This window comes from Prunus mume, linkage group LG6 (assembly GCF_029339155.1).
Source record: "Prunus mume cultivar Tortuosa linkage group LG6, ASM2933915v1, whole genome shotgun sequence".
Lineage (NCBI taxonomy): Eukaryota > Viridiplantae > Streptophyta > Magnoliopsida > Rosales > Rosaceae > Prunus > Prunus mume.
The window spans coordinates 17,456,678-17,566,811 of record NC_142703.1 but is presented as its reverse complement, the minus strand read 5'-3'; the positions used below and the strand labels follow the sequence as shown (position 1 = coordinate 17,566,811).

At 36.7% G+C, this 110,134-nt stretch overlaps 8 protein-coding genes and 2 pseudogenes across 11 annotated transcripts; 6 read left to right on the top strand and 4 right to left on the bottom strand.

Moving 5' to 3' along the window:
* Window positions 1-3,928: 3,928 nt before the first annotated feature.
* On the top strand, window positions 3,929-10,349 carry LOC103335737 (BURP domain protein USPL1 pseudogene; annotated as a pseudogene).
* Window positions 10,350-29,293: 18,944 nt separating this feature from the next.
* On the top strand, window positions 29,294-30,995 carry LOC103335630 (BURP domain protein USPL1 pseudogene; annotated as a pseudogene).
* A 2,576-nt stretch (window positions 30,996-33,571) lies between these two features.
* LOC103335629 (phosphatidylinositol 4-kinase alpha 1) lies at window positions 33,572-50,412 on the bottom strand. Its single transcript, XM_008238646.2, is given in 28 exon segments — window positions 33,572-34,072; window positions 34,179-34,340; window positions 34,563-34,771; window positions 35,407-35,547; window positions 35,857-36,052; window positions 36,224-36,396; window positions 37,221-37,268; window positions 37,360-37,437; window positions 38,550-38,816; window positions 39,608-39,761; window positions 39,885-40,021; window positions 40,180-40,366; window positions 41,038-41,252; window positions 41,632-41,991; window positions 42,137-42,670; window positions 43,834-44,016; window positions 44,123-44,281; window positions 45,245-45,462; window positions 45,640-45,808; window positions 46,929-47,235; window positions 47,410-47,537; window positions 47,636-47,794; window positions 47,954-48,045; window positions 48,048-48,123; window positions 48,528-48,689; window positions 48,792-49,133; window positions 49,293-50,074; window positions 50,077-50,412. Coding segments are annotated over 28 exon segments (6,090 nt in total). The 5' UTR covers window positions 50,270-50,412; the 3' UTR covers window positions 33,572-33,813.
* A 2,329-nt stretch (window positions 50,413-52,741) lies between these two features.
* LOC103335736 (hydroxyproline-rich glycoprotein family protein) lies at window positions 52,742-53,991 on the bottom strand. The gene has a single exon (XM_008238769.3). It carries the CDS (start codon window positions 53,837-53,839, stop codon window positions 53,012-53,014), a length of 828 nt encoding a protein of 275 aa, XP_008236991.2. The 5' UTR covers window positions 53,840-53,991; the 3' UTR covers window positions 52,742-53,011.
* Window positions 53,992-59,690: 5,699 nt separating this feature from the next.
* On the top strand, window positions 59,691-61,031 carry LOC103335628 (adenylate kinase isoenzyme 6 homolog). Of its 3 annotated transcripts, none has more exons than XM_008238643.2 (3): window positions 59,691-59,847; window positions 60,205-60,564; window positions 60,653-61,031. In XM_008238643.2, the coding sequence occupies exons 2-3, from the start codon at window positions 60,233-60,235 to the stop codon at window positions 60,837-60,839; spliced, it is 519 nt and encodes a 172-aa protein (XP_008236865.2). In that variant the 5' UTR covers window positions 59,691-59,847; window positions 60,205-60,232; the 3' UTR covers window positions 60,840-61,031. The 3 variants fall into 3 exon arrangements, with proteins under 3 accessions (XP_008236865.2, XP_008236867.2, XP_088910157.1); XM_008238645.2 differs by having other exon boundaries at window positions 59,694-59,847; window positions 60,191-60,564; XM_089054031.1 differs by having other exon boundaries at window positions 59,803-59,949.
* A 158-nt stretch (window positions 61,032-61,189) lies between these two features.
* On the top strand, window positions 61,190-64,264 carry LOC103335627 (uncharacterized). Its single transcript, XM_008238642.3, has 4 exons — window positions 61,190-62,167; window positions 62,880-62,963; window positions 63,044-63,133; window positions 63,627-64,264. The coding sequence occupies exons 1-4, from the start codon at window positions 61,757-61,759 to the stop codon at window positions 63,885-63,887; spliced, it is 846 nt and encodes a 281-aa protein (XP_008236864.2). The 5' UTR covers window positions 61,190-61,756; the 3' UTR covers window positions 63,888-64,264.
* A 1,030-nt stretch (window positions 64,265-65,294) lies between these two features.
* MED32 (mediator of RNA polymerase II transcription subunit-like protein) lies at window positions 65,295-67,687 on the top strand. The gene is made up of 3 exons (XM_008238641.2): window positions 65,295-65,730; window positions 66,261-66,712; window positions 67,548-67,687. Exon 2 carries the CDS (start codon window positions 66,278-66,280, stop codon window positions 66,710-66,712), a length of 435 nt encoding a protein of 144 aa, XP_008236863.1. The 5' UTR covers window positions 65,295-65,730; window positions 66,261-66,277; the 3' UTR covers window positions 67,548-67,687.
* Window positions 67,688-68,530: 843 nt separating this feature from the next.
* LEW1 (Undecaprenyl pyrophosphate synthetase family protein) lies at window positions 68,531-72,844 on the top strand. Of its 2 annotated transcripts, XM_008238639.2 has the most exons (8): window positions 68,531-68,973; window positions 69,093-69,138; window positions 70,699-70,969; window positions 71,083-71,144; window positions 71,562-71,751; window positions 71,847-71,943; window positions 72,309-72,391; window positions 72,668-72,844. In XM_008238639.2, the coding sequence occupies exons 2-8, from the start codon at window positions 69,097-69,099 to the stop codon at window positions 72,673-72,675; spliced, it is 753 nt and encodes a 250-aa protein (XP_008236861.1). In that variant the 5' UTR covers window positions 68,531-68,973; window positions 69,093-69,096; the 3' UTR covers window positions 72,676-72,844. The 2 variants fall into 2 exon arrangements, with proteins under 2 accessions (XP_008236861.1, XP_088910566.1); XM_089054440.1 differs by lacking the exon at window positions 72,668-72,844 and having other exon boundaries at window positions 72,309-72,399.
* Window positions 72,845-78,228: 5,384 nt separating this feature from the next.
* On the bottom strand, window positions 78,229-80,588 carry LOC103335623 (putative polyol transporter 1). Its single transcript, XM_008238638.3, has 3 exons — window positions 80,326-80,588; window positions 79,860-80,206; window positions 78,229-79,443 (listed from the first exon to the last, which is right to left on the bottom strand). The coding sequence occupies exons 1-3, from the start codon at window positions 80,477-80,479 to the stop codon at window positions 78,367-78,369; spliced, it is 1,578 nt and encodes a 525-aa protein (XP_008236860.1). The 5' UTR covers window positions 80,480-80,588; the 3' UTR covers window positions 78,229-78,366.
* Window positions 80,589-99,468: 18,880 nt separating this feature from the next.
* On the bottom strand, window positions 99,469-99,921 carry LOC148916287 (uncharacterized). Its single transcript, XM_089055097.1, has one exon. The coding sequence runs from the start codon at window positions 99,919-99,921 to the stop codon at window positions 99,469-99,471; it is 453 nt and encodes a 150-aa protein (XP_088911223.1).
* Between the last annotated feature and the right edge of the window lie 10,213 nt (window positions 99,922-110,134).

Sequence of the window (110,134 nt, the reverse complement as noted above, 5' to 3'; positions counted from 1 at the left end):
GACAATTTAGCTTAGGTTGGAGGGGACTTAATTACCAAAAAAAAATTTGACTTGTGAAACAAAATCCAGGTGGGTTTCATGGAATATTCCTCTAGAGTTGAATTTGAAAATTACAAATTGATCAAATTTTGAGAGCAACTGGAATTGATAGCACTTATTCCATCTTATCTCATTACAAAATGTTGATCAAAGTTCAATTAAAGGTCAGAGCACAACTTCCCCCCTTTAGATTACTGCAAAGATTATTTTAATTTTTGGGTTGTTAATTGGGTGACATAACAGGTTCTAGATTTTGTATGACAGGGTGTACTTGGTAGCAAAAAGTCCTATGCTGTCAAAAGTTGTATAAAAATATAGAATAAAAAAAAGAATGAAAATACTTGCGTATTCCTTCTATGGAAGTAGGAACTCCTATTTTCCTGTCAATCACAGTTTGACATGTGTGCATATATTTTTCTTTTTATGCTTTTGATTGAATTATTTTTCATATATATCAAACTATAATTTGCAGAAAGTAGAAATGGTTCCTTTCTAGGAAGGAGGGAAGCAGTTTCTAAAAAAGAGAAAGTGGACTTTGCAGTACAATTTTGTTTATCACTAGTGGCTTATAAACTATGTGCGTGATCAATGCTGACCTGCTTTTGCTATGAATATACACAACAAACTTTTGTAAACAAACAATACTTCTTCTGCTATACAAACACAAAGCACAACTCTTGAAATCTTGTAATTTTACATAAAAAGGAAAATTAGAAAAGTAAATGCAAAGTTGAGAATGATAAGGTTTGAGTTTAGCCAATTCATCATCTGCAACAATATTGGCTTGGCTTCACAATAGGTAGGATGAAATTGTACGTCCCAAGAAGTGGATGATTACTATTAAAGGTATATATCATAAGTCGAGTTTCATATAAATTAAATTTCTATACGAGAGATATGATGAGTGGTGTTGTCAGTAAGTACGATGCACACTGCTTATTTAAAATTTATTTTGCTCGCTTAGTATACTCGTTGTCTTTTCTTCGTTTTACCTAACAAGAGAGACTAAACCTTGATTATAAATAAAAAAAAAAAAAGAGAGAGAGACTAAACAAGTTCTAGAAGAAAAGTAGAAGAGGGACAAAAGAGAGGAGGGTTGCCATTCAGATATTCTAGATGCACATGCACATATGATAAACAAAGATATACAAGCAGCACAATTCTGACATGCAAAATACTAATTTGTATATGTTTCGTGCAAATATGTTAACAATCAAAACTCCCCAAGGAAAATACTGATCCACGAAAACTATTAGGGCTAACAAAATATCCAAAGTTGACCTAAATACAGCTCCTTATATAAGAAAACTCATGTGGTATAATGTCCGAAGGGGTCAAGATTGTGAATAACTTAGTTTGGTGGGATATTTTGCAAATTCTTCCATAAAAATACTAGGAATCTCTTTAAATTTTCAATGAAGCAGGTGTAGGCCGGGGCTAAGACCACTTCAGGGCTGCATGTAGCTAGCTAGGGACGGCAAAACAAGCAAGCAAATTAATCTATTTGGCTAATTACACAACATGCTATTAGGCTAGGTTATGCTTTTGTATATTTAGAGTTTTAATTTTTAAGTTTTAAGTAATGAATTAGCGCTATTAGCTATTGGCTCCACTCGAGAGGGAGGGTTCAAAATTGATCTTCAAAAATCCACCTTATAAAAGGTCAAAATAAAGCTCGTTTTATTATATACAGAGGAAAAATTAGGACCGGCACTAATAAGTTTTATTATGTAAGTACATTATGTATTTGATGATCTCACAAATAATTTTATTAAAATCAGACGTAATGAGTCCAATGTACATGTGACAAAAGAGAGAAAGTCATATTATCGATTTCTTATTTGTGTTTCTTTTTTAATGGATTTGACTCTCTTGGATATCAAAAAAATTTTATTGGTCATATGTTTCAAATGAACCATTGAGAATTAATCAAAGGCCGAGGATTAATTTATGTATTAATTTTTCCTATTAAAATTACAGGTAAATAATTACATAGGAGCTCAGATATTATGTCGTATAGTTACAATCACAAAAACTGTTATTGCACCATGGTTGCAGGTAGTAGTAGCAACTTCTTGGCCCTTATGAAGAAAGATAAGGGAAATTTTATTGGGAGGCACAATCCTTCTCTTCAAAACCAACAAATTTTTTGGTTAATTTAAGTTCCAATCCCTACGAAAAAACAATGCCTCCATCTACAAACATCGAGTACTGATGCTAGTGCCACTCTTTCTTCGGGCAGCCTCGTTAGTCCAATCTCTCTTTCTCTCTCTCTCTCTACAATTTAGATTGGCCAACTCAAGTGCTAATTACTTCTATGACTGTACATTTGACTCCGATTGAGTCAAGTTACGTTTAGTCTCTCCTCAACCCTAAGAGCAAAGGAGAGATGCATTGTGTCGTCTGCGATCATTAGAAATGGAAGCTATTCGAACGGCAAGCAAGATGAGGCTATCTCATCACCACTTTCCATGGTGTTGTTTAAGATGAGGTATCACGAACATGACCACTGATCCTAAGTCCGATTCCTCCTTATTTCAATATCGCTTATATATACTATATAAATACCCATGTGACAGCTGAGATTATAACTAAAATAAAGAGTGTTTATCTCCACATTCATAAGAGAGAGACTTCCACAACAAAAAAGATAGAGAGTTCAACTTTGCCTTCCCTTCCATGTGATGGAAGATGGAGTCATCCTGACATATCCACCAAAGAGACTCAAACTTTCAACTTTTGAATAACAAGTTGACCTTCATATTATATCATCAAAGAAATTATTTGTTTACTTCCAATTTTTCCATATCAAAAATACAGATATTAATACACGCATCTCCACTAAAAATACATGTCACAAACTTATCTACACGTACAGTTGACATCACCATTTGATATATTAGTTTTCTATGAGGCTATAATTATTTAAGCAGTCATAATCAAAACTTTGCAAAATATTAATAATCATTGTAATATACAGATTGGATCTAGTATTATTCCATGCAGGATTCTCATATTGTTGATTATCAGCTGACTTACAAATTGAGAAAGACAAAAGATTATGATCGAATTGGGATTGGCTAAAGACTCTCCGAAGATGGCAAGGGGACAAGCTCAAAGGCGGTTCGATTAGGTTCTATAGTGCATGTCCACCAAAAATGTGAGTTGGCTCTTTGCTAAAGTCAACTTATAATGTGCACCGCAATATATTATATATTGTGTACTTGTGCTTTGTCTTCTGAGAAATGCTAGTTGTGCTTTTTGTTTCTTATTTGTTTACTCACACAGCATTACTTTTTTATATAAATTTTAAAAAAACTAGGGTTTTCTTATTTGTTTATTTTGTTTCATCCATAAAAACGTATTCTATTTCACTTAAAAATTTGTATTTTTAGTAATAAAGTTATTTTAAAGATATAAGGTGGGTACCAAATCAGTGTAGATCGCTATGTATCAACAACTAACAACCAGCCATACGTGCATCAATTAACCAAAATAATTTTTTGTAGTTTGTCAATATTGTTCTTTTTTTAGATATTCAAATAAGAATTCTTGTAATGTAATAATTCAGATTCGAGAATATAGTAATGCAACATGTTTGTATACAAAAGTCAACTTGAGTTCTGTATCATGTATAAAGAAGTTTCTAGTTGTACTTTTCTGGTTTTCTTCCAATATATATTTTATTCGTTAGAGATCACGTTAAGTTTAGCTGATCAGGTTGCAAAAAGAGACAAAACACAATGATGCCAACTTGCATTATTTAAAAAAAAAAAGAACAAAACAATGTGATGAATAAAGTAAAATAGGTCTTTTTGGAGGTCGTTGCCTATTTGTCTATTGGCTATGATCTTTCCACGATCAACTTCTGGTAAAAGGGTGGCTCAAAATGGTCATAGAGGTGGATGTGCATGTAAGCTCACGATTGGTTGGAATGGTCTGTGCTTTGCTAATGGTTATCACTTTCTGTGAAGAAATTCTTAGCCATTGAAAGGTTCATTTTGGTTATGATGATGACCAAATTTGATGCATGCATTGGGGCGGTGAGGATAATCAAGACTTTGTACACTGGCGATACTTTCAACGAGTAGATTTATGAGATCTAGAAAAGCAGAATCTTTTCTCTCTCTCTTTTTTGTAAGAGAGATTTCATTGTTCATTGACTTGTGTATAAATTTGTCGAGTGAAACCACATAATTCCTATCTTGCAGAATCTTCTCTCTCTCTTTTTAACGTATATTTTTAGTGGGGGTTTGAAATTGGAAAAGCTAACTATTTATTGGCGTTGTTGGTGTCTATACATTGAACCAGGACACATCTAGGGTTTATCCATATGCTTATTGGGATTCTTAAGCTCAAAATGGAGAAGACAAAAGATAAAAAGAAGTTAAAATAGTTGTAAAATCATATAATTTTATTCTTGTAGTAAGTTTTATCTCGTTAACGCAGTTTAACATGTTATTTTGTTACATTATCAATCAAAATCGTTTATAAAATGAAATGATATTGGATTGTATTCAAGTACTTCAAATAGCCTCTATGATGAAAAAGAATCTCCCATTTCCCTCCACAAGCTTTAACTAAAGTTAGTGGGAGTAGGCAGGTATAAAATCGTTGAAGAAATTAGTTAAGGAAATTAGCCGAAATAGAGTTCTTTCATGAGTACCAAAATTGAAGTACCATTCTTTCACCAAAAGTCCAAGTAAGGAGAGCCATTCATGATAAAAAGTAGGCACTCGAATCCCTTTTCGTTTTTACCTGACACACTCACCACATGTCCCTCGTTTGGCTTCCTTATTATCATCTTATTGTGAATGTCAACGAGATAGTACTACACTAACCATATCTATCGTACGTAATTAATAGCCATGAGATGCTATGCTAATAGTATGCATTTTTTAATCTCTTGGAACACGATTAAAATCACTACAAGAAAACTTCACACTATGTATTGATATTATTTAGTTGACAGTATTACAGGTTGATTAGATACGGCTACTTTATGTGAGAATGTGAAGGTAAAAAGTTCCACATTGGAAAGTCAGAAAATCTTACAAGGGCTTATAAAGAGTTGGGTTACTCCCCCCATTGCCAATTGGTTTTGGGGTGGAACCTCAACTTCCTTCATGGTATCAGAGCGGGTTAGTCCACGTGTGAAAGCCCAACGACCACACGTGCTCAACGTCACCCAAAATATGTTGTCCACGTGTTAGGCTTGAAAATTCACCACACGTGCGGGGGCGTGTGAGAATGTAAAGGTAAAAAGTCCCACATTAGAAAGTTAGAAAACCTTGCAATGACTTATAAAGAGTTGGGCTACTCTCCCATTGCCAATTGATTTTGGGGTGGAACATCAACTTCCTTCACTTTACACTCAACAAGTTCTATAAATTCATCGAGCATTCAGTCTAGTTGTATTTATTGAAAGAGGTAGTAAGTTTAAATATTATTGAATGATATTTATTGAATAAAAAAACAAGTTTTGTAAATGCAATTATCAAATGCCCTATTGAAATTTTACCCTTGGAACACCTTTTTACGCAATGAAGATCCGAAGCAAATGAAAATATAAATTTTAATCTATATTTATACTATTAGAAGAAAAAAAATTTAAAACTTACCAAAAACAACAACAACAACAACAACAACAACAAAAAAGAAGAAGGAAATTGCGTAGGTGCTGCTAGCATAATGTGCGCATTAATTTAGTTGAGGAATTAAAGAACTCTACTTGCATTAAATTTAAGTTCCCAACTGATAAATCATAATATTATTGCTTCCTTACTTGCAAAGCAGATCAGAAAGAAAAAAAAAATGGAGACAATTTGAAGAGAGGAAATGCGTTCTTCTTGGAGCCTCATCTTATACGCACTAATTGGTAAGCATTAATTTCCACCTCACTGAATTTTCACCAGTTCATCAAAGTTTTCTTGAATTTGATGTAATAATTTCTTTGATTGTGTTCTTAGTTCAACAGCATTTTGTTGCAGTGTGTCTATAAGTTTTTTGCTTTGATTTATTTATTTTTTGTTTCATCCTAATTGCTTGAAGTTTGAACATATAATTTCAGACTGCACAAGGAAATAATGCCAGGAAGATTATTTCTCTTGGAAATGGGAAAGACAACAATGATGACTTGATTGATTTGTATGAAGGCAATGAGCATGATCATGATCATTCAACATCATCCCACATGCATCACATGGACCCTGCACTAAATGTTTTCTTCACCCCAAAAGATCTGAAGCTAGGGAAAACCATGCCCATATACTTTTCCAAAAATGACCATTCTACATCTCCTAGAATATTGCCTACAGACGAAGCTGCTTCCATTCCTTTCTCGATCTCAAAACTCCCCTACCTTCTTGAATTTTTCTCCTTCACCCAAGACTCTCCCCAAGCCAAGGCCATTGAATACACATTGACCCAATGTGAGCTTGAACCCATCAAAGGAGAGGCCAAGTTTTGTGCTGCCTCCATAGAATCCATGCTTGATCTTGTAGGTGCAATCTTTGGATCAAGCACCAAGTTCAAGGTCTTAACCACAACCCAACTCAAAAAATCAACCACCTTTTTGCAAAACTACACCGTTTTGGAAGCTCCCAAGGAGATCTTGGCTCCTAAAATGATTGGATGCCACACCATGCCTTCACTACTACATTTTACACTTTGCGCGACGAAGAGAATTTTCGTCACAAAATACATTGTAGTCGCACAAATTTCAGCACAACAAAAACTTCGCGCAGAATCCGTCGCGCAAAGATCGTGAAGAGAAGACTTTGCGTGACGAAAAACATTGGTCGCGCAAAGTTTTGCCCGACGAAACACATTGGTCTCGCAAAGGTTTAAGAGACGAAAAACATTGGTCGCGCAAAACTTTGTGCGACGAAAAACATTGGTCGCACAAAGTCTTAAAAAAATTTTTAAAATTCCCTGTCCCATTTTGGTACCAAATTTTTAGAGTGTTGCTTGTGAAATATTTTGTCACGCCAGGTTTTTGACTTTTTGTTTTATTATTTCTTTAATATTAATTTAATTATATTAATTTATTCAAATTTTTACTTTTAAATTTTAATTTAATTGTATGATTTTTTAATTACTTTAATTTAAATTGATATTAATTTAATTATATTAATTTTTTCAAATGTTTACTTTTTAAATTTAATTTAATTGCATGATTTTTTTTAAGGGGATTTCACTCAAACACCCAAAATGGGGGCTGAAATTATAAAAAAACCCAACACCCAAAACACTTTATAAACACACCCAAAACCCATCATTACACACACTTAAAATCCATTTATAAACACACCCAAAAAATATACAATTGTTGATTTTGGGGTTTATTTTGGGTGTGTTTCTATGTTTAAATAGTGTTTGGGTTTTTTTATAAATACATGTCTAGGATTGGGTTTATTTATAAATTTGTATTTTTTTAATTACTTTAATTTAAATTGACATATTCAAAATAAAATTACATATGAAAAATAGTGATCAATTTATCCAATAAATATATATAATATTCAAAATGTACACATAAATTAACAAAGTACAATAATAAAATCCTAATACAAGCGTATTGTGGTGGTAGTGGCGGATGATATGTTTTGATAGCTTCCTAATCCTCAACTTTAGCCGTCGAAGTCTCGATGATTCCCTACAAAAAAACAAATATGGTCAAATAAGAAAAAAAAAAAAAAAGAATGCATAATCTCCCCTAAAATTGTTGTACCACAAATCCAACCCAAACTCTAATCCCTCCCCTTTACTCAACCCCAAACCCCACACAAACTCAAAACTAAATCCAAAAACACATATTAATTAAAAAAAATTTAAAATTTGGAGAGAATATACCTTTTGGCAAGATTGAGAGTGAGCGAGAATGAGAGGGAGAAGTGAATGTGAGAGAATTAGAGAAGATAGTGATAGAGAGATGAGAGAGTGAGTGAGAGTGAGAGCTAGTGAAAAGAGAGATGAGAGAGTGAGAGATAGTGAAGAGAGAGATGAGAGATTAAGTGAGAGGAGTGAGTGTGAGAGAAAGGGTGGGATTTGGGAAGAGGGAAAGAGAGAGGAGAGGTAAGAGTAGAGAAAGACATTGAGAAAATGGTGGAGGAGTTACTTTGGTTTTAAAAACCGTATCACTTTGCGCGACGAAAAGTATTGTTGATTGTGCAAAGTTTTGCGTGACGAAAAATATTGGAATATTGGTCACGCAAACTTTTGCGCGACGAAACATATTGGTACCCTCCCAAAAATATTAGAATATTGGTCACGCAAAGTCTAAAAAAAATAATTAATTAATAAAAAAAATTTCTCGCGTCCCATTTTTGGTACCCTTCCCAAATTTTTAAATTTTTTGCCCAACGAAAAATACATATTGGTCGTGCAAAGTCTAAAAAAATTATATAAAAAATTCCTGCGTCTCATTTTTGGTACCCAAATTTTTGTGACGAAAAATATATATTGGTCGTGCAAAGTTTTGAGCAACAAAAAATATTGGTCGCGCAAAGTTTTGAGCTTCAAAAAATATTGGCCGCGCAAAGTCTAAATTTTTTTAAAAAAATTTAAATCCCATGTCCCATTTTTGGTATTAGCCCAAATTTTTAGAGTTTTGTCGATGAACTGTTGGTCGCGCAAACTTTTGAGAGACGAAAAATTGGTTCGTAGCACAATATTTATAAAAATAATTGTTATGAATAATAAAAAATAAAATAATTTTATTTTACAATTTAAAATATAAATAAGGTTAAAGCTACTTAATAAATATATATACTATTCAATTTCTTAAGTGTTATACGTACAAAATAAATAAATTTAAAGCTACTTAATAAATAAATATATATATACACACACACTATTCAACCAACCGTCAGACTTGTTTGTATATACTTCAAGATTGTATATCCTGAAAATTGCAAAAAAATAAATATTCAGAGATCTAGTAACGGGACAAAACTTTTCGGTGGTTATAAATGAAAAATCACGATTTAACGGTTATTTTAACTCCGATTTTGATGATTTTTTACAGCTACACTCCTTGACCCTATATGAATATAATGATTGAATTTGATCTTCAATTTAAAATATTTACACTAGTGGATACCACAAAATCTTATGTTATATTTAACAAAAGTATAAATAAACTCTTAATTGTTAGTGAATATATTGTTTTGATGTCATACGCATTCTACGAAACTAGTTTCAATGATCCAACCGTCAAACTTGTTTGTTTGTACTTCGAGATCATATACACCAAAAATCGGAAAAAATAAACATTTAGAGATCAAGTAACGGGATAAAAAATTTTGACGGTTATAAATGAAAAATCATGATTTAACGGTTGTTTTAACTCCGATTTTGATGATTTTTCACAGCTACACTCCTTGACCCTATATGAATACAAGGACTGAATTTGATCTTCAATTTAAAATATTTACACTAGTGGATACCACAAAATCTTATGTTATATTTGATGAAAGTATAAATAAACTTTTAGTTGTTAGTAAATATATTGTTTTGATGGCATATGCATTCAAAAAAACTAGTTTCAATGATCCAACCGTCAAACTTGTTTGTTTATACTTCGAGATCATATAAATCGGAAAAAATAAACATTCAGAGATCAAGTAATCGGACAAAACTTTTCGACGGTTATAAATGAAAAATCACGATTTAACGGTTATTTTAACTCCGATTTTGATGAGTTTTTACAGCTTTACTCCTTGACCCTATATGAATACAATGAACTAATTCGATCGTCAATTTAAAATATATATTTTCCAACAAAAACCCAATCCGAACAACAATAATATATTTTTCTTAAAAAAATCCAATCCGATCTAAAATAATAAATTTAAAGCTACTTAATAAATATATATACCGTTTAATTTCTTAAGTGTTATGCATACAAATTTTTTTTTAAAAAAAATTGGTTTAGGAGATGAAATGTTTGGATTACGTCATGCAAAGATTTTAAAAAATAATTTTTTATTTTTATAAGGACTTTGCGCGACGATGTATTGTCGTCGCGCAAGACTTTGAGCGACAAATAGTGGTTTTTTTTATTAGTGCTTACCCTTATGCAGTTTTCTATTGCTATTGCCAAGAAAGTGAGAATAGGCTACATCAAGTTTTGCTTGGCGGTGAGAATGGAGAGAGTTGAAGCTGCTGCTGTTTGCCACTTTGATACTTCTCAGTGGGACCCTAGCCATGTGGCATTCAGTGTGCTTGGTGTTCAACCTGGGAGCTGCCCTGTCTGCCATTTCTTTCCTGCTGATAATCTTGTTTGGGTGCCATTGCCAGCTCAATAGTATAGCACTGTGGTTTTCAATTTGTAAATGCATGCATGGTACTAAACAATCTTTTCAATAGCATAGGTCACCCACAGTGTTATGCTTAAAGGAGTGACTGTATGGTACCGACTACGAAATTTTAAATACTTGATACATTATCAATATATATATGATCCATCGATGTTAATTCTAGATTATATGAATCAATAATATAAATGTAAAATATATAGACAATTTACCAGATACGTACTATAAATTTATGCTTAGTACTAAACAATCTTTTCCCTAACACTTATGAACCTAGTGCGTCGTTTACCTTTAATTATGCTTTATTACTTTGGACAAACTAGCAATCCCCTTTGTTTACTTTCTGACGGTATATGGCTGTGTTTGTGCAGAAGTGTATATGACTGTATAGTGAGTGGATAAACACATACAATTGTGATGTTTGCTGACCTGCGTCATATATATGTAAATTATTATTATTATTATTATTATGATTATTTACTTGGATGTTCGATTAGAACAAAGAAAACAACCCTTAAATTACCATCAACACACAGGGGCGGAGCTATTCATAGGCCTGAGATGGCATGGGCCCCCCCAACATCTTTCACTCTTTGACCGTATAAAGAGTGTAGTATAGATTGGACAAAAAAATCCCATAGTTTTAAGCTTGTGGCCCCTCCAAATATCAAACTCTACCTCAGCCACTGTCAACACATGATACCCAACTCCAAATGTAAATCAAGCCACGGCTTAAACCTTAAACCTTATCTGTTTGATATGTAATATGTAGTACAAGTTTATAATGGTGCTCATTTGGCAAAAAGAAAATGAAAAAGAAGAAGGGTGTAACCGTCCGGTGTTACAAATACTAATCCAACTATGTATATATATAGGTGAATTGATAGTATCACATAGCGATGTTATGTTCATACCGAAAAATTTGTCCGCCTTTAGGTCGATGTTATGTTAGTACCCATAAGCCATAAGCAGATTTGTAAGTTGGGTGTAAACATGTTTGTTCTTCCGGGGTGTTTTTTTCTTATCAGAGTGGGCGTTTCCATACGTGGGGTTTAGAAAAGTTTCAAATCTAATTATTGGTTTCGGCAAATGACCCAAATGGCCTCATCTGCTTTGTAGTTGATAATGGAGGAGACTCTGTTTCGGGCCTTATAATCTGCCTTTCTGTGGTAAATTAGTGGGCTGGACAAGTTAGTATAATGTAAACAAATTTCAGCTTCATCATAAGCAAGGCTGAAGCTGTGCATTTGGAATGAAAATAGTGAGAAGTGGGATCGCCAAGTCCTGACAATAAAAAATCCATCACATAAAAATGGAGACACAAGTCATGGAAAGGAGATTTGGGAATGAGAAATTAATTGCTTTTCCATGTTGGTAAGTTCAAATATGGGAAATTGTTGCCTTACATATGAAAAAGTAAGGGGAAAGTGAAGTCATCCTCCTTCCTTGAGTTTTGTTTTCCTCCTCATGGGAAAGTTTGGGAAAATGAGCCAATAATAAATACACATTTTTCATGACTATATTTTTCCCATTAACAATTTAGAATTACAATATAGCATTAAATGCATTCTTTTTTTATTTGATTTCATATGGGTATAATTGAAAATTAAATAAACTTTGTTTTACATTCCTACACAAACCAAACATGTGAAAGGAAATAAAGTGGTATTTCTTAATTATTTTCCCAGGATTACCAAACATGAAAAAGGAATCTCCATGACATGGGAATTGATTTCCCCTCAAATCCGTTCCGTGAACCAAGCGAGTAATGAGGCTGGAGTGGCATTATTTTGACAAAAATACCCCCATAAGAGGGTCACATGAGAGGCATATGATGAAACTTAAAAGAAAAATTAAAGAATTGGACAGCATGGATACTATTGATATGCTGAGCAAAATGTGGAGGACATATGATATTGAGTCTTTTTCTAAAAGATCACAAATTTGTTCATGTCTCTCATGCTTGGGTTTTGGATAGTATTGGCTGTTTTAGTGCTATCTTTGTATACTTTATGGTGCTTATTATTTTTTAATAAATCATTTATTCCAACGAAATAAAAAAATGTCAACATCCAAAATAATGTCTTATGAAAACGTCTAGTACAATTGGTGGTAAAAATCATTTTCTAAATTTTGAATTTTAGAGTTTTTTTATACAAATTCAGTTATATACCCAATTTTAGATATAGTCTTATAAAAAAAAAACCCTATATCATTTAAAAACTATAAACACAAAAAAAAAAAAACCAAAAATCTACAGTTGTCAATTTTTCAAGTTAATAGCTATTTTTCAGTTTATATGTGTGTGTAAAATACCTATATTATCCTTGTACCATGGATTTGAGAGAGAAAAATCAGTTTTGCCAAAAAACCAAATTAGATTTATTTTCTCCTTTCTCGCTAGTGCTTTATCGGTTTTAGAGCAAGAGGAGCTTCCATTGAAGCTCAGTCTCAGGTCCAACTATATTTTTCATCTCTGATTTACAATTTTCAATATTTCACCTTTGATTTCTTGTTCTAAAATCGTGCATCTATTCATATTTGTTTTTTCAGATTGTTCGGAACCTCAATCAGATTCTCTTAGCTCTACTCCTCATCTTCGAGCTCTACTCTTCTTTTGCCACGTCGTCGTCGTCATTGTTTAGTTTAGACTTGAGATTTTTATCTTTTGCTTCAATTACTCTTCGGATTTTAGTTGATTTTCGAAATGTATTTTAAGCTTTAATAATCGATTTATCTTTTGTTACTATTTCAGTTATGGATCTCATTTTTGTTTAACAATGTACTTCTATGACAGAGTATTAACAAGGTACTTATATGACATAATAGTATTAACAATCTGGGCTCGGCTTGTTTTGAGTTGGTCTAGTTTGTTCTTTCTTCATCTTTTCTTTGGTGGACACGTATTAGAAATAGCAACATGACAAGCATTAATCAACATGACTGTAAACTAGCAGTGTTATTACCCAGATATGCATTAGAAATAGGATGTCATAAGAAACTAGCAGTGTTATTATCCTAGACTAGAACATTACAATGGTAGACATGCATTAGAAATAGGATGTCATAGGAAACTAGTAGTGTTATTACCCTAGACTTGAACATTACAGGGGGTAGACATGCATTAGAAATATGATGTTATAGGAAACTAGCAGTATTATTATCCTAGACTGGAACAATACAGCCATTAATCAACATGACAGTAAACTAGCAATGTTATTATCCTAGACTGGAACATGATAAGGGTAGAATGTATTAGAAATAGGATGTCATAGGAAACTAACAGTGTTATTATCCTAGAATGGAACATTATAGGGGGTATACATGCATTAGAAATAGGATGTTATAGGAATAACACTTTATATCAAAACATTACAGCCATTAATTAATATGACAGTAAAGGTGTGGAATATTACAGTCATTAATCGATATGATGCGTTACTGAGGCTACGGTTTTCAAGACGTTTTATTTGTAATGAATTGTTTGGGTTTTTTTTATATAAAATTGGGTTGGGCTTGTTTTGGGTGCTTTTAATTTTTTTTGTTAAGCTTCTTTTAAGTTGATCAATGGTAGTCACATAATTTATAGGAACTTCAACATCAATTTCTTATGTAGTAAATAAGTTTTTGGTATGTTTCTAAAGTGCATTCCATGTGGGTTTTTTTTAAATATAATTTCAACTCCTATTTTGGGTATATTTGTGAAGCTCTTTTTTTCTTTTTTTAAGGATTAACTACACTTTAGTCCCTAGAGGTTTATGGTCAATATCAAAATGGGCCCCAAGATTTCAATTTCATACCCAATATGTCCAAATATGACCAATTCACCCCGTTCGTTAGATTGACCGTCTGGTCAAACGTTAAATGTTGATGTTTCAACTGTGGGCATTTCTAGAAAGAAAAAAAATATTTTTTAAAACAAAAAAACAAAACAAAACAAAACAAAACAAAATCCCCAGCTCTAGCAACCCTCTCTCTCCATCTCCCATCCACCTTTCATTGACCCTCCACAAACCCTCCCTCCCCCCATCAATCCCAGGCCCTCTCCAACCCAAAACACGATCAAACATCCAAAACAAGATCAACCTCACAATCAGAACCAAATAACTCACTAGCCCTATAAGTTGTTGCTCCAAATCCATAATTATGCCCGAACCTAAAAAACCTAATTTGTCCAATCTAATCAAACTGAGCCACAAAAGGAGAGAAATATAGGGAGGAGGATGAGGATGACGAAGATAGGGGGAGAGGGAGGAAGAGAAAGAGAGAAATAGAGAGTGGATCAGATATGGCCTTAGTGGATTGGGGGGATGAGGACGAGAAATTGGAAATTCAGGAAATTGAAATTCATTTAGTCAATAAAAACAATAAGAGTGAGAATCCGAAGATACCCACTTGGGGTTTTTGGCTCATTTTATATGTTGCCGCTGAGCTTTCCAGTGATCCAAAAAGATAGCAAAAAACAGAGTAGGATTTAGGAATAGAGGTAGGTAGCTGAAAGCAAAGCAATGTGCATTTTGCATGAGGATGTTGCAGTAATTAGCCAGGCAGAGAAGGTTAGGGAACCCACTATGTTCACTATTAGTTGCCCTGACAAAATTGGGTTGGGCTGTGATTTGTGCAGGGTTATATTGCTCTTTGGTCTAAGCATTTGCAGAGGAGGTGAGGGTTATTGTTTTTAATTGCTTGTTTGTTTTTTTTATTTTGGTTTATTTTTTAATTTTTTATGGTTAAGTCTAAGTTTTTTGGAGGTGGGTTTGGGATTTATAGTCAATGAAGTGGTGGATAGTGTGATTTATTTGATTTATTTTCTTCTTTTTTCTCTCTGATTTACTAGGAAAGTTTACTGTTTAGATCTGAAATTCTTGAGAATATTGGAATTTTGTTCTTGAGTTTTTTTTGAAACTTTTTGGTGGATGAGGACTTCAACCTCACCCTCAACGTCAGCGATGGATGCCTCCTTGTTAGATCCAACAGTGCGTGAGTTTTTTTTTTTTTTTTATGTCGCTGTCATTTTGGGAAGTTGTTTGAATGAAATGGAAAGGCGGGTTTTAACAGCCAAGATATGATTCACGAGTGTAGCTAGGAGTTTCTGGGTTTTAGTTGGGGAGCCAGTCGGAGAGAAGGGAGGGCCTGTGGAAGTCGTCGAAGGGTAGCTATGGGAGAGAGACTTTGGGACTTTTTGTTTTTAGTTTTTTTTTTGGTTTTTGGTTTTTGGTTTTGAAAAAATATATATTAAAAAAAATTATTCTTTAATTTTATTTCTGAAATGCCCTTCACGTGAAATAGTTGGAATGAGTTGTCATGGTCTGTGGTGGGTCCCACAGTTGACACATCAACATTTAATGTTTGACCAGACAGTCAATCTAACGGATAGGGTGAATTGGTCATCTTTGGATACATTGGGTATAAAATTGATGAAATTGAAATCTCGGGGCCCATTTTGATACTGACCCTAAACCTCTAGGAACTAAAATGTAGTTAATCCTTTTCTTAAAAGACTTTTCCTATTGAGAGAAGCTATAATACATCAAACTCACACACACTACACGGATGCTAGGACTCGAACTCAGGACCTTTCATAGGGTAGCAATTGCTCCAAACCACAACACTAGTGTGTCCTTTACTGAATTTTATAGTTTGAAAAGCTTATAATTGATCAACTAACTACTTACCTAGTTGTATCTTTCTTCTCAATATTGAAAAGAGGTTGCAAGTTCAAGTCCTTCCTCTCCATTAGTTAAGAAAAAAATTCATAATTGACTTGATTTGGGCCTTGGTCATATCTTTGGAGTTAGTCTGATCCTACTTGGCTTAATTTAGTCTAGCCCATTAACATTGGCATTTGGTCCTACTGGACTGGACTTTTTTTATTTATATTTATTTATTTAGAGTACAAGCGATTGGGGGAGAAGGCTTTACACAAATATTCATTATGACTCAGAATATTCATTTGAACCACTACCAACATGGATGGATGTGAAAGAACTCAATCAACTGAGCTATACCCCATTGATGACCTTAATTATTTTATAATCTCAACTGCTGCTATTCCCACCTCCAGTCTTATTTCTCCACCCCTATTTTAATGAAAAATTTGATAACAAGTTTAACCTTTTATAAAATTGCATGAGGACTCAGAGCCATTGATCTGCTTTACTTTCTTTCTTGAATCCCAAATAGCTTGAACCATTTCCATATTGGTTGAAAATTAGATATAGACCTAAACCTATTTGGATTTATTAAGAATAGCCAAATTAGATATGGCAGTCACTTTGAACCAAGGTATGTTACTTTTGCTTCTTCTTTTTATTTTTTATTTATTTATTTATTATTATTATTATTGGTATCAATCAGTTTCTGGACAATGACAAATTGAACAAACTTTCTATATTTATCTTCTATTCTGCACATTAAGACCAAAACCCTAAGGAACAGGAAAAAAAAAAACTTTGAAATAAGAATGAAGTTTTGTGATAAAAATCCCAAAAATTAAAACTTACATATAAAATGGATAATTTGACAATTAAGAAAATGGAAGAGCTGGGAGGATGAAAATTTTTGTGGGAGAATATTTGAAGTGTGGTTTCGTTGAACATATGCATTAAGGGTAGTTTATGAATAAATTTAGATAAGAAATTAATATTATTCTTTTTTTAAGGTGGATTAAAAAATAATAAGGGGTGAGAATAGCTCTTTATTCTTTAAATTGTTAATGGTACCTACCAGTGTGAGTGAGTTTTCCCCATTTTTATTCCTAATTTTTGCCCAAAAAAAATATAAATAAAAGTCATGCCCATACGTATAAATATTCTTTACAACTTATATATATATATATATATATTTTTTATTTTATTTTTTTAATTATAGAGAATGAGTCTTTACATTTAGATTACAAATGTTTTGTTGACTGAAATGGTCCCTGAACTTATGCTCAAATTTCATTTTGGTCCTTCGACTAATTTTTTTATACTAAAATGGTCCTTCAACTCTATCGTTCATGGCAAATTGGTCCCACCGCTAATATTGTCCTCAGTATGAGGGCTAAAACCATCAATTAAGATTGTTGTGATGGGAAGGAGTTTGCTGGAAGTGGCAGCACCAGTGAGGAAGTTTGTCGAAGCAACATCACTGCCAAGTATAGGAGTGGTGATGGAGGTGGGGAATTGGTAAGTTGGGAGGCAACAGAGGGAGAGAGAACTTTTTTAAAAATTTATTTATTTTAAATGAGTTGGAGGACTAAATGGAACTCATCCATAAGTTTAGGGACCATTTCGGTCAAAAATTTATTGCTTATTAGTCAAAATTGACAGTTTTACCCGTCAAATTAAAGACAACAATGACTGAATTTGACGGTGGGACCAATTTGACATGAAAGAGAGAGTTGGAGGACCATTTTAGTAAAAAATTTAGTCGAATGACCAAAACGAAACTTGAGCATAAATTCAAGGACCATTTCCATCAGTATTCTATTTTCATTGAGTTTATATAGATGAGCAAGGATGGTAGCTTGTGGGTAGGTCTTTGATGGTGGGAAATTTGACATGTTGGAAATTCCTAATGAAAAAAGGGCAAACAGTCACTTTCAGTTTTTGTAGTTTGCTGAATTTTTTACTTTAGGTCATATAGTTTTAATTATGGTGATTTAATTCATGTAGTTTGATATCCTTTGCACATTAAGGTGATAAAATCGATAAACTAAAAATTATGGGGACTAAAGTGGTAAAATCGGTAAACTACATAGACAAGAAATCACTTTTGTCGAAAGAAAAGAAAAGGACAAAAGGGGGTTGAAGGCATTGCTTTCAAAGCATGAGTGCGTTGCTGAAGCATCAAATATGGAGGAGACGTGTCTTAAGATCGGAAGCATTTCCATCGACTGAAGTGCACTGCGGCTTAGACTCAAGTTTTTTGAGGGCCGGCATCAGTGCCTGAAGGCTCAAGTTACACACACTTGGGGAACATTATGTGCCGTTTTTGATGGACTTTGATGCAATAAAACAATGACGTTTTACCCTCTGGGGCGACTTTTGGAGACACTAAAATATTCCAAAAGGAATCAAAATAATGAAAAAATAAAGGATTTCCCAGTTTCTAGCCACGTTTAATGGGTTTCTCAGTTTCAATAACTCTTTTGTTTCGCTTTTTTTATTTTTTATTTTTATTTTTTGCTTATTCACAAAAGCAATTGCATTATTGAAGAGTTGAAATTGAGCAGAAGCTGGGATGTTGTTTTCTGTGCGTAATGAACGTGCAGCTAGCTAGAAGATGCATACGTCATCCTTGCTACGTCACTCATGGGATGTTAATTTCATTATTAACGACTTTGATATAATCTTTTACTAAAGAAAATGTTTTTTTTTATAAATATAAACGATAATCTAAACTACAAATAAGAGAGAGGTTTATGTTACACACTATTAAGGTGCCATGTGGGAGGCGTTGATCATGCAAGATCAATACTATTTTCCACCGGGCTATACCTTGTTGGCTTAAAGAAAATGTTATGTATAAAAATAGTTTGACAAATTACTGACTATTTATTAGTTTAGTGATATTTCTCTTTCATATAGTCCGACAACATCGAGAGGATAATTTGTTTTGTTTCATTTGGATGACGCATTACATTTTTTCCTTTACCGAATTTTCCTACTTTGGGTTTTTTATGAAAAAATTTTAACGAAGCCACTTTTTGCATTATGCAAGGTGCTATTTATACTCGTCTCTTTGGTGGAATGAAGTCTTTTATTTCTATTTTTTTTTATATAAAAAAATTAAATAAAGAGAGAGAGAGAGAGAGAGAGAGAGAGAGAGAGAGATCCCGTATTGTCAACAATTACACTTTTAAGTGTCAAATATCTGTATTATTATTTGCAATTGTAATACTAAACCAACTACTCTCATCCAAACAATGGTCATTTGTGACCATGGGAGATTTGACATCTTCTAATATTGAGAAGACAAAGAGTTATGGTAACTCGTATCATGTTCAAACAAAAAATAGTATGTGAGGTGTATTAAGAAAAACAAGGAAGAATTCATGAACAAAAATTACTATACTCATATGATTGAATAATTTAATGGTGACCAATATAATCATCCTTCGAGTTATTGAAATCGACAAGAACACCCCACCTTACGAACGGATTAAAATACCAATTTAGAATTCAATACCCAATTTGTCATCACAAAATGCCCTAAAATCAAAATTTTTTTATTTATTTATTTATTACAAAGATAGAATATTTAAATTTTTTAAAAACAGGCAAGATAATGCACCCACAACAAATCTTTACCACCACAAAGAGCCTACTCAGAACTAATTACGCAACTATCACAAGTTATATCATCATCGCATCCATATATAAGTCAAGTGAAGATAACTCCCACTAGATTAGATAATCAATGGATTTAATAAGGTGGTAGGTGACATAGCAAGCATGGCCACTTTGGTAACTCTCATCCAAATATCTTGATTATTATTTACAATTGTAATATTAAACCAACTACTCTCATCCAAATAATGGCCACCTTGGTAACTCTCTTCATGTTTTTTTTTTCTTTTAATGGTAAATGGGGGAAGAACCTCTTCTATAAAAAAAACTCATTAAATGAAGAGTTCATGTACCATCCTATTATGTTTAAACACAAACATAATATGTGAGGTCTACCCAACATCTACTTCTCTCCCTCTCAAACTCTAGCCGCCACTCTTATCGTGCACGCATGGAGGGGGGGAGGGGTGTCAGTCATTGCATTTCCTCCCCTCACCTTCACCATCTTCCTTCCTCCCATTCCTCACCCTTTTCCTCTTGCCTTCCTTTTGATTTTTTGATTGAGCTTGTGGTCATTCTAAACCCATTTGAGGGTTTGGTTGTGCTCTCCGCTTTGTGTTGGCCCCTTGTTTTACAGATTTGTCTTGGCGTAGTTTGGGTTAATTTTGCAGATACACGGGTTTAGGTTTTTTTTTTTTGTTTTTTTTGTTTTTGTTTTTGGTTATAGGTTCTTGTGTGGTTGCCGTTTTCCCCTTAATTTGGGCTTCGACGGTGGTGTTCTTGTTTTCGTGGTTGTGACGACGAAGACTCTACTTTCTGTCATTTCGGTTGGTTTTGCAATTTTCTTGGGTTGTAATAATTACATCAACTCTTTGAGAGTTTGGTGTTTTGTTTGTCTTCAAGTCTCTACTTGTTTTTTTAATTTAAAAGTATAGTTATGTTAATATTTTTTGACATTGTGGTCCATGTCTGATTTGTTCATGCTTGTAGCTTTCATGCCGAACTTTCATCGCTTACTCTAAAAAAAATATATGCGAGTATCTAAAAAACAAAGGACACATCATTGAATAATTCAATGGTTACAAACAGAATCATCATTTGAATTATTGAAATCGACAAAGAACACCCCACCTTAAAAAATGATTGAAATACCATTTTAGCATTCAATACCAATTTTTCATCATTAAATCAAAACTTCTTTTTTTTTAACAACATATTTATAAAGATATTTTGACAATGGGGCCGATAAGTACTTTCAACAAAATTACACCATTACAGTAAGGCTCTTCATAATTAGGATATCAAACAAATCACAAATATAATCATCTGCATTCATATCAGTCAAACCCAAAACTTTCTCCAATCAAGTGGATACAATTGCCCCTAAATTAAAGGTTAATTGGTTAATCAGTTTGACCAAAAAAAAATTGGTTAATCAGTTAACTTCATTAGCTGGTTAGTGACGTAGCAAAAATGTAAACAAAGTACACATTTCTTTCGGGATCCACCAGGATGTGATGGGCTTAATTAATAAAATGCTACAAAATTTTATTTGAGGGATACTCTTTAGAGTACTCTATGAAATTTTTGTCAACGATCTAAATTATTCATTTTTCACATCTTCATTCAGAGATCATCCTTGCAAAAAATTATGCAAATTGAAAATTCACTGAGGTATCTAATTGAGACCAACAAAATCAATGAACACGGTGCTTCAAAAAAATACTTAAATTCCAAAAATTTAATTGAGCGGAATGAAATCGAATTCAATTTATTTTTTGTAGAGATGATCTTTAAATGAATATATACAAAATAGATAGTTTGAATTAGTGAAATACAATGCGGAATGGACCCTACAAGAGTATTCCTCAAAATAAACTTATTTTAGAGATCCCTCAATGAAAGCTCTCTGATGTGAACAAGTTCACGAGATGAGTTACATCGATTGCATATTTATAGAGCCAATTTGCAGGGTGACGTGTGGGATTTTTAATTGTCCAAGTAGTTTGCAATTATTTTATGGTATATTGACATTATTCTAATTCCTTATTTTTTATGTGTTTACTACCGTATAGGTATTAAAATTATTCCAAACACATAAGAAATCAATATGTGAGTTCCACATTAACCAAGAATTGGATTAATTAAGGGAGTAGCTGACCTCATACGTATTCTTTCTTTCCACAATTCCTAAAGCTAAATAATGCAAATGAATTTCCTATGGAGAGGAACATATAATATGTGGGGTACTGGCCCTTGTGGGAGTCTTGAGCTGCAGTCCAAATCTTGTGGCATTACATGAAAAGTTATTAATAAGCTTACCATTTTGAGATTTACAAATCCTCTCATTGCATACATCAATAATTAAGAATTTAATAAGCCAGTAATATGCACAAAAGCCTTAAAGAAGACTATAAGCAACAAGTTTTATGTAGTATTCTATAATTTCTTCACGCAAAAAGAAGTTAGTGCATGATAAAGATAAGATCATCAATTCAATATACAATAATGTCTTGTTGAATTGTCAATATTCACAAGCAAAATATTATTCTCACTCCTACTTTGTCATTTTATCTTCTTTTCATGAGTATTTTAAAACAATAATAAGATATTAATTTGTGGAAAACTATCAACTGAAGGTGTGATAGCAATGGCCTATCCTAATTTTTGGTCCAGCAACCTTCCTAGTTCCTACCATTCTGGATCTTGTGGTCCCTTGGCCAATTGTCTTATTCTACTAATTAGTCGTGTCGTCAAGTCTTTTACTAAGGCAACAATAACTTGTTCTGTAAAGAGCATTTTCCAGTTGTAAGTGCTTTTGCTAGAAGCACTTCTAAATTTTTCTATTTAAGTATATTATGAGGCACTAACTGTGAGATGATTGAGATAAAAGTTGGTAAAATAGTGTGTCAAATATCTGTATTATTATTTGCAATTGTAATACTAAACCAACTACTTTCATCCAAACAATGATCATCTGTGACCACAGGAGATTTGACATCTTCTAATATTGTGAACACAGAGTTATGGTAACTCGTATCATGATCAAATAAAAAATAGCATGTGAGGTGTATTAAGAAAAACAAGGAAGAATTCATGAAAAAAAATACTAGACTCATATGATTGAATAATTTAATGGTGACCAATATAATCATGCTTTGAGTTATTGAAATCGACAAGAACACCCCACCTTACGAACGGATTAAAATACCAATTTAGTATTCAATACCCAATTTGTCATCACAAAATGCCCTTTTATTTATTTATTTATTATAAAGATAGAATTTTTATTTTTATTTTTTTAAAAGGCCGGATAATGCCCCCACAAGAAATCTTTACCACCACAAAGAGCCTAATCACAACTAATTACGCAACTATCACAAGATCGCATCCATATATGAGTCAAGTGAAGACAACTCCCACTAGATTGGATAATCAATGGATTTAATAATAAGGTGGTAGGTGACATAGCAAGCATGGCCATTTGGTAACTCTCATCCAAATATCTTGATTATTATTTGCAATTGTAATATTAAACCAACTACTATCATCCAAATAATGGCCACTTTTTCATGTTTTTTTTTGCTTTTAATGGTAAGTCAGGGAGATTCGAATTTGTAACCTCTTCTTAAAAACACTCATTAAATGAAGAGTTAGTAACTCCTATTATGTTTAAACCAAACATAATGTGTGAGATTTACTAACGAGTGCTGCTATTTCCACACAACAATCCTATCTTTCCATCCATCGATATTCCTTAAATACCCTTTAATTATTAATTCAAGCATTTATCCAGAACTCTCTCTCTCTTTATATTTTATTAATTTATTTATTTTGGACGAAAATCAAAATATTCATTGAAAAGGAGGCAAAAGCTCCTAAGCACAGCAATGATTCAAACTACAACCAATAGCAAATCTGGAATACTGGAAGAAAATAAAGATCCTAAGGTGAAGCCTTAAACATAAGATTAAGATTTCCTGGACTTCTGTTTTTGTGTTCTACGAGATTAAGATTTCGATTAGTGCAAACAAACAATACAGGGCAATCTAATTGCCCTTTTAATTATTTGCTAGTTTTGTTGTCAATTCATCTCAAGGCAAAGGATTTCCACTTTTTCATTTGCCGGTGAAAAAGCTCATCAATTCTGGTGTTTTTGTTTTTGTTTTTATTTATCACAATCCGGTATGAAGTGGGTTTCATTTCATGCAGATTAAAGATAAGGTGTTACGGTGCCTTTTCTAGTTTTAAATAAATAAATAAAATTGGGTTTTCCCGATTCAGCTGTTCTTAGTTCTTGGGTTTAAACATAAGTCCATAAAAGTCATTTTATAAAGGGGTAAATTTGTTCTTTAAAATTATAAAAATAAGGTAGGTGGGGAAATAAGGACAAGGGGGTGGAAATAGCAACACTCTTACCACCATCTGCTTCTCTCCCTCTCAAACTCTAGCCGCCACTCCTATCGTGCTCGCCCACAGGGTGGGGTTGTCAGTCACAGAATTTCCTCCCCTCTCCTTCACCATCTTCTTTCCTCCCTTTCCTCACCATTTTCCTCTTGCCTTCCTTTTGGTTTTTGGATTGAGCTTGTGGTCATTCTAACCCCTTTGAGGGTTTGGTTGTGCTCTCCGCTTTGTTTTGGCCCCTTGTTTTACAGATTTGTCTTGGTATAGTTTCGGGTTAATTTTGCAGATATGTGGGTGTTTCGTTCTTCTTTTTTTTCTTTTTTTTGTTATAGGTTCTTGTATGGTTGCGGTTTTCCTCTCAACCTAAGCTTCGACAGTGGTGTTCTTGTTTTCGTAGTTGTGACGACGGCGACTCTAGTTTCCGTCATTTCGGATAGTTTTGCAGTTTTCTTGGGTTGTAATAATTACATCAACTCTTTGTGAGTTTGGTGTTTTGTTTGTATTCAAGTCTCTACTTCTATTTTTATTTAAAAGGTGTAGTTATGTTAGTATTTTTTGACATTATGGTCCATGTCTGATTTGTTCATGCTTGTAGCTTTCATGCCAAACCTTCATCACTTACTCTAAAAAAAAAAAATATGTGAATATCTGAAAGAAAAAAAACAAAGGACACATCGTTGAATAATTCAATGGTTACAAACAGAATCATCGTTTGAATTATTGAAATCGACAAAGAACACCCCACCTTAAAAAATGATTGAAATTCCATTTTAGGATCAATACCAATTTTTCATCATTAAATCATAACTTTTTTTTTTAACAACATATTTATAAAGATATTTTGACAAGGGCCCGATAAGCACTTTCAACAAAATTACACCATTACAGTAAGGCTCTTCATAATTAGGTATCAAATAACTCTCAAATATAATCATCTGCATTCATATCAGTCAAACCCAAAAATTCCTCCAATCAAGTGGATACAATTGCCCCTAAATTAAAGGTTAATTGGTTAATCAGTTAACTTCATTAGCTGGTTAGTGACGTAGCAAAAATGTAAACAAAGTACACATTTATTTTGGGATCCACCACCAGCATGTGATGGGCTTAATTAATAAATACAAATTTATAAATAAACCCAATCCTGACATGTATTTATAAAAAAATCCAAGCACTATTTAAACATAGAAACACACCCAAAATTAACCTCAAAGTCAACTTTTTGGGTGTGTTTATAAATGGGTTTTGAGTGTGTGTAATGATGGGTTTTGGGTGTGTTTATAAAGTGTTTTGGGTGTGTTTATAAAGTGTTTTGGGTGTTGGGTTTTTTTATAATTTCAACCTCCATTTTGGGTGTTTTAGTGAAACTCCCATTAATAAAATGCTACGAAATTTTATTTGAGGGATACCTTTAGGGTACTCTAAGAAATTTTTTTCAACATTCTAAACCATCCATTTTTCACATCTTCATTCAAAGATCATCCTTGCAAAAAATGACGCAAATTGAAAATCACTATAGTATATAATTGAGACTAACAAAATCAATAAACACGGTATTATAAGAAAGTATTTAAATTTCAAAATTTTAATTGAGCGGTCAAATGAAATCGGATTTAAGTGATTTTTTGTAGAGATGATCTTTAAGATGAATATCTACAAAATAGATGGTTGGATTAGTAAAATACAATGTGGAGTGGGCCCTACAAGAGTATTCCTCAAATAAACTTATTTCAAAGATCCCTCAATGAAAGCTCTCTGATGTGTACAAGTTCACGAGATGAGTTACATCGATTGCATATCTATAGAGCCAATTTTCCGGGTGACGTGTGGGATTTTTAATTGTCCAAGTAGTTTGCAATTATTTTATGATATATTGACATTATTCTGATTCCTTATTTTTTATGTGTTTACCAACTTATAGGTATTAAAATTATTCCAAACACATAAGAAATCAATATGTGAGTTCCACATTAACCAAGAATTGGATTAATTACGGGAGTAGCTGACCTCATATGTATTCTTTCTTTCCCCAATTCCTAAAGCCAAATAATGCAAATGAATTTCCTAGGGAGAAGGAACATATAATCTGTGGGGTACCGGCCCTTGTAGGAGTCTTGAGCTGCTGTCCAAATCTTGTGGCATTACATGAAAAGTTATTAATAACCTTACCATTTTGAGATTTACAAATCCTCTCATTGCATACATCAATAAGCCAGTAATATGCACAAAAGCCTTAAAGAAGACTATAAGCAACAAGTTTTATGTAGTATTCTATAATTTGTCCACACAAAAGTGCACGCAAAGAGAAGTTAGTGCATGATAAGGATAAGATCATCAATTCAATATACAATAATGTCTTGTTGAATTGTCAATATTCATAAGCAAAATACTATTCTCACTCCTAGTTTGTCTTTTTATCTTCTTTTCGTGAGTATTTTAAAACAATAATAAGATATTAATTTGTGGAAAACTATCAACTGAAGGTGTGATAGCAATTGCCTATTCTAATTTTTGGTCCAGCAACCTTCCTAGTTCCTACCATTCTGGATCTTGTGGTCCCTTGGCCAATTGTCTTATTCTACTAATTAGTGTCGTCAAGTCTTTTACTAAGGCAACAATGACTTGTTCTGTAAAGAGCATTTCCAGTTTGTAAGTGCTTTTGCTAGAAGCACTTCTAAATTTTTCTATTTAAGAGGCACTAACTGTGAGATGATTGAGAAAAAAATTGGTAAAATAGTGTATGCTATATGTCTTATACTTGTAAGGTGTGTAGTCTTTTATTAATCTATTTAAGTATGATTAGTTGTCATTCATTAATCAGTTATTAAAATCAACCTTCCGCAAGGATTAAGGAAAACGCCAAGTCTTGCATGGTTGCATTATATTTATCCTTTCAGATAACAACGATTATCCGTTAAATTAATACTAATCAAAGCTCTCAGTGCTTATAAAAGCCCCCTGCAACACCCTCACTAAGAGCCACAGAGAAAAGCCTGAAGCAGAGAAGAAAGATGGCATCTAGATTCATAATCTTCTGTCTGCTCTTCTTTGTGGTAATTATTTCTTTCATCTTCTGTCTGCTTGTTCTTGCTCGCAATATACTAACAGCATACTTACTAACTGTGCACAAGAAATGACACACTAAAAGAAATTCAGTTGTTATTTGCTCTAATATTTGTGGTGACAAGTATATACTTATTAGAGCTTCTGTGTCACTTTGTTTTTTCTTTTGTAATTAAGTGAGGAGGGAATATTCGATCTTTTGACATTTTAAAATATTGAAAAAAGAAATGACACTAGACCGATAACTATTTTGTGTGTGAGTAATGCTAAGAAGATTACATTATTATACCACATTATGTGTCACCTTCCCTAATAGAGGTACAACCCACTAGTAAGTCCTAACTATATTAGATAATATACAATTGTAATTTGTATTGTACAATAATATGGTCAATCTTAGTATTTTCCTTTTTGCGTATCTCATTATTAGATGATCATTGTATGCCCTGGTTACTAAAGTTAGATGTCAAATTGAATTTGGTCCCTACTCACCGATTGTTAAATTTCATAATTGTTTCTAAATAAATGGAGAAGGGATTTCAAACTTGTGACATCTTTTAATATTAGAAAGAAAAGTACCACTATAAGCTAGTTGGTGTTAAAATTTTACAATTGATATACGCATGTTTTGATTCATTACTTATTTTGCTTTAAGATCACAGGTTTTAAACGTTAAGTATTATAAAACAGATATTGCTATATAGCTTGCATAAGATTAATCATATCCTTGTCAGTGGGATATAGCTCAGTTAGTTGAGCACTTCTCCCTTTACTCATGTGGCAGAGGTTCGAAAAACCCCAAACAACCAATGAATATTTGTGTAAATCTCCTCTCCCCCAATCGTTTGTACTAGGAAAAAAAAAATTACCATCCTTCATTTAATTCAAATCTAACATAAAATGAAAGAAACTTGTTTTAGAAATTTCTGTAATAACTGTGATTTCTCCATTAAGTCCTTGATAAGAAATTCTGAAGAAGGAACTATTTTATATTGTTTTTCTTGTTGTGACATGAACTAGTTTATTTTAATCAAGCTAAGCTATGTATCTCTCTTCTTAATTTGATAGGATCCATGTACTTCTTTAATAGGACGCATTGATCCAGAAAATTGCTACAGTTTCTTGAATTTCTTGATTATATAACTAAAAATACATGTAATTTAAATTGGAAATACAATTATAGTAGTTATAGAATAAGAGCAATATACTCAAATTTAAATAAGCACCTTATTACGTGGGGAAATCACCACTCTATTATAAATTGTATAGATACTATTTGAATCTCAGGACAAAAAATGTAATGGTTATGTGTATTTATATACAATGTACTCTACTACTGCTAGTTCCTACATTTCTAGAAAGATTCAGCATACTATATAGTTGGTTATATATGCATCGTCTATGGTTGCAATTTTGTCGGCAATCTTCAAATTCTACTTGTTTGTGCACCAATTCTCCATAAATTAAGAAAGAGTGAAAAAGTCTCCATCTATGCCAGCATCCTCATCTGGAGTAAGCCATGGAGACTGATCCCTAGCTTTTATGTTATTTTATTTAAAGAAAATTAAAAAACATTCTAGCAATGTTCTTCTTTTCCAAAAAAAGATGAAATTAGATGTCTTTTTAAGTAATTAATTTTAAAAAATGAGGTGGAACGAAAAATGGGAATGGAGTAATGTATAATGACTAAATTTAATCTTCTTTTTTTCTTTCTATTTCTTGTTATTCAAATGTAGTGTGGTCACGCCAATGGAGCAAGGGATGTACAACAATACAAAACCGCATATGGAGCTACAAAAAACATGAAGGAAGCGGAGGTAAGTGATTACATAACTAGTTATGAGACTACACAACACAATGTTAAGCATCACATGATCCTTACATAATTAGTTGCATGTCAACTCCAGGATTCGTCATATGGGCCTTATATAACTCAGTACAATTCTGGGCACAACTCAAAAGAAGCAGAAGTGCCATACATAAACAGTTATGGAACCAAAGAAGGCAGAAAAGAAGTTGAGACTCCTTACCTAACTCAGTACAATTCTGGGCACAACTCAAAGGAAGCAGAAGTGCCATACATAACTAGTTATGGAACCAAAGAAGGCAGAAATGAAGCTGAGACTCCTTACATAACACAGTACAATTCAGGGCACAACTCAAAGGAAGGAGAAGTGCCATACATAACTAGTTATGGAACCAAAGAAGGCAAAAAAGAAGCGGAGACTCCTTACATAACAGAGTACAATTCAGGGCACAACTCAGAAGAAGCAGAAGTGTCATACATAACCAATTATGGAACCAAAGAAGACACAAAAGAAGCTGAAACACCCTACATAATGAGTTATGGAACCAAGACAGGCACAAAAGAAGTTGAGACACCTTATGTAATGAGTTATGGAACCAAAGAAGTTGAAGTGCCGTACATAACTGGGTATATTTTTCCACAAGCCAAAAAGGAGTCAAAGGAAGTTGAAACGCCTTACATAACTGGGTATATTTCTGCACAAGGAAAAAAGGAGTCAAAGGAAGTTGAAACGCCTTACATAACTGGGTATATTTCTGCACAAGGAAAAAAGGAGTCAAAAGAAGTTGAAACGCCTTACATAACTGGGTATATTTCTGCACAAGGAAAAAAGGAGTCAAAGGAAGTTGAAACGCCTTACATAACTGGGTATATTTCTGCACAAGGAAAAAAGGAGTCAAAAGAAGTTGAAACGCCTTACATAACTGGGTATATTTCTGCACAAGGAAAAAGGAGTCAAAAGAAGTTGAAACGCCTTACATAACAGGGTACATTTCTGCACAAGCTGCAAAGGAAAAGGCTATAACCAAATGTAAACATCACAAGCATGTAAATCGACCTTCCTCTGACACCAAAAACTCACAAGAGCCGCCATTGAAGGGACATGAACATCATCATATGCATACACATTCATCATCTCCCATGGATCACACTGAAGCATTCAAGGTAGGCTTTTTCACATTCGATGATCTATACAAAGGTAAGATAATGCCCCTAAACTTTCCCAAGCAAGAACATTCTCGTTTCTTGCCTAAAGAAGTAGCTGATTCCATTCCATTCTCAATGCCACAACTTCCGCACCTTCTCCAACTCTTCTCGATCCCACAAGATTCTCGAGATGCAAAACACATGGCATATGCACTCGAACAATGTGAGATGAAACCCATCACAGGGGAGACCAAGTTTTGTGCCACTTCTCTAGAGTCCATGACAGAATTTGTTACCAAGATCATTGGTTCTGGTGTTAGCTTCAATATTCTCTCAACCACACACCCCACAACATCAACTGCCATCACACAAAGCTACACTATTTTGGAAGAACCCAAAGAAGTTTTAGCTTCCAAAATGGTTTTTTGCCACCCAATGGCTTATCCTTATGCGGTTTTCTTCTGCCACAACTTTGAGAAAGACACCAAGTTCTTCAAGGTTTCACTTGAAGGTGAAAATGAAGATAAGGTGGAAGCTATGGCTGTTTGCCACATGGACACATCTGATTGGGACCCTAACCACAGTTTGTTTGGCCTGCTGGGAATCAAAGCTGGTGCCTCTTCTCCAGTGTGTCATTTCTTCCCTGAAAATCATCTTGTTTGGATCCCATCACCAACTAAAGCTACTATGTGAGTAGGTAGCAATGTTCTTGAGTCTTTGTTGTTTGTATCATATTTCATGTCATGTGTGTAGAATAATGATCAGTTGCCAAGATCTGGCACTGTGATCAAGCATTCATGGTAATGTTTGGATCCTTGATATGCTTTCTAATTTGTTGTTTGTAAGAGCAAGTTTCATGTTAAGAAGACCTCAAGTGCCTAGATGTGATCTTTATGTCAAACAAGTTGTAACTTGTATCCACAACTCATTTCCCTAATTTCATTTTTTTTTCCCTTCGAACTTAAAAGTTTTCTTCAACCTATAGGATGGGATGCAATGAGAACGCCATGTCATCAATTAAAAGAAGTGACATTCATTGTCAAGAAACCTACATTTCTTTTTAACAATTCAGATGTTGGCAATCAATATCATACCTCTTCTCGCTTTTTAATTATTCTTTCCTAAAAGATTACAATATTTTGAGTATTAATCTTGGCTTTTACTTGCTCTAAACACTCCAAATTGTAAAGAGAAATAACTCATTTGTGTTAATTTGAAGTCAACTATTTTTGTAACGCCAAAAAAGAATTAACTAGTTTTTTGTACCCAAAAAAAAATGAAAAAGAACGGACAACCTAGATTTTTGTTTTTTGTTTTTTGTTTTTTGTTTTTTCACCAAGAACCACCTAGCTTTACTTAACAGGGAAACAAATGGAGTATTCATGACTTCATGCATATTTTCCTCATGATTTTGAAATATGAGGAATGCTTAAGCAACGATCTACTATGGCAAAAGAATATAAGATTACAACGCAGAGAAATTAAGCCTATTTCAGCCCTTCGTACCCTCAAGCAATCCCTTTCTCTCAATAAATATTCCACATACACTAACAAACTCACACTTTCTATAGGTTACATCAAGTAACCCTGGTAACCTAGGTCCCATGCTAAGCTAACCTCTTTGGTAGTCTCATTACCACCCAATATCGAAATAGGAAACATGCGATGGGCTAACCATCGTCCATCAAGCCTTACCAGTTGGTTCGCATCGAAACTGACCAAACTTTAATACCGTTGTGGGCCGGCCGGTCGAGCCTAGTCTCCGACCAGTCTCCCGTTACCTTTGATCACTAATTCAAGACGTTATTCCAACATGCAGGAGGATGTTAGTGTGTATGATGATAAGTGTCATCAAATTAGCTACTAGTTGCATTTTTATGGTACAATTAGAGCTTGTTACTATAACAAACGAATTTATCTGAGCAAATAATACAAATTTTCTTTACTCTCTCTTCTTTATTCTTACTCTCCATTATGTATTATATATTGATTATAAAGTGCAATATATATTATTTAAGTATTATATTCTTATATTCTTATTTAATTTTATTTTTTTTATCGGAACATGAACCAATTATATTACGAAGATATGAACCAAAAAACAGAGAAGGATCATAAGGGAAATTTTTGTTGGAAGATGCTATGAGTCATCTTTTGTTATAAGACATTTGTTCAAAGTTATTTTAGAATAAGCACCTTCAGTTTTGTTTCACCTTGAGAAATTGTCAAATTTCTTGTTTTAATTGGTTGAAATACATATATGACAATTGTCACCTTGAGAAATTGTCACCTTGTAATTGGTTGAAATACATATATGACAATTTCTTATTTTAGAAATTGTCAAATTTTTTCACCTTGAGTTTTGTATATGATTTCCATGGCCATGTTACATAGAAATGTATTTCAACCAATTACATAGACAAAACTCAAGGTGAAAAAATTTGATGAATAAAGACTTTCAAGCTCTCAAATAAATGTTGATGCGCATTTACCAATTTTATGAGACAAAAGAAACAAAAAATTAAAACTATCAACCTCAATTGATTTTTAAAAACTAGGCTTAAAATACAGAGGAATTAACCACAACTAGCTATCATAATTCATATAAATAAAACTAGCAACTCATAATGAACTTGAGTAAAGCTACAATGAGGTGACATATCGAAATCAGGAAAAAAAAAAATTTAAGGTCTAAAACGGTTCTCATTAAAAAAAAAGTCTAAAACGGTAACTTTAGATTTATAAAAGTAAAAAATACCATTGCGAAATTCATAAGCATGTCATCGTGAGTCAAATAGAATACACTCAATTAAAAAATAACATATCAAATCATATACCAATTGCCAAAAAATAAGGGCATAATTCCATGACCCAATTGCATTTGTGTTAAGTATTAACAAAAAAATGAAAACTTGAGAACTTATATAACTGGTAACTAATTTTTAAAAAAATCTGGGTACATCAGTGCGCCTGGTCCACTATAGAAGGTGCCTCGGTCGCAGATACACAATTCTATTGTCAGGGAACCTGTAGTTGAGAAGGAAAATGGTATCTCATTTTAAGATTGATTTGATGTGGACGGCCAAGTGTTTTCCATTAAACAGAATACAACTTGCGACGAGTAATCTTTGGCTACCATAATTCCTTTGTTGATAAATTACACGCCATTTTATTCTTTATTGCGCATTAGAATTCTTTGACATGTATTATTCACTTTGCATTTTCATTCTGTTGACATAAGATATTTTGTTGGATTTTGATTCAAAGCATACCGGGAAAATGGGTTAGGATTAGGATTATACTAGGTCAGTGGTTCAAATATTTCCAATGTAACCAAAAGACGAGCTAAGCTAATCATAAAATTCTACGCAAAATCCTTCGTTTTCTTCCTTTCTTTTTTTATCGAAATCTTGACGTCCATGGATGGACAGTCATAATTCACACAACTTTACCTTATAATGTCATCTACATATTTTATTCAAGGAGTGCTTGTAACTTGGTTTCATTAATCACTCGGAAGCAATAAATTTTGAATGCCATATATGAAAAATAACTACAAACTGTATTTTTACAAACCTCACGAGGAATTCCATCCCTAGAATACAATGATTTCAATCTCATGCCGTTTTAACAGTCCTCTCAAACCTACAAAGTGGAGATCCCTCGGGAAAAAAAATTGCGGCTATAAGACAATAATAATTACTATAAAATACAAGCAATCATGTACATTTGTAGACAAGCTCCAAAGCTCTCCTTTTGTTTACTTCTCAATGCCCTGCTGCAGATACTGTATCAAGTCGTAGCCAGCAGTTGTCCATTTGTTGTAGGCATCTGTGCATACATGGATCATAAAATTGGCCGCCTCACGCTCACTCATCTCGGGATGAAATCTCTTACGAAGATTTCCAATCGGATCTCCCCTACTGAAGCAAGGCAGTCCACTGTCTAGCATTAACGAAACTGTGTTGATGATCCCATCCATGTATCGGCGGGCAGCAAGGTAACCCTTAACGCACAAGCTGTGGACATATTATACAGAACAGAACATGATTTTAAAATTTTGGCGGAATAAAAATTTCAATGTAAAAAGATTACCCAGGAACATAGGAAGGAGGCTCTTACTACCTCACAAATTGGTTCCAGGTGTCACTCTTCATAACCCCAGAAGGGTCTAGCAATTGTGTCATCTCGTGGCTAAGCTTAAAGTGTGCACTTTCAAAGCGCATGTTTCCACCCGGTGAAGTTTCCAAGATGAAACCAAAATCAATATGAACAAGCCTTCCAACGCTGCATTGTCAGGCATGTTGACATCAGTTTTAAATCAAGTATTGTATAATCTTATATGCTTCAATCCAAGTAATAGCATTTGGAGATGGCTTATCATGCATAAGGGGTTAGAAGATTAGTTTTGAGTTTGCCACGTTGTCATAGTACAGTGCTTACTAACTCATATATTGACAAAAAGAAAAACATTATGGAAGAAAAAGAAAGGATAGATCAGATTCCTACTTGTCAAACAGAAGATTCCCATTGTGTCGATCCTTTGGTTGAAGTAAAAGGCTGGCAACGGCATAACCAGCACTGCTAATGATGAAGTTTTCACGTGCAGCTTCAAAGCTGGGAGAGCCAACAGGGCCATAGTCCTGTTGAAAAATCTCATACAAACCACCATCAGTGGTTTCACCCATCTGACTTCTGCTCCGTGTATTAGGTACAACCTGCAAGACAAAATATATTGAGAAAACAACTAAATATGCACGTACTACTATGGTCAGAAACAAAAACAAAGAAAAAAAAAATGAGGGATTTCTTTCCACTAAGTAGATTACAAAAGATTTTAAAAAATAAATAAGAAAAACATGTTGTACCCCATCAAGTCCCTCATACCTCTAAGGGCCCTTGGACATAATCAATGTAGTTCTGAAAATTTTACTTTGACGACTCATAAAACCTTTCCTTTTGAATTACTTTCTCCAAATACCGGAGTCCAAAACTATGCCAAAGAATTAGACAAAGACAGAAGTCAAATGTCGCCCGAAGCTCGGAGATGTACATTAAAGATTTGTCCATTCAGGGGATGCCTTGTCCCCTGAATTGTAGTTTTCTCTCCTGTATTTGTTAAAAGCTGTGGTCCTCATCAAAATCAAAATAAAAAATGTAGCCTGAAGCTTGCCTAGCATGTAAGGTGCTGAGAAGAAATGTTAAATATCTATTGCTTATATGGTATCCTGGAGATTAAAGAATAAGATCTCAGCATAAGAACCAGCAAAGTAGCACATATGCAATGCATGCATGCATTTGCAGACACGTGCACATGCATGAACCTAGTAATTGGGTTGAAAGAGATTCAAACCTCAATAATTCCTCTCTCCGGGCCAGTTGGGAGTACACCATATGGAAATAAATAAAGATTAATTCCAACTGATTCAAATATGTCTCTAAGAAGGGAAATCACTTGAAGAGCAAGAACATCCTGGCGACAATCATCTCCAACCTTGAAGAAAAGGAGCTCAGTTAAGCCATGAATGAAGAAAAAAATTCCTGGTGTCAAATTTTCATAGTAATAAATAAGAGATCACAACTTTCAAATCAGGAAAACTAAAGTTGTTTGCACCATGTAACTTATTTATTCCATAATAATAATCAAAAAGTTAAAGAAAAGGTTAAAGAAAGGGCTGGGGAGCAGGTTGGTTGATTTTCATCAAGGGGTAATGAAAATGGATCTTCTGTGGACCATAGGTGGTTTTGAACAAAATACCTTTTATGGGTCTAATCAATTTGAAATGTAAGTGGGTAAGCTTACCTTGAAAATACAAGCTTGAGGTTTTACATCATTATGGTCCCCACTCCGATCAATAACATTAAATGTTATCATTATAGGAACTTTTGCTGCAGATTGCAAGGGTATTCCACTATCTACCTGAATACCCCTGACGAGCTTGCTAGGAGCAGTTGGCAAATAGAGATCCTCTCCCTCAAGTTCAATTTTCTCCAACTCTCTGGTAAAGCACATTGCCTATTAGCTTCAACGGCATACACAAAGATGCATGCATAGAGACATAAATATATGCATGCATGTGCTTATGCGTATGCATGTTTTTAAACTATCTACGTTTGCAAGCATCAAAAGTCCTTTTTTTTAAGGAAACATCAACAGATTACAAGCATACCTCCGGATACCAGCTCGACGTTCTTCCTTTGGAAGTGGAAAGAGTACACCAGAAATAGATGTAACCTTGTCAAAGAAATCAAATTCTCTTCGAAACACGTCAAGTGCCTTGGGAGTGAAACCATCAATAATATGCTGTCTGACAAGAGGCAACAATTCTTGAAAGGAACTATTCTGAAATGACAGCAATAAATACAAGTTATTAAGCAACGAATGATCGAGAAACCCAGACTATGTGAATGCATGCATATATCTATTTTAATATAGTAGCTTTTGTAGTAGTGATACAACAATAATGCAAACATATCTAGTTCTACCCATATATGGCCAGGTATGGATACCGAATGGAAGTACAATCTTCTGGTGATGCATTAGGTGTTTGATAATGGACTAGGCAGTTTTCTTTTCTATCGGTTAAAATGATAACACCACATAAGCAAACTAGTACACAAATTTCTTACGCCACAACTACGCACACTGAACCTGACTTAAAATTATTGGGTGAGGCTTCAAACTAGATTAGAAGCCCAGAATGAAAAAGTTTAATCTAAGTCATGACATTACCCAAAAACACATCTCAACAACATGTAATCAACAACACTTGCACTATTTGAATACCATAGAAAGTTATTAAAAGAAATAATACAAACCTTTTAATGAAAAATTTCAGCTTCTATAAGCAATAAAATTATCATTGCAAATGTTTTTAAAAATTCACTTGCAGATACGTAGTATACAACAGCATGCAGCATACTGGTTAGCCTCTTATTTTATATATCTTTCTAATATAACTTTATTTATCATGTATTGTATAGACTTAACAATGCAATGCTAAATTCGTTTTCAACACAATGCCAACCAACAGACTCGACGTTAGACATGAAGGAATAAGCAGATATTAGTTATCAACTTTCTATATAAAATCAAAATGTATGGCATCCAAAAAAAAAAATTTTGAAGAAACAAGGCCAGTCCCAATTCCCAGATTCTAGTCAGACCTTCACAGGGACAGCATCTTTTCCTGATTCTGGAACAAACGTCTCACCCTGCCATTTTTTAACACACAATCAAATTCTCAAAGATAAAAATACTTTCGTGTGTGAGTAAGTGAGAGAGAGAGAGAGAATCTGGCTTCACCTGTAAGTGCCATATTAAAATATGGGCAAATATATCACTTCTTTGAGTTGCTCTAAGCAGATATCCTTCCACTAACCTCTGCAAAACAATTTAAGTAGAAATCAGATACATAAAGAAATACTTGCAAAAGACAGAGTATGTGGAACAATGTTAAACAGGTTTGCAACTCCAGAAATATGGTCAAATTAAGGATCCTCAAACGAGTGCTACTATCCTCAAATATTCAATCAATCTGGGTTACAGAACTGCAGTTGCACCAACTATCCCCAAATATTCATATAGAAACTAAATAGAGATAAATAGCATAAGCATATAATTACATATATATAAGTATGAAGAAACTTATAACTATAATTAAAAATAAAAAGATAATGTAATAGATATGACCTCAACTCTGATTTCAATTTCTACTTTCAAATAATTTAATTTGTGTTTTGTATTTAATAATGCATATATTATTTTTGGAAAATATGTATGCATGAATTGACAAATTACATAGACGTTTTCACAGATGAGACTGATGGATGAGGAGGTTCTTTATTTATTTAAGTAGAAGTGCATACTGAAAGGATTTTTCATAGAATCCTGGCCAGAATTTGGTCACACATTCTTGACAATGTGTTCAACATAGCATCACTAATAATAAAGTTTTTCTGCAATATAAGTTAGACATATATCAAGATATTCAACTTTGTGGTTGGGAGATGCCAACACTTTATTGGACCCGTACTCATTTCACCCATTAGAAACTCCTCCAAATTGTATTTGAAATAACAGTTTTATTCATTTTCTGAAATCTAAAATATAAAATATGCAACAACCAGATTAAAGTTTTCAGAAATTGTGATATGTTTATTTAAAATAAACCAAACTTTAAAAAGAAAAAACTCAATCGGGACTAGTGAGGACCACTGAAGTTCACCCCAATATGAAGTGAAAGTTATAGATATTATTCTTCAAACAATCAAAACGAATCCTATACTTGGGAGTTTTAGTAGGAGTTTATAGTATGAGATTGAGAATTCAAGGATTCTAGAAACTTGATTGGGAATTTAACAAGAATGAAGAATGGGATACAATAAAGTAAAAACTGAGCTTTAACTAATGCAATTCAATCCCATTCCTAATATAACACTGAATGAAAACAAATGTAGTTAAAGAATTAAGATTGACTAGTTCCATTAACTCACCTCTTCATCATATCGCAAAGCCTGCACTAGCTGTGGCATGAAGAAAGTTACTCGTTCAGGAGGATAAGACTCCAGAACTCTAAGAACATATGCCATGACACGAGGATGCCCCTTATATGCAGGAGTAAGGAACTCAAGAGCTTGTGTGATTGAGCAAGCAGCCCAGTGTGGCAACTGTTGCAAAAGCGCCGAGTTTTCATCAACTGCTTTTGGGGTAACAAAATATGGCAATGCTTCAGGAATGGATCGGATATCCAGTATATGTGACTGCGAAATAACCCAGTTCGATCAAGATGTATTAATGTATAAAGATCCCAGGAGTAACAAATGGTAATAAGGTTGATATCAACATAAAATTTATAACAAATTTACATTTCAATACTTTTAGAAAAGAAACAAGAACGCTTGCTAAAAATGAGGTATAAAGGCAAAGTAATAACTGGATATGGCCAACCTGCTGATTGTATTTAACCATTCAATTCAAAATACAGAGATTTTCTGGACTGTAAAACATTGGGCTGGTAATAGTGGTTTCAACTAAATGGGGGTGTTTTGCTCCTTTTTACAAAGCTGTTTGAATGGCACGATGCAGGCATGCAGACATGTCTGTCTAATAGGAAACTTGTAAACATGTATATACATTATTACATATGCATAAACATAGCAACAGATTACTACTGCTAAAATATTGCAAAGTAACCCTTCCTCCTACAACTTAAGAACACATTTATACACCCGCAGCAACAGATTATTAATACCAAAACACGTTAACAAGTGACTAAGGATGCCGTTAGGTCATAAACTGAATTTAAACCATAAACTACTAATTGCTCAGCTAATTAACAGTATTTTCTTGACAATTCGTGGCATCCGCCGATCTGAAAAGATGCAAGCATGCTAATCATAGAGAAGTCTAGCGTCCCACTTATAAACAAGATGACAACAAACTTCTCACATATCACAAGTGTTTAAGACACTCAAACAATTTTACTTGCTCATCTCGATAAGCCAAACCCAAACTTTACAATTCGTACTCTCCCTATTACAGACAGACATACCTGAACCAGCTGGGTTACTTCAGCCTTCAAGAATGTGTTTGTTGGGAACCGCGAGGCCAAGGATAAAGCAATTCGAGGATCCACAGCAAAGGCAGTCCTAGCATGCTCAACCCATTTCTCTGAACTAATTTTTTGCTTAGAATAGGCACTCTCCCTGAGAGTAAGAACAAAACACAATTCAAAAGAAATAAGTTAAAATTCCCATGGAACCATGGGTATTGAGAAAAGGTTCTAACAACTTTACAATGTGATGAATATATATGTAAATAAAAATTACTTCGTATTAGTGGGTTGCGACCAAACTTCAAGCCTGTCAGCCTCATGCTGGCATAGCATCAAAAGTAACTGCTTCCGTTTTTCTCTTCCCGCAGCATAGTTCTCCATCTGACCCCAGACAGGGTGATATTGATCGTTCTGCAAGTAGTAAGTGACTTTATGGATATATTGCAAAAAACAAACCTTACGGTGTCCAGTAATAGGAAAACAAAAAACAAAATAAGAATGTGCATTAGACATCATCTTCATGCAGAAAAAAACCATTGGAATGTACGCTGCAAACATGGTTATCTTACCGCATCAACCAAAGTGGTCCCATTTTCTCGTCCCCTCCCTTTCAAATCAGATTGGACTGCTGCCTCTACTCGCTCATTCGAAAGGTAGTGGACAAATAAAGAGACAGATTGAGCTTCACTCTGGGAAAAATTCATATAGTTTGTGTCATACCATTCAGGCTCGTATGCAAACCAACCCAGAGAGGTCCTGTAGCATGCATCAAGAGAAACTTTCAACCAAATTGGGAACTGTACATGTATTCAACTTGAACAAAAATTATTCAAAACCTTACTGGCTTGACACCCTTTTATGTGAGAAATTTCATATCATTATTTGGCAGAGAATATACCAAAAACTAAAGTATTAAAACTACGAACTCCATAAAATAGGGTATTTCCCATCCATTCTTGCAGCCAAATTTCCTAATACAGACCAACAATATAAATTTCACAAACTCGGTGACTAAATTCAGAGTCATAAAGCTCCAAAACTATAAAAATTAAAAATAAAAACAAGAAATCAACACATATAACTAAAATAACAAGTGCGACAACAAATTCTGCAACGAATAAAAATGAACAAAGTTGCAGTCATGTAGGACTGTGGCAGAGCAGTTCCAGAGCAGCGAGCATAGCATATAAAGAAATACAAGCTCCTACATCAACCTTCAATATATTGGCATACCTATGGATACTTAACAAGAACATATTACAACATGCTACATAACAAGTACATATTACGCAAAGGCAAGTAACTCCACTATAAAACAAGTACACATTACAACATCCAAGCCAAGGTGCACTCATATGGTTGATGAAGTGCAAATAAATCTAATAATGCCCAATAAAATTGACAGTAAAAGACATAATTGCAGTAACCTATAAATCCGGTCTTCCAGTAACTGAAGCCCTGTTTTAAAGTTCTGCAAATTGCGCTGGGATTGGCACGAGCAGAACTTGAGCCCAAGAAGCATGACAGTGAAAAAAGTACCAGTAGCTGCAGGGTGGTGTGAAAAATTCCAGGGAAGCTTTGTCATCCCTTGTAACATTCGTCCAAGGAGCAAGAGTTGCTCAACGCTGTTGTGTCGAACTACCTATACAGCCAATCAATACAAAGAGAATATATAGGTCAGCACGCATAAACCAGTTAAGAACCACAAGTTGCAACATAAAATAAATGAGAACCATTTTCCTAAAATTAATTTCTTTTCTTTGAGGATGCATACTCCAACAGTTGGAAAATCAAAATTAAATAAATAACAAAACGTTAAAAACAAGAAGAATGACACATACACCCCATACACCATAGTTATAAATAGTTTCCTAGTATCAATGTCTTTTAGAGCTGTTAAGGTTGCCAATAAAGAGAAAATTTAATTCCCAAACACAATAACACAAACTAACTTAAGAGGTGAATAGTTACTTCAAAATAGTTATTATCTACTCGTGCATGCAATGAATAAAATTCCTAACCTCAAAGCGATCAATGAAAAATCCAAGCCATAATCTATGAGCCATTATTTGCTCAACAGGATCAATTTCAGGCTCTGCTTCTGGCTCTCCAGGAGAAAGGTGAGGCCTTAATTTTGCAGCAGGCCCAGAATATTTCACATCCGAAGCAAAGATACCACGTTTTGTATCAATGGTCCATAACCATGCATCAACAAGCTCCGCAAGGACTAGAGATCCCAATTCAGGCGCAGCAGACACTAACCAAGTCCAAACAAAAACACCAGTTTCCATTGCATCGGGCGTGGAAATGTAAGCAGGACACCAACAGAGAAGACGGAGAAGTTGGGAGAAGCCCTCTACATTTGATTTTGAATTAGAGCCCTGGAAAGCAAAAACGAAAAACAAAACTAACAAATCTGAGAAAGGAACATGACGCCTTAGGAATAAGCATGCAAGAATGACGAGAAATAACATGACGCATTAAGAATTGAGCATGTAATAATGTAGAGAAATAACACATATTTACCAGATTTGACAGCAGTAAAGCAGTTGCCTGGGAACAAGTCTTGCGAAATTGAGACTTGTCCACTTCCACACCTTTCTCTGCAGCATTAACAAATTGCTGTAGTAAACGCACAAACTTTGTGAGCAATATCCCATTGAATTGATCATCCTCAGCTTGTGTCTGTTGAGGAAATGCTCCAGAGATCAACCTTTGAAGGCCAACACCAAGCCCAAATCCAGTTGGTGTGGTGCCAGATTGAAATCCACCAATGCTGTTATACAAGCTTCTCATGCCAGCAATTTCTCCTGCATGGTTGCACTTCACAGTTGCACTGACTATACCAGTACTGAGCACCTCCAAATTGAATGCTTCTGTTAATTTTAAGTTTGCTCCTGATGCTGCAGCTGCAGCAGCCATTACTGCGGGAATATTTGCTGTTTGTATGCCATTCCAGCAATCAGTTTTACCTGTGCCAATTCGTATCTCCGATAAAAGAGAAACCACATCAGTTGTATGCTGTGCTCTTTGCCATGTGTTTGCTTTACAAAGCTTTTCCTGCAGTATGCAAATAGAAGAAAGGAGCAATCAGACCCAAAAAAACCAACTAACATGAAAAATTAGGTCTAGGAGATGTTTGGTAACCCAAAATTATGAGCAGAATTTTAAAAACTCGACACATAACAGATTTATGTTCATTTGAGAACATTCCAATGTTTAACGTTTAAATTTTAGCTTGTTTGATACTGTCTAACAATTCAGCACATGACAAAAATTATTGAATATATTTAGTATAGCTGAATGCTGAAAAGAGTGATATCCAGCTCCTTCCATCCTTTGGCATCACACCAGAGCTTTCCTGGAATTAATCCAAGAGGTGTCTTGGACTCACTCCAATTAGTGCAACACAACCCACAACCACCACTATCACCATTACCATTGTTATCCTGACTATCACTCGTAACATTATATTTCTGGTTGTAATACATAATAATTTAATTAAGAAAAATCTGGTGTTTGTTTGCTACCATCCTCAATCTGTGTACAAGTATCATATATACCTTTCCACATAAAGGATTACACTTTAAGCTTCTTGGGTTGTACATTAGGAAGTTATTTATTCACCCAAATATATTAGTTCATTTCTTTAAAAAATTATGTTGACTATATTCTCTACTTTTCCATTTTCAGAAGAAGCACACTTTTATTAAGAATAAGCACAAAGTACAATGCAGTGGACCAAAAAGTTTCAGGTTGAGTACATCCAGCACTTGTATTCAGCTCTTGAAAGTCAGTATGTAAAATTCAAAGATCAGTTTTCAGTACTTAATTTCTAGTTTCAACAAACAGCACCTAAAAGGATTTGTAGATACATTAACTTACGCATTGCTGAACTACGCACATACAAGTAGTATACAACAGTAATAAAGAAGGCATAATATCTTAAGAACAGAATATTCTAAAGCAGGTACTTAAAGATACATTTGAAGTCACTGTTGATCAAAAGAGATAAGAAGTGACTGTTGGATAAGATAGCAAACTGTGCACTACCCATATGTTCCAACCCTCAAAGCAAAACAATTGTCATTCAGAGGGGGTTCTCACTGATTAAAATGATATCATTTAGCAATATTGGACTGGCATACCACATGAATGCTCACGCATTTGACAATCAGAATATACTTATACTGACTTCATACATAGAAAGTATAGTAGTCAACCTGTAGGAGACCCTGGCTAGAGCAAGGAGCATATGAAAGTGATTTGATGATCCACTCTCGAACAATCTTTTGGTACAAAGAACGAACTGTCACCACCCAACCAGGATCATTGACAACAGTAGAAGAGGAATCATTATGAATTGAAAATAGCAGGGAATCCACACAAGATGAATTCCACAAGACCTGCATTCATGCCAATTGAGTTTTTAAACTTTATTAGGCAAGTTCAATGACGATTAGAACTGGGAAACAATGAGATAAATGACTAATTTTTCCAATACAATCCTACCTGTGGAAACCTATCTTTAAGCTGGCTCAGCAAGATCACAGCAACATCCCGAATGTGTTCCTCTCTATGTGACATACTTTTGATGAGAAAGCAAGCATGGGCAGAAAGAGTTGACTCCCTAACCTCAGCTTCATTTCCTGTTTCAGATATCCGATCTTCCTGAACCCAGATCAAAGCAGCAGTGATGTTGACATGGCAGGCACATGCACGCAGAATAGGAGCAGTAAAACAAACATTGTACTAGAACAAAACTGTAAACTGCACTTCTAATAATTTACATTGTTATTTAAGTTGCTATTTATTTTGCATGAAAAATGCATCCAACAATATTAAATAATTCACATTCAGACAAGAAGAAATAAATATAAACTGAAGCTATCTCAACCACGGACTTCAGTTTCGATCGGTACTCCAAAAGTAGAAAAACATATATATTACTGAAAGTTCTACAAACTTCAAAACCAACCAATTGCATCAATGTTACGTATAAGCTTTGAAAAATAGTTTTGTTCTTAATCAAAATTTGCATTTAAAGTGGGAAAAAGTTGGCATTATGCTCGGTGCTCCACTAATAAGACTCTGAATCTTAAATACAATATGTAAAATTTTCTCTGTTCCATTCCATGTTGTGTATGCTTTATAACAATATAAGAAACCTTGAGAATGCGAGATAAATTTTATTAATGAGAACATGCAGAGACATGGCAGCTGCAACATCTGTTTTCGCAACATTTGAATTTCAAATCACAATTATGGAATATTGACTAGAAAATGCAAGGAACCCTAGGATTGAAATTGTACCGAAATTTTATTGAAATTTCCACTGAATGATCTCTAAATTCTCCCAATTTTATCAGATATTGTACCGAAATACCACAATTGTCAATATTACCAAAATATCTCTGCAATTTCAGAGAAATCCTGGAAAGATAATGCTCCCCCCTTCTCCATGTTACGGATATTTTGGTAATATCGAAGATATTTAAAACCTTGATCTCATAAACACATTCAATGCAACATGATGACTCTATAACATCCCCTGGATGATGAATGGCGTCTACATGAAAAGACCCCAAAAAAAAGGCATATTTTCAGGAGTTCTATGAAAGAACAAAGCCATACCAGCCATGACACTGCTGTTTCAAAAGCCCTATGCACAGTTGCCATTAAACATTGGAAGACAGCAGGCACAAGATTTGGAGTTTTTAGGTATTCAAATACACAACTGAATGCACTTCTAGAAATAGCTAAACTAGTGCCACCATTGAGGATCCCACCATTGCTGCTGAATCGTATGATTTCCAAGAATGCTACAGCAAGAAGATAGGTAGCCTTCACACCTACAAAGCATTGGAAAGTAATGCTTTAATGCTTGTAGAAAGAGTGACTTGTAGCAAAGTCAAAGAAGCGTTTTCTTTCTTATATCAAAAGCAAAGATGAGATTTGTGGACAATTAATGAATACAGAGAATGTGTCTTTACTTCACCAGTAAGCACTAGTACGAATAATTAAATAACCTGATATAGTGTTCATTGATGCAACGTCGACTCTCCCACCTAGAGCAGTAGAAAGAGCAGCTCTTTGGGTTACAGCAACTTTCTCATTCCCACTTCCTCGACGACTGTCAGGATTGTGAAGAGCATTGAGTTCCAACTCATCTTCAAGCCATTTCACCGAGCTAACAACCTGAAAGAGAGATATTATCATGTTAAAACTTCAGATACAAACAATCACTTTCAAGTGCATAAATATATGCAATCATCCTGAGTTGGCAAGAAGTTGAATTCAATAAAGCTGCGCAAACAAAAGTAGTAAACACTGGGGACAATCAGTCCCACCTGACACAGAATCCCCTGAAGCTATACCTGTCTAAGCATCATAAAGTATACATTCAAATTGAACAACAAACATGAGAAAGATGCAAGAAGAAATTTTTTATTTATTTTAGGTGGATTCACTGGTATATTGAAGGAGAGATTTTCTTGATTTAGAGATGGAGACATAGTTATAGATAGAGACTGAGCAACAGAGAGAGTGGCCTATGTATGAAGAGTCATGTCCTTGTGAGAAAATTCTGAGATAGTGTGTTGTCTGTGCCTCCTATATTGTAATCGTTCTTCTCAGAGCAACAAAAATTTAGTTTTATTATGTGGATTCTCTTTTACCTAAAAAATGGTTGTCCAAATACATTTGCTTCAGTTGTGTTGTGTGTGGTTGGAACCATTCAGAATATTAATTCATACATATGGCTATGGAGCGTCAAACATCTAACAACATGACATTGAAGATTCACTATCTTACATTATGTAGTGTACACTTCGTAGGTTTTTGTAACTCCAGAATAATAATTTAAAAAGAAAAACTTCAATTTGGGAACATATCCTCACCAAAGGAAGAAAAGAAAACATTTGAAGCAACTATATTCAGTATAGAAAATTTAAAAACCAAATTTAATTGCCAAAGAAAATTTCCATGTTAAGGAGACCACAGGGGCATACTCAATTTTAAATTACAGTACAAGCATCTACCCACAAAATGAGTTCCTGTTTACAACAGAACCAGAGCCAATTCCCATACAATGGATGTTGTCAGTGTGTGCGAGGGAAACACAGAGAAAGAGATAGACAGACAGTCAGACAGATTATTATCATCCCAACAATATACAAAAATAAATCTAACATGTGAAAGTGCAGATAGCAAGTCCATAATTATTTTCACAGCACAAAATCAAAGCGAACCCTAACGACTGTATGAATTAACATCATGTAAAAGAGAACAAGGCAAGAATACTTAATAAAAATCTTACAAGTGGAGGAGTTCCTTGAGCAATTCGCTGAACAGCAGAAGACCACTGTGCATTCCACATGTATGGTCCACCCACAGCTTGAAGAGGAATTGTGCCCATGCTTCCCACACTATTCAGGGTAGTGGAAAATGGTTTTGCAGGGTGTTGAGTATTCTGTATGGGAGGTGCTAAGCCAAAAAGAGCAACATAGAACCACAAGTTGCGAAATAACTTTAGAAGTGAAGGCTCCACATCTACAGAAGGATCAAAATCAGAACATATTTCAGCTACAGCGGGAAGCAGTGGCCCCAAAAAATCTGCTCCACTCCTGCAATAGTTAGATATCAGATAAAAAATTTGAAACACAAAATGCAATGAGAAATGTTGATAAGTATCAGAAAACGAAAACCTCCAGGGTGCATAAGTGTTCATGAATTAAATGAAAGTTATATGAAAAACACAACGACACGCAATCAGAAGATATTATTTGAAAGAATTCTACCTTCCACTTTTGGATTCAGCAGCCAGCCCTACATCTGAACATAAAGACAGCAGACGGTGACGATAGTCTGAACGCAATTTAGGATTCGTAAGACCACTAGCTATCAGAAGGAATCCTGCAGGAAGAGTCTAGAATGTGATTGAACCAGTGAGAATCCATTTCATAGATATCAAGTCAAGCAATCAACAGTATCATGTGTAATTCATATGCTAGACATTATACGGACCTCAACACGTTCTGTTGTGGCTTCCTGTGGCACAGTTTTGCTTTCAGCAGATCCTAAACTTGAAAGTTTACTTAAGTAACTCCTTGTCATTAGAACAACAGTCTCACGATAGGACTTCTCAAAACCTAAACTTGCCATGCGTGATACAGCATCAAGGAGCTGTAGTAAAGTAGAAGAAACAATTGAGAACCCATATAATTAATCAATAGCTAACTTCTTACTGGATCTTGATCAGTGTTAATCAAACCTACTTGGTAAAGATGTTTAAAGAAAAACCTAAATAAGAAAATCAATGCCATAAAGGCAAAGTTACCATACCCGGAGTCGCAATAAACTAGGACTTGAAGCATCACCCTCTTCTAAGCTTTCAATAAATAGAGGTAATATCATGTCTACGACTTCAGGCTCTTAACGGCAACATTCAGATCGGCTAGCAAGCGTATAACATTAAGCTGCACAACAGGAACTGCCTCTTTGTCTTTATCTTCCTGAAATTAGCAAGATGATAAAAGAATGCAATGAGATTAAGTCAAGCTAGATACACAGGAAAAGTTGAGGGAAATCATTACTAGAAGGGCATCACGGTTTGGCATACTAAGAAAATGCAATGTGTCAATCTTTCGGATAGAACAGAAGGTTTTGTGATAAGCTAAACTCTTCCTCACAGAAAGTACAAACAAGAAAGGGAGAAACCATAATTTCATCAAAAAGTATATATTATAAGAAAAATTCTTACAGTTATTCTCACGAAAGCATGTTTGCACATAGTATATACAGATAAAAGTTTAAACAAAGACAAACACTACAACTTCAGATGTATGTCTATGTACACGTGTGCATTATACAAGTAAATCTGTTATTTGTTAGTTAGTAACTGGTACAAAACACCAACCTGTTCTTCATAGTCATTTCGTTCACGAATACTTGTAGCTAATCCCATTATGAATGTGTCAACTGGAGCTCGCTCCTTGGTCCAACAAGATTCAATTATCTCACAACTTGTCTTCATCACACTCTCAAACATCGCTCCCTGGCTGGTTGCCCAAGTATCAGCCTGTTAAAATCACATTGTTGAAAAAGCAAAAGTAAATAAAATAAACTTCCTACCACACTTTAGAACTGATATGCAAGTTTTAGCACCATAAAAAATATGTACCTGTGTGCATACAGTTAACACAACGGGTTTGAGGCGGATGAGCAAAATACGCAGTGCCTGGCCACCACGCTTGACTGCAATCTGTGCGAGCCCAGATAGCAAAGAACTAAAGAGCTCTTCACAAACTCTCATCTTCCTCCACACAGAGAGCAAACAAGCTTCAGCAGCATCCATCAACAATGCCAGAGTCTCATGTGCCAACTTCTTGGCTGATTTCACATCAGTTTCATAGCAAGCAAGGCAACTAAGAGTCAACTTGGCAGCAGCTTGATAAACTGACAACTTCGTATTGATTCTGGCTTTTAAAAGCACCCCATGTTCATTCCAATCCCGCTTTCTAATCTGCCCACATGTAACCAACGACACGAAAATCTCTTTCTTACATCTCCATTTTGCTCAAATAAACTCGATTTCTAGATTCTCACATAGACAACACTCTAAAGCAGTAGCTATTCATTTGCAACAACAATAAATTCAAAATGGTAACATTAAAAACCTTACCTTTAGAAACACTGACATAGACTGTAGTTGCCTCTTGGCAATAAACCTGACCTGCTCCAAAAGCGCAGAATCAATGCGGACTTTATCTAAAATATGAGCAACCAATTTAAAAGCAATCTCTTGCTTCTCCAAATTCTCCACAGACTCTTCCTCGAATGAAGAAACTTGCTGCCTAAGCATCACAGCTCCACCTCCTTCACTGAGACCAAAAGTCAGACCCAATTGATCAACACCACTCTTCCACACAATGCTGCTCCCATTCACCATCACCGACCCCCTCGATGATACACTACCTGATGAACCCGTCACATTACTCGCCTCGTTTCTGGGGCTGGAACTCTCATTGGCCTGGTAATGATTGCCATTCAAAGGCGAGCTCTGCGCCGACGAGGTCTCTGAGTTCGCGGCAATTCGTCTCGGTGTAACCGGGGACTGAACCACGGGACCGGAGGCCGCAAACTGATCCATAAACATTGTAATCAACTTCTCTGCATCCGATGGCAAAATTGGAGGGAAATTTTCTGACAGAGCCATGAGAAAAGCCCTGGAAATCCCTGAATCTTCGCCACCATTGCTAATCGCTGTAACCACAACCTCCCCAGTGAACCCAGTGATCTCTGTGGCAAAATCCGACGACAATTCGGTGGCTTTACAGACATACCCCAAGAAATCGGAGAAGAAAGAAGCGATCGAGTCATTTCCAAACGATTGGGGCCAAAATGACCGATTGAACGAAGCGGGAACCGAGCGAAGGAACTCGAGAACCACAGATTTTGGGCGGGATCGGCGGAATCGGGACATTTGGAGATGAAGCGAGACACGGCGAGCACGGCATTGAGCTGAGACCGCGAAACCCTAGGCGATCCACACAGAAGAAACTCCGGAGGTGGACACCGGCCACAAATCCACGAGAGCTTCTCGGCGAATTGGGTCGGGTGCTCCGCAATCAGGTCGCAGAGCTCCGTCAAAGCCTCCATTGCGATCGAATCCGAGAGAAAAAAATTCGAAAATCCAAAAGAATTTCAAAATACCACAGAATTCCAATTCCGCAAAAACAATGCCCAAAAAAAAGCTCCTCAGGGTTTCCGCCGCGGAGCTGGATTGGAAGCTTCCATGTCCGTACAATGCGAGGGAGAGGATGAGGAAATTAGGGTTTTTTCAGAAGCAAACAACATTTCTTGTAGTGCCCTTGTTGTAGATGGTGGTGGTGGTTGTTTTCATTTTTTGTAAAAGAGGAGAGGGAGAGTGTCTGGGTCCTGGCAATGTCCGCTTTTGTTTCCGTTTTTGGGCAATTGTGCTTCCTGTGTTTTTGCTTTCTGTTTTTTCTGTGATTTCTTTTTCTTTCTTTTTTTCTTTTCCTTTTTTCTGATTCTGTGTTTGGTTTCTTTTGCAACAGGAGCGAGTTGACCCGGTGAGTCAGCAAGGCACGTGACGTTGACATTATATTATGGTAATTTACGGTTTCCTCCTCCACCCCTTGGCTATGTAACTAAAGGTAGTAGGAGGGCAGTTTTGGTTACTTATATGATGACAGTGCTTATGTTGACTTTGACTTTTGATTTAGAGACCTCGATTGATTTATATGATGGGCCACTGCTTCAAATTGTATTTAATGGGTTAATTGAGACGTTACCTGCTCCAACCCATGCACAATAATTTTTTTGTTTTTGAATACCTAACCTATGCGCAATAATATATCAATGGCAAAACAAAGGGCCCAACTTCGAATAGTTAGAGTGGAATCCGGTTCGATTCGATTTGATTCGGTATAAATATGTATCGTTAACTAAACCAAGTATCAATTCGTTTAGTTTGTTTTGATTTTCTGAGATTTTCTATTTAGATTGGTCGGTTTCGGTTTTTTTCTCACACAAGATTTTAGTTCTTATTATTGTTTTCATGCCGAAAATTAATTAGCCAAAGCACTCAGATTATTGGATTATTATTTATAAGATATCAATTTTCAATACGACCTTTCATATTTCTATTTCTACTTAATCCAAATCAACCTAATAATGTTGTAAATTCCAATAAGAGGGTCACATCACATGTGCAGTAAACCAATAATTTTGTATTAAATAATGATATTCGATTCGGTTATATTCACCTATGAGTTGGGCATTTCCAAAATTTTCAATTCAAATAGGATCATTATTTTTGTCAAATTTTGGAAGGAGGGAGGAGAGGTGTTATTTTTGTCAAAGTATAATAAATAGATATATTTTCAAACCAAACCAGAACGTTGATATGACTGGTACTCGGTTTTTTCAACTCAAATAACCCACTTTTTTGTTTTTTTGGGTCAACAAATAACCCGCTTCTAATTCACTTCAACTGCTCAAGCCTGCAGGCAGGTAAAAAGTGATGTCGTATATTGTAAACATCGTATCTTGTCTCCTTCTTTGTATCTGTCACTGTCACTTCTTTATTTAATAAAAGCTGTTTTCATCTTTTTCTTTATTTGACTAAATTAATCGAAACATAATGAAATGTAATGAAATAGGTATCCATGGGCACACAAAATAATATATAAGCAATAGTAATTAAAAGAGAAATTGTTTTAGCTAGGTGGACTACAGTCCCATATGGAAACAAATAAAGATTAACAACCCTTTCGTATTTGTTCTCTTAAGAACGGAAGTCACTTACTTATCTTCTCATCCCAATATTAAAAGAGATCTCGATTTCAATCTTTTTATTATTTAGTTTTTTGAAAAGAAGAAGGAAAACTACTTTAAAAGAAAGAACATCCTGGAGACAATAATCTTCAAGGACGCCGGCCTTAAAGAAAGGGAGGGAGCTCGGTTAGTCCATGAATGCAACAACAACAACACAAATACACTATCCCATGTTATTTATACGTACTTATATTTTTCTCTTGCTATAGTGAAGGTGGGCAGTCTCCCGAACACTTAGCTAGGCATATTACTAAATTTGTTGTGCTTCACTTAATCATCATCTTGACTACACTTTTTTTAATTTTATCTTTTCATCGGTTTGAAGATTGGCAAAAGTTTAGGTAGATGGGAGGCTACCCCGTCCCATTACCAAGGCGTACCAAGGTCTCTTTGAGGACTTACAGAGAGGGTCTTAGCCCTTTTTTAGTCTTTTCATCTATTTTGTTTGGAGCGATTAGGGGAATTAATTTCCCAACATGTTTTGCGAGTATCCTTTGCTCTCATCTCCCACATGTAGTTTACAAATTTTTTTCCAAAATAAAGAGCGATAGAAGTGACAATCTGTAATTCCGATACCTCTCCTCATCTGCCTGTCGTAGAATGTTGACAAATATTTAATTGTCGCAGGAAAAAATATTAATCCAAATAGACTTTAATGGCGTTCCAATGCCTAAATAAATGATCAGTCCTTTGCATATATAACTCGAGCAATTAATAAGATCTAACTTTTTATTCTTTTCTAGAGACTTCTCACAACAGTTGCGTTCTTTCAAAAAGATTGGAGCGCGGGCCTCTAGGAACCAAAAAAATGTTTTCAGAAAACTAAGATCCGGATAAATTCATCATCAAGTTTGATTGCTTTTTCACACGCAGGTCTAGTATTCAATACTCAATCCGAGAAAGAACTAAATTTAAAAGAAACAAATTGCACTAATAAGTTGCATAGATCACCACATTTGTAACAAGATAGCAACCTTGACCAAGATTTAAAACAAAAGAAAACAAGCACTCGGAACTACTATTGAAACAAGAGTTCGACTCTCACCCTTTCGAATTTGATCGGTAGAAAGGTCCATTGGGAACGAGTTGTTTACACAGCTCAAGATAGGTGAGGAAAAGAACTCGATCCTTGGCGCCGGTTCTATGATTTTTGGTGTGCTTACAGAAATACTTCAACTGCTCAAGCGTGCAGCAACCAAGCATCTGCCCTAGCAGCAAAAACAGCCAGTTGATGGCCTTCTTCTTCTCCGCTATGATCGGTTTCCCGCTGCTCTCTTCTTGACAATGCATGCACCTAGGAAGAACCGGCGTCGTCCATGAACGCGGTGCCCTATCACGCAGCGTGTCCTTATTCCCAGCAACAAAACTCCCAACCTCAGCAAACTTCTCCTCCAGATCGTACTCCACCACGAATGACTTTTCACATCGCTTGCACTGCACGTCACCAGTGATAGTACGGATACCCCTTGACAACAAGTACTCAAGAGTGTGCACCGTGGCCCGCCTGGTGGTGGCCCACGGAAAAGGGGCCGGGACAGTCTTACTCTTTCCCTCCCGAGGAGCCTGAGTAGGGTTTCGTCGGGTACGAATTGGGCGAGATGTAGAAGGCCCCCGGCCCGGCTCTTGGGAATAAACCAAGGGCATGGAGGAGGGGATGAGGAAAGGTGGTGGTTGTGTAGTCATGTAAAGAGGGTGTGAGGGTGAGAGTTGGAGAGGTTGGGGTGGAGGGTTTTGGGCCGTGAGGGTTTGCATGAACAATGACGGTGGTGGCGGTGGATCTACCGGGGTCGGACTTCGTCGAGGCCTTGATGGACGGTAAGGATTGAGAGAGAGAACGAGCATGTCATCTTCGTCTTCTTCGGAGAGCATTCGTTGGTAAAGATCTTGGTTGTTGTTCTTTCTTTATTGTTGATTTCTTGGTCGTTGTTATTCATCTGAATTAGGTTTTGATGGGGAAGAGAGAAAGAGTAGTTGAAAGCAATAAGGTAAAGTAAAAACAACTAAAACTGTGAAATGGGGGTTTGAACGAAGACAGGCTGAAATTTAGAGATTTAGAGATAGAGATAAGACGAAACAGATTCTTATAAATAGGAGGAAGGAATTGGGATTGGGTTAGAAGTCTAATTTAAATTTTGAAAGAAAAAGACTATTCAAATTCTTACTAGTATTTTGTTAGGCTTATACAAATGATATTTTACTTTAATCTAATTTAAACTATCGGGAGAGGTTTCGAACTTGAGTCTCCTCTAACCAACTTGGGTTATCTCATGTTTGCTTTAAATTTAAGTAGTCTTTTGGACCAAGTGTGTCCTTGGAAGAGTTATTTTAGACGAAAATCACTTAGTTTTGTTCACTAAACTTATCTCTTATCTCTAAGATATTAGATAATAGCCTTTCATTTATTAGAAGATGTCAAAATTTTATTGCAAAAACTAGGCAATTCCTCTAATAAAAACAACAGATGTGGTGGAGTTCCAAAAATAATAGCCTTTATTTTGATGACCTAAGATGTGGTGGAGTTCCAAAGTTTGTCTAAAATAAGGTAGTGGCATTTGTATGTAGACAAGCTTGGTCTTAGTGACGACCCAAAATTAAGTCCTAATTCTTTTTCAAATCCTATGAATCGTGGACCTAATTGGTCATGAGCATTAATGGCACAGAGTTAGACTTGTATTATGTCTATTTTGAACATGAAAACTTATTGATTAAGTTTGACTAATTTTTCTTCAATTTTCTCGTGAGATATGATGTTAGCCAAAATGTTCCCACCACAAATTGAACGTCAGCCAATATGGCATATAAGGAGACAATTGATTAAGAAAAAATTATATGGTACTTGACACATTGTAAAAGTATCTTGTATATTCTGGCCAAAAAAAAGTATCTTATACATAGCAGCGAAGCAAGTAGTTTGTATTGGGGGCAATAGCCTTATTTTTCAACTGATATTGCAGCATAAATGCTTAAGAGTTATTGACTTTTTCATGGAGTTTGAGGGGCTACGGTCACTGCAGGCCTATATTTTTCACATATTTTAACTTATCTTTGAATACCCTATATTTTTCTTTGAATAAACCTTAATCGGGATAGTCTTCTCAAAACAACCATCATCCCAAAACTGCAAGAAACTGTCAAAATCACCCCAAATAAATAAATAAATAAATAACTAATTAAAATTGTAAAGAGTTTTCAATTTTAACAAGTATGCAACAAAACATTTTGGCTGTAAAATCATTACATGCCCCTAATGTTGTATTACAATAATGTTACATACTCAAACAAAAAAATTTGGCTACGTATGACCTAGACATTTGACCCTTGAAGTGGGACATTCTCTTTTTTTTTTTTTTTTTTTCCGGCGTTGCTCAATATAACACTAGAAGTAGAACAGTGAGAATTTGATGCCTCGTGGAACTCTTTCTTAGGGCACACTTGTAACCTAATTCATCAATTTAAGACATACGTGTTAAAATTTCATCAAGGCCAATTAGGACATTCGGGTGCTGCATTATATCATGAGTCTCTTTCTTTGTTGGTACATCTATCAAAGCCCTAGAGATTATCCCGCCATCATTCTTTTTTTTTTTTTTTATTTGCCCAAGTTACTGTCCTTGGAAGAGTTATTTCAGGAGGAAATCACTTAATTTTGTTGGTTAAACTTATCTCTAATATATTATATAATAGCCTTCATTTATTAGAATAGGTCAAAATTTTATTGCAAAATTAGGCAATTCTCTAAAGAGCATTCGCAATAATTGTTCAACGGTTTAGTTCATTTCATTTCAATTCAATAGTTAAATTTACTGAACTTTTTTTTGCAGCTATTGAACTGAATTGTTGTTTGACTTGCAGTGGAGCAATTTAATAGATTACAAATTAAAAATTATATTTTTTAAATATCTTTTTAAATGATTGAATAAAATAAAATAAATTACGATAAGACTTATACAATTAAAATAGTTTCAAATAGATCTTTAAAAAGAGACCAATTTTGAATATATATATATATATAATTAATAATAAAATTTTCTTTGGTTTGGGACAATATTATGTTAACATTTTTTTTTTTTTGAAGAATTGGAAGTTGAGATTAAATGAGAACACATCAAAGCACCTCTTTTTGGGGTTATTGTACAAAGTAATATTGTCTATGTATCAAAAAGAGAGAGGCTGTATAGTTATTATGTTGGGCTATCTTATTGAAATGAACTATTGATACCTGAAATGAAATATTAATCTTTGAATTGAACTGAACTTTACCATTGCAAATAAAAAATTCAATTTATTAAAATAAAATTGGATTGATCCTCATCATTCGTAGATACTCTAATAAAACATTTGAAATAATCAAATCAGGAAGCAGATTTCCTAAAATAATAGCATTTATTTTGATGACCTAAAGATGTGGTGGAGTTCCAAAGTTTGTCTAAAATAAGGTAGTGGCTTTTGTATGTAGACAATCTTGGTCCTAGTGACGGCCCAAATTTTAGTCCTAATTCTTTTCCAAATCCTATTAATCGTGGACCTAATTGGTCATGATCATCAATGACACAGTGTTCGAAAGATGCATCCTGGTTTTCAATCCTGCTTAGACTTGTATTATGTGTATTTTGAACATGAAAACGTATTGATTTAAGTTTGACTAATTTTTCTTCAATTTTCTCGTGAGATATGATGTTAAGACTAATAAACCATGCATAAAAAAAGTTTTCCCACAACAAATTGAACGTCAGCCAATATGACATTTCGACAAAATAATATGGTATTTTGACACGTTGTAAAAGTATATTGTAAATATCTTATTATTTATTAAAACAAAACAAAACAAAATTAAGCTACAATAAGAAGATCGAGACGGATGCATTAATTTAACCTTTCAAATCTCATTCCTTCCAAACTCAGAAAAAGAAGAACCATTCATGGAAAAGTAAAACAAAAAATCCATCTTCGGTTTATAACAATTGTTTCCGTAAAATATCAAAAGGGTCTTGGTCTCGTAAGCCAACTTAAAATAACCAAAGTACACTAATTAACATAAGATGGTCGAGATAGTTTTGTTGGAACTTGTCATTTTGCTCATGCGAAAATAGATTTGGTTTGGAACGAATATTCTAGATAGTTTGGTTTTTGTATCTGCATTTCTACCCTCTTAGAAGGTCAGTTTGGATTCATATATAGGTCATCAGATCTCCCCGAAGCTGTGAAGCCTTCGATGGTGTTGATGGGGCTGTGATGTGAAGCTGTTCGACACAAAAATGGAGAGATGGAGGGATCAGACACAAAAATGAAACAATTTTTTAGCAATACTTTTATTTTTATTTTTTTCACATTTATTCCTTCGATTCACCAACCTACTAACTTTGTTTGTTCAGAGAGAGAGAGAGAGAGAGAGAGAGAGAAGAAAAGGCAAAACAAAATGGTGATAGAGAAAAAGAGAAGTGCTGATTGTAAGAGAGAGAAAATTAACCAATTTTTTGTTAGTTTTAATTATTAGAATATTTAATTATATCTGTATCTATGTGGAGGTAGGTTTCACTTGCCACACCACCCCTTAATTGGTGGATAATCCATGTGTATGAAATTATAAAAAGCCACATCATTGTAGTGAACAAACTTTTGGACGAAGTTGACGACATGGGCAAAGGGGGTCACCAAATCACAGTTAAGTAGGGTAAATAGACCACTTTAAGTTTAGAAGGCAATGTGAGATTTGACTATAATTTCAAAGGGCATTGATGTAAATAAGCCATTCCAATATCCGTTTCCAATCACGTTTCAATGAAAGCCACAAAGATGGGTCTTTCAAGAAATGAGATATTGATCTAAAATCCTTTTGTTTAGATGACTCTGCTCAGAAATTGGAGGAAATGTGATGAAAAGGGTTGGACGACAATTATGCAAGTGTTCACGGCCAAACATCTTCCTCATCGTCCTCTATGCCCACTCACTTTTCTCTTGAATAAGCATAAGGACTAGTACAAAAGCGAAGAGAAAACGACCAGTTGGCTAAAGTTGCTACTTTTAATTTTAAGTATTTTCAATTTCCGTTTTGTTCGTTTTGAAGTTTCAACAATAAACTTTAATTTTTGTTTTTGCATGCAAATTTTAGTTATGAACTTATTTATTTTATGAATAAGTGGTTTTTTATTTATTCAATAAGTTATGTATTTTATTTGTTAAATGTATTGAAAGAACTGTGGCTTTCCTTCTTCCTTAGCAATTCTTGAACAATCTTGTTCTCCTAGACCCTAGAGTCCATAGGAACTTTTGATCACTCACCCTTGGATATAATCTAAGGGTTGAGAAAAAACTTATTTAAATATCAATATGTCATTATTTTATTATTTTTATTGTGCAAAATATTAATACAAATTTATAAATAAACTCAATCCTAGACATGTATTTATAAAAAAACCCAAACACTATTTAAACATAGAAACACACCCAAAATCAACCCCAAAGTCAACAATTGTATATTTTTTGGGTGTGTTTATAAATGAGTTTTGAGTGTGTGTAATGATGGGTTTTGGGTGTGTTTATAAATGGTGTTTTGGGTGTTGAGTTTTTTTATAATTTCAGCTCCTATTTTGAGTGTTTTAGTGAAACTCCCAAATATTAATTTAACTTAAACAAAAACAAAAAATGTAAAAAGAAAAAATCACTCCAACCAAAAGACTCTCTCTCTCTCTCTCTCAGAAAACCAATAACATGTTCTTCATCCATTGTTGTTCACAACTACCTTTAACTCCAGCATTGCGACGAAAATCAAGAATGCGTGTTGTTTAAGATTCATTCTAATTCTTATTTGTTATCTATTTCATCTCTTGATTTAAATTCAAATATTCAATTTTTTCAAAAACAAAAAAAATTTATTGACCCAATGCAGAGCCATCAAGCCATCCATTCACACTTTAACGTGATTAGATTTCAAGGAAGTCATTTTTCTATTGTTCTTTGCCTTTGTGATCAATTTTCTGTTTATAAATATTAGATTTGAATGATTCATGAACCAAGTTTGGGAAAACTTCAATTTTTTATAAACAAATTTTGGGCCCTTTTTATTTATTTATATATATTTTTTCCGATTCATGAGACTTGGGTCTCTGCAACTACATTGTATTTTCATCTATGATATTAACTCCTTTTAAAAAAAAAAAGTTTTAATAACCAAAATAATATTTTACTGCAGTAAAAGTAAAATAAAAGATGACATATTAATATTTAAACCTTTTTTTTTTTTTTTCTCAATCCTTAGATTAGATCTAAGAGTAAGTAACCACAACTTCCTTGATATGGTTCAAGGAGAATAGAACTGAATTCTTAAAACCAGAAGCAGTACTTTTATTATATTGATACACCCACCCACCCAACCTCTAGTACGTTCTCCCGAAGAGCACTTCCATCCATTTGCTATGGCAAATGACAAAAGTAAGATGAATTTATCTGTCATATCAATTTTTTTTGTACTTTTCCACCCATTGCTATGGCAACTCAATAGTAATTACTATTCACATGAGATTTTATGTATGAGATTAATAAATAAAAATTTGCTAGGTATGTAGTTAAAAAAAATTCTGAATTTTTAAATAATTTTAAAGAATTTTTTAAAAATTTCGCTGATGTCAGTGCCCCTCAGACAGCAGCTCGGGCTATCTTCCCTTTGGGCCTTGCCAGCTCTTGCCCGGGTTGGATGTCACCTGGAGCTGATTTTGGGAGACCAGGGGAGCTTTTGCCTGGGCTGGGCTCTTGGAATCCATTCATCCAAAAGAATCCTCTCCGAACCCAAATCTTTCTTTCCCTAGTCCTCATGTGCCCTCGATTGCTCGTCCTCTGTCGGCGGTCAGGTACTGTTCTGTAGCAGCGACATCGTCTATCAGGTACTGTTCTCGCCTCTGGAACTGAGTCATTAAATCTTTCGTTCCAGGTCGATACCGTACCACGATTAGGTACGCTTGATCCAGATCGAAATTCGTATGGGGGTGAGCGAATTAGGCAACTATGCTGCTAACTTATCTTTTCTTATTCTGGGTTTGGTAATGTTTACTTCTGGTCACCCAAATACAGGCCCAGCTGCATATACGACCTGTGTGTTAAGAACTTCCGAATTTAGTTTCCAATTTGTCATAGTTTTTGTTTTGTTTAGGGTTTAAGTTCTTACTGTTGCACATTTTAATTTAGTTTTTTTTATTATTCACAAATGAGTTTGTTGTTGAGTTCTAGTTAAATTTCATCAGGCTCTGCCCTGAAGCAGACTAGAGGGCCATGGTGAGGAAGAGGCCAAACATATTGGTGACGGGCACACCAGGAACGGGGAAGACAACAACATCGTCCGCCTTAGCAGAGGCAACACAGCTCCACCACATCAACGTCGGTGATTTGGTGAAGGCCAAGAATCTCCATGATGGGTGGGATGATGAGCTAGACTGTTACATCATCAATGAAGACCTGGTATGCGATGAGCTTGAGGATACCATGGAAGAAGGAGGGAACATCGTGGACTACCATGGTTGCGATTTCTTCCCTGAGAGATGGTTTGATCTTGTGGTTGTGCTCCAAACTGACAATACCGTCTTGTATGACCGCTTGACTCGAAGGTAATTTTCTTCATCACTGCCTCTTTTCTAGTGCTGCTTCCTTGCGAATTGGAAAGGAAAACCTATGTTTATGGCCTTATTGTGGCAGAGGATATTCGGAGTCAAAGCTCTCCAACAATATTGAATGTGAAATATTTCAAACTTTGCTTGAGGAGGCAAAAGAGAGCTACCCAGAAGATATCGTGCTTCCCTTAAAGAGTGATAGCATCCAAGACATTTCGACTAATCTTTCTACTGTGGCAGAATGGGTCAGGAGGTGGCAACCTTCAACTTAGTTTCTTATGATATAGTTTTTGGTTGAGGGTGCTTGTTGGTTGGTTGGTCAGTTAGTTGGATTAAGCTTTTGAGATGGAGTTTTGATGAACTATTATTACGACATATTTGTATTCTCTCTCGTATCAGTTTTACCATTATGTTATGTGACTCTCTCTTGAATTGCAATTGTTCATTGAAGGGGTTTGATGAAATGAATTTTGTAACGAGGGGCATTCATGGTGACTAGAAAGTTGGTATGATCAAAAGATGCAGCCTGCAAATTGGCTTGAGTTTTGGTCCTGTTGGACTCTAGAAGAAGACCATCATTTCGTCCCAAGACACCTTCACTGGCAGCATGCTTTTGCTGCTACCCTTGAGATCTGCAACATTGAAGGGAAAAAAAATTAAGGCCCGTTTAATAATTCAATTTTAATTTTTAAGTTTTCATTTTGTGTAAAAAAGAGAAAGAACGGAAGTGTGAATAAGAGTGAAGATGGAAATGATGGATCATACATAAAATTTGTCAATAGTTCATTGAAACTAGTACAAAAAATCATGTTCCTGAATTTCTGAAATACATAACCAACGCAAGTCTTCTTTCTATTCTTTCTCTTCACTTTAAGCTGGAAATAATGAGAGATATTTTGAACCAATTGCAGTTTTTAGGAGTATGGTCAACTTTTTATTTATTTATCAATACGTTCATATGTGCAGATAAAGGTTATAATTGGTCAGCTCAAAACCAAGAGGGCAAACTTTTGGTCAGGCTCAAAGATTTCTATGAAACTGGGATATTTTGCTATCTCCACCATGATAACATTTTCACACGACGTAGTATTACTATTATTACAGTCTATTCCCCCTGCAGCCAACTTTTTCTCCAAACGAAGAGGGAAAATCGAAACTGCTAATTCACAGTCACATCAAGCAAACAAATATGCTGAGAAGAAGAGTCACATCCCTTCTCTCCACCACCATTCGCAGCTCCTCAATTCGCACTAAACCTACTCTCTCACCCTCACCAATCTCATTCCAATCCCTCCATTTCCTTCAATGCCCAAACCCTAACCCTAGCATTAGCAATGCCAAAGGGTTTGGCTTTCAGCCTCAGGGAATGAGAGCGTACAGTCTGCTGAGCTTGAACGATCTGAGAGGCAAGGTGCCCAGGAAGCAGAAGACGAGGAAAGGCCGTGGGATTGGGTCTGGTAAAGGCAAGACTGCTGGTCGAGGCCACAAGGGTCAGAAGGCCAGAGGCTCCGGGAAGTTGGGGTTTGAAGGTGGGCAGACGCCACTGCGACGTCGTTTGCCCAAGCGTGGGTTTAAGAACCCCTTTAGCCTCACTTTTCAGGTACCCTTTCTTTTCTTTTTCTTTTTCATTGTGTGTTATATGTATTGCTATTTGTTTGGTTGCTCTGAAAATGGTGGGATATGAAGGAAATGGAAAAATGGAGCGGTTATGTTGTTTATGGTGTTTTCCTGCTAGATGTATGCCACTGAAGATATGCTTTATGCATGAGTTTGAGCACAATTGGTCCCTTTTGATTAGAATAATTGAATGGTTAGTTTGTTTCATGTCTCTTAGACTTGGTGTATGCACAAAGAGGTTGATCAATTAACTTAGTCCTGTTATATTTGTTTTATTTGTCAATTCAGGTTGATATATTTAACAGATATATGTTTGGGATCATCAATCATGTACTCTGTAAGATGGCCAAAGTGCTCTGGTTGTGTTTCTGTGTGTCGACACACACATCGTAAATGGTAGAAGCCTTTAGTAAATAATGAAATACTGAATTTATGCAAGCCCTGAGCTATGACCACCAGGGTTTTATGTTAACTGTGTGAATATGCCCCTTTTGATAGATAATAAGGGAAGTAGCTTCCAAAGGTGCAATGATAGTCAGTACTGAAATAAAGTTTGCTGCTATGGCTATCAGATTTATCATTTCCTTTTAATTGAATTTGAATCTATTGAAAGCCTTTTCTGTTTCTGGAGGATTTAATTGTATCACCTTAATTTCCATTCATTTTCTGATATTTTATACATGTCTTTGTGGCAGCCAGTAGGATTAGGAAAAATTGCCAAACTTATAAACGCAGGAAAGATTGATTCGTCTGAGTTGATTACAATGAAAACACTCAAGGTGCAGTAAATTCCTTCTCAGACTATTGAACCAATTCCTGCATCAACTTTGTTTCAATCTGGCAATTATTGTTACAATAGGATACAGGGGCAATAGGGAAGCAGATTAAAGATGGAGTCCGATTGATGGGACGTGGTGCTGAACAGATCCAGTGGCCGATTCATTTTGAGGTACGTATTCATCTAGGCTTTCTACATGATATGAACTTGTATATTATCTTTCTTTTGGGGGGCGGTGTTGTGGCCATGTGTACAGTTCAAACATTATTTTCATGAAGCAGAACCATGTTATGACTGGAAAATGTTGATTGATCATGTTCATTAGTGCCAAGTTTTGTGATGGCCTGAAATGTTTTCACTAAGTAATTTATTTCATATAAACATCTTTGGATGAAAGTTACTCAAGTAACTTTAGTCTTAGATTTCTTAAACTAGTTTGCAGATAAATTTTAATTTGAGTAGGTCAGACTTTTGTTGGTTTTTTTTCACCTTAATTCTTTTGTATGTTGGTTTGTCAGGTAATCTCCAAGACTTTGATATTGACATTGACTTGAGTGTAACCTTGTGCACTTGATATCATTGTTGCCACTTACATGCAAATCATGCGAGCTTCCTCTTTTCCTTGCATGCAACTCAAAAATGGACTTACAAATGAGGTTTGCAGGTATCGCGTGTCACTGTGAGGGCAAAGGAAGCCGTTGAAGCTGCAGGTGGGTCTGTCAGAAGAGTGTATTACAACAAGTTGGGCTTTCGAGCATTGCTGAAACCTGAGTGGTTTGAAAAGAAAGGCAGGTTATTGCCAAAGGCAGCGAGACCTCCCCCAAAACAGAAGGACAAAGTCGATAGCATCGGCCGCTTGCCTGCCCCAACCAAACCTATTCCTTTTTTCACTGAAGAGGAGGTGGCCTCCAGTTCATCCACTTGACAAAAAGGGATTCTTTTTAGGATATTTGTACTTTTACAACGAGTTCCTCACCTGTTTTGGATGAACTGTTCTCTTTCATAAGAAACAGTAATTTTGTTACAAGGCAAAATGATCTGGAGGGATAAATGGAATGAGTAAAGCTTTTCATGTTGCCTCAGGCTCAGGATCAGCCTATTTCAGACTTCTGCACTTTATTGTTCTCTAGAAAATGAACTTGATCATCAGATGCTTTGACATGGTTTAACAATTTTACTTGAAGCAAGTATCTCACTTTTACCTTAGACGAAGGAAAAACAAAAGCTTTGTTATGTAAATCAGAAACTCCGCATCGTAGACGAAGGAATGGTAATCTCACTTTTACCTGGATTGTGGCTTTATTACCGGTTTCAGTTTCGTTGTACTATAAATCCCCCTTTAGAAGCTCTTCTTAACGTACTTCATGCTGCGATTGCCTGGCTCAAAACTTGTGTTCAACAACAAATCTTTTACCGTTGCCGAAGGTTAAGGAGGATAACTCTTGCGTACAATTCATTTTTCACATTGAATCTCTTGCATGACTAGCATGGAACCAGCCTTCACTAGAATTTCTCTAGCATCAAGTCTTCTTCCTCTTTTAAATTAAAGCAATTCTCTTTCAAAACCTTGTGCCTTGGTTGAATTTGAATTTCTGTTGTGATGCTCTCACCTTGGAAACTCAATGAGATCCTGCAATGGGCAGATCATAGTTCTCCTCATGTAGGGTTTACGTCTTCCGTCTAACTTGCCTCAGTCCAAGCGCACCAAACAGAATTGAACCTGCAACTCCACCTCACTTTAACAAGCTTACTACAATATGAAAAAGGACGCATTTCTAGTTACTTTTAAGTTATTAGTTACTTCTTTTTAGTTTCCGATTGTAATTAGGAATTGATTTACTTTCCTGATTTTGGTTTAATTTTACTTTAAATCATGGCTTCGCTCATGTCAGATAGAGCGAGGAAGGAGCAATGACAAGGACGCGATTCTAGGATACCTGAAGAAAAACGGTCAAATATCGGACTCAAACTAAATTAATAATCTAAATTATTATAAATTAATCTAATCTAAGGGGAAGGGGACTCAAACTTAGGTGTAAGAAGGTAGGCACGTTGCCCTGGCCAACTGATCTAACCCATGTATAACCCACAACTTGAGTTAAAACTTACAATATAAGTAATTAACATATACATTTCGCTTGTTTCTGAAGGTGCCCCTAGGCTTTTCATTGACTCAGTCTTATTGAGGAAATGGAGAGAGTTTTTAATTTGTATTTTAGGTGGATAAGTTATATTTTGATGAAAAATATCATTTTAAAGCTTATCGCATGATTAGACGTAAATATCATAACGAAAGTTTAGGATAAAATGCAATAATAGGAATCAAATGATTAAGGATTGACTTGAAAAAAAGAACCTTCATACAATTTAGGGCAAAGTACAAGAAAAGCCCTATAGTTTATTTATAGGTTCTTTGAACTTTATTTCATAAGAGTTCTCCCAATTGAAATTCGTTTTACATTCTCCAGATTGCTAAAGGAAAAAAGAAAAGAAAAAACGTATAAAAAAGTTGCTAAAAAAAAGGAAGAAGACCTTGGACATAACAGCCCTCCCAGCCCTCTTCTTCTTTTCTGAATTTCTTCTGCGTTCTAAATTCTACTCTTCTTCTTCTTCTTCAATTCTAATTTCTAGAAAAATCTTAACCCTATATTTTGGTCTACAATAGCTTTCATTAGCCACACACGGGCAAGGGAAAAAAGAGAGAACCATCTCACAGCGGATACCAGCTGCAAAAAAGTATCAGCTTCAGTTCTATCCTTTATAATTAGGTAAATTTCAATTTCATGAGTTTAATTTCAGCCCTTTTGTTTGATTCTTTTGATCTTTGAATTAATTATTGTCATAGCTCATAAGCACATCGATGCCAAATTGATCTGGGTTTTAATATCTGAAAAAATCCCCCTTTTTCTTTATTTTGCTTCTCTTTATAATTTTTGTTGTTGAAATTTTGTGAATTCTGATTGGTATTTCTATGTTACCGTTGTGGAATGTTTTTGCCTAGAATTTAATTTCTATATCGAGCGGATTTGATTATTTTAATGTATGTAATGTATACCCAGATTTAAAGTATAACAGAGAATTGTGATTTAGTATGAAATTCTGGTTCAAATTGGAAAAAAAAAAAAAAAAACAAAGATTAAAGCTATTATCTTTTTTCATTGTGTTGGTTCACCATACCGAATGAATATAAAGATATGGGTACCCTGGATTTTTATTTCAGTTATATGCATTTATGCAACTTTTTACCTTCCCTCAATTGTTCACAGTTTCCTAACGTTTCATCACTAATTTTCACTAGCCAATACGAGCCGCAAAATGGACAACATTGTAGATTCTCTAAACAATGCATACCAAGAGTTCGTTGTTGCAGCAGCTAATGTGCTCGAAGCCAAGGAAACTTCTGGCGCCCAGAAAACAGCAGCTACAGATGCTGCTCTTGAGAATTTTAAGCAGAAGTGGGAACTTTTCAGAGTCACTTGTGATCAAGCGGAGGAGTTTGTGGAGTCTGTGAAGCAAAGGATTGGCTCAGAGTGCCTGGTGGATGAGGCAACTGGCTTGGTGGCTGGGAAGTCTGGGCAAACCGCAACTGGTCTTCCACCCATTAGTGCAGTTCGGTTGGAACAGATGAGTAAAGCTGTTCGATGGCTTGTCATAGAACTTCAAAATGGTTCTGGAACTGCTGCTGGTTCAGCACATTCTCATCTGTCAACTCCTTTTGATAGCAGATTCTCTGAAGATTCAGCTCAATAGGTATGAAGGTTCTTCTAAGCTCGTATTGAGAATTTTGTAAATGCATTTTTTTGCTAAGAAAACATCTGTACCCCTTCCAAATGATTTTGAATGCAAGCTTAAGGGAGTTGTGATTTCCTTATTGTTGTGAGCTTGGGTTGTCTCCCCTTTGGCATTTATAATGAACTTATTTATGGAAAAGGTTGGGGAAACACAAAAATTGATTGTTGAAAGATATGCATCTCGGATGTGCAAACCTTGAGCTCACTTCAAGTAGATGCCACACTTTTTAATGTATGGCTGGCTGCTACGACAATCTATTTCTATATTTACACAATCTTATAATTAATGTTTCTATATATAATCTGTTGTATGTGTGTTTTAAATTTCGTTCATCAAAGGTATGTGTCGTGTGTGCGTTTTAGGACAGGAATTTGAACATTTTCACATATGTGTTGGTTTTAAATTTTTTATGATCATGAACTTAATTATTCTCAAAAAAATAATCATGAACTTAATCAGTTCAAACCTCATGTATACTTTAATTGTTCTTTCAATCACTTTGCTTTGTCATATATACATACGAAAATGATTGGGCAATTCAGATACTTCCAAAACTCGGTTAAAAGTAAATGCGAAGGCCTATATTCATGCCATACATTTCGCTAAAAAAATGTTCGTTCTTATTAAGTGGTTTTTCCTGGAAGATATGATCTTTACCTGCTATTATTTAGCCCCATATGTGTGCTACCACGTTTAGTTCAGTTCTACTCCAGAGAAGAAGGTGTTGTATTGTGGTTTTTCAGTTTTGGGCAATTTAGAGTACAAGAGAACTGATATATTTAAGTTGTTGCAGAGGATTGTAAGGTCTGTGGGTGCGGGCTATCAACAACAATGAAAAGATTGTTAGATATTAAATCAAACAGAGGAAAGCAGGGTAATAGGCCCTGTGTTTGGGTGATATGGAATGCATAGAATGCAGTCATACAAGGTTCCACGACCAGATTTGTCTGCTTTCCATTCAGTCGATATGGTTTTTCTCGGAGAGCTGCCACAGTTGGGCAAAGAGTTGTAGTTTTAGCGGAAGAGAGACACACTTGTGTTTGTAATTTACCCTCGCATTTCACTTAATCTTCCCTAATGTATTGTTAGAACTAGAGTTGAGTTTTTCTAGCAGACTTTGAACAGCTGGACAAGAGCTAAGAGCTTTGTCGATGAGACAAACTAATGGTCGATTACGGTTGTTTTTCTTTTTGTGATTTACTCCTGTGTGTAATTTATTCTTGCCTGATGTATTTATAAGAAGTGCTGGAAAGTAAGCTCATTGTTGCCCAACTTTCTTCCTCGGCATTAACCAAATTTGATCCCTCTAGTGAATCAACTTCCACATGCAATGGCAAAAAACAAGCATCAACTGCAAAATCCAGCCCCAATTTGAGAAGCTCAAAGTTGTGTATCTAGCAGTGAAGCATTGCTAATGTTGTGCGTTGCAAAGGCTCCTATTACTTTTCCATAACATCCAACGAATAAAGCAGAAATGTTCCAATTCAAGATCAGATAAAGCACTTCTAGCTTGTTCAAATAACTCAACAAAACTTTTTATATCTTCCAGCTACCAACCAACCACACCATGAAGCATTGACGCCCTCCACACCTCCCTGGCTATTAGCAAGCATGGCTACTGATTTCCGAATCACGTTAATGCATTCCATGTGCTTCCAATATTTTTAATTTTAAACAATATATATTTTCTCTTTTTAACTTACAATGATTATTTCATTTTATTACATTTTCCCTAGCTCGTACTCAAAACGTCGTCGTATGGGAACTCTCCAGTACATTCACTTTTGTCTCGACATTCCATCTGCAAATAGTGTGCGTTCTTCTTTGTCCCTCAGACGGAGTGAGAATTCCCTCTCACTCTGTCTATTCTCAAGCAGATATTTTAAAATTTTCTCTTTCGAAATGCTCTGAAGCACAATTAACCTGAACCGAAAAAAAGCAGGAATTTACGTGAACTCAATTGCAGCGACCAGAAACACAAGTACAAGTGTGAAAGAAGACAAATCGCAAGTATACATCACAACCCAGAAACCACAAATCGTTGCTCGAATCCAGTACACAATTTATGTTCAAGGGTTAGTTTAAGGCTCACTTCAGCTTTTATATATTGGATGAAGCTTGGGCAAAACAGGGAAAGAGTTAGTTCATACACAGAGAGACTGGTGGTTTGGCTTTGCTGCTCTGTTTCTCTCACTCCAATATTCGCCAATTTCTTTCTGGTAAGCGAGATTAGTTTCTGATGATTTCTTGATTCTCTGATTGAATTTATTGCTACCCTTTTAATATTTGGGTTATTGAATTGTTGGGTTTCAATCGAATTTTTCTTTTCTTTTTTCAGAACGATGGATTTGAGGATTGATATGCAGCGGGCTTCCTTTGCTCAAGTAAGTGCATAAGTTTCTTCTTCTGTGATGTTTGCATAGTGGGTATCTTTTGCTTTGGACTGAACCTCTGTCGCACCGATACACCAAAAATTGGGGGTATGCCCGTATCAGATTCGGCCCCAATATGATACGGGGCCGATACGGGGATGTTGACTTTACGATACGGCTCCGATACTCCATCGATACGGTCATGATACGCTCGCGATACGGTCTCTATACGTCAAGGGACAATTTTGACGGCAACCAAAAAAGAAGAAGAAGAAGGAGGAAGAAGGAAGAATGAAGAAGAAAAGAACTTACTTGCGCTTGCAGCTGCTGCGATTTTTCAGTTGCTGTGCGAAGAAGAGGCGGCGAATTAGTGAAGAAGATGATGTTAGGTGCCCTAATTACAATACGCACCGTTTTAGTTGCATGTTAGATGGCTTATGTTAAAAAAAATTGTTTTATACAATTTTAAGTCTGATGCATTCATTCGGGCCCAGCCCAATAACTGAAACAAGTCACATATGGCCTAGAAAAACATAACGAACCAAAAGAAAAGGCCCAAAATGCTAATTTTACATATATATGTTTATATATTTATATTATTTTAATTACCGTATCGGTGCAGTACCTATATCCTACGTTTTGGAGATTTGCTGTATCGGTGTATTGTATCGGATATCGGTGTATTGTATCGTATCGGAGTACCTGTATCCGTATCGGTGCAACATAGGGACTGATACATATCTTGTGCTCTTTAATTTCCAGCGCAAATTACCCGTTAGAAGTTTACTCCTTTTACATTGTAATTAGATTGCTGGATGGTTGTTCATTTGGTGTTTCCTGGTTGGAGGTTGAGGCTTTGCTCTAGATGATTTTAGCCCACAAAAGAGAAATTAGTCTATATGTTTCAATTTATTTTGGAAACATAATCAATCTAACTAAAATGGTCATGTAGGCAAACAATAGGATAGTCACTGTAAAAGATTGGTGTGATCATAAAAAATGGTACTGACAAGCTTTTAAATGTGCTTATTGACCTACTAATTAGTTCAACTTTGTGTTTTGTTTTAAATTCAGATATTTGTTGTAGTCCATATAAGAAAGGGCCTATTTCTTATTGTCTTCTACATAGTTGAAGCACCTTCATATGGCATAATGAAGTAAACGAATATGATTGAATTTGATCTGTACATTATAGCGAGGTTGTTCTTTAAAATTGGCATGGGGAAAGTAGGAAACCTTGAGTTTGTTTTCTACCTCACCAAGTAGTGCAAAGAAGGCTTCGTTGAAGCTTTATTCTTTGGATGATGGCTTTGTGTAATTGATGTTGTTTCTCTGTTCATGTAATCGGAAATGAGTTTTAATGTAGGTAATAAACTTTTAAAATAAATTATGAGCGTGAAAAGATTGCAAGCTTTTTGAGAGGGTAATGGATTGTGAATTATTGGGCCATTTATTGTAATATCAGAAAAGCCATGTATTTGGATGATTATGGCTGATCGATATTCATTCATTTCATATGCTACTTACTTTGATATTAAAGTCAATGTTGATCCTGCGTTGTGGCTGCTGCAGATTGGCAATCTCGGGCTTCTGCTCCTATGGCATATTCTACACCTTTTTGTCAGCATATGGTACTTTCTATTGGGTTTAGCTTATGTGCTTCAAAGCTATCTTATTTCTGGTGGAGTACTCAAGAGCTACAAAGCCCTTAATTTGGCCAAGCTACGGTACCTGGCAATTGTGATAGAAAGTGAAGAAGCTTACCAAACATCAAAAGTAATTGAGCTGCTGCAGTGGCTAGAAGCTATTGGTGTGAAGCGTGTGTGCCTCTACGATACTGAAGGTAATGGTGGTTTGCTATCCTGATTGATGTCAGACGCTTTCTACTATTGGTATGCAACAATGTAACATATGTATTTAAATCTTGTATTATTATTTGACTTTTCTGATGTCCAGGAGTGTTGAAGAAATCAAAAGAAGCCATCTTGAATAAACTGAAAAACGCAAGCGAATTTAAGGTGTTGTCTTCTGTCCCTACAGTAGAGTTACTTTCTGGTTCCACAATTCTCCACCGTAAATTAACTAATTAGCATACTGGGAAGCAGTTCAGGCTGTCACGATCAATCTTCCATTCTAGGTGTTTCTAGAATTCAGGATTGTGTTGAGACCAACAGAGTTTTCTTTTGATACCAATACCAAGCAATTGCCTTTAATTTTTGTTTTATATTTTTAATATGACTCCTATATAAAGCATACATTGGTAGTCCACCACTAGATTACTGACGTAGGGCGAGTGAGGGTTAAGTTTATGCAAAGTAGTATTTTTTTCTTTAATTATATAGATCTGATAAATGATTTGTGCCTTTCACAATGGACAGTTATGCATTATTGATGATGCCAAAGTGTATACCTAACTTAACATCCATGCTGTGCAGGCTTATGAAGATTTAGTCGATCAAAACCGCATGTCTCTGGAATTTTCTTCATTTTCTGATGGAAAAGAAGCTGTAACCAAAGCAGCTAACTTACTTTTTGTGAAGTATTTGAAGTTGGCCAAATCAGTTGGAGATCATGAAGAGAAAATCTTTACAGAACCTGACATGGATGAGGCACTAAAAGCTATTAGTATGTTTTACTGTCAGATGCTCAATTGTCTACAATAATGGTTACCTGCACAATTCAATTTGACCTTACAGGTGTTTATGGTATTATGCTTTCAGGTTGTAGAGGGCCAGACCCTGACCTCCTATTGGTTTACGGACCTGCAAGATGCCACCTTGGTTTCCCTGCATGGAGAATTCGATATACTGAGATTGTGTGAGTGTTCTTCGACAGATGTGTGATGCAGTTAGCTGCATATATTCCTATATATGTCTACTTGATTTCTAGTGAAACTTAAACCACAAAGCCATGGTGCTGGGAAAGATGGAGTAACCAATCTAACCATAAAAATAGGCCAGAACAGGAAAAAAAAAATTGTTAGTTTTGAGCCAGCTGATTTGTGTATAATACATACATACATGTGTTTGTGTGTGTATGCATTTATCTCCTTTGTCTCGTGCAGATTTTTTTTTCTGCAGTACATTTTCTGGGAACTTTTGCAACAGAAGCTTCTCCTTGCTGTATTGTGTTTGTACCGATTTTGTTTCTGAACTGATTGTGTCCCATATTTTGCTTTACAGACATATGGGACATTTGAACTCTATGAGATATGGTTCCCTAATTAAAGCCATCTACAGGTTCACCACTGTGCGCCAGAACCATGGTAAGTGATGTTCCTCTTCATTTGTCTAATTGTCATCTCTTGTAATAGTTTGAGAATGAATTAGTGATTTCATAAGATCCCTAACAAGTTTGCAACGGAGTGCTTAAAACTGTTTGTTGGTTAAAATTTGAATTTATTGTATTATTTGTATAACTTGGTAACCATTTTCAATTTAAAATAGTTGTATGGTTTTAATTTTCATCATCGAGCCGTACGTAGAAACTGAAGATTTGTGGAATTTGGTTTGAATATTATGTATTGTTCTTGTTCCAACAGGTAAATGATATAGCAGTTGGAAGTTCATAGCTTGGATAAATGATGGCTTATACAAAGAGTTCTCAAAGTCCAAGTCTGCTTACCATCTTCCTTGTACCCTAATTACGTAAACAATAATCTTGCTTATGTACCAGACATCCATTATGTTATAAGTTATAACCAGTAATCTTCACCCAACTGCACATCTCTTATTGATTTTCAATTAAATGGCAAGGATAACCGAAAAAACAAAAGTGGGAAATTAAATGGCAACATTTCATTTTCATAGATGAATAAAAGTCGAAACGTGTTAATCCGAACGTGTTCATTTTCAACTTTTATTATTTCTTACGGTAGTTGGGTGTCGGTGCCAACCACAAATCAAGATGATATGCATATCATTCATGTCAAATCTCAGTAATTATTCATAGTCAATTCTCATTATTTTTGAAAATATTTAAATAAAAAAAAAAAGTAAATTGCAGCTATAATCCTTTAATTAATTCAGTTCTTGAATTCTGCGAACCAAGAGGATATTTGGACTGATTGGTAATTTCAAATGCAGGGTACCTAGATTTTGAGAGTTTTTTTTCCTTGTTTTTTTTTTGGCGGACAAACGAGTACTTGAATAAAACCAGGGCGCAAACAAACCACCAAAAACAAACAGGCAGGAGTCCAATGACAGGGGACTACAGGCAAATAAAACATCAAAAGTGAACATAGCTTGTGGATACAGATTGGAAAGAAAGAGACGCTGCTTCAAAAAGTCTTAAGTTGTCACAAACCAACCAGCATCAGTCTAATCATTTTGGGGCGGTGGGCATGGTAGGCCATCCTTGTTTAGAATGCTTGTCAGAGAGGATGGGGGTCGGTCAACCCAGACAAAAGAGAGCATCCTTGAGGAAGATAGCTTGGCCAAGTGTTACTTGAGAGATTATTCGTGTTACTTATTTATTTGTTAGTAATTAAATTATAGGTGTAGATATACTATAGGACATAGCTTGGTTTTTGTACTTGTTTCATTATTTAATATTTCCTCATTCCAATTTCATATGGTGTAGTAAACAACTTCAATGGAAATCCATAATCTAACTCTCCTCAATCCATATAGTTTAGTAAACATCTTTAATATGAATCCAGAATCTAATTCTCCTCAATCCAACTCCTCCTCAATTTATTTTATCATCAATTCAATTCTTCCTAATCTAATTACGGGTTAGGAAACATACCAAAAATGTATATGGCAACACAATTGTAACGGAGCGTTGAATCAAAATTCTAAAAAACATATATCTTTAGTCTAAGAAATATGAATAGGAGGCACCTAAATCTAAATGCCCCTTTTTTTTACAAGAAAAGGAACACCTTATTATTAAGGAAAAAGAAATTAATTTCACAATCTTTTACATGGTTATATATTAAAACTTAAAAAGAGATGTTATAAGGCATATACATATTTGTGTATTTTTTTTTCCCAAGCAAGAAAAAATATATTACTTAAAATAACATCAATGTTAGTTACCTATCACAATCTTCTTCCTACCGAAAAAGAAACCATTCTCACAAGCTATTACATGGTTATCTATTAACATGAACGGTAGTTAAACATCACAATCTTCTAACCAAAAAAGAAAACCTTATCATCTTTTTATTGATGTGGATATCCATCTCATCTGCCACATAAGATGGTATGAAAATGTGAGATAAAAATATGATAAGTGTAGCATTACCAATAATTTGGATTAACCAACTTTTGAGGGTCGTTTCAAATTAGTACCAAATCTTTAAAATTTTATACGTAGGTATTTTAACTCACGAAAAACATACAAATTAGTTAATCCATTACTTACATCGTTCTATCTAATTTAGCACGACCCTTAAAATTTGGATACTTTTATGTAGTTCACCCATAATTTTCAATAGAGGATGTGATTACCTCGACAAATACAAAAGATCAACCAATGGTAAGGGGGCCCATAAACGAGGAATGCCTTTTATGTGGGGGCCCAACAGAATCTACAATCCATATCCCTCGTGACTTGCTTGGCGTAGTCCGATATCAAGCAACCGCGGGTGGAATGGGACAATGATGCTTATTACCCAAGGATTGGGTGTTGCGATGTGCAAATTCACTCAGTTATCATGACTTGGGAATGGGAAACACGTAATGGGTGGCTACAGGAGGATTAGGCCTGACCAAGTCGGCTTGAGTGCATCTTTGTGGCTACAGGATTTTTTGCGGGTTAATGATTTCTTAGGGTCACATTAGTGGGCATAGTCAAGCAGAACAAAAGTGGCAGCCACCAACCTCATGTTAATACTCCCAAAATCAATGTGGATGGTGCTTGGAAGCCAGGGACCACAGAGAGGGTGGCGTTGGGGTGGTTGTGAGAGACTCAAGCGGCAAATTTGTGGCGGGTTGTGCGGTTAAAATGAATAATGTATCCTCATGGAAATGGGTTTTTAAAATGTTAGTCTTCGAAAGTGATGGTCACAAGGTCACTAGAGAAGGTTTTACCCATATTCGTTGTAGTGACAATTCAAATTTTATTTTATTTATGGTGTATTGTATGAGAACTGTAATTCGTAATCAAGGAACTGTCATTTGTCCTTTATATGAACTCAGACTTGTTGTACTAGTTGTTTTACATTAATAATATTTTATCACTTATCATAAAAAAAGAAGAAGGGAAATTTGCATAAATCCCACCCGAACTTTTAGGTATGTGCGCCATTATCACCTGAACTTTTAATTTTAATTTTAATTTTTAACCACCTGAACTTTATAAAGTATTGCAATCCACCACCTATGTCTAATACCGTTAAAGTTTCTGTTAAATGCAAGGGTATTTCAATCAATTCACCGCACTTAAAGAAAATTATAAAAAAAAACTAAATTTTAAAAAGAAAAAGAAATAAAAATATCAATCACCAACAATAATGAGGAGTTAGATTACTTGTGAAATTAAAATCCCAATTGAATATACCCCTCTAAATTGGAAGAAATATGAGATTTTGGTTGGTTATAAAACACAAAAAGATTTAGGCCTTAGAGCAACTCCACCCATTTGCCCTTAGCCATGGCAAGGGGGGACGTGAATAGTGGCTGCCCTTGCAAATAGTATTGTGTGTTTCCACCCATTGCCATGGCAAATGGCAATTACTATTCATTTTTTTGGTTTTTTACACAAATTTGTTTACCTAAACAATTCATTTGGATAAGATTTTTGGGTTCGTACGTGTCAATATTTATTATAAAATTCATATCTCAATCGGATAAAATTTTGGTATTTATATAAATAAAAAAAAGCAGTAATTTTTTGGTATTTTTTTTTTATAAAAAATTTGATTTTTTTATATTTTTTATTGCACAAAAATTGGCTGCCATTGGATTGGAGAAAAATCGATCGGAGAGCCCAGAGCGCGACACGTGGACTTTAGCGTGTAGTGCATGGCCGTAAGCGTCAACGAGCACTTGGGGTCATCAGAGCACGCGCCGCGTTTTGGACCTTGGGCTGAATCGCCTTCGTGCGGCCGAGTTCGTGGGACCCGCCACTGGGCTTGACCGCTGGAAACGATTTTTTCGAAAAAGCAAGCCCAGCCCGAGGCTCAGGCATACCGCTGGAGTCTCTCTTAGTTTTCACATGATTTTCATAGTTCTTGGAAGATTTGAAAAAAGTAGAGCTATGGTTTTCATAGATCTTGGGAAATAAAAAAAAGTGAGGCAAATTCTTCATATGGTTTTCATGGATCTTGGAAAGAAAAAAAACCAACGCCAATTCGTCTACCCCTCCCCCAACCCAATGTTGTGCATACACCATCAATATCATTCAAAAGGCTAAAACAAGCCAAACAAAATACGTAACAGATAACCATAAAAGCATCCGATACACATCAAAACACCTCAAGCATCAACACCTCAAGCATCAACACCTCGACTAGACCAGTAGGGAAAAAAGCACTCTTCCCAGCCTATGAAGATGCTTGAGGGCACAATAGAAAAAAACTAGGGGGGCCAAGAAGGCCATCAATAGAAAGAACTTGGAACAGTGAGGGAGGGGGTTGATACACCATCAATTCTATTTCACCCTCGAATTGGCCATTGATGCTAATATGTGCTCAACTCTATTCTGCATACACCCTGCTTTGCCATTACATGCCTTTACATTCGTGATAGTTAGGTTAACTTTATTTTTTCATTTTTTAAAATTATGTTGTTTTAAAATTATTTTTAATTATAGTGACAGAGGAAAATGTTCTTACATTTAACGGCAATTTTAACGGAATTAAACGTAGGTGGTGGATTGCAACACTCCACAAAGTTTAGGTGGTTAAAAATTTAAATTAAAAGTTTAGGTGACAATGGCTCAAATATCTCAAAGTTCAGGTGGTATTTATGCAAATTTCCCAAAAAATACAAAAGATAAGGTATATATATGTAATTGTTTTCCCAATAACATGAATGATGGTTAGGTGTCAATATCAATTATTGTTATATGTCCTTTGTGAGCCATTAATGAGAATATTCTGATTATTGCTTTTGAAACAACAAAAAAAATTTACAATAAAAATATATTGTAAATGGAAGGCACATTATATAAAATCCTTTCGAATAAAAATATATAAAATATATTTTCTCCATTGCATAGAGATATTTAATTATATTGTAAATGGATTTATCCGTACGCCGGGGTTGGTGTTCTTTTGGGATACAAATTCTGGTTTCTATTAGTAGGGCCAATCCAGGATTGGATATGGAGGATATGGATTTATCCAAATAAATGAGGGACTAAATGGTAAAACGTTCTCGAGGGGTTAACTTATCCAAGCGGATCATAAGAAGTAAATACATTTTATCTTTTCATGGCAGCCACCTCATGCTAACACTCTCAAAATCAATGTGGATGGTGCTTGGAAGCCAGGGACCACAGAGAGGGTGGCGTTGGTCTGGTTGTAAGACTCCAGCGGCAAATTTGTGGTGGGTTGTGGGATTAAAATGGATAAAGCATTCTCTGCGCTACAATTTTGTGGCGGGTTATGGTGTTAAAGTGGATAATGTATTCTCTGCGTCATAAGTGGAGACTTTGACTGCAATAACATGTACAATATTGGCGATGGAAATGGGTTTGAAAGTGATGCTTTCTAGGTCACTTGGTAAGGTATTACTCATATTCGTCATATTGACAATCCTGATTTTATTTTATTTCCGATGTATTGCATGATGATTGTAATTCATGATTAAGAAACTGTCATTGACTCTTAATATGAAATCAAACTTGTTGTACTAGTTGTTTCAAGTCACTTAATATGAAATCAAACTTGTTGTACTAGTTGTTTCAAGTCAATAATATTTTATCGCCTATCATAAAAAAACAAAAGGTAAGGTATATATATGTATTTTTTTTTCCCAATAACATGAATGATGGTTGGGTGTCAATATCAATTATTGTTATAGGTCCTTGTTGAGCTATTAATGAGAATAAAGAAGTCCATTTTTCCAATAGAGAAGAGAGTGATTCCTCTATTGCTTTTGAAAGAACAAAAAAAAAATTATTATAAGGGAAAAACACATTAGAAAATCCTTTCGAATAAAAATATATAAAATTTATTTTCTCCATCACATAGAAAACATTTATACTAAAATAAAAAGAAGAGTATTTAAATCCTACTAGTAATATTAAAAATCCCTAGTAAAACCCTAGTGGGCTGGACTGTAAATCCTAGTTGACTTGACTTTTGTTTTCCTCACCATCGCCTTGCTTGCTCTGCTTGAGCAGGGCATTCGCTTTTTTCCACTTGTGATATTTACCAAACAGCACCTCTATGTCTTCAAGGGTTCTTCCCCTGGTTTCGGGGAGCAACATATAAAAGAAGACCCAACTCACCGCAGCAATCCCCGCGTAGAGAAAGAAGGACCCACCAATCGTAATGGCCTTGTATAGTGAGAGAAATGTCATGGATATGACGCCACTTGTTATCCTGTTAACGGCCACTCCCATACTAACTCCTTGCGCCCGTAGCTTCAGCGGGAAGATCTCAGAGCTATAAACCCATGTTATGGGCCCCAACCCAATCGAGAAGAACGCAACGTTCAATAACACCATGGTGATGCACAACGCGATGGCCCACGGGACCGTGTCGTGGTGTTGATCGATGATCGTGAGGCCCACCCCGAGGCATACGAGCGAAAATATCATCCCAGCCACGCTGGACAAAAGCAACGGGCGCCGCCCGAACCGATCAAGGAAAAACGTGGCGACCAAGATGGCAATGGTCTTGACAAATCCAACGGCCACGGTTGCAAGGAGCTTGTGGTCGTAAGATTTGATCCCCGCCTTCTGGAAGATCCTGGGGCTGTACAGGACGACAGAGTCTATGCCCGAAGCTTGTTCGAAGAAGTGGATGCCGAGGGCTGCGATCAAAATATGGCGAACGGCTGGCGTCGGGTGCAAGATCAAGTCTTTCCATACCCCTTCACCACGGCTTTTCTTCGGGACCGGAACAACGTCGTCGTCTAGCTCTTTGGCGATGCCTGCGGCTTCTTTGATGTCGTCTAGCCTCAACTGAGCCTCATCCTTGGAGGCTGAGGTTTTGTCGAGGACGCGCTTGGCGTCCCCAAGTCGGCCCTGCATGACGAGCCAACGAGGCGACTCTGGCATGGCTAAGACGCCGACGGCGAGAATAATGGCGGGAAGGGCGCCGATGCCGAGCATGAACCTCCAAGCGAGGTGAGCTGGGAGCTTGGAGAAGGCGTAGTTGGAGACGTACCCCAATAATATGCCAATATTGACGAACACCTGTACATAAATAAATCAAATAAATTAGTATAAATTCACACCTATAAACTACAGAAAGTCATAAAACACTTGCCAAAAAAACTCATACAACCCGTTCACCTAATCTCTTTAATAAATCTTACGTTGTCAAAAGTTGTTTCCAACCACCTCCACATCCACATCCACATCCAAAAGTAGAAAATCAAAATCAAACAAAGGGTATATGGTGGGGAGAACTGGATAAACATCATCACAGGTATCAAAAGCTGTTTCACATGATGTCTCCAAAAGTGCTTCCCAGATCGTGTGACGTGATGATATCACAAGTGAGGAAACAAACACTTCCTACTTTTGTTTCACATGAAACCAGCTTGGTTTTGTTTCAGGCTCAAAACAAAAACAGAAGGTAAATAAACAAATAAGGAAAGAAAACAAACCTCAGGGAAAGATGTGAGGAAGCCACGGGACAAAGTCGGAGCGATCTCGGCGGTGTAGACCGGAGAGATCATGAGACCGTAGCCAACACCGATTCCAGCAACGAACCGGCCGAACATAAGGAAGCCGTAGCCCGGGGCGACTCCCATGAGGATAGCTCCGACGAAGAAGATGGCTCCGGAGAGGACGACGGTGTACCGGCGCCCGATCCAATCGGAGGTTCTGCCGGCCAAGGCGGAGCCGATGAGAGAGTAGATGTTCAATGTGCCGGTAAGTATTTGAATCTGGACGTCGTTGATTTTGAGGTCATCTTGGATGAAGAGGTTCGCCCCACTCATCACACCAATATCTATAAACAAAAGTGACCACACACAGCTCATACACTCCAAAACCAACAATTTTTTTCTTGCAGAATTAAGATTAAAAAAAGTAAGAGAAAACGATTTCGAGTGCTAATAGGATAGTTACCGTAGCCCAGTAAAATTGATGTCATGCAAGCCAAAATGGAGCAGGCAATGGCGAATTTGTTTCTCTTGGGTTTCTGTGGCGGATCAAAGTCTGCTATTACTGTGTTCTTGGGTTGGCCGGAGATGGCCTTGTCTTCAGCTATCGGGTCAGCCATCTCGATCTAGACAGAGGTAGGGAGAGATAGGTAGAGAGAGAGAGAGAGAGAGAGAGAGAGAGAGAGAAGTAACAGAGAGTGAGCAGCGACAGGGAGAGAGTGAGAGAGGAATAGAATATAATTCATTCAATATATAAGCAAACTCTTTCGTAAAGTAGTATTCATTATTGTAAAGGAATTTATCCGTATGTCAGGGTTGGTGTTCTTTTGGGATACGAATACCTGGATTGGATATGGACGATAAGGATTTATCCAAAAATAAATTCAAATAAATGCGGGACTCAAATGGTAAAACGTTCCCGAGGGGTTAACGTATCCAAGCGGATCATAACAAGTAAATACATTATCTTTACATGGTAAGAGTTATTACGCTCCTAATTAACTTCTTTGACTAATACCTAATAGAAATTGTTATTTTGAGAGAAATAATATGTTCCCTTCTTAAACTTGTAATGTCATCAATCAATCATCACACAAGCTGGTATTTTGATAACTTTCTTTCCTTCTTATTAAAAAAATTAAATAAGAAAAAAAAAAAAGGTTTTATATATGAAAAAGCTGTTTGATTTTTGTTTTTCCAAAGAATATATATGTCGCTAATAGAACCTTCAGTCCTTGCATCATTTTCTTTCCACTATATTTTTTTAAAAAAAAACGTAGGTTTGTTTATATATAAAAAAAGTATGCTTTTCGTTTTTCCAAAGGATACACACTGCAACAATATATTGTTGTCCTAGCATAGCATGGACTTCTTTTGTAACTTAGAAAAAAATTCTCATTGAATAAAAGAAAAACACCTTTATAAAAAAAAAAAAACTGACATTTTTTCTTATTTATTTATTTTTAAAAAGATGGTAAGAAAGTTGTAAAACAAAAAAAAAAAAAAAACTGAATACATTTAATAAAGATTAACTTGAAAAAAAAAAATTAGCTTATGTAATGCATTTATGTCACTATTTTAAGTGTATGGAAAGTGACACATGTCATGAATAAAAAGGAGAAGATCCAAAGGAGAAGATTAGAGAGAAGTTGCTAGCATTCCCCATTTTGAGCTTATCTTATAGATTGATATTGAGGTATTCGAGATGCAAAAACTTGCATTGGACATGGAGATGATTATTTAGAAAATCTCGGATTTTGGGTATGTGGTATGGTGGTAATGTATTGACATTAATCTTTTAAGGGGTCGTTTGGTATGGTAGACTATCATGGATTGGGCTAAATTCTCGGACTCTCTTGGATTAGCTCGGATTGGCTTAAGCTGGATTAAGTACTGACCTACATTTGGTATTGCGCCAGACTAAGAAGCTATATTGTAAAAATAGTGAAGACCTATATTTGGTGTTGTATTGGACTAAAAAATAATTATTTTAATATTTAATTTTAATTAAGGATTTTGACCTAAAAATAAATAAAAAGAAAACAAATAAAATTATAATATTTAATTTTAATTAAAGATTTTGACATAAAAATAAATATAAAAAAATAAAAAAAATTCTAATATTTTTTAAAGGCTAAAACTTATCTCTCTTTTTCTTTTTTCTGTTTTTTTTTTCTTTATCCCTCTTCACTCCTTTGTCTTTTCTTCTTCCTTTCCTTCCCTGGCCCGCTTCCTTTTTATTTTGGGAGTTTCACTAAAACACCCAAAATGGAGGTTGAAATTATAAAAAAACCCAACACCCAAAACACTTTATAAACACACCCAAAACCCATCATTACACACACTCAAAACCCATTTATAAACACACCCAAAAAGTTGACTTTGGGGTTGATTTTGGGTGTGTTTATATGTTTAAATAGTGCTTGGGTTTTTTTTATAAATACATGTCTAGGATTGGGTTTATTTATAAATTTGTATTTTATTTTTTCTTTCCTTTCTCTTTTCTTCTTCCTTCTTTCCTTTTCACTCTCTCTTCATGTTGCACTATTTAAGATTTCGTTTGGAATTTTGTTTCGTTTGGAATTTTTTTTGCAGCCACCACATACCCATAAGTGGATCTGGCTCTCTTAAAACTTGGGTTACGGAGGCCACGAGTTTCCCGGGATGAGGATGGTTGCTCACTCGACCAGACTGGGGGCAGATCCAATTGAACCATCAACCCAGAAGTTGGTCTATGGTGGCTAGTTATGAGTTCGATGATGGTGGTCAGACGGTCGTGGATTCGTGGTGGTGGTGGTCGGGCTCGCGTGTTTCATAGTGGTGGTGGTATTCAGCAGGACTCGTGTGTTCAAAATAGCACCCTTGCTATTTTGCAAACTATGTTTCGGGCTCGCTGTATTAGACAAGCGAGTCCAATATTTTTTTTCCCCATTGGACTATACAATCCCATTTTAACTAATCATCTCCCTTACCAAACATGGATTTCAAGTACTATTTAACCCAATCCTATCCAGTGAAGCATAGTAAGGCATGCTAAACATGGCCTAAGTTTGTATTGTTTCTAGACTATTTAGTGAAGGTATGGAAATCTACACGATTTCAAGTTGAGTGATGCTAAACAAACCCTAAAATTAACTTAGTACACTCTACTATCAAACTATTTATTGAATTACTAATTTACCCTAATATAAAATGACCAAAAAGAATATATTGAATTGTGAAGCAAATGTAATTTTAATAAGTACACCTTACTCACCATATTCAACCCTAATATTCGATGAGGCGACATTGAACGCTATGAATCCAACCCAACCCCACCACCACCGTCCCTCCCTCTCTCTCTCATCCAAATTATCTTATTTCCTCTAAATTTTTTGCAATGAGTCAGAATCTTCCATGTGTATGTGGCATTCGTCCATTAGACTTGGTTAATGCATTCAACCCACCCAAAACAATAATCATTTGATGTTCATCTACGGTGTTGGTGGTTTCAACTGAGCATATTCCCAAACGGCCCTTACACTTGCCCACTAGAACTCCAGCTCCTCACCCTCTGATGAATCTAATGACAATTATGTTGCTGTTGCACCATAAACACCAACTTCCAACAACAAAATATTTCTTCTTAATTAGATACCTGCTTGGGGATTGATAGCAACCTCAACGGTCTAAGAAACAAACCCACATTGGAATTTTCCTTCTTCCACTAGTTGAAGGGAGATGGGTTCCAACACGATATTACGCGCTTATTAGAATCTTATGCTTGTCGGGTCTGGGTTGGCTGGCGATAAGCAGGGGAAGGGTGGAGTTGGGTTGTGTTAGAGAGAGAGAGAGAGAGAGAGAGAGAGAGAGAGAGAGAAGGGCGGTGGTGGTAGGGTTGGGTTGTATGCGAGAAGGCTTAAGTCGGAGGAGGAAGGACGGGGTTGGCTGGGTAGGGGGAATGATGGGAGGTCGATTTAACAGGGTAAAGTGTTGTTAAGTGGTTTGCCACATGTCAAAAAAATAGAAGGGAAAATGTCGGGCACATGGCATTTGGTAACAGTAAAATTGGACTCATGAATGGGTTAGGTGTTGTGTGATAGAGTGTATTAGGGTGTACCATGAGTATTTTTGGTAGTTAAATAGGATGTCCTGATTTAATTTTATAATTTATTAAATATTAGGGTGTACTTAGATCATAGGGTGTACTCAGGTAATTTTAGAGTTTGTTTAGCAACACTCTTTCAAGTTTTGTACGCATGTGATGTAAAGAAATAAAAGAAGATATGTGTGAATATATGAGATTCTCTTGATTTGAGGCCTTTTTTTTTATTTGGTTACAAGGAGGGCCGAAGCCCAAGAAAAACCAGAAAAAAAAACAAAAAAACTACACTGGAACAAGCCTAGCAGTGGTCATCCTAACAGAATCTTTTGCCAAGAGGCTTACAATAGAAGGAGGGGGAAATGTTATAGGATGATATAAGGCTTAAATGTTTAAACGTTCAACTAAGTAAATGCATTCAGGTTTTATTTTATTTTATTGACAATTTTTTTTTTGTTCAAGATGCGTTTAGAATATATCTAATGGGTTTTATCTCATGTCTTGTTATATTGTAATTGTGTACTGTTATTGTTGCGCATAAGTTGAAATATTTTCAAGCACCGAATTAACTTGTCATATTTTTTTAGTTACCATATGAAGATAGAAGTGAAAACATATACTAAATTTAATTAATTGTGAAATTCCATAGGGGAGAACTTTAGGGCCCGTCCGGTAACGTTTTCGGAGAATGTTTTCTTAGAATATTTTCAGAGAATGAAAACAATAAAACGAATTTGCATTTTCAGGAAATGAAAATGCGTCGGGTAGATTAATTAGAAAACATATTCAGAAAACAAAAACAATGAAAACGTGTTTGGTAGTATAATTTGAAATAATAATATGTGAGTTCTTTTTATGAAAATGTTTCTCATGAGAATGAAAACAACTTTTTTCTGTTTTCTACAAGTACACATGAACTTGTTTTTATTTTATGAAAACATTTTCAGTGTTTTCTGTTTTTGGGCTATCGAACGGTTTTTGCCTCATTTATGTTTTTTAAAAATGAAAACAACCCTTAAAACGTTACCGAACGGAGCCTTAACATCTAGAACTATGATATAGGGCTTTTGTCACTCAAACCAAAGTATCCGTGCTACAATGAATAAAACAAAGAAATGCACGATAAATTGTACCCCAAAAAGCCCATGATAAATGACAAACCAAACCACCTCTCCGTAAAAAAAACACCCCACCTTTTCCCTGTCCTCAGTCCTCCGACAAAGTTTGATGAATCGAGCCCACACCAAAGAAGCATAATGCCCACCCAAACTCTCATCTTCAGTGGAGTAGGTTCCAATCATTTTCATGAAGCACGAGGTTGATATTCCTCAACCTTAGGCTCCACATCCTACAAGTTGTGTGGATTTAGTGACTACTTGTGTCACGGGCTTGCACCTTCTTATTAGAGTGAGCATCTTCGATGAAGTAGGCAAACCTTATTTGTCTAGACACTAAAGTATTTTTTATTTAATATCATAATGTGATGACTTAGTCATAATTAAAATCAAATTCATTACAAATATCATTCTTGCATTGCATTTTCGGGTGTTGAGATTTCTCCGTCTTGAATTAATATCCCTTAGATTATAGAAGTTAATCTCTCTCAAATCCCGCAACAATTGAATCAGGACACGTATCCATTATTTAAGTTTAGAAGACATGCAAAGTCATGCAGGAAGGATTTTATGCATTGACTAGAAGAACTGAGCTACTAGCTAAGTTCAAAAGGCATCGATCGCCACAAGAAGAGTTGACTTTTCAGGTCCAAGGATATATTAAATTACTAATGGCTTGTTTGGTATTCAATTTGAATCCAACTTTTTAAACTAAAAAACAGAATTTAAATCCAAAACAAAGAAAACCTGTTTGGTAATCCTATTTTTAAAAACTCAAATACAAGAACAACTAAAAAACACCCTAATTATTAAAAACAAAAAGAATCTGTTTTTCAGTTTTTTTCTTTTCCCTAACAACGCACAAGTTCTCAAATTTGTAAGTGTGAAAACAATTTTCAAGTTGCATACCAAACAAGTTTTTAAATCTTAAAAATAAATTTAAGAACTTATTTTTTTAAAAAAAAAATCAAAGTTTTTAAGTTCTCTATTTGAATAGTATACTAAACGCCTCTTAATATATTTTACTCATTTGTGTCAATAATTTGAAAAGGCTAGCGTAGGAGAGAGAAAGACTATAAAGTAAAAAATGGCAGGGAAGTTGAAATTGGATAGATCATTATTGGCCACGATGACCGTAAACGTGCAACTTTGATTAGTCTTTCTTTTGTTTTTATTGTTCTTTGCCCTATAGTCATCAACTTTGATTTTGTTTTGGTCAACCATCATGCTTTGATTAATTTTTCGAATCATAAACTAGATTCCCAGTTTAATCAAGAAAATTACTATTCGACCTTTTCTTTTTGTTTTTAGTTGATTCAAAAATGGAGACTTATAAATTAAACATAGATGCTAAAAAGATTAAAGGGAGATTAACTATTATACCTAATATAGGGGCCCAAATTATAAAAATACTCTATATGAAATGGACTTTAGAAACACACACAAAGCCCATTTAGAATAGAACAAAGAGGCTTTTAACTTCTTATAAATTACAATACTGCCATCAATTTCTTAAAACAAGCCAAACCCTAAAATCTCATAGAAATACTCAAAACACTCAATAGGGCATCAAAGTAATTTAATAATCAATATTAAATTCAATAAGACCAGCTGTCATTTTTTGAGTTTTTTTTGTGTTTGTTTATAGAAATTCAATGGTTTAGGGTTTATCTATAATATTAGTGCTAAAAATGGATATATCACTAAATATCTCAAGATTAAATCAACTTCTTCTTGAATAATATGCTTAGAGAATCCTCTTCTTCATTCTTGTAATTAGGAAATCAGATTAATTATAAATTTAAGTAGACGATTTGCTTAGATTCACATTTTTTTTTTTGGAAAGAAAAGTGATAATTGTATTCATCAATTAGGCACAATAATCATCAGTCACAAGGGCAAATACAAATGCCCACAAAGGGGTAATACAAATATGGAAATATAGTAACCACATAAGGTTAATCCAGATACAAGCCACAAAAGGCCAGAGAAGGCATAAAAGCCACATGCCTGAATAAATAAGACATGAATCACAGTGCCGACATCTAACAATACAATTATAACTTTGGCTTAATATCACAAAACGTCGCTAAGGTTTACGAAACTATCAGATTGGATTCTTAATTTATTTTTTGTCATTCGTGGTCCTCAAGGTTAGTATGTGTGCTCACAAATGGTCCATGCTGGTAGGTTCTGTAAAAAACTCCGTTAGTTTGCCGACGTGGTATATTTATTTATAACAAAACATCCCTAAAGTTCACGCACCTATCACAAATGGTCCCTATGAAATTTATTAAATTATTTTTTAAATTAATGAATTTTAAAGGAAAAAATAAAATTTTTTTGTAGGGACCATTTGTAATAGGTGTGTGAACCTTAGGGATGTTTTGTGATATATATTTGCCACATCAACAAACTAATAGAGTTTTTTTTATGAAATCTAATGGCAGAGACCATTTGTGAGGAGCATACATACTAACCTTGAGGACCACGAAAGACACAAGAAAAAAAAAACACTAAGGATGCAATCTAATAGTTTCCTAAACCTTAAGGACGTTTTGTGATATTAAGCCTTATAACTTTTAACTCTCACATATACAAAATACAAGTAGAGACTAGAAAATTATCCAACACCCAATTCACAAGGTAGATGCAATTATTACAAAATAAGAAAGTTGCAAACAAACAACCAAAAACCAACAAAGCCAATACCACCATTAGTGCCACCGTCATCACAGACGCCGTCGCTGCTTAGATTCACTTCTTAATCTTCATATGTACTAGAGTCATAAATTAATAGCTCACTCATGTATTCTTGCATTAATTAATAATCAAAACTTGAGAGACAACTCTCTTATATTGTCTTGATTAAAATCAACACTATGTAGTAAAAAAAATTCATGAGCATTGTGAATGATGTTGTAGCAAGCACTTCTCTATAAGTGTTTATGTTAAAAGCACAATTTTTTTAAATATTAAAAATCCAAACACATGGTAGGTACTTCTTCGAGTGTACCAAAAACTACTTTTAAAGCATTTCCAGACAAACTTTTAATGTGTTTCATTTGGCTCCATACATTGTTCTTCCTCGTGGAGCCCTTTAATGAATATAATCATCATGTCAGTCGAGAATATAATTAGGTTAAATGAATGACAATTTAATTTGCTAAATTCCAATTCCAATAGATGAGGAATCTTATTTGATTGACCCGTGTAATAAGTTCCTTTTCTTTTGCCTCTCCATATTCCTCACGAATAATATAAAGAAATGATTGATTTGATTTTTATCAGAAAGAATCAACATAGCCAACATAGCCATAAACAATAAAGCTAGAGCCAATGATTTGTTTTTGAAATTAATGATGTAACAATATTAATGTATGTATGTCACTATAAGCGAGTGACGTAAATAATTGGGTGAATAATTATGGCGTCCAAATGGTTAAAAAGAAAAACAAAATGTTGTCCTTGTAGTGCTCTAAAACAGATTGTGGAAGATGAGGTAAACGAACATCAGTCCTTTCTTCTTTTTAAATTTCTTTGCACAAATTTGAGCACCGAACAGGTAAAATTCCATGGAAACCAAACATATATGGTTGCGTCCGGCAACGGAAAGGAACAATTGAACAAAGCATATACACCTTCCTGATCAATCTTTCTGCTCTCCACACATCTGCAGCTACGTGCCATCTATGCATCCAAAATTCCATTTCACAAATTGGAGAGAAAATCATTTAGAACACACACGTTTGGGAAACATTTGACTCTCTCTCTCTCTCTCTCTCTCTCTCTCTCTCTCTAACTTGTCAATTTTCAACATAATTCATCATTGCTAGAAATAATCTTAGTACAGATAGAATCAGCAGATCTCAGGTTTTTCATAATATGAAAATTTCAACAAATTTACAGAGCTGCCTTGATCTATCAGAATTGCCAGAATAGATCTCAGATGATTCATTATCAAGCAGAACAGGTATTGAAGTACAGCCCCAAATCAGCAATCATCAATCTAGTCACTTCCAACCCCGTCCAGAATGAAGAGATCTCAATTCCGCCTATTCAGCAAGCCTCTCCATGACTAAAATAGATTAAAGCTCTGCCAATCTCAACATTGGTATCGATTTCCAGCTAAACCTCATCAGTTGAATATGCTAACATTTGAATCCAGCACTGATATATCCAGTCTAGCCAGAATCACAGGCAAGAATCCAAGAAGAAATCGAAGCCCAATGTTTTGATGTCCTTTCAGACATGGCAGTTCCCTTTTGTTTTGAATTGTGCAAAAGGCAGTTCTCTTTAAAACAGTTTGATTTATTTTCAATATTCATTTTGGAAAGAACTACTAGTTTTTACTGTGAGAAATTATAAAGTCTTCACCAGCTTGAGACAAAAAAATAACTTACTTGGGAGATATTTCTTACCTAAATTCATAATCACTCGTTTAAAGTTAGTAACTTGTGGCGCAAGTTATCTATTTTTCATAAGTCTGTTAGGGTCTTAACTGCAAACAATGGCACGCTCGCACATCAAAGAAAGTTGACTTGTTGACCACAAAGGCTTTTCAAGCCAATGTGAAATTTTACCATACTATCACAAGAACTAAATAAAAACAGGTGAACAAATACCCTTCGACTTTCTCTCAAACTCTATCCCTTTTTAATAAATTGTTTTTGGGCATGTTAGCATTTTTGCTCTCCTATTTAAGTTACTATCCTAACCTTTTATTTCAATTGTTATTTGTTAATTATTTAATTTTATTTAATCTTTCAAATGTCACAAAGAAACTTGGGGCATTTGCATTTCCATCCTTTGATAAAATGGGTTTTCTGACTAACCCTAGGTGTTAGATTAGGTTTCCGTGGATTATGTATTATTATTATCCACATACATACAATGTGCCTACAATCAACCTAAGAATATACCATGTGATGCATGTAACCGCATCGGAGCCCACTTTCGAAGATTAGTGTCAAGTCCTTATTTTCAAGGTAAAAGAGCCAACGGCCAATAAATGTTCATCTCTCAGCCACAATCATTTGAAGAAGTCAAAACCAACACAATCGATATAAGTTTACGTTTGGCCTTCGACCGCGAAATGAAATGCCTTGCAATGCACACATTCGAATGGAACTGATTGTTCTTGATTTCTCGACCTAATCGTCGTGTCAGCAAAGAATATAGTTAGATTAAATGAATCGACAATTTAATTTTCTAAATTCCAATTCCAATAGATGAGAAATCCTTGATTGAACCCGTATAATAAGTTCCTTTTCTTTTGCCTCTCCATATTCCTCATGAATAATATAAAAAAAAATGATTAATTTGATTTTTATCAGAAAGAATCAACATAGCCAACATAGCCATAAACAATGAATCTAGAGCCAATAATTTATTTGTCAAATGATGTATTAATCTATGTACCAATATATCACTTAATGGGAATAAGTGAGTCAAAAAGTGAGCCAAAAAGTTAAAAAGAAAAACAAAATGTTGTCCTTGTAGTGCTCTAAAACAGAATGTGGGTGAGGTAAACGAACATCAGTCCTTTCTTCTTTTTAAAATTTCTTTGCACAAATTTGAGCACCGAACAGGTAAAATTCCATGGAAACCATAATGACAAAACATATATGGTTGCGTCCGGCAAGGAAATGGACAATTGAACAAAGCATATACCTTCCTGATCAATCTTTCTGCTCTCCACACATCTGCAGCTACGTGCCATCCATGCATCCAAAATTCCATTTCACAAATTGGAGAAAAAATCATTTAGAACACAAACGTTTGGGAAACATTTGATTCTCACTCTCCCCCCCTAACTAGTCAATTTTCAAAAAAATTCATCATTGCTAGAAATAATCTTAGTACAGATAGGGATACGACAACAACTAGCTGCATGTATTTGGCTCAGATCTTGACAGCATACAAGTTTCCCGTGTTTTACATATATGCTTTCTTGGTCCACCATGATCCTTGTTTTATTTTCAATTCATTACCCAATTAATAATACTTTTCAGCTTATTGTGATTCTCATCATCTGCATTATTCTTAATAAATTATTTTGTTTTCCGATTATTATACATTATTACCCGAGTCAACTAAAAAGCTGAAACGATTTGAAGAAAATTACTCTCGAAAATAACTTTTCTGTAACCCCTCTCAACTGCCATAATTTTTCCGAATCTAGTACAATAATATTAAGAACAAAAACTAGCTGCTAACTGGAATGACTCTCCTAGAGAGACTAAGAATACCTAGCAAACTCAACTAAGTTTCTGGAATCATAAGAGAAAAAAAAAAAAAAAAACAGCAAACTCATAGAGTTTATGGGCTTTATTGAACAAAATAAATCAAAATAAAAAACTAAAACAACGCCAGCAAAAGGAAAACCAATTGCTGCTAATCCTCCTTTGAGACATGACACAGACAACGCCACCTAGTTATTTTAGGGCTTCAACGCACTAATGAGCAGTGGATCTACCATGACCGCAACACCTCAAATAGTAGCCTCGCAAGATGAGGCACAACCAAAGTCTAGATCTGCCAAAGAAAGAGTAGATCGACATAAGTTCACCAAGAGCCGAAGAACACCAAAATTCCGAAGAGATCCGAAAATCCGAAAATCCGAAAATCCGAAAATCTCTCTCTTTTAGCTGTTAGGGTTTCTCTTCACACTATGATATTAATAAATATTGGCATTGGTGAGATTCTCTACATACATATGTAAAATCCTATTATTAATATGAACGATCCATTTATTTCTTCATGGGAGATTCCACATTGACCCACAAGTTTTGCATAGCAGGTTGAATCTGTTGAATTAATGGGTTACAACAAAACCAACCAATAAACTAGTTTATCTAAGATAAAGATGGATCACCACCAGAAATCATTAGAAAACTATCAATGTTAAACAAGTATTTGATTCAACGAAGCAGAACCCTCGGTTGCTCAACTCGTATGTATCTTTACTCGCATGTGCATGCAACTTGGTTTTACAATACCAGAACTGAAGTGAAAGAAAATGAAGTGGGCAAGGCAAACTGCATATATTTTTATTACTAATAAATCTCGGAAAAGGAAGCATATAACCATCACATCTCTATGTTCAAATCAAAATCCTTGTTTTCCAGCTGGTGTTCCAATCCAAATTTATAAAGCAAAAATTTGCATATCTTTTTGCTAGAACTAAATCTAGGACAAGGTCACATATGATCATCACATCTAAAATATCTCAAAGCTTTGTATAAACCTTTTTTCAAACTCACTCTCCTCCACAATTAGGAAACTCTCATTTGCTTGAAACTGATAGCTGCAAATCTCACCACCTTACATTTGTCTTGCAATAGATTCTTTTTCCAATATTCTATTCTCAAATTGATGTGCCCTTCCAAACTAAATTCCATATTAGAACGTTGCGGGTACACACAGTGCAGCATGCTCTTAATATTTTTCAACTGCTAGTGGTTCACAACTTGGATTCTCTCATTCCCTCTGTGGACCATATTGCACCAAATGATGCATGTGATGAAAGATCTTGACTAGGGAACCTGCAAGAAATTTTCCTTCTCCTTGGCTGCCTTCTTCTTTTATGTATCATGAAGCATTGGAATCTTACAAAGTTCATTTGTTTGGAGTTTCTTTTTTGGTAGCTTTTTTCAAATCTACCTTATCACTATGTTGAGTAGGGGCATGAATTTGGCCAAATCATAACTCTTCCGGATAATAAGCAGCTAAATCTGATTTGTGGGTTACCAACTTACCAGTATATGGATAAGGATTAATTAACCTCTGAAAAGTCAAGTCCACCAATACAACCATATCTAAAATTGTATTCACATTATAATTTAACCAAACTACAAATTGGAAAAACATATACTGAATTTTTTTTTTTTGGCAACGGCGTGTAACGCTCAGGCAGTCGTGCCCTTGACTTAATTGATTTGGACGCAACATGGATGCCAAAATTTTCCTTGAAGACTTTTCAACCAGAAGCTCCAAATATTGACTTAAATACTTAAAATTTAGGATGAATTAATTAGAAGATTGTAGGCCACAATCTTTGTGTTGTCCGTTTTATAATTGCCAAGGGATTACATTAAGGTGATGTGTGACTAATTTTAAAGAGAGCAAGGACATATCTTCATCATAATTGACCGGCATGCTTGGTCCATCACCAAAGAAAAATCAATACTTTTTTCATATGCTTCATGATATATCTAGCCACATAACAAGCCACCAATCCTTTCCTACCTTCATTGTAATGCCTGTCACTGTTGAATTTAATTTTGTGCATATATCATAATCAAATTGGGCTCACCATGGAAGTACGTACCCTATTGCATTTAGTTCTTAGTTGAAATTAATGGGTTCGGTCTTCTTTGAAATCACATGGCTTGACGATAAAAGGATTGATATAGGATGACTAGTAGTAATGATAATAACAAGTGGAAGAAGAATTTGAAAAAATTTATTGCCACCCCTATATATATATATATATATATATATATATATATAAAGACTTTTCCTATTGAAAGAGGCGATAATATACTGAACTCATACACATTACATGGATGTTAGGACTCAAACTTAGGACCTTGTTTGAGGGAGTAATTGCTCCAAACCACTACACTAGTGGGTCTTTTGCATGAAGGAGCATCCCCTAAAATATTAATATAACATAAAATGACTACTATTGAAGACCAAGTTGTTTTTAAATCCAAACTTATTTGTTGACAATCCATCCCCAAATCCCACTTTTGATAAGCCATAGCCCGCCCATTAGCTCTCTCACACGCTCACAAGCTGATGAAAATAAATGTTATTTTTTTATGAATGGGACTTTAAATCCTATCTTTGAGCCTCCAAATGAGGTATATGAATTAAAAATTCTTCAGTTTTGTTGAAGTTTTTACAATTTATAAATCATGTTGTTTGTGCTTTCGTTCGATATACCAAAACCGAATATTGGAGAATATATTTAAGTTTGCTAACCAAATTACACGTGTTTGTACCATATTTGGAAAACGGACCAAAGTTTGTTATTTTTTAAATATTAAAATTACATTGGACCCGAGTCCACTTTCATTCTTTCCTAACCAACAAAAAGGGCTTTGTTTTTGTGTTTAGGCCACTACTTGGTTTAAATTCATTAAAAGGCTCATATCTCAAAATATCTCAGCTTTGACCCACACTAAAGTCAGTGAGTGGGTAACCTTTACCAAGTTGACCTACGTAACCTGCTTAAAATGGGTTTTCACCATTAAGAGCGACATGACCGTTATCTTTCTTAGCAAGGAAGCAAGCTGGCTGACTGACGCCAAAACCAAGAGGAGCCGTCTTCCGACTGGTTTTCCAGTTGCAACAGGATAGCAAATCAAAGGAACATCCCTTGAAACCAGTATCTTCATCTAAGATATTTTTTTTTTCTCTTACTTGTGAATCAACTTATGAGCACTAGTAAAAAAAAAAAAAAACCTTGCGCGACAAAAAAAAAAAATCGCTCAAAGTCACTTTGCGAGATAAAACTCAAAACTTCATCGCTCAAAGTCTTACGCAACTAAATTTTGTACAACGAAACACACATCGCCGCACAAAGTCTCTTTGCGCGACGACAAAACATCGTCTCTCAAAGTGACTTTGCGTGACGAAACAATAAATTTCGTTGCACAAAACTTTGAGCAACCAATATTCCAATATTATTCATCGCGCAAAACTTTGCGTGACCAACATATTTTTTGTCGTGCAAAGTCTTTACAAAAGTAAATAAAATAAAAAAATAATTTTTTAAAATCTTTGCATGACGTAATCCAAATATTTTTATTTTGTATGCATAACACTGAAGAAATTAAATTGTATATATATTTATTAAGTAGCTTTAAATTTATTATTTTAGTTTGGATCGGATTTTTGTTAGAAAATTATATATTATTGTAGTTCGGATTGGGTTTTTGTTAGAAAATATATATATTTTAAATTAACGATCGAATCAGTTCATTGTATTTATATAGAGTCAAGGAGTGTAGCTATAAAAAATCATCAAAATCAAAATTGAAATAACCGTTAAATCATGATTTTTTGTTTATAATTGTCGAAAAGTTTTGTCCCATTACTTGATCTCTGAATGTTTACTTTTTTCGATTGTTTGCGTATATGATCTCGAAGTATAAACAAACAAGTTTGACGGTTGGATCGTTGAAACTAGTTTCATAGAATGCGTACGCCATCAAAACAATATGTTCACTAATAATTAAGAGTTTATTTATACTTTTGTTAAATATAACATAAGATCTTGTGGTATCCACTAGTGTAAATATCTTAAATTGAAGATCAAATTCAGTCATTGTATTCATAATGGGACACGGGAATTTTTTTTTTTAAATTTTTTTGTAAGACTTTGCGCGACCAATCAATAGCTCGTCGTGCAAAACTCTAAAAATTTGGGCAGGTACCTAAAAAGGGACACAGGAATTTTTTGGTTGCATAAAACTTTGAGCGACCAACAATTCGTCGCGCAAAACTCTAAAAGTTGCGGGCACAAAAAATGGGACGTGGGAAATTTTTTGTTAAATTTTTTTTTTTAAAGACTTTGCATGACCAATATTTTTCTTTGCACAAAGTGATACGGTTTTTAAAATCAAAATAACTCCACTATTTTCTCAATGTCTCTCTCTACTCTTACATCTCCTTTCTCTTTCCTTGTCCCCAAATCCGACCCTTTCTCTCACCCTCACTTCTCTCAATTAATCTCTCATCTCTCTTTTCACTATCTCTCACTCTCACTCACTCTCTCATCTCTCTTTTCACTATCTTCTCTAACTCTCTCACACTCACTTCTCCCCCTCATTCTCACTCACTCTCAATCTTGCCAAAATGTATATTCTCTCCAAATTTAATTTTTTTTTCTTCATTAATATGTGTTTTTGGAGTTAGTTTTGAGTTTGTGTGGGGGTGGGGATGAGTACAGGGTAAGGATTAGAGTTTGGGTTGGATTTGTGGTATAACAATTTTAGGGAAGATTATGCCAATTTTTTGTTATTTGACCATATTTGTTTTTGTTTTTGTGTGTGTAGGGAATCGTGGAGACTTTGAAGGCTAAAGTTGAGGATTAGGATGCTATCGAAACATATCCTCTGCCACTACCACCACAATAGGCTTGTATTAGGATTTTATTATTGTACTTTGTTAATTTATGTGTACATTTTGAATATTATATATATATTGGATAATTTGATCACTATATTTCATACGTAATTTTATTTTGAACATGTCAATTTAAATTAAAGTAATTAAAAAAATCATACAATTAAATTAAATTTAAAAAGTAAAAAGTAAAAATTCGAAAAGAAATAATAAAACAAAAGGTCAAAAACCTTGCGCGACAAAATATTTCGTCGCACAAACTATTAAATTAGTTTATTTTAATTAAAAAATTTTAAAACACAAAAAATATTTCATCGCGTATTTCGTTGTGCAAATATTTGCGCGACATTCGTATTTCGTTGCAAAACTCTAAAAATTTGGGCAGATACCAAAAATGGGACGTGGGAAATTTTTTTATAATTTTTTTTAAGACTTTGCGTGACCAATATTTTTAAATCGCGCAAAATTTTGCTCGACCAATATATTTTTGTTGTGCAAAACTTTAGTATTCGTTGCGCAAAGTAGCTTTGCGTGTGAAGATTAGGTTTCACGCAAACCCTATCTTCACGAGATTTGCGCGACGGATCATGAGCGACCAAAATTTCCTCGCACAGGTTTTGCGCGACGAAATTGTACTTTGCACAACAAACTTATTTCGTCGCGCAAAGTGTTTTTTTATAGTAGTGGAGAGTAGGTCTTCGGTGACATTGGACAACACTCAAGTTATTGGTTCGCAAATCTCACGGCCTGGTGCTCCGGGCCGAGGGGATGTGCGTTAACACGTGACGTCCTTCTTTTGGATGCGGTGCGGTTGTGCGCGGGCGTGCCAACACGGTCTACTGTGCGTCGAGATGGTGATGAGGTTTGGGTAGAAGATGGTTAAATGATGCATCTGTTTTGAGTTTGACTCCTAATCAAACGATTGTGGCTGAGAGAGGAACCGATCTCGGCCCGTCGGAGTTCACTGGCCTGAGCTACAAGACCGTTTAGTGGTGGTGTTGGTGGTGGGTTTTAGGCGGTGCTCCGGCGCGTTGCTCAGAGAGCGACGGTCATATGATATATGGGGTGAATGAGATGATAACAGAGATGGTGCTCCGGTGCCTTGAAAACTAAGGGTCGTATGATATATTAATGAATGAATTTTCCTTACAATCTAACACTACTCCTAGAAAAGAAAATAAAGGTATTGAAAGTGCATGATAGGAAAATATAATTTGCTCCATGGGAGGCTTTTGGTTTGGTGTTTGAACCCTTTGAATGTAGTCTTGAGCTTCGTATTTATAGGAAGAGTCCTGGAGGGACAATCAAGGCCGAAAAGACCTGCGTGGTGGAGCCTGATTGAGGCAAGTGGGTAGTCAAATCGGCATTTGGGATCGTGAAGCATGGTGGTGTGACCCCCATAGATCCTGGTAAATCTCGGCCACTACCCTGATCGTGGGTTCTGCCCTCTTGGCCGTGGGAACACATTTAATGCCCTGGTCTGGTGGTTGGTGATCTGACATCAAGTTGTAAGATTACTTGTGAGAATATTTGCGCCTAACCACTCTGATTTCCATCACCAAATCCTGACTTCAGTCACTTCCCTTCTTTCCTCGTGCATTAAATTCTTTTTGCGACTAGTGGGTTTGCTGCGATAGTCAGATGCATTACTTTATTAAATAGGGCGTGGGACCCTGAGGCCACGTGGTGATTTAACCACGATATCTTCATTTGTGTCCTTTACGGCCTTCCGGCCCATAATACGCGATCGCGAGGCGATTGCAGCTTTTCTTTTGTTTTTCGGAAGGCGAAATGCCTAGCGAAGCGTGGCGTTCAGTTCATGAGTAGGTGGTAGGGCCGAGAGGAGGTCCCTTGGGTTTATGACCGTAATTTATTAGGCACAAACATTGCCCCAACATCCTGGATTCTGCGGTCGCGGCCTGGCGAGGCGAATGGATTCAAGGGTGGACCCTTGCATTCCTTCTGAAGTGATTGTGATTGGAGCCTTAAATGCGTAGGTCGGTCGGTGCATTTAATGCGCAAGCACGTCGTGCAGGCCATTATTGCCTTGATTCGCACGAGCCGCCGCTCCGTCTCGTCAATTAAAATCGTTACGCCACCGCGTATTCAAGCACACTGTTAGACCGTTACGTCTCTCGAGAGGACCATGCCCTTTCGTTTTGAATTCTAGCGCCAATGTAAAAGCCTTGCCTTCTTCATTTTTCTTTACGTTTTCAGAATCCTCAAACGCCCAAACTCTGCCAAACCATTTCCTCAATCCATCAACCCTTATAAAACCCCAAATCTCAGCACTCCATCTCTTTGAACTCTTCGCCCCTTTTTCTGAATGCTCTGTTCCCTCCATTCTAACCTGCTTTGATGGCCTTCCCTATAGCTTCTCCAAAATCGGGGTTGAGCCATATTGGCCGATCCTCGCGTCGTGACCTGATCCAGATGGTTTTTCCTCTCCTGCTGTCCACCAACTATCCTTCATTTTGGAAAGTTGACGTGGGCCAAGGCCATGGTGTGGCCAAGATTCCTTCCCGGCCCTGGAGGAGGATGACCTTCCTCTTTATGAGGCCGTGGAGAAACTGTAATGCGATTGATGAAGATGGGAGGGCCTGGCATGATGATTCCAACTTGGCCATGTTTGTTTGGCTTAGCACCTCGGTTGCACCTATCGTCGGAGTGACGGTCCTGGCTTCACCCAGCCACAGTTGTGCCCAAAATGACGGCCCAGCCATGGTCGGAGTGACGGCCTTGATTGCAACCGGTTTCACCTGTGTCGAGTGACGGCCTCGCCCATGGTCGAATAGACGGCTTGACTTTAGCCACCGTGCATCGTGTCTGAGTGACGGCCTCGCCATGGCTCAGGTGGACGGCCTTGCTTCAACCCGATTTACCCATGTCGAGTGACGGCCTCGGCCATGGCCGCGTCGTGAAGATGTGGGCGGTGGAGGCACCACCTAGGGAAGAATCATCTGCCTGCTATAGCGAGGGGATCAACAAGCGGCCGTTTATAGATTTAGAATATACTCTATTTTTCGCACATGTATGTTTATATGTTTCATTCGGCCATGACCGGCCGTTCTTTTGTAACCGCAACCCCTTTCTTTTTAATCTAAATGAAGTATAACCCCTTTTTTTCTCTTTTGACCGAATGTATGTTTTTCTTTCATCTTTGTCGATTGTAAACCTCATAACCCATTCTTGGTCCTCTCCCATAATGTTGAGGTATATTTCTTCAAATACTGGCAGTTTATTAGTAAGTTGTGCCATTCTCCATCCTTATCTCTCAACTGAAATGCATCTCAGCCAAGAATTCGTTCGATAATAAACGGCCCTTCCCAATTGGGTGAGAATTTGCCGAACCGAGGGTTCTTAGTCCCGATAGCAAGTATGGCACGCCATACCAAGTCGCCTTCGGCAAAGTCTTTTGCTTTACCTTCCTGTTGTAGGACCTCGCCGCGATATGCTTTTGTGCCTGCATTAGGTTATAAGCATCGAGTCTGGATTGCTCCAAATCTTTTAACTCCTGAGCCATGGCTTGTGCATAGTCCTTCTCTTCATGCCCAGGTCGTTCGGTCACACGGAGAGACCAAACCTTTAGCTCCATCGGAACGATGGCGACATGGTCGTAGGTTAAGGCATAAAGGGATGTGCCAGTAGCCGATCGTTTTGAGACTCGGTAAGCCCAAAGGGCTTCAGGGAGTAAGTCGTGCCACGCCCTAGGTTTTTCCTCAATCATTTTCTCGAGGATGCCCTTGATTACCTTGTTGCTCGCCTTGGCCTGTCCGTTAGACTGTGGGTAGTAGGGTGTCGAGTGGACCAATTTGATCCCTATCCTTTCGGCGTATTCTCGAGTCTCGGCTGATGCAAAAACCGGGCCGTTATCGGCTGTGATGGTTTTGGGTATACTGAATCTGTGGACGATGTGATTTTCAAAGAATCTGACCACCTGCGTGCTAGAAATGGACCGATAGGACTCCGCCTTGACCCATTTAGTGAAATAGTTAGTTGCCACCAAAATCCAGGCGTGTTGGTTAGACTCGGCTGGGTAGATTTTGTCAATGATATCCACTTCCCATCCTCTGAACGGCCATGGTTTAGTAAACGGGTGGAGGGCTTCAACTGGTACCCTTTGTATGGGGCCGTAGATTTGACACTTGATACACCCTTTTGTATATTCTATGCAGTTCTTTAAAATGGTCGGCTAATAATAGCCGTGCCTTCGGACCAACCATCTCATCTTGACGCCAGACTGGTGAGCACCGCAAATCCTTTGTGGGATTCGGTCATAATACCCTTAATATCTTCGGGCTGGGCATAGGAGCAATAAGCCGTCGATACTTTTCGATCTGCTCGTTACGATAAATCAAATAACATCGAGCTCGAAACGAGTAGTCTTTTCATGGTTGCCGGAGGGGTTGCGCATATACTTTACTATGGGGTAGTGTCACGACCCGACTCCCCTAGCACGATATTGTCGCTTTGGGCCCCCTCTCTGCCCTCACGGTTTTGTTTCTGGGAGCTCACGAGCAACTTCTCCAAACTTAAAATCGATCAATCCTACTCAAAGGCCAACTAGAACAGATAAAAAGAGGAAAAACCTCACCTCAATCACGGAAATGGGCCGGCTGGGTGGCGGCGCAGCGATCGGAGATATCGATTCGAACAGGCGCAACCGCCGTCGATTTTTGAGTTTTCCGGCGGGGAAAACCGGTAGGTCTTGCCGGGACGTCGAGACGAAAGCCAACGGAACCGGTGCGAGGGTCGGGTGGCGGATGTGGTGGTGGCGTGGATATTTCTGCTCGGGTGAACAGTGCGAGAGAGAGAGTTCGCGGGAGAGAGAGAACGCACGGGAGAGAGAGAGAAAGAATGAACTGAAAATGAAGAATCTGATTTTTTTACAAATACCCTTTTCGAATTATTTACGATTTTGCCACCGAAAGAAATTTCATCGCCAAAACCTCGTTATAACTCCGATTCAAGTCTACCGCCTGTCCACGAATTCATCTCAGAACCACCTACGCAACCAAACCACTTGCGGTCCCAAAATCCTTCCGGACAAGAAAATGACCGAAATACCCTACCCCAAGGGTAGTTTCGTAATTTCATAATTAATTGAATTTTAACCTTTTGAATTGGACAATTAAATAGAGTCGGGGTGTTACAACCTACCCCCCTTTATAAAAATTTTGTCCCCAAAATTTACATACCTGTTAATTGAAGAGATAAGGGTATTCAGCCCGCATCTGCGCCTCGGGTTCCCAAGTAGCCTCTTCAACAGTTTGACTTCTCCACAACACTTTCACTACAGGAATGGATCTGGAGCGCAACCTTTGCTCATTCCTATCCAAGATCTGTACAGGTTGCTCCTTGTACGTCAAATCTTCACTCAACTCAATAGGTTGGTGCTCTAAAACGTGGGAAGGATCAGGCATGTATTTCCTTAGCATGGATACATGAAACACGTCATGAATCCGAGATAGTTCTATAGGTAAGGCAAGTCTATAGGCAACTGGCCCAATGCGTTCGGTGATCTCATAAGGTCCAATATAACAAGGGCTTAACTTCCCACGTTTACCGAACCTCATTACACCCTTCCAAGGAGATAGCTTCAAGAACACCCAATCCCCAACTGCAAACTCAAGATCCTTGGACCTGTTATCCGCATAACTCTTCTGTCGATCTTGTGCGGTTTTCAACTTTTCTCTAATCATTTTCACCTTCTCAGTCGTGGCTCGAATACTATCTACCTTTTCCAACTTCTTTTCACCCACTTCATTCCAACAAACAGGAGTTCTACACATTTTCCCATACAGAGCTTCATACGGAGCCATCTCTATACTCGAATGATAACTATTGTTATAAGCAAACTCCACCAATGCAAGGTGAGTATCCCAACTGTCTTTCAGTTGTAAAACACAAGACCTCAACATGTCTTCCAAGGTCTGAATGGTTCTTTCCGATTGTCCATCAGTCTGTGGGTGGAAAGCAGTACTAAAATGTAACTTAGTACTCATAGCCTCATTTAAACACTTCCAGAAATGAGATGTGAACCTTGCATCCCTGTTCGATACAATAGACACAAGAGCTCCGTGCAACCTCACAATCTCATCCACAAAGAGTTTTGCCAGCCTTGACAAGGAATAGGTTTCCTTTATAGGTAGAAAATGGGCCGATTTGGTGAGTCTGTCAACTATCACCCAAACTCCGTCATGCCCTTTAGAAGTACGTGGAAGTTTGAAAACGAAGTCCATTGTGATAAACTCCTACTTCCATTCAGGGATTGGAAGTGGTTGCATGAGTCCGGACGGTTTCTGTCGTTTCGCTTTCACTTGTTGACAAATCAAACACTTGCTCACATACTTAGCAATATCTCCCTTCATATGCGGCCACGAGTAGTACTCACGTAGAGTCCGATACATCTTAGTACTACCCGGATGCATAGAGTAAGTAGAACAGTGAGCTTCTTCCATGATTTCTCGTCTCAAGTCTTCATCGTTCTTGGGTACACAAAGACGAGTTCCAGTCACCAAAGCTCCATCCTTCCTTATTGCATAATCCGTCCGTGTACCATTTTCTACTTCCGACCTTATCACACAAAGATTATGATATCCCAATTGTGCTGCAATCACCCGCTCAACCAGAATAGGCCTCACCTGCACACTAGCAAGCATTCCTCCCCGAGGAGTCATTTCCAAATCCACACCATCCTTTCGCAGTTCTACCAATAACGGAAGATAGGCCATTTTGAGATGAGCTAAACTTCCACCAACATTCCTACTTAGTGCATCAGCTACCACATTAGCTCGACCGGGATGATACTCAATCGTACAGTCATAATCTTTAATCAATTCCAGCCAACGCCGCTGTCTCATATTCAACTCCCTCTGAGTGAAAAAGTACTTGAGGCTCTTGTGATCAGTGAAAATCTGACACGTCTCACCATACAAGTAATGCCGCCAGATTTTAAGAGCGAACACCACTGCGGTAAGTTCCAAGTCATGGACAGGATAATTCTGCTAGTGTTTCTTAAGTTGCCTTGAAGCATAAGCAATTACCCGATCATGTTGCATCAGAACACATCCCAAGCCTTGTAAAGATGCGTCACTATAGATCACAAAGTGCCCCGAGTTATCCGGAAGAGCTAGAACAGTGTGGTTAATCGCTTCTTTAGCTCCTCGAAAACTCTGCTCGCACTCCTCCGTCTACTCAAACTTGACATCCTTCCTCGTTAACCGAGTAAGAGGTGTTGCTATCGAAGAAAATCCTTCTACAAATCGACGATAGTAGCCCGCTAACCCCAGGAAACTCCGTATCTCTGTTACACTTGTGGGTTGCACCCAATTCACAACTGCTTCTACTTTACGAGGGTCTACATAGATTCCTTCTGCTGATATAACATGTCCAAGGAATTCCACTCTATCCAACCAAAACTGACACTTACTGAACTTGGCATAAAGCTGCTTCCTTCTCAAAGTCTTCAATACTAGTTGCAGATGTTTCTTATGACCCTCCAAAGTTCGGGAATAAACCAGAATGTCGTCTATGAATACAATCACAAAGTGATCCAAATAAGGTCGGAATACTCTGTTCATGAGATCGATAAACGCTGCCGGTGCATTTGTCAATCCGAAAGGCATCACCAAGAACTCATAATGGCCATAACGAGTCCTAAATGCTGTCTTGGGAATATCATCTTCCCGTACTCTGAGTTGATGATATCCCGATCTAAGATCAATCTTGGAAAAGTACTTGGCACCCTTCAACTGATCAAACAAGTCGTCAATTCGAGGCAAAGGATATCGATTACGCACTGTCACTTTGTTCAATTGCCTGTAATCGATACAAAGCCTTATACTTCCATCCTTCTTCCTTACAAATAATACCGGTGCACCCCAAGGGGAAACACTAGGTCGAATGAACCCAAGATCCACCAACTCCTGCAATTGAGTCTTCAACTCACACAATTCTGCTGGTGCCATTCGATAAGGGGCTTGATGAATTGGATTCGTTCTGGAAGAACTCCAATAGTGAATTCATCTCTCTCGGGAGGCAAACCAGGAAGATCATCAGGAAAGACATCTGAAAATTCACAAACCACAGGAATATCTTCCAGATTCAGAGTGGACCTTTGAGTATCAATGATATGAGCTAAGTATCCCACACAGCCCTTCTTGAGTAACCTTTTTGCCCTTATGGCAGAAATAAAACAAGATGGGAGAATTCTATGTTCTCCATGGAATACTACTTCAGGTTGTCCAGGACTTCTGAACACAACTTCTTTCCAGAAACAATCCACCGATGCACGATGCTTTTCCAGCCAATCCATTCCCAAGATAATGTAAAGGTCAACTAATTCCAAGGGAATCAAATCAGCTTCCAACATGGCATCACCCACTTGGACATAACAATCCTTGAAAACCATGTCTGCAAACATCGCCCGTAGGCAACGAGATACTAAAATTCCCTGCCATGGGTGTCGGTCTAACACGCATAAGGTAAAAACTATGGGCGATGAAGGAATGGGTGGCCCTGGGATCTATTAAAACACGAGCAAGGTAACCAAAAATAGGGATCATACCAGTGATAACATCGATGCGCCTCGCTATGTCATCAATACACGGGCTCGCGTAGTAGAGCGTCAAATGCACTCCCTCGACCCTACCGCCTCGCCTCAAAAGTGGACTGCACCCCACTACTGATGACGAACCCGCCGCAGACGACGATGCACCACTGTCCGACTGAGCTCACGCTTGCCCCTATCGGGCCCCCTCGCTGCGAAGACCACTAACAAGAAGGGGCACTCACTCTTATAGTGCCCCACTTGCCCACATTGAAAACACGCACCCGCCTCCGACTAGAGCGACTAGCTTGCCCACGGTTCGCAATCCTTCCTAACATGTCCTCGCCACACAGAATAGACAGAATCGCCTTGGAGGATCCTCGTCAGATCGCCCATCGATTGTTGTCCCGAGGATCGGCTCCATTGGTCGAGCCGCACTTCACCATCGGAACTGGTCCCACGCCCTCCGCATCACCACTACTCGAGAATCGAGCGATCTCTCTTGATGGACCCGACCGCCCACCAAAACCAGATGAGCTCTCGCGACGCCTACCAATACCGCACCCAAATCGCATTTTTGGCCACCCTATCGCGCTTGGGCCAAGGTTCTCATGGTAGGATACGCCGTAGTAGTGACCACCGCCCAATATCTAGCTACTGCACTCTTCAAAATGAATGCACTTATCCGCTTTTGTGGTTACCAACTCGTGCAAACCGACAGCTCATTAAATTTGTGCTCATACTCAACACCGACATGGAACCTTGCCTCGATGCAGAAACTCAGATTTCTTTGTAGTCTTGTAAGTATGCGGGTAGAACTGATCAAAGAATACCCTTTGAAACTCTTCCCAAGTAATGACAGCAGGGTTTACGTACCCTCTTCGAACTCTCTTCCACCAATAGTATACATTCCTTCACAGAAAGCGCTGTTTAACCTTATCTCCATCAGACACTGGAGGACTTCAAATATCCGCCGACATCGGTAAGCCAAGCATCAGCCTCAGCAGGATCGGCACCACCATAAAACTCTTTTGCTCCCAGTTCCTTTACCCTCTTTATGTCTAAGCCTTCAGTATTCCTTCTCCCATGTAAGGCAGAGACATAGTGCGGGTGAACCGAGATAAGAGACGCCGCAAGCCGGGCTCATTTCCTCCATCATGCTCCTCGGCAGGTGGAGAGGGTGAAGATGAAGGTGAAAGAGGTGGAGAGGGTAGTGGAGGTGGAGGTGGAGGATTTGCTCCCCATCTCGGAACACGACCACCCCTCGTTCTAGGACGCTGAGGATGCATGATTCTACACAAAGGAAACTATAAAATCATTAGTTTCAACAATTCAACAAAAGCGCAAAGGTCGAAGGAAAATGAACCTAATGCTCTGATACCATTTTGTCACGACCCGACTCCCATAGCACGATATTGTCCGCTTTGGCCCCCTCTCGCCCTCACGGTTTTGTTTCTGGGAGCTCACGAGCAACTTCCCCAAACTTAAAATCGATCCAATCCTACTCAAAGGCCAGCTAGAACAGATAAAAAGAGGAAGAAACCTCACCTCAATCACCGGAAATGGACGGCTGGAGTTGCGGCGCAACGATCGGAGAAATCCCGATTCGAACCAGTGCAACCGCCGTCGATTTTTGAGTTTTCTGGCAGTGGAAAATCGTAGGTCTTGACCGACGCCGAGACGGCTAACGGAACCGCCGAGGGTCGGGTGGCGGATGTGGTGGTGGCGTGGATATTTCGCTCGGGTGAACAGTGACGAGAGAGAGAGAGTTCGCATGGGAGAGAGAGAACGCACGGGAGAGAGAGAGAGAAAGAATAAACTGAAAATGAAGAATCTGATTTTTTTACAAATACCTTTTTTCGAATTATTTACGATTTTGCCACCGAAAGAAATTTCATCGCCAAAACCTCGTTATAACTCCGATTCAAGCCTACGCTTGTCCACGAATTCATCTCAGAACCACCTACGCAACCAAACCACTTGTGGTCCCAAAATCCTTCCGAACAAGAAAATGACCGAAATACCCTACCCTAAGGGTAGTTCCGTAATTTCACAATTAATTTAATTTTAACCTTTTGAATTGGACAATTAAATAGAGTCGGGGTGTTACAATTTTGTCACGACCCGACTCCCCTAGCACGATATTATCCGCTTGGGCCCTCCGCCCTTACGGTTTTGTTTCTAGGAGCTCATGAGCAACTTCTGGGTCACCCATCCCTGATTGCTCTAGCCACCAACTCGCTTAACTTCGAGTTCTAAGAACTGCCGCGAGCCCTGGCCTCGTTAGGAAGAGAAGTGCCCACACATTTAAGCACTTTACCTTTCCTCCTCGAGCGATGTGGGATTGCTCGCGCTCTTGTTTCCCAAGACACGGGTTCTTACAATCCACTGGGGCTCCCTGGGCATACTTGGGTCCTGGCTCGATACCATTTTGTCACGACCCGACTCTAGCACGATATTGTCCGCTTGGGGCCCCTCTCGCCCTCACGATTTTATTTCAGGAGCTCACGAGCAACTTCCCAGGGTCACCCATCCCGGGATTGCTCTAGCCTCTAACTCGCTTAACTCGGAGTTCCTAAGAATCTGGCCGCTGAGCTCCAAAAGGCCTCGTGCTAGGAAGAGAAGTGCCCACACATTTAAGCACTTTACCTTTCTCCTCGAGCGATGTGGGATTGCTCACCGTTCTTGTTTTCCCAAGACACGGTCTTACAATCCACCCTTGGGGGGGCCTCGGGCTGCATACTTCTGGTCCGCCTGATACCATTTTGTCACGACGACTTCTAGCACGATATTGTCCGCTGGCCCCTCTCTCGCCTCACGGTTTTATTTCTAGGAGCTCACGAGCAACTTCCAGCAGGTCACCCATCCCGGGATTGCTCTAGCCCTAACTCGCTTAACTTCGAGTTCCTAAGAACTGCCAAGAGCTCAAAAGGCCTCGTGCTAGGAAGAGAAGTGCCCACACATTTAAGCACTTCACCTTTCCCTCCCGAGTGATGTGGGATTGCTCACCGCTCTTGTTTCCCAAACACGGGTCTTACAGTAGCGCCCATCGGCTTCGCCATTTCGACTGCTTGGTGATTTCGCCGATGATACTTGCATCGCTATTCCTCGCCGTCCAAACCGGTGGTACGCTTGATTCTTATCATGCGATCGTGGTCGCCGTCCGAATGTTCACACTGATGCTACCCGCCATCTCATTGGCCTCATGGTTTTTGCACGCACGGAACGAAGGAGATCCTAGAAAACTCGCGAGCCGTGATTGAGGGCCGCTACATAATACATGGTTAAATTCCTCGCCGGCCGGTATTCCCGGTCAATTGGTTAATTACCGGAGAATCACCGTGAGACCAGACACGGTTGCCTTTATTTTTTTAGAATTTCAAGACCGATGATGAGCGCCATATTCGGCCCGATTATTGGTGCATTTGAAATCGTTGGAACGCGATTGCCATCTTTGTCCTTGGGGGACTCGATCACTACCCCGGTGCCGATCTGGTCTCGTATTAGAGCCATCGGTACATGGTCCAGAGTTCTTTCCATGCGAGCCATGTCGATCTCGACCTCCAACTCTTCTATCCCCTCGAGCCGGGTGGTGGGCCAAGAATCGCCAATGGACCTATGATCGACTTCGAGCCACATATTGAAGGAGAATTCGACAATGCCATCGTCCACTTCCCGATTCGGCCGCGTATGATCACCGAGTGAGCATGTATTTGATGAGGTCGGTCTTGGAGATGATCCGAACTACCGAAGGAAGCATATAATGGCGCAACTTGGTAGCCGTGAAATAAAGTGCCAAGCATAATTTCTTGATCGGTGAATAGTTTAGCTAGGCTATGTTAAGGTGCGGCTCGATAGGTATCGCTTGTTCCTCAAACTTGTTGTTTTGAGCCACAGACAACCGATAGAGCCCCTCGCCGAAATGTAAAGACTCAAGGGTTTCTTCAAGTATAAGGACCGTGGTTGAGATAAATATTTTTGATGTTGTCGAGGGTCGCTTGATGTTCTGCACGCATTTAACTGCCTGTCTTTCGCTTTGAGCAGAGGAGTCAACGGCCGGATTTTCCCGCCAAATTGGATATGAACCGTCTTAAAAAGTTGACCTTACCGAGGAAGGATTGGAGTTCCTTCTTGGTCCTTGGTGGGGGTGTTGCCATAATGGCCGTGGCTTTATTTTTATCTACCTCGGCCTCTCGCAGGAACCAAGAAACCGAGAAAGTTCTCAGTGACACCGAAAGCATATTTTTAAGGGTTTATCTTTAGGCCGTGTGCTCAGATTCTATCGAAAGCCCTGTCGGAGATGCACCTCGTGGTCGGCTTTAGATGTGTATTTTACAACAACGTCATCGATGTAGACTTCAACGGTTCGGCCAATTAGGTCGTGGAAGATAAGGTTCATAGCTCGTTGGTACGCTATGCCGGCGTTCTTGCCAAATGGCATGACTACCCATTCATAAGTCCCGATTGCACTGGACATCCAACGCCGCTTTGTGGACATCTTCCTCGGCTATGAAGATTTGGTTGTAACCAGCGGGCCCATGAAAGGAGCTCGTCGCGTGGCCCACCAGAGGTCGTTATAGGCATGGGATACTCTTGGGGGTCGCGAGGTTTAGATTTCTGTAGTCGGTGCAAACCTCAAAGTCCCAGCTTTTTCAAAATTGGTACGATGTTAGCCAACGATCGAGCCGTGCGGATGAAGCCGGCTTTAAGGAGCCGCTCGCTCTTTGACCTTAAGTCGCACTTCGGTGAATCGACTACGATCGCTGGAAAGGCCTAAACCCCTCCCTAATCTTTAGTTCATGCTCGACCAAACTTCTTGGCAATTCTGGCATCTCATGATAATTCCAAGCAAAACAATCCTTATATTCATGGAGCAGCCGATAATCTCAGCGCTAATTATGGGTTCAAAAGTCGCTTACAAAAAGAGGTCAGGGTTCTGCCTCGGTCCCTACATTTATTTCTAATAACGGGTCCTGGAGCTCGGGTAGTCATCCTCCATCTCGGCGGATGCCGCTTCTGCTGCCAAAGGCTAAAGTGTCCGCCTCATCCGATTCGTGGAGGAATTCGATTAGGTTGATCGCTTAGTTTGGTGTAAGGATTCTCTCCCAATGTTCCAGCAGTCTTTCCAGCAGGTCGGTCACGCCGCCCCTCTTCTTTAGTAGCTTTGTCTGTCATCTAAAGGCTCGTGAGGTCGATCAATACTTTTCGCGCCGAATCCTATCGAACATTCTCGGCACCCAACTCCAGCACTTTCTAGGCCGTTGTCCTAGTTGGTCAGCCACTCGCATCGTGGTCGGTGAGGACAACCTATCCAATATCGTCATCATAAACCGCGCTTGCACGACGCTGGTTTCGCGATTTTTCGTCGGCCGAGCGTGATGGATACATT

Coding starts and splice junctions, on each gene's coding strand:
- MED32 (XM_008238641.2), top strand. CDS start 66,278: ATGGACAACATTGTAGATTCTCTAAACAATGCATACCAAGAGTTCGTT.
- LOC103335628 (XM_008238643.2), top strand. CDS start 60,233: ATGGTGAGGAAGAGGCCAAACATATTGGTGACGGGCACACCAGGAACG. Junction 60,565..60,652: donor TATGACCGCTTGACTCGAAG/GTAATTTTCTTC, acceptor TTATTGTGGCAG/AGGATATTCGGAGTCAAAGC.
- LOC103335627 (XM_008238642.3), top strand. CDS start 61,757: ATGCTGAGAAGAAGAGTCACATCCCTTCTCTCCACCACCATTCGCAGC. Junction 62,168..62,879: donor CCTTTAGCCTCACTTTTCAG/GTACCCTTTCTT, acceptor TCTTTGTGGCAG/CCAGTAGGATTAGGAAAAAT. Junction 62,964..63,043: donor TTACAATGAAAACACTCAAG/GTGCAGTAAATT, acceptor TTGTTACAATAG/GATACAGGGGCAATAGGGAA.
- LEW1 (XM_008238639.2), top strand. CDS start 69,097: ATGGATTTGAGGATTGATATGCAGCGGGCTTCCTTTGCTCAA. Junction 70,970..71,082: donor GTGCCTCTACGATACTGAAG/GTAATGGTGGTT, acceptor TCTGATGTCCAG/GAGTGTTGAAGAAATCAAAA. Junction 71,752..71,846: donor TGAGGCACTAAAAGCTATTA/GTATGTTTTACT, acceptor TTATGCTTTCAG/GTTGTAGAGGGCCAGACCCT.
- LOC103335623 (XM_008238638.3), bottom strand. CDS start 80,479: ATGGCTGACCCGATAGCTGAAGACAAGGCCATCTCCGGCCAACCCAAG. Junction 80,207..80,325: donor ATCAATTTTACTGGGCTACG/GTAACTATCCTA, acceptor TTTTGTTTATAG/ATATTGGTGTGATGAGTGGG. Junction 79,444..79,859: donor TCCTCACATCTTTCCCTGAG/GTTTGTTTTCTT, acceptor ATTTATGTACAG/GTGTTCGTCAATATTGGCAT.
- LOC103335736 (XM_008238769.3), bottom strand. CDS start 53,839: ATGCTCTCCGAAGAAGACGAAGATGACATGCTCGTTCTCTCTCTCAAT.
- LOC148916287 (XM_089055097.1), bottom strand. CDS start 99,921: ATGATTGAGGAAAAACCTAGGGCGTGGCACGACTTACTCCCTGAAGCC.